Below are 144,179 nucleotides of genomic sequence, written 5' to 3' on the forward strand. Positions count from 1 at the left end.
GCTGCTTTCTAAAAGCTCGGTTTCAAGGCAGGAAGCAGATTTCAAGACGGTGCTTTTTGTCCTGGGGGCTGGAGGTGCTCTGAACACCGAGCACAATGCACTTACACCAATCCACGGACTGAGAGAGGTGTTTTTCAGCCCCTCTGGTTCAGGGAATAATTCTTCATGGGTCTGGTCATGGCCTTCTGCTGGAGATGGTCGGCCTCACTGCACGGCCTCGTCCCACTGGTGGGTCCCACAGGGATGCCCGCAGCAGCCCACCCACACCCGCTGCCCCTCGCCCAGGCCCCACAGCGTGTCCCTGTCCCCACAGGGTGCTCGTGCCTGGATGGGTCCAGCCCCATCCTCCTCCTCCATCGGCTGCTCCCCACCTTCCTTCCCTTCCCACAGCACGGTGCAACCTCGCGGCAGCGCTACACAGCACCACCACAACAGCCTTCAGCGTGATCCAGCAGGCAGGTTGTAAAAAAACAGCACACAAAGGGAGAAAGAAGCCCCAGCCCAAAGGGAGAATGCGAAGGCGCCCGTGGGGCCAGCAGTGTGAGGGCCCCACGCGAGGGCTTGGCCACCACCGAGCTCAGGCTGCACAGCCCAGGAACACCTCGGGAGGCAGAGGGCAGGCATCGCGCACGGCCAACGTGGAGATGTAGTGTGAACACCTAACACTTTGATTATTTGCAACCGCAGAATACGCTTTTATCATTTTTTTATTTGCCTTTTACCACTAACTTCTCAGCTGCCAGCACCTCCCTTAGTAAGGAGCTTCCATCAACACTCTGGCAAGTATCAAAACATTAAGGAACACTGGAGTAACAAAAGACATTTTAAATCAACTTTTTTTTTTTTTTTTTTTTTTTTTTTTTTTTTTTTTTTCCCCTAAATACATCTAGTTTTGTTTTTCTTAGCTTAAAAGTCCTGGCCAGCTTATGCTCTTCAGTATGTGCACAAGTCCATTTGGTTGGATGCACAGACCTGCTTCTGAGTTGATTTCATTAGAAAACTGTGGTAGAGTTTCCCCTCCAGAAAATGGAAGTTATGAATTCAATGGCAAATTAGGCAAAATTTGGTAAATGTCAGTAATGAATTCTGATTAAAATGTTAATCTGAACTTAATTACCAGAAACTCTCTAACTACAGAACTTAACTACAGCAGCAATTAGCTTTAGTATAAATAATTTTTGCATGTGACGTGCATAATGAACACAACAGAGATGAACTGATTCAGTCATCAGAAGCAATCTTTGTCAGGTACACAGCAAAAACTCTACAAAAGCATTTTGGAGCCATTTAATGAAAAAAGCAGAATTTTATTATATGGTTTCTGTCCATTATTCGGCATTGCTGTAAATGGCTCACATTTACTGCAACTTCTGTACAGATGTGTGGCTTTGTATTACCAGAACAGCAAATTTAAATGAAAAAATAAATGTTCAACAATTCCACACAAGCTTTTACAGTCCAACATTTCACTGAGTAGGTGAAAACTACAGACTTGTTACTACAGAATTATTCAGCATGAATAAAAAACTACAACTTTTATTTTTAAACAGGAGTCACTGGTTTAATTTTTATGTTGTTTAAAATTACTGTGATAAAAATAATGATTTTTTAATAATGCCATACACCGGTATGATATAGGATTTGTCCCCATTATATATCTTTTGTTTAATATACAAAATAGAGTAATGACACACTGTTGACTCTATGCTGTTATGCACGTTAGTTTGGAGGTGGGGGATATTTTCATACACACAGCCTTTCATCAGAAAACAAATGCCTCGCTGTTTTAAAGAGGCTCTATTCCTTTCCTGAAAATTTGGTTCCTATGTAACATCGATGGCTCAGCAACACCTGGTTGCAGACTGGACTAAGGATAGAGCTTAACTAGCATATAATACATACAATCTTTTAAAAAAACTCACTCTGAAGGTATGACCCTGAAGTCCTCACCCATTGAAGTACGACTATGGGAAACAGGACTTAGCTGACATTCATCCAGGCACTTCCTCCTATTTTTGACCTTTCTTTGTGAAAATGGCAAGGTCATTCCTAAGCTTAAATTGGCACCGATTCCCAGCCTCCCTCCCTCCCTTCTTTCCAGTTGCAAAGCTCCTAATAAAATCTGAGATTTCTGGCATTTTTGCTTTGGGTGATAACCACGCTGCGCAAAATCTACAGTTTATCCCTCTCCAACCCCATTCCCTGGCTTGTCCTATGTAAGGCCATTCCTATCGTTTTTCATGTGCAATGTACACCACGCAGCACGTATGTGTCCTGACCTGCCCACGGGTGTCCCTCGGTCAGATGCATGCACTATGTGATAAGGCACTGAAGAGACAGAAGTCACAATTCTCCCTGCTTTATCCAGAGTGCAGATACTACCCAGTGCTACAAGGACTACTGATACACACAACATGTACTTCTCACTGCTTACTAAAGCACTATACATATTTTTAATTGTGAAGTTTAAAACTTAACAGCATGTACAGCATGAACGCTTTCTTCTAACATCACAGTTTCCTTTTTTTTCCTTAAACCCATAAACTAAAAATGAATATACAGGCACAGAGACCAAAAGGGGCAGAGAGCCTCTCTTCTCCTATGTTCTGCATTTCTCTCAAGATGATAATTTGTTCACGGTCACCGTAGTTACTTTTCTGCTGGCAAAGAAAAGACAAAAAGGTATCTTTGCGTATACAAATGCTAAAACCAGCGTTTGCACATGTGCACGTGCCCGCACACCCACGCCTGCACACGCACAAACTCACGCTTCCAAACAAGCTCCAATTGAGCTCCCTGGGGATTAAAGTTTCTAGACATTCTCCAAGTAAGAAGAGTTTTCCTTTTAACTAAAGAACCCATCTGAAACCAAACAGTATGAAACTCCTATCTGTATCTCAAACAGGTCACGTAAGTATTTCCATTGAGTTGGGCTGAAAGGTATAATTGAAGTACTGAAGTTTACCTTAACTGTTACAAAATGTACATACTCTTTACAGATCATTCAAAGAGAAGAGAATGATTACTTTTTTTTTTTTTTATTAAAGATGATATTTTACTCCAAAGTACTGAATATAGTATCTTTTTAATAGGTATAACATTCAAAAAGATTTAAGAAAGGATGAAAATTTAGTTTCCTATTTCACTTGGAAACAAACTTTTGTTGAACAATAGAAATGTACTAGTGTATTGTGAACAACCTATGCTCTATATTTACATATTGCTGGTACCTGTATGCATATTATTGCCCAATTTTTCAAGCTGTTTTTGCTGTGGTACGTGAGGCTGTATATGAAATTAACCCCATATGTTCAGAGGTGTATGTATGTAGGCGCACAGACGCATCTTTACGGCTTACATTTTTTGCAGCGGAGGTCTGATTTAGCAATGAAACATGAATGGTAACCAAACATACAGATAGGAGTCTTCCATCCAAGGTCCAACTTGAATTTTTACACAGTGATTTGATAAATGTAAATCCAACCCTAACAACATCCACTGAACACAGGTTTTCCTTCTGAACAGAGTATTTCTTTGGATACTAAATGTCAACGCCTTCAGTACTGCCTCCAGACAAACCACAACTTGTACGGGTTACCATTCAGCGTATTTGTGACCCCTACAAAAAATATAATTACATGTATCATGATAAAGCAATCTGTCATCTAAAAATCATCCTTATTATACACTATACAAGCTATTTTACAATCATTTAATAAATTGCTTTTAAAGCTGCAGTAGCCCTTCCCTTCTTTTCTCAGATCAGCGAATATACCGATTATACATATTTGAAACTATAACTAAATATAAAAATATATTAGGTTTTGTATTTTATCAGATGATTTTTCTCATTTCTATTACACAAATAATCTGGCCACTTTGAGTAAAAATCAAATTTTAGAGTGGCTTAGTAAATATTTAAATTTTGAGATACAGAAAATTGTTAAGGTGCACATAGAAAAGGCTACTACAGCTTCTAAACGTTTTAAAATATAGCTATCAATGGCAACAAGGAGAAATTCACAAGACCTATGGTAAATTTATGGCACGCTAGTAATTTGATATGAATGGATGCAGCCTTACAAAGACAAAGTTCGACGTACAACTCTAAGACCACGAAATCAGTAGCGGAGTTTTCCTGCTCTCCAGGAAAGAGGATGGACCAGTTCAGTGACAGGTGAAGATGTGAAAATGGGTCTCTAACCACACGAGTTTGGAGTCTGTATATCCGGAGTTACAGTCAGTCAGCGCAGCTGCTCTGCTTTATGCTGCATGAAGGTAAACATCTCACTGAAGAAAGCAGTTCTAGAATCGATACAATAAAAACAGAACAAAACCAAACCACTGGGCATAATTACATGTCTGCCTCTTAAGTCACTGATAGTTTTCCATATATACCTGTATGATGATAGGTTTAAGTGTATAGAAAATGTGAGTTTCTCCGCACAGAAGTAAACTTTTCTTAAGCTATGCATATTTTCCTGAAAATTTCCTGATGGGCAGTCAGGACTGATCTTCTTGGCATCAATGCAGCCCATGACTCTTATAGTTATGGCTGTTGCATTATATGCAAAAAATCAGGCTTTTTTTTTTTAATATATAAAATAACCTGCTCATTTACATCCAGTTAGGACTGGGTTGATTTTCTATGAATCTGCATATCCAACACTTTTGCACATATACCAAAAGTATTTGTTTCATTCGCATCTATTGAAATTAGATTTTAGAGTGTTCTCCCACCCACCCTGGCCCTTAAAAAATGCCAAATTTTTATGGTCACTTTGACAGTTGAAAGCTATTAGGTTAGAAAAGCCCAACCCATTTTCACATGAATATACTCAAGGATTAATGTCTAGAGGTCATTTAGGAAAGCTACGAGCTGCCCCACCTTAAAAAACCAGCTGTACAATAGGCATCTTGAAGTATTACAAAAAAATTATGTAAGAAAAAATGAACAAGCCTAGTTCACGGTATATAAAGTTAAAGGAAATTGCTAAAACCAGACAGTAATAGCTATAAAAGGCACAACTTCCCTTTTCTGATATACACTTGTAAACTTTCTTCGGGTTACATGCATAAACCAAAATGCTACCTTAACTTTAAAAAAAAAAAAAAAAAAAAAAAAAAGAAAATCCAAAACGCTTTACTAAAAAAAAAAAAAAAAAAAAAAAAAAGCCTAGAAAATTGTCTCCAGCCAACTGCAGAAATTAATTAGCAGAATGTTCATAACACAGCCTCAGATCTTGTCACCGGTGGTTTTGATGCATCCATTGATGTTGCACAGGGGGAGAAATATAATTTCTGACAAATAAGATTTATTTTTCTTTCCTTTCTCCCCAGTTACGTATCAAATGTGAGAAATCCGCTGCTTCTATAGCCTAAATCTTGGCCCTCTGTAAACCACATGTAGTGCATAATTACAAAAAGAAACACCGCTGCAAGGACAAAATTAACAAGTCTGATAGGTTTTTTCTTTACAAAAAAAGCAAAAAAAAGCTATCATTTGACGTTTTCTTAAGGCAACCCTTTTGTATTAAGGCAGTCACTTTTGATGAAATAAAAGCTTCTTGATATTTCCATTTGAGTATTTTGGTATCTGATTGCTGATGATTTCTGCCAACATTTCTGGGAACTCAATACTCATGGATTTATCCAAAAATGTCTGGAAGCAAAAGCTCAGAAGATTTTCAACCACCTACGAGTGATAAAGCAAAGAATTACTTTCACACGAATGCATACAGAAGCACTATTAACCTACATCCTTCCTTCTTGCTATCTGCTGCCAGCGTGGTATCTGTTCCGCCACATGCCCCAAGTACTCCTCACGCTTGCAGATAACACTTGCAGTGCAGGGCAGGCAAGTTCACTTATCCTCAGCTTAATTACTAAGTCTTGTAAATGCCATTCTAATACACAACAAGTGAATAGATCGTGCAAGGTCTTTACAAACACTGAAGACGTTTTGTATCAATTCCCATTTTAGCATATAAATGACATATATTTGGATATCTAAACATCATCTTTCGAGGTGTTAGGTAAACTAATAGGAAAAAAAATTGATGTTTTCAAGTTTCCTTTACCTTATCCAGCTTAAACATTACTTGGATTACTTTGTACTATGCACAGTTCAGAGTACATGCTGCAAAAGGGAACAGCCTGAATTCTGAAATTCCTTGCAAAAGCAGACCATTACTAAAATAGCACTAATGCATTATTTTAATGTAATTTCAAACACTTCCCTAGATTCCTGAATAGCCTGCTTTGAGCTAATCCTGCTTTTAAACATGAACATAAATATCTCCCCTACTATTCCAAAATAACTTAAAATTCCAGAGTTTCTCCATTTTAAAGCAACAACATCTTTAAAAACTACATTTTAAATTACAGTTATATAAATTATAGAATTAATTGCCACGGAGTCCACTGCAAAAGTGCTCTGAAAGCACAAAGTTCACCTTTTTCCATTAGGCTAGTTAGACAGCGGGAGAGCAGGACCACCTCCATCCTCCCAGTCCCCATATTTATTGTTTAAATGAAACACGTACAGGAGATTCCTGCCATACACCCAGACTATTTATCTGGAACTTTTACAGCATTCATTTGAGAACTTACATCATGCATAGAGTCCAACAGTTTAGTCAGTTGATAAAATCGCTGCCAGTTCTGGCTCGAGTTCCCTTCTCTTTTCACTATGGCCTTTCCCAGCTCTTTTATGTATGTCATACGAATTTCTTCGAACAAAGATTGGCTCTTCAGGCCTTCCTTAGGAACTGTAACATTGACATGAACCTTTAAGATATATAATACCTATGAACTGCATCATTATTTAAGCTACATTACATTAGATACACAAAAATGACCAAACGAAAAAGGACTAAGTTTTCATTTAAGAAATGAAATGGCAGCTGAGAGACGAGGAAAAAAAATAGAGGCAACTGAGACAGATGACTTGTTGAACAAACAGCACACGACTGCTGGCAAAAGAAAAATAGTAATAAAAAATAACACAGGTAACCTAAAAACAAGTAAAGAGAAGAGAACCAGAGTAGAGAAGTAACACCACCAGGGCCTGGAATAGCCCTGACAAAGAAGCACTGGGGCTGGGGATTCCTGTTCTCACCGTGTGGGAAGCTGTGGGAACCAAGGAGTGGGGACCAAGGAGTGGATTCAGTCAATTCAAGTCAAGGTTAAGCCCCCGTTCCTACGTGCTCCTACTCCTACGTGCTCCTACTGTGCAGGTCTTTCTATAGGCAAGGACAAGCAAACTCCAAATGCATCAGGATGCATCAGGCGCAGGGACTCGAGTGGCCCTCAAAGTGCTGGCTTTGAAGCCTTTGATCACCTTGGTGAAGTGAATGAAAAGAGCTACAGGGAGAGGAGGAAACAGAGACAAAGCAGACTGAAAGGAAAAGGGGAGAAAAGAGTGGAAAGAGGCCACTAAAGCAGAATCCCTTCCTCAGAAACTATGACCCTCGCTGCACTGTCAGCATCTGTTCAACGTTACTCTGAAGTATTTTATCTGCCCGGGCCTACACAGAAGATGACAACGTGTCACTGCCAACAGTTCCTTCACTAATTTATATGGAAAAGGTCTGCGAGGTACACTGGTGTATGAGCTGTGTGTCTACACCTGCACGGAATTCCTGTTTTACTCCTCTTCCTCTTCTCTTGAGAAACACGTACAGTAAACAAAAATCAAAATTGTGAAGTCATGGATTTAAAAAGCTACAAATTTCAGCTGTTCAACTTTCAGAAGTGCCGCAGTGTACCCCTTACACAACATGTGTACTTGGGAAGAAATGTGAGAACGCATTGTCCTTCAACGTAAATACAACAAAGAAGCCTTCTGCTGGTCAATGCCAGCTCTCGTCATACATTACTTGTGAATGGGCTCAATTCTGCTAACGTAGCTCCCTTCCCACTTCTGACATGGAAATTCCTTTAAGGAAATTTCCAATTCCTGTAGGAAAGTTGGCCTGCCTTACATCCAAAACACTTGAGGAATTTTTGGGAGAGATTTTAAAAACTGCTTTAAATCTTCCGTTTGAGCGAAGTTTCAAGCTCTTACAAAACCCACAGCAGCACTGTGAAAAGTTTCTTTTCAAAAGAACCTTTGTCCCAGCTCGGGGCTTGGCACGCGGAGCTTGGCCGGGTCGCTGCCAGGCCGCCGAGGTGAAGGGCCCGGGAGCGCTGCTGCCGGCTCCAGCAGCACAGGAGGTGCTAACGCGGCACCTCGCTTCCACACACACCACGCTGCTGCCCAGTTAGCACCCAGGGGCTCCCAGCACATAGCGGGTTGGTTACTGGATCCTCCTGCTTTCAGGAGGTAAAAGCCCAAAGCTACCAATACTTTGTGTACAAGAATTAATGCCTATTACTCCTTGTGAACATCCTTTATATGTTTCTGTAAATACAAACATTCCTTATAAAGACAAGGAACATTTGAGCCCTTGGTGCTATTCAAGCTTCTACAAATATTTACTTTTAATCATGTAAAAGTATTGTGCTGAAAAATCTTTTCTTGCATTGTTGCTTTTACTGGATGCTTTCAAGGCACACTCCCATACCTGTCATTATATTCAAAAAATAAATGATTTTTTTTTTTTTTTTTTAATTCTGTCTAACAGAAGAAGTGAAGGCTCCAGGAAAACTACAATCATCACCTCAGATGAAGCCTTCTCAGCCCTCTGGCTGAGCAGTCCCCATGCAGTGCAGACAGGCACACGGCTTCAGCTGTTCAGACAGCCCGAAGCGTGCAAGACACGGTCGTCAGCTCATGCCTACCCCTATGCACACACATAAGAGTCTCAGCACTGAGGTCTTTGGATTGCAGCTGAGCCAGGGTTAAAGCTGAGGCTCATCAGGGAGTCACAACAATACAGTGCATGAAGAGGAGAAAGAATCACCAGGTACTAATGAATATGAACACAAAGTAGAAATAACACTATAAAAATATTTACATAGTGCTTCTATTAGAAGCTTTTCTGTATGGTCTAGGAAGGGACTATTTTGGTGCTTGACTTTGACCTCTCATGCAATACAGTCAAAACAATTTTTACTTGTTTTCACTATAGCTCATCTGACTGAAAGGCATATAAAAGCACCATGCAGTACATTATATAAATGGCTTAGATATCTATCATAAATCCACCATTTACTTTTTAGATACAGGTACAAAGTTGCATTTCACAATTATTGTAATATAAAACGTACTTGTATTTAACAATTTTTAAATACCTTCTGGGACAGTTCAGTAACTTTTTTTGGGAGGAATCTGCTTCACTGGATCAGAACTTGCTCATAGATTTATTTAGTTATTTTTAAATGAGCATGAAGTCATAGCTTTGCCCACTTCTTTGCATCCCGGGCTGCTCAGCTAGTCTCTGGTTTAGGCCTCTCTGTTGGAGTTGCAAAGCTTTGAATACGATCTATAATATCTTAGCATGAATGTCTTGTATTTGCTAGAAGCAGAACTTTCTTCAGTAGCCCTATAAGGTGAGGTGCCAAGCAGAACATTTTGATTTTAATTTGCTATCAGATACCTGACATGGTATAAAACTAAACACACACATTTCATGGCACTGGCAAGTGAAACTTACACCGTCCACATAGGTATTTAACTATTCACCTACTTGTAGAGAGGAGAAGCAACGTTTTCATACAGAGATACTCTTCGTAGGAGACTTGAAGCCGCGATAGCTCTCGGGCAACCATAAGCATATGTTTGCATTGTTCGTACATACAGGGTAGATTCATTCTCTGCCTGAGAAATAAGCAGAAAAAAAATAGATTTAGAATTTTGAGATGCCTACACACTGAACTAAGTTTCTCCATGCTTCATTCAACAGTAGTGGTTGCAGCTGCAGATGCCAAGCTAAGTACTTTTATCTGTCTTATAGCAAAAGAATCTTCAGTTTTCTCCAGGGAACTCTCGTGAGTGAGAGGTGCTCCAGCCCCTCGAGCATCTCTGTGGCCCTTCTTCTGGACACGATCTAACAGATCAACGTCCTTCAACATCTCCTGTTCAATACTACAATCTAAACAAAGAAACAAACAAAACGGAATCCAAGTATATTGAATCCAAGTATAAGAAAAAAAATGCTTTTGAAATTATTTCCTCCAAAGTTGCTATCATTTTTCAGTTCTCCTTTCCTTATCCCTGCAAGAGCTAGTACATATAATAAAATGTGTAACAGAACCTTACAAGCATGCTGGAAAGCATCTTAAGAAACCCTAAGTCAAAACAAGAAACATGTACCTTTTGCAAGGGGCAAAAACCTAAGAATAATAAGAATTCAGAATGGTTTTCAAAAAGAGAGAAATACAAGCCATTTACACCATATTAAAACCAAGCATAAGTCTAGAATACCCGTCATTTCCAGAGGAAGGCAAGCTGCTGAACTGTGCCTGCGGAAAGGTGGCAGGACTACTTGCAGCAGTACCTCACGGAGCAGTACCCATAGCTCCACACACGTACGTACATCCCTGGCCTCAAACACCCGCATTGTGTGGGGCTTCAACAACCAAGGAGGCACAGCAAGGGCACAAAGCGCTCACAAGACAACGCATGAGGCAGGAGTGGTCAGCTGTAGGGTACTTGACACAAGGCCACGAGCTTACAGCAGTTGGCTGTTTGGAAACGATCTGCTAACCCCTTTGGGTTGTATCAGAGGGCATCTCACATATTTCCAGTTGGGTAATTCAAACACATTCCATGTCAGGGCTCAGCAGTTTTCCTCATGTAAAAGTATTACCATTTCTAGGCAAAAGGTTAAAATAAATATTTTGAAATGGGTCAGCCTGTCATTTATTTCCATCTGCTGTAAACATAATCATCGCCGCATGTCTGAGAATCTATATGACGACATTTTGGGCAGATTTTTGGTAATAACAAACCTATGCAAGTGGCATTCCTCAAAAAATGAGAGCAAAACACAGCACGCCTGCCCGCGGGCAGGTCTGAGCCCGAGCACCTGGGGGGCTGCCTGCGGGGACAGAGGGAAGAGGCCTCAGAGACCCCCCTCAGACCCCAACACCCCCCGTACATCCCCTGCCCAGGCCGCATCTGGCACAGAACCGCCCCGACTTCGTGCTCTTCAGGCAAAGCTCTGACCACTGCCAGCCCTGGTCATCCAGAGAGACAGGTCTGAAAGCCATACCCCAAAAACAAGCCCAGAAACCCCTGATGGAGGGAGCAGAGAATGTGCTGAGGCCTGGGGGGACACAAGACAACTCGGCCAGGGAGAGAGCGCTGCGCCAGACAGCACAACGGGTCAACATATGTGGACGGCAGCCCTTGAAAAAAAGTAGAGACTCAAGCAGCTGGCTAATGGCAGATTATCATTTCGGTAGTGATCCTGCCCCAGTGACTGCAAACCTAGGCTGATTTGAAACGCTAATCTTTGAAAGTATCTAATCTTCCCCTGCCTTTGTAAATAGAAAAGAACACGCAAGTCGGGCATTAGGTTTAGGATGATTAGGATGAATGAGACCCATGTAATTTACACTTGGCGGCCATATGCATGTGTGTGGGATGTGTGTTGATAAAAGCATGTAGTTTTCAACACTGCTGAATCATTCAGTACAGCCCAGTCTATAGAGGGAAAAATGAGCAAATGAGCTGCTGGTATTCTGAAAAATCGGACAATGCAGATTTCACAGAATTCGTTACAAAAGAAATGTTCAAAAAATTCTGGGAATAAGAGAACTGATTAAACTTTGCTTATAAAACCGTAATTAATGGTTATTTTCTTTCTGTTCAAATAAGGCAAATACAGGTATTTGGTATGGCATGTAATTTTATAAGGACAAATGTGATCAAGCAGTTGACCTCAAATCTAAGAACAGCAAAGAGCTAAGATGACGTGTGATGTAAACATAATCAAATTCCTAAAACATGTAACTTTCAAAAACTTCTTTCTAAAGCTAGGCCACAATGAAAAGACATTTGCTACTTGATGAACGCAACTGTGCATTCCTCACTGTAAGTGCACGTACATGTGACACGAGTGGAGGCTTTGAGCTGACAGAGTCCTAGTGCCAACTGCACTCAAAGTGTGTTCTGAGTCACAGGGCATGGAAAACATTTACACACAGCTACAAAATCGCAGGTTTTTACAGTCTCCAAATACTCAGCGATGGCCTGAAGCCTAGGATTTATTGAGCTGCCAAGCTTTTCAACAACTTGTATCAAGGTTTTATATATATAAAATATAATACATAATACATAGAAACTGCCATCTTGTATAAACACAGCTAAAAGAAACACTTTTCCTGTTTTGAAACATAAAATGTGAGTTCACTGGCTATTCACACACAAATGCATTGAAGCATATTGTTTCTACCCAGAAATGAAGTACAGAAATGTGAATTTAAACTATTTTCCAAAGTCTAAAACTAACTTAAAATACATTTTTGCCCCCTGCCTTAAGAGCCCAGTAACATTTTTCCCACCTCATCTATTGGGAGATGAAAGCCTGTCAATGGCTGCTTTGTAGTGCTTTCCCTGTGCAGAGCTGGGGAAGGAAATGCCAATTTTACACCCCGGAGGCCCAAGGTGCACCTATGGGATTCAGCAGCAGCTTTTCTACTGACTGAAGTCGGAGGCGGAGGCAGCAGTCACTGCCACCCAACAGATGGGTTGTCCAGAAAGGAACACCAAATGCTTCCCCTTCTCCTGCCCTGCTTTACCAGCACCAGCTCAGGTGTCCTTTATCCGTCACTGCTAACACTGGAACTGGCCGGGTCAGCCACTGCCACCCTCCCTGCCTCCTCTGATGGGCATCTGCGAGCTGGAGTTGAGGAAAGAGGGCGGCTTTCATCTCAAGGCTCTGATTAACTGGAATAGTGACGACTTCAGAAAGATCAGAGGAAGGAAGGATGACAAACTGACTTATAGTCTTGCAGAAATGACAGCTGCATCATCAGAAGCTCATCTTTTCTGTTTTCTTTTTCGGTTTTGCAAACGTGCATGTTAAAAGCTTCATTGTACAGGTTCAAGCATAAGTGCATGAAATGGAAACATTGCTACAGACACATGTGGTAAACCCTTCTGCACACAGCAAATGCTATAGGAATTATTTTTGGGGTGAAATGCAGGCTAGGTATATTAAAACGGTAATTACAGATTTAAATATGCACAATTCCATATACTCAGTGAGATATTTATTAGTTATAGCATAATGTGATACTTTTTTGGTAGTGTGAACTCAAGTTATTCAACAATTAAAAACTCATTCATGTTGTTGCTATTCTGCAAGGCTGAAATGATGCAGGTCTGCACGAGGCCTCAGGTCAGGCCTGAAGTTGTTGCCAACTTCTCAGCTTCTTTATACTTCCAGTTAAGAAAAAGAAGTACATCATCAATTTTAAGGATGAAGCTACAGACCACCTCTTGGGAATTACTCTATTCAAATAAAACACAAATACAGACATCATTTTGTTCTAACCCTCAACTGAAACAATGCTTTGAAACTGGAATTAATAGATATGAAGCCAGAACAAATCCCAAAAATGCAGAAGTGTCATTTGCAGATCTTGAAAATTACAAGTTTGAACAACTTATACTTTATCTGCATGCACAGATCTGAAGCTACTGAGCACAAAGCAAAGGTGTGATACAGACACCTTCAGTTAACTGTGAAAATGACCTTGATACTAAATTTCAAGAAAAAAAAAGATTCTGATGCATCTGTTACACACAACACCTATGCCTAACTGTATTTATTACAACCAAGCTTTAAAAGGAGAACTTGCTTCCCAGTTATTCCAGGCAATTCACCACAATACTGTTAAATATTACGATTGCTTTTAGCTTTATCAAACAATAGAGCTGTTTTGACTTTTAGAGGATGCTACTTTGCCTACTTCAGTTAAGATGCTCAATGGGTTTTAACAAACATCTAATTCTTACATCACATGGAGCTATCTTATTCCTCTACCTTGGACCTGCTTCTAGAATATCTGAAATAGCTAAAGAAGAGCTTAGAGGCTTGGAGGGCAGCAAGGGGGTGGGCTGTGTGAAAGATGACTGTGATGCATCTCAGAAAACAGCACTGAGTAAATTCCTGCGTGGTTTTTAGGAAATGTTATGTACCAAAGTACTATTTTTTCAATGATGTATTAAGCAGAAAGAGTGGACATACCTGCTCTGTGCATTTTTTTTTTCTTGCTGTACCTGATGTCCCTCTTGCCCTACCCACTGGTTTAGATTTTAGCATCAGTCATGCTTCCCCCATGGCACTATCCTTCTGGATTTCCCACAGGTACTGTGCTTCTCCAACTTCTTGTAACTCATGTAGTGTTTTTATGTATTATTCATTAATTGTCATGTTTAACTCAGAGGTGGCTGTATTTTATTGAGGAGTAGTACATAAAAAGTTATGACCAGAGAGAGTTTTATGGGCAACCTGTAGCACACTGGAGGAAGACTTAGAAGAAACTGCAGTTCTCTTAGTCAACATATTTTATTGAAAACAAATGTCATTTTAATAAACAGTTCATGTAACAGAACTGTAACTCAAATAAAATTGAGAATTAACACTGACTGTAATAGGATTATCCTTGCCTTTTTTTTTTTTTTTTTTTTTAAAGAGTATTGGCACATACTTAAGTGTAAAGCTCTGTGGTTTTGACCAATTGATAAAACCACAGGAGATCTGACTTGTAGCAAATTAGATGCTATCATGCTTAATAGTGAGAATATTAATTATTTTAATTGATTCCACCACTTGGAAGCTATTTTATTTCAGAGATATGTTGATCAAAGTTAGTAGAATATAAGCACACAGATGGGCATACATTGCCCTCCTGACTTTTTTTTTTTAAATATATAATTACTATAAGGAAATTATTTAAGCTTGTAAATATTTATCCAGGCTTGTATATGAAAAATACATTAAAGTGAATAAATGAAAACAAAGAAGTAGTCTGAAATATAAATGGCTAATCACAAAGAAAACGCAAAGATTACTTTTCTCTTTTTCTTTTAAATGGAAAAAAGATTCAGGAGCTCATGTATTGAAGTACAATAGGAACAAAAATATTATGACTACTGCCTCAAAACATGCCAAAGGGGCTAGCATTACCTGCAAAGACAGGAAAATTGAGACATGAGTAACACCTTGTCACCTGCATCTCTCTTCAAATTACTGTCAGTGAAATTGTCATGGTGATGAAGTTTTGTGATTGTATGAGCCAAAGGTTCTGCGTAGTTGAACTTAATAGTTTGTCCCCACCAATGGACAATATCATTTCACGAAAAAAGAATGGCAAATCCATAGTAACAGCATCATATTAATTGGAACTGGCAGATGGGCAAACTAGAATTTGAATGGCTCTGACCAGCAATCTCTAAGATTTAGATCTACAAAACAGTTTCAGCAATCAATTCAGAGTACAGACTAAATGTCTCAACAAACTTTATAGATACTGCTAGCATCACTGGAATTGCAAGACCTAAAGACCACTTGGAAAGTTTATTACAAACTGCTCAGACAGAGTTCTGCCTGTTGAAGAAACTGCTGTTTAAAAAAAAAAAAAAAAGAGTCAAAGGACACAATTGCTGAAATGGCTTCAAAGTAAAAACACAGCAAGAAAGTCCATCAGGACCAATGCCAGAGCACGTCCTAATGGGAGAGGGTTTGAGACAGAGCATTTGGTCTCCAGACTGAAAGACATAACCTAACCTGATCTGCTGTGCTTCTACACCTTTGGAAAGTAATATAACTGTGCATATTTCTGCACTAAGTGTTTATACCCACTGCAACTCAAATTAAGCCTCCTATCCATCACCTCCACAGTCCTGAATTCCCTTTCAGTCCTCTACAACACAATTACCACACAACACCACTTTGAAAAACACAAGAAAGACAATGTTCAGTGTGAAAAAAAAAGATATCCAATTATTCTAGCAAATTCATTTTTTCTTGAAGACTGCTACCAAAGTTCAAAACCAAAATAAAACACACAAGTTTTTCCATTTGCAACCACGTCTTTTCAGTCAAATTTTAAGCAGGCTCAGATATAAATGTTTAGCTGTTCAATAATTCAGTGGAACTAAAAGGACCATACTATTACTTTTATGCAACAAGCATACAGCACATTATGCAATTTGCAGAACTTCTCTCTCCAACCCAGATAAATGTTCGGCTTCAACTTTGTTGGCTTGACTGAAATGAATGACTGTAAGGAATGGTGCAGAGACAGGCACAATATGGAACATTTCAGTACAAACATCTCCCACAAATATTCTGTATACAAATAAACTTAATATCTAAAAGACTGCTCTTTCATTTGACCTATTTAAAAACTAAGCAATCTGCTGTAAGAAAAACAATGCTGCAAATGGCAAATTGATTTGTGATCTCTGCAACAGCTTGCTACCCAGTGATTCACCTCTCACGTACAAAACACAGAACGACTGCGTGGATTCTAGTATTCCCCGATAAACGTAGAAAAATGACTCATGTCTTACTTACTCATTAATAATCAGATCTGGTGCAAAGCACAAGAGATTTCCATTTGATTGTTTGTATGATCTCCATCCTAAAGCAAAAGCCATTAGGAACATCCATGAGTACTGCAGAAGGGTCATTTGGTCATCCAGATGTAGATTTTTGAAACCTGAAAAAAAAAAGTTGAGGTGTGATAGTATTGGTAGCAAGAAAGAAAAAATAAAAAACAAAAAACCCAAACATAAGTAACTCTGAAAAGGATGATGCTTATCATCAATATGACTTCTGTACTACCAATGCAGATTCCTACTTATAAAAGTGCATTTCATAATGATTTTTGTAAATGTGATGATGTAACCTGAAATGTAACCTGAAACAACAAGAAAATTGCTTGACATATTCCAATTACCTGATTCAGCCAAGTATTTCTGTATTTTAGATTACATTTTTGGTGGAAGAAAAAAAAAATAGAATAAAAGAGGTTCCTTATGTGAAAGTCTTGTTGAAGGAAAAAAATGCACTTTAAAAGGGGGTGCAAACACCATTTTCCAACTTCCAAGGTTACATTCAAATATTTGCACATGTAGAAATTAAGCATTGCAACTGCAGGACTCAGATTACAGCTTCTGGGCAATATGACTACATATGCACCTCCAGAGGTTGAACAGAACACTTCAGCACAAGTCAGGCTTGAGCTTGTTTACATATACCTGTTGACCATGCATAACAAACATATCGTAGAACAACAGACAAAAGACTAACAGGAAGAGTTAACTCTTGAACCTTACATTGTATATTATACTGGCATCTACATCTATATTTCTTCAAAATAAATTCTCAGCACCCATCTACCAAATGCACGCACACTGCAAGTACTGGATTCTTGCAGCCACATTGTCAGCTACTTTCTGGATGGAGAGAGTACTGGATGGACAATTTTTGATTGGTACTACAGGTGCGAGAAGGGGATGGAATATTACAAAAAGAAAAATCAGAATATGTGCAAGTGCTTATCTGAGACAGATGGTCAAAGATAAATTACAGAAGACAAAAATATCTAATATTCTCTACAATTCATTGGGCGATCTTGTAGAGTTAATGGCACAATTTTTTTTTAATTTCTGAGAGTAGTGCAAGAAACAACAAATGGTTTAACTTTAAATTTTGTTCTTATTCAACAACAGTTGTACACTGAGCTTACAAAATATATATCACATTAGAAGCAGTTAATGATGGTAGCTAATCTTGTAAAAATACATAGAATGAATAGAGCCAATTAAGATAATGAGGAAGTGTGTAAAATGTGAGAATTAGTCCCTTAAAAGGGCTTAAAAACGTAGGCAGCTTTCCTTTTGCAGTGTTAGTTCCTATCAGATTGCGCCTACATTTAACAAGAAAATATTGTGCCACAGTGAATCATTACTAAAGTCTGAACTCAAGATGGTTTTATTTAATTTCATTAGGCATCTGACATCTAAAGAGCTCATTACAGTGCTGTTTCGTGGATATGTTTAAATAGATAGCATTCAATAGATTATTATATAACAAAACTTGTATGCCTAAACAGCTTCAAATAAAAGCTTCTGGTTTTGGAGAGCACAGGAACTACTATTTACACTACATCTAAAATACAAGGAAAGTATTTCTAAGTTATTTCAAACTTACTGGGTCAAATATTGAAACCTTTGCTCAAAACCTCCTTGGGAAAAGATTGTTTTGAAAAAATCAATTAAAGGATTTAGCCATCAGTGCTAGATTACTTTTAGTCTTTTTGATGGGATATCAGTAGAAGTACATACAAATTAAACACTCTCATTACAAAACACCTTAGTAATAAAAAAGAAGAGAATAAGAATGTGGTAAAAATAGTTCCTATCAACATAATTATTAAACAGAAGCTTGGCATGTTCATAAAGAACATATGTTCTAACCTGAAGGGTTGGTCTTATTAGTGGAACCGTTCAGAAGAGTTTATGAACACAGACAAATATTTTATAAAAATTGTATTTGAATTCGTATTTCAGAATACCAAAGGGTCTCCTACAGCCTTGTCCCAGCAGAAAGTGCGAATGTGAACTTGTCCTAATGAAGACCTCAGCAAAAGGTGCAAGTCCCCATCACAGAAAGCCTTAACAGAGAAACAATCATCTCCTGTCACACCTCTGCTGGTCATACATGTTTGAGTTTGGTCTTCCTTTCCTACTCTTAATTTATTTCCCCTCCATTGAAAGAGAGACCAGTACATAAAACACACTGAAATTTCATTATAAGACCTTTTTTCTTCTGGCAGACCTCTTGTATGTTATTGCATTCTTAGGCAATGTAAGCATTGAAGAAGTCTTGTTTGCCTTTTTTTTTTTTTTTTTTTTTTTTAACAGGTGGTTAATAGTATTGACAAGAAGTAAGAAAAATATTTTCTTCTGTCAGAAAGAAACAGATCTTCAGCTTTCCTTGTGGCCCTGACTTGTCCCCAAAACATACTATGGGATGCTACACGTTATGTCCAAGGCTGAGACATTTCTTTCTTCTGTAAAGCAACTGCTAACTGTGTCTTCAGGTGGGAGCCAAAATAACAAGAACACTTCCAAGTTTCCTAGTGTAATTATGTAGCTATAATGCTTGAGAGAAAATGAATGTTTTGGCTTCCTCTCATAAAAGTTTATTTATGAGGGCTCTGAAGTATACCAAACATGAAGCCAGATACTCAAATACAATAAAAAGGCTGCACTTTGCAATTAACGCCCATGTCTCTTACCTGGTATTGCCTTTGCCCACTTCACTGCAGCTACAACTTGCCGCCCTCCCAACATGTTTAGAGTTGACAGGATGCGCCAGCTTGAGTCAGGCAGAGTGCTGTCGTAGCCTGAATACAGAACTTCGGGTTCGATCACTTCCAGCAGGGAAACGAGGGTTGGGGTCAGCTGTGGCAGTGAGGCAGGAACTATGCTCTTGTTTCCAGGAGTCTCAGAAGCATCTCTCGTTCCCGATACATTAGCCTGCTGGATTCCTTTTATCTTCTTCTTTGTTTTTCGAGCTAGGAAAGTTTTGGATGTCACAGGTTAGATAATGGAAAGTAGCCACACACCGACAAAACGTAACAAAGGAAATGACACTTTTTCCTGCATTTGTAGATCACGCACTTGAAACTTTTCAAGCATTTTTTTCATAAAATTGTAAATAATTTCACTTCAATGCTGATCAAACTAATAAAAAATATTTTATTTTACATTTCATAAAAGTCACATTTATGTTAATGTTTCAACATGCTAAATGATGTCTGCAGGGAGCACAAACACCTGCACCTAGAATTTGTATTACATGTGACAGTTCGATAAGACTTGATGAGACAGAACAACACCTGCTTAGAAAATTCTTGCAGGAGTGGGCTCTTTGTAATTTCCTTACATTAAAGTATAGAAACCATGCAGAAGGAAGGAAAAATACATTTAATGGGTAAAGTTACTCAATCTCTTGAGCCAGGGAAAATATCTTTTTTTTTTTGGACAACTTTTTTTTTTGGAAGTGCTGGGCAGGAGTAGATTTTTCTTTTGTCAGCTTCCCTGAATATAAATCATTGCTGCATAATTAAACCATAAAATTCATATACCAAATAAATAAAACATTACACAGAGATGTTCACTGTAAACTGGAAGCTGAAGCACCAATTTTATTAGCATATTGTCAATAATGGAGTCTCCTACTAGGCTTTCAGCCCTCCTGGACGTAGCCTGCTAGAACTGAACATGCTATTTAACCGAGACCAGAATGAAACCCAATTCTGCTCCTCCATCTCCACTGGTTGATTGATTTCTGTGCTGCAGCTTCAGAGATAAACCAGTAGCATGTAAACGCATCATGTAAAGTGGTTTCACTTTCAGAGTTTGTACTGATATAGCCAGAATTTTTGATCATCAGAAATTTACCAACTCTGTAGCTTAGCAAAATACAGTATCCCCCTCCCGACCCTGTTTCTCCCACTGGCTACGACAGATTCTTCAGAATCTTAACTGGCAAAGGTAACAAATTCTCTATGGACTTTGCATAAACCAATTTTTTTTCAGAGGCTTAGATACTGGCCACACCTGCTAAAGTGTTCATGGCGGAATAGCATACCCACTTTTGTGGAGCAAAGAGCTTCTTTTTCTTTTAGTAGTGTACACTCCCCCCTCCATTATCCTTGTTCTCAAAACCAAATGAACTGCTTTGACTTAAATTTACATGCAGATCCCCACAGCTTAACGCTGACACCTGGTATGGAATATTTCCAGCCCAGTAAGTCTGGTAAAACTATCATCAAAAGAAATATCTGACAAGATGAAGTGTTACACAAGAATTTGATTAAGTTAAATCTATCCCTTAAGAGTACAAATCTTACACCTTAAGAGTCCCTTAACAAATGCTGAGGAGGAGCAAACAGTTGTGACCCATGAAAGCACCAGTGATACTGTGGGAACAGAAGAAAAGTCCTGGAGGGAAAGCTTCACGCTTAAAAAGAACGTGAAAGAACAGGAGACCTTCAGGGAAATATTATCTGAAATGCTGGCACTACCATGCGTCGTCTTCAAAACGAAGAAGACAGAAAGGAACACGAATTGCCAAGACTTTAACTATAAAATGCAGTATGAAAGGCCAAAAAAGATTTTGAGATGACTTAATATGGGCATAAAAACTAACAATAAATCTTTTCTCTCCAAACACATCAGAAAGAGAAAAGGTGCCAAAGAATGTCTAGGATCAATTAATGAGGAAAGTAGGAAATGAAAATTCAAAGAGATAAAGATTGTAAGACAAAATACCATTATTCTACCTTATAAATCTCTGGTACCTGCAGCTTGATAATTGCACATTTTTCCAATCCCCCCAACTCAAAAAAAAAAGTAACAAAAAAAATCCCCACAAAGGAGATAAGTAATGTCAAAACTATGACTGATAAAGCAAATTAGATTAGAAAATGATTAAATAACATGTTTTTGGTGCATAAGGATCCATTTTAATTATTGCTTCCTCTTGTACTGAGACAAAAAAGTTACCATGCAGTATTTTATTATTAAATAAGGTACTTTTCCACCCAATACTTAACAGTGAAATTCACTGCTACAGTTTGCTACAGGTACTAGAAATCTCTGCATATTCAAACCACGATAGGTTAGACAAATTCATGGAACAAACATGACACAGTAATTCCTGAACTACAATTCTGAAACAGTGAAAATAAAGGATTTTTTTTTTCAGTCTGTTCTGTTCTCCATACTGCCTTTCAGCTTTCTCTTCTACCAGTTCTTTTGTACTACCAATTCACCACCTGTTCAGATATACCTGATATATTATTCTTTCCACGGTTCTTTCTTTCTCGCTGCTTCACACTACCTTGGGTTCTAACATTTTTGCTTTGCTGAGTTTCTAGATTTCTTTTCTCTCCACCACGAAAGCAACTTTTTTGTCCTTTTCCAACAACCCATATAACAATATCCATCCTCCAGAAAGTCATTGCTCTCTAGGATTCTGTGCCAGAACTCAGGCAAGCAAACTATAGTTGGAAGGGATCCAAACGACACGCAGAGAAGTGGTAAGCATCTGAGATGTCATTCAATTTTGCCTTTTCTCACCAAAGAAAATCAACTCAAATAACATCTACTTGAGCCTTTCTTGGACAGCTGCACTGAAGTCTTCTTTAACAAGAGTTCACAAATTCATGTAGGAATGGAAAGGCTTGCCGTTAGAGTAATATGCACGATAAGGTGTTTTATTCACATAGATAAATGTATGAATATAACACATGTATTTTGAAAACAACTACAAAGACAAAAATGAGAGAAAAAGGTGTTCTTTTCTACCTCAAAAAAATTGTGCTTTTCTGGGCTATTCTGAGCTCCCTTTCTGAGCTCCCTCACTTGCTACCTGCCGTGCCAACCCAGCAGCAAGGCACCTTCCTTCCTTCCCACCCCAGCACCAGCAGTAGGTAAGCCAATTACCCTGCTGTTAGCTCCGAAGTGCATGGTTCAGCCCGCTGGCAGTGTCTGCAGGGGCAAATCCCTCTCCAGCACAACACTCATTGACTACCTCGTTTCTTTCAAGGTAATTTCAGGACCCACTGTTGCAGATTTCGGCTGTTAAGCCGCATACACCCTTCCTGCACACAGATCACAACAGTATGGAAACACACAGAACTACAGTCTCCTTCCCCCGAAGGATGGGATTTACTTGTGAGCAATAGGAGGGGAAGCTTTTCAAACTGTGTTGGGTTCTTTGCTTTGAGGGCAGGGGCACATAGAGCCACCTGCAGGGCAGAAAAATTGGTGATTCTCTCATCGCCTGAGAGAAGTAGAAGAGGCAGTAAAGATGAGCTAACAGACTAATCCGAGCAGTATCCATCTCTAATACAATTCAGCATTTACATTTTATTGAAGGATATTTTCACTGAAACCAGGACTCTTGTTCATACTTGTATCTGACAAATACATATTTGACATTTTTATTTTATCTGACAATTCTGATGACACAAGTATCACCCTGATAACTACGCTAGTAAATACTGAATTAATCTCTACAGCTCAAGGAAAAAATATCAAACATAAAATGTAGCTGACACCAATAAAAATGTTTTATGCCTTTTTACAGCTGCTACTAAATCTCTGGTTGATGTGGTCTTCAGTTTCTCATCAGCTATCCAGGACTTAGCAGAGGACAAATATGTACTAGTACATTTGTATTTATTTATTATACTATCTTCTCTGGAGAGCTTCTGACAGACATTTAAGAACAAGAATCCACAGCATAAATAAATATAATTTCCTTTTCTCCAGTTTGAGGATGCAAGTCCCGCTCCAATTTTAGATCTATGTCTGGGCATTCCCTCCCATTTGCGGTTTTCAGCATCAAGTCACTTTCCTAAGTAAGAATAAGCAGGCATGACACTTCCCTACAAGACCTCCGTTAGAGTTCTGCTGTCTCAGATTCACTGAAAAAGCAACAAGATCTATGTGCTGACAGGAATAAAAAATAACCCGGTTTTGTGTGCATGACTCACTTCTGCTGAACATACTGAGAGATAGAGCAACTGACTAAGGATAGGAAAGCACAGGAGAAATTTTAGCGATAAAAAACCCCTTACTTTTCATTAAAAAGCTCATACACACCATAAAATGCAGTACTTTATACATATTAAAGTGCTTCTCAAATGCTTTAGCTTCATAAACAGCATGACCTTTATTGCCCAGGACTCTAAAATAAGAAATGGATTTGAACACTGAAGTTACCTTCAAGGTTCATGCCAGCTTGAAGACATTTCCGGTAGCGGCACGCTGGACAGTTTTTCCTCCGAATTTTGTCAATAATACAATCATTTCTTCCAGCACACAGATAGTTGTGCTGCCCTGCAGTCACAAAAACAAAGAAAATCACCACAAGGCCCACAAATAGAATAGTAGATAAGATATATAATAATAGATAAGATATATAATAATAGAAAAGTCATTCGTTCTTTCTGTAACATTAAGGATATAGGGACTATACAACATCTTTACTTGCTGTACTTCATTTATTGCAAAAATCAGATCAGTATCCATATGACTTCCAATACCTACACATCTAGCAGACTTCTAATAGACAGCAATGCCAGTACATTTAGGAAGAAATCCTATTTTCCATTTGCTAACACTAGGAAATTCTATTTGTAAAGCTATTTTTTCCTCTTACATGTCTCCAAGCTATGAGAAAGCTCTAAGCTTCTATCGCATGTTTACAGTTTCCCTAAATGACTTCACACAAGACATAAATAACATTCATAAACTCATTTGGAAAGTATACAGTTCATCATATCTACAGATACCTAGAAATAGCTTTCATCATTTTAGGAGTCAAGAAGCTTCCCTTCCTTCTTGTTTAGAGTCTGAAGTGGACAAACTAAGTTTACCGACATCTTTATGGACTCAGATTCAGAAAAAAATTGATCCTAGAAATATGGCAACCTGAAATACATAAATTAAAATAAACGTATTTCTTTGCTGTTATTGTTGCTTTGATTTCCCAAGGAAGCCCTGAATATTTTTCTGCATGAACACCCCTTTTTTTTTTTTTTTTTTTTTTTCATTTAAGCAAGAAGATGAAGCCTTACTAAGCCTTGTATAATCTTTGTGTTCTACAATAAGTTAGTAAATAGACACAATTCATGGTTCTGCTTACCATTACTGGCATACTGATATATATAAAATACATATAAACATATACATGCACACACACAAACTGCAGACCAAAGAATATTTGTACTCTTGTAGAGTATAACTTCATGTCTCAAAGGTGTTCAACTGAGATCACGATTTCACATGGTAAATAATGTTCCTTCACGTGTAGATTTTCCAAAGCCATCCCATTTTTTTCCTAACAAAGAGCTTCATCTCCATGAAAGTATATATATATATATATATATTTTTTTTTTTTTTTTACTACTTAGCCATTATTGCCTTTTTTCAGATGAAAGCTACATTATTTCTTTGCATTACATTATATTAAAGCTTTCTTTCCACATGAACATTTTGTGAAAAACGAGGAGAAGCTGATTTCACCTTCTGCTTCAATTAGTCTGAATGCTGCCCAAAAGACATGCCAGTTATACAAAAGGATGCATTAAAAACAGGCAAAGATACTTAACAAACAATATGCTGGTAAAAAAGAATCTGGTGGTGAGCAAACAGAGATCCTTCCAAGGGAATTTGCTGCAGATATGAGCATTTTACAGAGCCCTGACAACACCACTGTTCAGTGTTGTACTGCCCCCAGCACAAGTATGCCCTTGGGCTGCGAAAGGCTGTGAAAACAGGAAGACTGAAAGATTCTTGGGAACAGGCTGGGAATTAAAAAGGCTGAAGAAGCAGCACAATCTGGAGCAGAACAGGAGGCAGAGGTGTCGGAGGGAATCTGAGCAGGGGGAAGGTGTGAGGATCTGAAGCAGGATGAAGGAACGGAGGTGGGGAGGAGAGATGAAGATCTGGGTTGGCAGCAGGGTGTGGGTAGCACGTTGGGAGGCGAGGAGGGTTGGTGCTGGGACTGGAGAAACTGAAGCATGAGGGCTCTGAAGCACCACAAAAATAAGCACCAGAACAAGATAGCTTTTGCTATCTTGGCTTCCTGAAGAAAGGATCCTTGTTTGTGTGAAGACCTGGTATAAATACATAGTAGTTGTCCCATCTTCATCCTTCCTTTTTTCCTCTAGTTCTACTAGAAATACACTTTATATTGATTTTCTAGATGCTGATACTTTCTGTTTCTGTAACTATTTCCATCACAGCATACAGGCGTGCTGACAAAGGTAAGAAGAAAGGTTTTGAGGCTAAAGGCTTGATACCAGTGCACAGAGTTTGCTTATCTGTACACTAACAGATGCCTGGCAGACATTAATGAAAAGGATATTGCTGAAACAAATTATTTCTACATAAATTCTTTATAAGAAAAATACCTTTTAAAAATATATATGTGCATTTGCTCCTTAAAGCGAATATTAAAACTCATACATATATATACTAAAAGAGTTCCTGAAAACGTCCATATCTAATCTTGTGTATTAAGGTTGGGAAAATCTTTGGAAAAAATAAAAAACGAAAGCGAAGGTAAACCTTGAGGAATTGCAGTTTTACAACTGCAACCCTGCTTTAGCTATTTACTAGTAATACAGCTGAGACAAGATGTGACAAGGTCACGTCACTGATCAAATAAATTACCGAACTGATTTCTTCATGTATCAGTACTGCCATAACCTGTTTAAGCTTCAGGACGGCAAGACTGTCACTCTGACACATATTCAGCTGCCACATAATACTTCTTCTGGGGGATATCCAGTGACCTTATTTTAATCCAAGTTACAGATTTGGAGCCTGGCTGCAGATGGGAGCACAGCTCCAGACAGAACTAGCTGAGAGTCAAGGACAGCCAAAGCAGCTCTGAATTTCAAAGACAGCTCCGTGCTTTGTACTCGCTGGTATGGTCTCATTACACTTGGGAAACAGCTCCAGCTTGCCACAGAACCGACATCCTTTCCCATGATGAGTAGCAAAACTGCCACACAAACTTGACTTCTCTGACCCTTCAGAGAGGCTCTGCATTTCCCTGCAGTTTCCTATTGCATCATTAAGTTCCCTATTGCTTTGGATGAGTTGGGAACTCAGAGAAATACTTCTTCTGCAGGACCGAGTGCCAATACATCTTTGTCAAACACAACCCGCACTCTGCTCAAGTGAAATCAAACATGCAAAAATGTTAGCAAAAAATGGTAGTCTGAGTCACTGCAAAATAACCAGCTAATGACTGCATGAAAAAGGCACGAGACAGGAAACCCTGTAAGAGGCTGCAACTGAGAGTTACATAACTTCACCATACAGGAATTGCCATCTTTTCTGCGAGACTGAGAATACAGTCTGCAATTTTGCCTTCTCTCTCTGACACTGAAGTGAAGAGTCCGGCACTGAGGTACAACCTAGTTCGTTACCTAATGTCTGCGTACACAGTCCAACCATCAGAGATGATTTATTCTGCTATACCCCTACAGATTCAACATGTAGTTTTTCATCACCTCTATTTTCTTCCTGTGGTTACAGAGAAATCCGAACCCACACAAATGTCTGTTAGTTACCTCTGTATATATCACACATGACATGTAAGTAACAATCGGTATCGGTGATAGTTCTACGGTTTTTCCTACCATAACCTTGCATAGGAGAGATCAAATCTCACATACAGCATTATACACAAAACAGCTAATATGAAACTCAAAATCAAAAACTTTATGAATTTAATGCACAGACATGTATCTGTGCATAAATAGGACAAATAAACAAAAACAACAGTGAAAGAAAGGAAACAAACTAAAAGCTAAGATAACAATACATCCTTTTACACTGGGAGTGAATGGGAGCATTTTACAGATGTAAATAGTATCTATGCTTCAGATAATCACACTATTATCAATGTTACTACGAAAAGGACAGTGATATAATGGATGGGGTTTTCCAGCAGGAGTCTAACAACAACAAGGATTCCAGAAAGATTATCTAGCCTGGTTTTGGCCACTCTAATACGTGATTGGATTTTATATTTTTAAACAGGAAATTAATAACATCACTTATCATAGATCATATAATCAAAACACGTCTTACCTTCCACAGCTCTTTTGAAGAACACTTTGCAGCTGCCACAAGTAAGCACACCGTAATGACACCCAGAGGCCTCATCGGAGCACACAAGACAAAGCTTGGGAGGTGGTCCCGTAGTTGCTGAGGTTGTGGATGGAGAAGAGCTTACATCTGATCTTATTCCAGGGCTAGAAAAAAAGGTGTCAAAATGCTTATACTGAAGATCTGTGCAATACTGGCAAATAAAATATTCATAACAGCAAGAAATGGATTGCCCTTATCTTCAAACACAGCTCTCCACACAAACTTCACTAGCCTTGGAAACAGTTAACCACTGATTTTTGTAATGCGTAAGTAAAGCTGTAAGGATTTTTTTTACTGCCTGTTTGACTACGTCAAGATTACTTCCCTTGCCCATCTCCGAAGCCAAGTTTCCTGCGCAGTGATCCCAGTCTATAAAATTGACTCAAAGTACACTCCTATTCCATACTGTTTTCATTATGGTTACACTCCCCATAGTCTGCTTTAAGTCCTACAAGAGCTTCCTTTCCACTAGTTTTCTACCAGGACACTCTATACAAGAAACTGTGCAAATTAAGTCGTATTTATATATATTTATAGTAATAAATGATCCTTTCACCCCAGCATATTAGGAAAATAATATATATTCTTAATTTCAGGATCTGGTTTTCCTATATAAGCACACAGGCCATCTCCAAATGAAGGGGTAGTTCTTCTAACAGAAGATCATCGTTACAACAATAAACAGCCCATCATAATCACCTTCACACTGCTTCTGATCATGGGGGCTGAACCGACCATGGTCCTGCCAAGGTTCAGAGGCTAATCTTATCCAGCACGAGCCAGCAATACAGACAAGGCCCGACATCTTTCTTGTTTCGGGCTGCCACAACATCGTACAACCCGTAAGGTGTTAAGGCCCATTTTGTTGAGTTTGTTTTCACAAAACTGTAACACATTTAACTGAAATTTCTATATTGCATGCTTAAAGTGATTTTAGAATTTTCTCCAATAGGGTTCTGGCCACATTTGTTTTATGCTGTTGGTGCCTTTACTCAGAAGCACGTTCCCTAGTGTGGACTTAAAATTTCAGTGTGAGCTGGCTTGTAAATAGGAAATGCCTTTTCCTCTCCCCAAGGAAACCTGAATAGATTTGGTCACACATTTAAAGAAAAGATACAGCTCTCAAACATTCACAAAAAATGTAAATTCCAGCCCAAATTAAAGCACTCCAACACTTCGATGTCCCCAGCAGCCTCGCAGTGCCTCACTGCCTGCAGCACACGCACCGGGCAGGAGCAAGCAGCAGGAATGCAACCACCCAAAAGCAAAGGGGTGAAATGCCAAACCAGAACAAGCACATCTACAGAGTTCGTGCTCTGGTGGAAACAGAACCAGATGGCAGAGAAAAGGGAAAATTGCTTAAGGAAAGAAAGCGAACCCACCAAAATCCAACCAAACCAAAGGGTCCGAGGCATACAGGGGGCAGGTGGCCCGAGTCTAAGCCAGAGCAGAGGGGGAGAGCAAAAGCAGAAGCTGGTTGGGAACACAGCAGCAGCCAGGACATGCTGGAGTAACCAGTACAGAGGCTGATGGACAGAAATTGGGCTAACCAAGAGGATTAAGGCTGCAACGAGGGTGGAGTGAAGGCTTCAGTAAGGAAGGTTGGCAGTGGGAATGAAGTAGAACTAGCCAACCTTGAGGAAAAGGGAAGAAAAACGCCCTCCCAGGAAGTAACAGCTCTTCCCAGAACTGGGAGAAGAACTCAGATCTGTCACGAGTCCTTTGCTTTCAGAAATTTGTGAATTGCAGCAACACTTCCTCTGCTACATTACTCTACAAGGATGCTGGCAACTGTCATCACCATCATTAAGTAGTCTGTCAACTCAAGTGACACTCATCAATAGATTATAATCCTCTTTATGACCCATATGATGGCTTTTCTATGTTATCTAATTAATTTGGCTTTTCTTAAAGAATAGAAAACTATAATAAAATATTTAGGTTGCACAATTAAGCTTCAACATTCAAGTACTGGCAGAATGTAATTCATCCCAGTTACGTTTGTTTGATGTCCTTACAAACACACACATTTAATTACACACCCATCCTAATTTTTACTCAGCACGCCTGCTTCCCTCAGCACAGAGGCACTCTAGGAACGAGTAACGTAACGATGGAAGCAGCCGTTCGCAAGGCCCCGCTCCTAAGAGGAGGAAACTGGACAGAAGCTACTGGTCACAGGTCTGCAGGAAAAGAAAACTCACGGGTAGGAAGCTGAGGACTCAAATCTATTTCTCCATCTTCTTACTAAGCTGCGTGTGTGCTGGTATTGGATTAATACAAAGCAAAGTTTCTCGTAACAGGCAGTTGACGTGTTCCCTGCCTTCCTAATGGACAGCCCGAGCATCTTTCCATGTGTAGTTTTTAAAGACAACTAATTTAGACACAAAAAAATAAATTCTTCATACCTTGTGAACTTATGACAAAAGCATTTTCAAGAGAACATTAATCAGCTGTTACAGAAACTACATTAGTGTCAAACATTCTGATTTTTTTCAACCCCCTTTAATGTTTAATAGGGCTCATTTTTTGTACAAGTATCACAGAAAATGTAATGTGATAAAGGAAACAGATGATACAACAAAACTAAAAATAAATTATTACACATTGATTAATAAAGCAGTAGCCAGCAATCTAATCTGGGCTCCTGGCATATCTTTTCAAGTTGGCACTATCAGATAAGGGCAGTATTTACTAATGGTGTGGAAGTCTGCCAGACACGACTGTCCCTTGGTTGTGCAAAACAGAACTTTGCTTGCCTGAAGCACAGCGAACAGGGTGGATGGCGGCCCTAAGGACTAGTGCGAGAGCTTTACAGATCAGATCGCCAGCCGAAGTGAACATTTACTAACCAAAATAGCCCTGTACCTAAAACAAACTGGTTTGAGGTTTAATATCAATCTTTTACATACAGAGTTATAGGATGAAGTAGTAAAAGACAAATAACTACTTCTGAAGTGGTTGTGTCTCTCTGCCCAAGACACGGGAGAAATTCCATCCCAATACAAGGTAACAGTAAGTTGTCTTTTTGTTATTTGCAGATATGTTTTAAAACTCAGCAAAAGCCTAATGAACTACCATTCTTAAATAAACATATAAAAAAAACAGCCCAAATGAGAGAGGAAAAACTTTCCAGATTTTAATGGTTCCAAAATTCATAAAAACTTTAATTAAATGTTATTTTGGGAGGCAAGTTGTTAGTTGGTTAAGGTACTGAGCTCCACTCTCGTGTACTTTCAGAAGTTACTTGTACCTAAGCTAGTTTTATTTGTTTGTATTTATAGGTACATTTGTTGATCGTCTCCCATCAAGGGGACACACGGAGGGAAAACGAGAAGACGCGAGGAGCAGAAGTCACAGCTACATAAACTGGCCCTGCAGCAATCACCTTGTTTAACTAAGGCCATTTCTCTGTTAATCATTCACCACAGACTTTCAAACCCGGCTCAAGGTTCAAACTTTATTGAAGACGGGTGTGGTGAAGTTAACGGCAGCGTGAGGTTTTAGTTCCAGCAGCTCCCCTTCCACCGCTGGGCACTGGTCTCACCGTGCCGGGGCTCCCTGCGGCCAGGTGGGCGCAGCGCTGGCAGGAGCAGCACGGAGCAGGGCAGGAATGCAAACAACAACAACCTCCTGGCACGGTTATCAGAGCCGGGACACCAGATAGGGGCGGTCATGGAACTGACAGCCCGTAATGAACGGGAAAAGTTTGAGCAGAAAGACGCGACGGAAAGCTACCGGTCTTCTGAAGAAACCTTCCTTCAGTGCACTTGGTCATTAGTGGTGAAAACATTTGCTTTTTTCCCCATTTCTGCTTTCTTCTGTCTTTGCTGTGAATATACATGTAAAATCTCCCAGGTACCACATAGAATATACACTCCTATACATATTAAACATGCTAAAACTCTGTAATCCCATTTTAAAAACATGCCACCTTCCTGTTACTGTACATGGTTAAACAAAAGAAATCTCCAGTGAGACGGTGAAGAAAGGAATACTTCCAACAACTAAAATGGTGAATCACGTAAAATCAACAGTTTACGACCCTCTACCAGTGAAAGAAAGCTTCAGACCATCCCCTTTGCCACGTTCTGTCCCAAACCTGTGGCTGTGTGTTGGCGGCAGAGGTGCAGGGCACGGCAGCAGCACCAGCGCCACAAACACGGGCACTGCAGCAGGAGGCAGAGCCTCGTCACGAGATGCCTCCTGGCAGCCTTTTCAGCCCCTCCGGACACGGCCGAGTCTGGGCACGTACCCTCACCTCCGGGACAGGGCAGCACGGACGGCGGTGGGCAGCTGTAAAGGGCACGTTCTTTTTTAAAGATGCCACGAAGTTATCGCAAATGGCATGTTACGTGCAATGAGAGAAGCGCTCTGTTAACAGCTTAAAGACCCAATATATTTGAGGGAAGCAGCCGTAAGGTACACAACAGGAGAAGGAACATCTCAGGAAAGCTGCGGGGCTGCTAGGCAAAGCAGCAGCTGTCAGCTCAGCAGTTTTCACCTTCAAAAAAAAAAAAAAAAAAAAAAAAACACCACCAAAAAAAACAAACAACGCCCCCCCAACAACCCTACCCTGAAGAGAAGTTGTGAGGAAACAGATAACAGGAGTGTTTTTGAGGCACACAGACAGCCAAGCTCCTGCCTGGTGCTATTAGAAATTACACAACCAGAACACCTGCAACTACAGCCTCTAAAACCTCTGTGAACATTTTATTCATGTCCAATTGTCAGCCATTAGGAAAAAAATGGAAGAAATATGTCAAGAATGGAAGAAAGCAGCTGAATGACTGAGGTATTTAAGTTTAAAGCAGTGTAAGTAAGACTGTTTTGTTCTTTCTCCTCATCTAATACTCCACACACGAGTTGCATTCGCTACACAATAAATCCAGACCACAAAGCAATGGGTGCTCTGAGCCTTGGTTCTCCAGAAAAAGTCAACTTCTTATTTAAATAGCATATGCTTAATAGCAAGTTGCTTATCCATGTAAGTAGCACCACCAAATAACAGTAAGGAAACAATTTTCAATGTCACTGCCATCTGGGCCTCTTTCTTATCTTCCAGCAATGAGAACAATGTAAACATTCGGCTGCATACACCAACTGATTACATTTTTTGAATTGCTTACTTATTTCTTTATTAACTAGAGAATTGCTAATTATTTTTGATACCCTCTTAAGCAGGAAAATAGTTTTCAGAGCAGGCAGAAAAGAACTGTTAAACAACTCTATTGACACTACCAGTCCACATTATTAAAAGTGCATTTGCCAACTGAAAATAATTTCAAAAACATATATATATATATATATATATTTTTTTTTTTTACCCTTTTAAAAAATAATAAATACTTTACTTACAAAAATATCACGTTGCTGCTGATTTTCATTTCCTAACTCCCAGGGCGTAGTACTAGATTGTACAGAGCTTGCACGATCAAAGGAAGAAGGCAGGGGTCCCGTCCACACCGCCCATGCTATTGCCATCCCTCGCACCATCGGCTGGAGAGCCTCCACAAAACGGTCGGGCTCAGGAGACTGCCCTGCCCAGCCCAGGTCTCTGTGGCGAAGCAGGGACAGCCTCCCCACCACAGCCCTCCAGAGCACCACAGGTCACAATGGTCTCTTCTGTCTCACCTAACTTACTCGTTTAAGTTTAGAGACTGAAAATTGGTATGAAATCATAAAAACCAGTGATTTCCTTCCAGGCTGTCTGCAGTCTCTACCTAGATATACGTCCTTTGCTTCATCTGGCAACCGCTGAGTGTGCACAAAGCTCAAATGCTGTCCGTGGATATTAAATTCATTTTACCTCCAAGTCAAAGGCATCACGGTGTGCTGATCCACACATTCCCATGACCGCCTTGCTGTGTACACACACAGACCACTCTCCCATAACATTCATGCGGAACCTACATATTCGTAAGCTTTCCTTCCCATCGTGTATTTAAAAAAAAAAAAAGCAACTGATCTGCTCTGGTAGAAGTAGTGCATGTTGCCAACGATGCCATAATAAATTAAAACCCACTACAGATTACAGTATTTACCCAAAGTCTGTGAATAAAAGCATCCAGTATTACTGTTTTATAGCCCCTTTGAAAGCCAAGATGATTAACACAATTTCCTTTATCACTCACTCAGATAAAAACCGTATCACGAGTTGATAAACCAGGAAAACAGATTTTGAACTTACGGTCTGCTTTTGCGTACCTGCCTGCAACACAACCCACTGCCAAGACTGCACCAAGGCGAAGGCTGGTCGAGAGAAGGCCGTGTACAAGCTGCCTCAGGACCGAATGCTGCAGCTCGCTGCATTATTTTCTAACCACGTCAGTGATATCACCATGCCTCCTCCATGCTACATCTACATATGTTTTATAGCCAACTCGTAATGGGGTACTGGGACTATAATTCACAAAGAAATTACGATGTGAGATGTACCTAAAGCAGCAAAGTCTTACAGTTACCCTCTATGTTCACAGAACCACATACATTTTGCTGTTCCCTGTACCACAGCTGATACAGACTGCGTGATTCACTGCTCTGTATAAAGTTGTCTCAAACACTGTAAACAGTTTTGCTCATGTTTCCAACAATTCTCATACATCTTAACAAGGACATTAACCAAGTATCAAGACTGAGTTCCAACCAACAAAGTGGACTCGGGTCCCACTGAGGAAAGACTTTACATTTTCCACTATGAAAGATTTTTTTCAAAGTAGCAGGTGTGGCTTTACTCATAACTCAGCCCGGATCCCCTCCTGCAGGGCTACATGAACCACCCGGCGTTTCGATCTCTGCACAGTCCAGAGGTCTTGCAGAGAGCCTGACTTGCAAACCTGAACTCTGTTTGCAGTAAATACATGAAGAAATAGCATTTGTTTGATTAGAAAAACCAGCACACACACAGTCTGCCGACACAGTAACGCTACCTTCTCCCGTGCTGTCTCAAGCACGTCTCACGGCCCAGGAGCTCTCCTGGCAGCTCTCGGGCACAGGCAATGCCCACGGCTGGCACCACAGCAGGGGACAGCTGCTGGAGAAGTGACACAGACAGCCCACCACCACGCTCTAGGTGACAAAATCAGGCACTAGATATATTAATTTATATGTATATAGCAGAGCTTCAATGACAGAAGTGCACTATTAGGAGGAGGCTTCTTGGGGAGCCTGTTTCCCAGCATTTCCGAGGCAGCAGTGACCATCACTGAGCATCCCTGCTCCGTTTCCTATAAAGTGCACTTAAATAAAGAGCAACCCTAATAGCAGAGGCAAATGCCAACTGCATATGAACAGAAGATCTTCTGTGCAGATTCCCGATACAGCACAAGGGAAATAAAACAAGCACAGTCAGATAGCACAGGCTCCCGATGGGCATCGGGCTGTTTAATCTCCGTAACGACCCCACGATATTTCCCCTGGTCTGGGGACACCGATCCCCACGCAGGTGGCTGGGTGCTGCCCCTCAGCAGCCGGGTGCTCACGGGGTGCCGCCACTTGCCCCAAAGCCATCGCCTCCCCTCGCTCCGAAATGGCGTCTGCTACCATTTTAGAGCTCACACAGGAGTGAGAAAGAAACACTAACGCAAGTGAGTGACGTGATTTTTTTTTTTTTTGGATACTCTCCAGAACGTAAAGGTTTCAAGGGCACAGGCAAAGCTTTCTTGGAATGGATAAATGGTAATTGATGTTGCAGCTGCAACCTTAGCTAGAGCTCACGGGATTTCAAATGTACTGTAGCCTTAAAGTATTTATGGCCAGAATATGATAATTAAATTACACGTTCAAAACTTTCACATTTATTACTGTGCACTACTAAAGCAGCCAAGACGTCCTGCCTTCAAGGGTAGGACTTAATTTCTATATGAATGAATTTATACATATTTTCCAAAAATGTTGATGTATTTTGTTTTTATTGCTTTCATTGTTCTTTCATTATTTCCTTAAATAAAGAGGCAGTAAAAAACAGTAAAACAGAAGCCAGTACCTTTAGATTTAAATAAAACCTTTACATAAGAATATGGAATCAAATCCTAACACACCATCCTAAGTCTTTATGCTTAGCTGGATAACAAAATACGCGTTACATCTTTGTATAGTTTTATAGATGGTTGTAGATCCTCTGAAAACTTTGTTTTCAGGGATTCTGTCTTGCAGAAACATCCAACTTTATACACACACACGCACACTATGTTTAGAAACTAAGGTGCAAGCAGGTGGCTCTGCAGAAGGGGACTGTGCTTGGAAAGACCGCAGGACTAATATGCAGCAAGTAGAAGAAAGCTCGAAAATCTACTTGGAATTTGCTTTATAAAAATGCATTCTGATTTTAAACACAATATGGAATTGTTTCTAGTCCACTTGATCTCTGAATGCAGCAAGCTCTGGTTCTGAGCTCCACAGCCACAGAGAGATGTTTTACCTCTGTGACACTTCCTTGGAAGCAGTTCAGTTTTCAATATTAAAACACCAAACCTTGCAAACAAACCAAAAGTCAGTGTACCTGCCAAAGAAGTATTATCTGAACAGACGTCCTTTAACATACTAATTTCATTGCCGGTACACAGAATTCAACAAGACAGGATTCTTGCACAGAGATATTTTGGTTTTAGACCAGACCAACGAGCTTGACTCTGTCACGTTTTAGCTTATCCTACATAGTCACAATATATCTGAAAACGTATTTCACTCAACGTATCTCTAAAAAGTAATTTACTCCGGAGGAATCGAACTGAAAATATTGAGCAGGGCTTGTTCCACTAATGACCTCATATGAGCTATGCATATATTGCTCAAGTTTTCTTAATGTGAGCACTTCTGTCAGTCACAGGGCTGTAGTCACAAGCTGCCAAAATGATGTTGCTAGGAAAAAAGGCAAGACATCTGGAAAGCTGACTGTAACGTACATGGAAAAATATTAATGGCACTGTATGAAACGCAGCAAAAGGCTGAACTGAGCTTCAAGAGTCACGGACCAGATATTTTAAAAGCTGCAAGATAATACTTCCATAGTATCAATTGATTCATAAAGTTATAAATAAATTTGGACTGGTCATTAGAAGGTTCATTTGTGCTATTTTAGGAAAAAAACAAGACTTTTGGTGCCAGTACAGCCCTTTAATAGTAATCCTGACACCAACTTTGAGTGTGTATACACACTGTTATTCACCACAGTTTGTGCGTTTAACAGCACTGCATAATTATTTTCTGCTTTGCTGAAAGAACAAACAACAAACACAAATGAATTAGAAACAAAACCTGAACTTTTCTAAGAAAGGAAAAACGGAAATAAGGCAAGTGAAGCAGAAAGGAATTTTTCTTCATTAATTCTTTCTACAGAAATTAAAGAAAGCAATTTAAAAGTAGAGCTGATACCAAAAGAACATCAGGACAGTACATTTTTCAGGGCATAGACTACATTTCCTTGCCAGTCTGTATGAACCATTGCACAATGTGTCTTTACGCTTGGCATAGACTTTCAGACTCTTTTGTCAACAAAAATAATACATTTGCATGCAGACCAGCTTATTATGGAGCATTAACCAATGTGTTACATTCTGGGCTCTGCTTCAGTGAAAATATATGAAGAAGAGGGACAGGGCTGCGTGCCAATTTTAGGTTTTGGCCTCAGTCCATTTGATGTGGATCCAGGATGACTTGGTTGACTGTTGAGTCATAGGTTGTTCAACTGACATTATTTTACATTTGACTAGTTATTGTTCTTTAAACTTTGAACAGGAGTCCAGAAGCTCAAAAAAACCCCAGTGAAACAAACAAACAAAAAAAAGGAAAAAAGCCGAGCTTAAACAAGATTCTTGAGAAAGAAAAATGCTCTCCTTAAATGCTCTATGTTTAGAAAAGACAGCCTAAAAATAAACACACCAAACATTCATCTCACAATTAAAAAAAAACAAAATTCGTTATATTACAAAATACCTGTAATGCCCAATGTGAACCTTAGAATTACCAAAACTGTTCGATTACCAAAACTGCCCCTACTAACATAAAAACGGGAAAGAGAAGCAAACTTTTTTTCTCTCCAATAAAATAAAGATCAGTGAGTAAAATAAGTACTGTATTTTTAACAGACGTAACAATAATATTGGTTTCCATTTAAAAAACATAAATGGGTTTCATATGGATGTAATCAGAAATGAATGCCTTATATAAGAAGCATTGCATGAAACAATAGAAATTTTTAGTGAATGCTGATTCCTCCCTTATTTTCAGTATTCTTCTACTCCATTTTACCCCAATCTCAGATAGCAGGTATGTTTTCAGTAGGTTTTGATCCCCTGTGAAGAAAATAATTTTATATACAAATTCAACGCTTTAATAGTTTTCAAAAAATTGGTCTGCAGCTAAAGAAACAGGAAGAACCTCAGTCTCTTGTTATTAAGAAATGCAATGCAGCATGAACAGACTGCCTCTGCTACAATAATCAGGGTATGAGGCTATCAGCTCTTGTAACTTCCAAGAGCATGAAAAAACAAGCATTAAAAACTTGGGTGCTCTGCTGACAAAAATACTTCTGACGACTTTCAGATCTTACAGCTGAGGATGACTGAGATGTCCTTCACACTGCTGAAGGCCAGAACTGAAGCTCAGTGCCAGCAGAGCAGTAAGAATTGTGTCTGGTGCTGGCCCAGGTGTGTGGACCCCGTTACACACAGTCACAAGCAGTAACTTCACTTGAAAGGGTAAAGATCCTTTTGTACCACATTAGAGAGAGAACAGAAATTCAGGTAGGAAAGGTAAGGAACAAACTGAAAAATTGTTGTGACTTAAAAATCAGAAAGTTGCTGAAGGGCAAAACGCGGCGCTGTCATGCTGCTGAGCTCCCCGAGGGAAAGGCCGAGCCCTCCCACTCCACAAACACTGCCAAAAAGTTTTCTTTCATATTTAAGGCTTTGGTTTTGATGCATTTTACTCTTCATCTCCAGACCTGTAAGTCCACGTGACAGCTTAAAAGCAATCAAACGTGTCCAAAAGGTATTTTCCAAAGCCTTATACGCTTTTTAATGCCTTCAATAGGATAATTTTATTTCATTTCAGCTGGCCTGGGACACCTTTGATGCAGAGAACACATACAAAAGCACTCTTCCCCTCACAGGAACAGGAAGGAAGGTATGTGCTAAATTTGCTTGCTGAAGCAGAATCGGCCATCTCAACTTTTGTTAACGTTTTCAGGAGGACAAGCAACAAGTACCACCATAGACTGGTAAGATGTGCATAGCTGTTGTATGCCACTTTCATGGCACTTTCAGGTCAACTTTTTATTGGAGTGTCGGAATAGTGCTATAATTACTTTTGTCAACACTGTTAAGCAATTACAGATATAATTTCTGCTATAGGATGCATACTCCGTAGGTTATTACCTGCTGTTAATCCCACTTGGCATCTGTCTCACACTTGGACTACCAAGATACCTCACCGTGTCTCTCCTGTTGCACACTCCTGGACTTCAAAAGCATTTCTCATCCTGGATTTTGTATTTTTATGTTTTTGCCAGTACTTTTAGGTCTTGCCTTCTGTCTCTCTCCTGGATTTCTCATTTTATTTTATCCACATTCATATTATTTTATCCACATTCCTAAGTCCTCTTCCTCTACCCCTCCCCTTCAGATGAAGGAAACTATTCCTTCCCTGTTTAACCTCACATGGTTTCCTGGCCACATTGTTCATCTATGCCTCTTTGTGTATTTTCTCTTCCTGAGCAGCACTGGCAACTCCTCCCAATTTAAGCTCCATCTGTGAATTTCATTAGCAGGCTGTTTACCTCGCTCACATAGCCATCCCTAAGGTGACTAGTAAGGTAATCCTAGGGGCTGTACGGATCTACCGCCTCAGTCTCTCTTCTCTGTCTTAAGCACAGCTCTTTCGATAATTTATTATTCCAAGTTTGAAATGGTGGGAATGCCAACATTCTTTTGGAAAATTATTTAAAACCTTCCTGGTGGGAAGCCTTTTTTTCCCCCCCTTTCCTGAATTTCAGAGGTCGTTACAATTTCATGCACTCTTATAAAGGTTCTAATGACAACTACAAACCAAGTGTTTACAGCACATCTATCCATCGTCATCGCTAACTTCCACTAACAATTTAGTCACCCTGATTTGGCAGAATTGGTCACGGTATCTCAAAGAGAAGAATTTAACTGACTGTAACGAAGCGTGGTCATTGTTCAAGATTTACTTCATGTACTACGTATTTCCCAGACCAAAATCCGGCAGAGCCAAAGACACAGGCTGGGGAGCACAAAAGGCAGGTTTGCCTGCCAGTTCCTTCAAGCATTTTTTTTTAAACCTGTCAGATGAACAGTCAATCAATCCTCTTTTAAAAATATTTATGTAAAGTGAAGGGGGAAGTAATAATACAAAAAAAAAAAACACAACAGCCACGTCAATCAGACACGATTGAGAAGACCCTATTTTGGTACAAGGACCGTTTATTTAAGTCCTAGCTTCAGAATCAGTTTTTATAGCAGCGAGTACTACAGAAGCAAAATAAACTTACACCAAGAGTCCCATGGTACAGAATCCATAAAGTGCAGACAGCTGTGCACGCAGGAAGGAGCTTTCTCCTCCAGAGAATTTACTGGTTTAGTTTTAGACAGCTGAGCACACCTCCTAAGAAAAAGCCCATGGACACATAGACATTTCCTGCTCTGATGGACAGTCTGGCAGCAGGCAGCGCCCTTCAAACACTGTATACTGATGCCCTTTCCTGAGGTAAAGTTAAAAAATAAAAATAAAAAATAATGCATCAAGCTCCTTGTGCTATGACCAAGAGCACTCCCTACAAAGACCAAATTCCTTTCCTTATTAATAGCTGAAGTTTAGCAGGTAAAAGAAACCGAAAGGAAACACCTAAAACTCAAGAAACTGCGTCTGTAGCTGAAAATTACAGTAAGTACTTTTTTCCACGAAGGCAGCATTCAAAACTTAAATTGTTTCAGCTGCAGCACCTCCTACCACCGCTCAACATCAGCGGTCTGAGCATGGCTGTAGTGTAAGCCAAGTCTGTAACAAACCCAACCAGACAGACTGCAGGGTTAATAAAGAAGAGATTCTGACATTCAAAAAGTTTTTTTTTTTGTTTTTTTTTTTTTTTCCAAATAAGTACATAACAGTGCTTTTATCTGGAACACTACATTCTAACCTTAAATAAGCATCCGCCACATGGCAGTAACAATAGGTTGTACTGCAACGGCCTCTCCCAGGACCATTGATCCAATGGTTCAGCAAACCTCAAGCTGCGAATGATTCTCTCTCACACAAAAGCTTTTTAACCCTTGCTACGATTTTCTCAAATGCATAGACAGCAATTAATTACCTAAACAGCTTTATGATCCAGGAAGCCTCTGCTTATTTTTAGATGGACACCAAAGCTGCAGAAGCACACCGGCTTCAGACCCGCACACACAAGCGGGGTTCCAACCCCGCAGGGCAAAGCAGGCCCAGCCCGATTCCTCCCCCCTCTGAAATCCTCCAGAGCATTTCTCTTTGTTAGTTCTGATTCTCCATGGCCTCTGATGCCATGTGATTACTGCGGAGCTGGTCTTGAGCAGTAAATATCTGGACCATCAAAGGCTTACATTATTGCTCAATTGTGCTAAAATCTGTTGCAGTGCAGTCTCTGAAGCAGCAACCACGTCCAACACTCTGCACAGCCCCTACTTGCATGTTTCATGTGAGAAACATTAAACAAAGGTCAAATTGATAAACAAGAAAGTTTGCTAAGAGGATCAAACTGAACGTTGATTCCACACTTAACTCTTTGTTTCAGGAAGCTCTCCTTAGGGCCTGTGCTCAGGCATGTGTTTGAGGCACTGCTGATGGTCCCACCACTACCACACCGCCAGGCAGCGGGCAGGGACCCTGCTGCACTCGCCCTCCCTGCGATGAAAGGAGCCTTCCCTTTCGTAGGATCATCCCATAGCATGCAAGAGCTTTTGGTTTTTACCTTGCCTAAGGAAGTTTCCTCTATCTAATACGTTAGTGACAATGTAATAGCGGGATCCAGCTGAGAGAGATAAACCAGATGTTAGTTAGAGCAGTGTCTGAATCCTGCAGAACAGAGGAGGTGTTGGTGTTGCAGTGTTTCCAACTGCAGATTTGTAAGTGAGATGAAATCAACAAATTAACCACCGCTACTGAAAACAAACAAACAAAAAAAGTAAGAATGTATCCTAGGAATAAAATAAAAATAAAAAAACAGGGTCAAGTTTACATCCAAATTAATTTCACCAAACTTGAAGACTACACGAGGTACTAACTTTAGAAGCAAAGGTACAATGACCACCTACCTAGTCGATACCATGAGACACTTAACACAGGAATAATTCGATTCTTAACACCAAAGAATAATTCGATCCCATTTCTCTCCTCAGTGTCTGAAGTGGAAAACTGAACTTCTGATAATTTATGCTGCTAAATTTGACATGTTAGCACACCTAAATTTCAATGCGGTTAACTAAGGTCTGAATTTAAATTTTACACAAACTGATACGAAGGAAATATTTAAAGTGTATATATATATATATGTGTGTGTGTATATCTATATCTATATATAAAGTTTAAGTTTTATCATCTCATTTCTGATGTTCAGTGGATTATCATTATAGTTTTTCCTACCTGTAGCGTAGACCTTCCTCTTAAACCCTATTCTAATGTTTGAGAAATAAGAATTGATTCTCCATGATTTTCACCTTTTCTTGTTCTAGAGCTGGGGACTCTCTAGTCCCAGAACAAAAATAAAGACAGCACCATAATATAGTAATTGTCTTTAACTGGTACCACTAAAACAATGACAACAAAAACACACTGGCTTCCGTTATTTAAACCACTTCTGTATTTTGGATGCTCCCATGTTTCAAGAAGCCTGGAATAATCACAGCTTTAACCATTCTACTGCAACAATCCACCCAGAAATACCGAATGCAGTCTGTACAAACCTAAATGTCTGGAGTTTTAATCTTGCTTGTAGATGGCCTGAGTGAGGCCAAGAACTGGAGATAAGCAGGCCAGCCTTTTCAAGGAGAAAATGATAAGTGTTTCCCTGTATTGCTTATTCTTGCAATTTTAATCAAGTCTTGCACCATCTGGCATTTTTCCTTTAGTGCTGCTTGTGAGCTTGCAATTGTAGGAACCTCTCTTTTCAGAGAAAAATCTGCTCCGAGATGAAGAAGATACGCGCTGAAGAGTTAAAAAAGCAAAGCAAGTCCACTCGAGTGTTTTTCAGCATCTCACGATTATGCTGAGCCACAAACCAGGGCATCAGTAGTATTTATAAGCTTTAAAAGTAAAACTTGAAGTACTTGAAGTTGTTTGATGAAGGAGAAAACAAATCCCACAGCACTTCCCACTGTGAGGGAAGAGTGCACCCAGAGACAGATGGGGTGTGCTGTTAGCAGCCCCCGACCAGACAGCGTGTGTGCAAAGTCATGGACATGTGCACAAACCCTGCACGGCCCATGCAGCCATTTTCCAAACTCGATGCATTATGAGACTGTAAAGCGTTCATGGGAGTGAAAGCACCACTGAGATTACAGATTGCAAAGCCTGGCAGAGGACTAACTATAGCCTTACCAACATACACTAATGTCCATGCTCTGATTTAGCTCAGTACCTGAAATTCCTTTCCCAAGTTCTCATACTTCAGCACCAGCAGACTCCTTACCATATCTGACAGTCACTGAGAGCATTGTGAACTCAAATAATGCAATTCATTCCTTTCAGACAGACTTTTTCAGATATTTTTTTTTTTAATTAAGCCAACAACTAAATAACATAATTACAGAAATATTGTAGGGAATGTCATTTACACAAACCAAGGCCTTTAAAGGGCCACAGAAACCGCTAAGGCATCTTAAGTTGATCATGTAGATGGAGAATGGACTGGATATGCATTGAAGTGTTGAGGTGTTAGTATGGAACATTTATATGGGAAAGCATTTAAAATAATCAGAAATAATTTCCGTAAAATCTTCTCTTTCAAAAGCAGCCTTTACATTTCAGTCCTGAATTATGACATCAAAATGAAGTTTTCACACACGAGTTTAAAGGAGAGCTTCTTCCACACCTTTTCTGTGTAGAAAATAAGCATTTTTCTTCACATTTATTTGAGGTAACTAGAAACTAAGAAGGCTCCCATTACCAACCCTTAGTCCTCTAAAAATGTATGCTGTTTTGATTTTCCAAAGTAAGGAAGAGACCCAATATTCTGTAGACTTTTTAGAGCCTTGTAAGAAACTCAGGAAACGCATCCACTTGTTAACACTGAGAATTTCCTCCCCTCGCCACTGTTCCTGAAACAAGCGCTGTCTGTTCGCGCTCAGCCCCATCACGCCCGAGAAGGCAAAACAAGCCCAGCAGCTGCCAGAAGCCTGGCTGCAATTACACAGCAGCATTACCTGCATGAAGACAGGCTTTCTTAAAGAGATATACATTATGCAGATCACAAAAGAGATAAAATTAAGTTGGAAACAGGGTTCTATAGAATAAATAAGTAAATTAACCACACTAATATCCACGTTGCTGTTTCAACTGTATTGCCAAGACGCTCTCTGATCTGCTTTTGACCTCAAATTAAAGGCCAAGACTAGAGATTATATCTAAGACTGCTGTTTAAGAAACAATTACTGTAAATTCCTCGTAAAAGAAGATTTTCTTTAACATCCAAATAGTCAAAACTCCTTGGAATATATACAACATTCGGTGAAAGGATACCATTGAAAATCACCTGCACATCCATCTATCCCGACTGAAGCTGGGCTGAATAACACACACGTCGTGTTAGGGCCTTTGAAAGCATTCTGGGATTCTTCCCTGTTGTAAGAGCCACAACCATAAACCTCAATCCACAAGAGGAATTTCCTAGCAAAAGTATTTTTTTTTTAATTATTATTTTTTTAAGGAATATGTGATCATACTTTGAGCAGGGAAGGAAAGAGATGCAGCAGCAAAGCAGCAAATTTCCTGGCAAATCTCTAGTATTACTACACAGGCAAGAAGATCAATTGCAGACATTCATTCAGTCTGATTATTCTCCCACTTACAGCATAGACATATTTAACTGAACATTACATAAATTAGATCACTTAAATATTGGAAGAAATAAGAAGCGACGCAAGTGCAAAACGCCAGGTTGTTCTGGCCAGATGCGTCCTGGCACCCAGACCACATTAACTTGTTGAGTACTTTTCCCCTACCTTGTAGTTCAAAACATGTTGGAAATCCTGCTGTGAAAGGTAATTCTCAAAGAGTTACGCTCTCAACTTCAGGAAGACTAAAAGATAGGAGCCACAGCATCAGCCTGGATGCCGTGAGGATGCTGAGGAGCCGGACACCAGCAACCAAGTGCACCCTGCGCACGATGAGCCCCCAGCTATGTGCCTCTCCTACGTACAGAGCTCTTGCAGAGTCTGTGTGCACTGCGAGCACCTCCACAAACGGGTCAAACACAGGTTGCACAAACAAGGAATGGCTCAAGGACTGAAAGGAAATGCACATAAAGCTGCTGCACAGGTCTGAAGATGAACCTCAAGACATGCCACCTCTTGGCCCCCAACTGCAATGCTGTTTCTTAAAGGCTTCTAAGCAAACGTCAAAAGCTTTCCTCCAAAATGTGTTAGTCCTAATATCCGATTACCTCTCCTATCTTTCCCGAATTGTAATATTTAGGCCAGGAAAGATATATAATTGGAGGAAAAAAAAAAAAAAAAAAAAAAGGGTGTTTTTTCTTTTTGTATTTGAAAGGAAAGGAAAGAACCAAACAACCAAGTAAAAAGGCCGTCTTCTGAGGCTGAATGCAAGTCACAAGTTCCAGGGCAGCTGGAGGCCAGCTGGCACGGAGCCTATTTACAGTAAGTTGTTTACTTGTTGTCCAACCAGTGACAGCTATAAAGAGCGAACCCACGAATCCAAACAAGAACCATGTTTTCTGTTGAGAGGAAAGGAAGAACAAAGTGGGCAATAATCAAAATATTCACCACTGATAGCAACAACTGACATGCTGCTTATTTAAATAACAGTGGGTATGAAATACTGCCCTCCTGTACGTACCTGCAAATCTAACCAGATGCACAGCTGCATCTGGGACACTGTGAAACACACTTGCATGTAGTCCCGGTAGTTGCCTGATGGTGACATTATGTAAAAAAGGCTCAAGAAGATGAGAACAAAGTAGAATAGTTCAGTTGGACAGGACCAAAGACCATCTGCTCCAACTGCACGGCCACGGCAGGGCTGACGGAGAGCTGAGGCATATTATGAAGGGTAAGGGCAGGTGAATTCCAAGGCGCCCGTTCTGCCAACTGCAGACCAAGCAGCCACTATCGAACAACACAGGCTTGTGGCAGAGCAGGGCAGTTATCAGCAGAGGGCACTCAGGCAGGTGCAGTCACAGCTTGTTCCAAGACATCGCTTACGATAAAGGGACGAATGGGGAAGGCTCTGCTGTGACCAGCGCTGCCTCTATGCCCCAATGCAGAAAAGCAGGTGTTTGGGCTAGAAGCAGAGGATGCAGCACAGCTTCAGCTGGGCTCAGCAACAAAGGAGGCGCTGGGAGGCACCCAGACACCTGGACACCATCCCCTCTGCGCTGGTGTGGAGCCCTGGGCACAACCCATGGGGACAGGGCTGCAGGGCCCGTGCCTCTCCAGATGCTCAGGATTTGTGTTCAGACATGAATAAGAGAGAAAGTTGACTGTGTGAAACCTGCGTTGTCCAAACGGCTCAATATAGCGCTAACTTTCTGAAGTAACGATTGTTCCAACGTTTGAAGGTTTGGGGATGGTCCTGCACTGAGAACTTACTTCAACTCACAGAGAACTCACAAGCTCCCGGGCCAAACAAAAAGGAAATCATGTGCAATTCCTGTTGGTTTTTAAATGCCAGCTTCTCTTTTTCTCCTCTCTTTCTTTCTTTCTCCTTTCCATGCCCCTTCTCTTCCAAATCTTTGTATTTTAACTTGATTTAAAAAAAAAAGGCTGCTAGATACCTGGCTCTGGCTCTTACCTCCTAGTGTTTTTTTTCCACTATCTTAAATTCTACCAGTACGTTAATTCAGGTTAAAAAACCAACCACACCAACCACAAACTGCTTAGTTTTCAAACCCCTTCACCTCCAAATTTATGAGAAACATTTTTATCTTCTTTATGTACTTGTGAAAACTAGATATAATTCATCTCAATTTCCATTCGTCTTTCTCAGCAATACCAAGAAGATGAAAAAACAAAACCTCAGTTATCTTTTAAATAAGACTAGACTCATTGACAGTAAAGTATAAGATACCACTGTGTACTGAAGAGCAATATGCTTTTGTGTGCACACAAATTTTTACATTTTTCTGCACATTTGTTTATTCATGTGAACTATTTTTATGTCAACAGCTTCCAGAAGCATTAAAACAAACAAACAAAACAGGCCAACTAAATAAAGTAACCCCCCATCTGAGGACATCACATATACACTGAGTGATTTTGTCTTCACTGCATTTCCAGCAAGAAAAAAATAGAAGTGGAGATTTGATTAAACCAGAGATTCAAACCAAAAGGTGTCAATTGCAATGAGTGTTGGAAAATTATAACCAAATATTTGATTCATATATTTGGGATGTAGGCTGGTAACATTTGTAACAACCCCCAAATGTCAACAGTTTCAGGATATACAGACTTTTTTTTTTTTTTTTTTTTGAAGCGCAGTGCTGCAGAAGTATTAATACAAACAGATGACAGACACCTGCAGGAGGAGGCAAGTGGTAACATTCCCCAGTTCACAATCATCCCACTCAGCAACATAAACTGAAAATAACGTTGACAAAGTAACACGAGCACCTGCCATCAGAAAGTCGAAAGAAATCCAAATGCACAGACCAAGGGAGAGGACTGCATGAAGAACCACCTCAGGTAGTTCGGGGACATAGGAAAGACAGAACAGCTCTTCCTTGAGCACCCTGAGTTGTACAAAATACCGACTGACCTCTAGAAATAAGAGCAAGAGATCAAAGCAGTGGATAGAGCCTCGTCTCACAGTCATGAGAAGTTCTTCAATACCCATGCTGGCAAAGCCAGTCATTCTCAGGTTAACAGCAACGGCTACCAGCGCGCTGCCTGGTCGCCAGCTTGTATTACTCAAGCTTCTCACGTGAGGTGTAAGGGTAAGGCAAAGCAATTCATACCTCGCACTATCTGCGGGATGACTCTTTAGGATTAGGGAGAATTAGAAAAAATCCTCTGAAAAGAAACACAAAGGATTCCAAACATCATTCCCTGCACATACATCAAAAACATTACTCGCTAAAATCACGATTCTGGCAAAATAATTAAAGATCTATTAATTTCCCACAATAAAGAAAGTGACCCAAGTTACTTATAGCAGAACACGTGAAGAGGTGTTTGGCCAACCCTCTCCAGTGGGCAATGGGCAGAGGCGACTGCTGGGTCCCACGGCACGGGGCTGCTGCTCACCTGCTGGACACACTGACTGCACCTCCCAGCCAAAAACAGAACTGCTGTCCAAACACACAACTGTTACAACTGAAAAGATTATAAGCTCTTTCCCAACATCCAACTCTCTCACTTTAACATAAAAACACCTCAGATTAAATGCATCTTTGAAACTAGAAATCTAGAAGCACCAGGAAGCATTGCCAACAAAGAAATAGCAAAATCACGTGCTATATAAAGGAGCGATTAAAAATATAAGATCACTGAATTCTATGCTTTGATATTAGAAAATAAATATAAATAATATTACCGGGATGGCTAAAATATTGTTAATTTATTTTTCTTGTATGACAATATTTGTATTTGTAGAACGTATTACTAAATATTAAATTTAGATTTATGAAATTTGTATTTATTCCATTATTCTATTAAATTCATATTTATTCTATTAGAATAAATGCACTGCTGTTATGCTGAAGAGAAAGCGGCGAGGTAAGCGAACAGAACTCCAGTTTTTGCAAAAATAGGGATGGTCCTGACTGCTTCGGCTGTGCGTCTGCGGTAGGCAGCACAGAAATAAAAACATCTTCAGCGCTGCTACAGCAACCTGAAGTACGTGTGAATGGGGACAGCCGGGAGAGCTGGGGAAAATTTTTGAAAATACATATGACAGAATAAACTATCTTTATAACAGAAGATTTTTATTTCTTAGACGTCCTTGAAACTATGACTATCGTATGAAGAAAGTGAAGGATAGCTTTCAAGCATGTAGAAACCTCCCTAGGCAGCATTTTGAATAGCCTGCTTTACTATAATTATCTTATTTGTAACAGTAAGGGTAAAATGAAGCATGAAAGTTAACATGCGAGGGTAGATGCATAAATGCACACACACACGAAGACACCATTATTAACAACGGGATGAAGAGCCCTGTGCAGGACGACTGCTTACCACCACCACACATTTCCCCAATCCTTAGCACTACCGTATGGTGCACCCTCTTTGCTTATAATTTTTTCCTCCATTTTGTCTGTTTGGCTTGTTGACTTTGGAGACTGCTTCTTTAGCACTGGAGGCAAACATCTGACACAAACACAGGTGTTCTGGTAATAAATTAAAAAAATTACCACCCACCCCCCTCAGGCAGAAGCTACTCACACAGCCCTCGGGCTGAGTGCACCAAGGCTTTGTGAAGCAGCACAAGGCAGAGGTCATTCTCTTTATCCTTCCTGATAACACAAAACCTTATTTACTTTTTCAGCTGCTGTTGCACACCGAGCTGATGATTTCACAAAAACTCCAGACCCCCTTCCCTGAGCTGCAGCTGCCAGCTCCAAGCTCTGATTTTTTTTTTTTTTTTTTTAATTAAGCAACGCATAGGCAATTTACCCTAGACTCATGGTCCCAGCTTTTCTCACACAGAGGCTCCCCCTTCCACTTTCCCGTGCGTTCACTATATTTTAAGAGAGCTTTCCAGTGTGGCACCGGGCTACCCAAAATAGCTCCGTATCAGCTTAGCCCAGAGCCCTCCCTCCCGTTCCCTTTTCAGGTCCCGTCTCAGCACTGACCCCAAGGGAATGAGGCAGTTGAGTTTTTCATCCTGTATAACAAACACTAAATCCTTTTGCTTCCTATTCTTTAACCAGTTTTCAATTCTCCACAAGGACCAGTCTTCCAATTCCATGCCAACTTGAGGTGCTGTTTGTTTTTTTTCCTTTTTAACTAGCCTTTGGCAAGAAAAACATGTCCAAGGCTCCAAAGGAAAAAAAAAAATAATTTAGATTTTATTTTAAAGGTCACCCAGGCCTGGTGACTTGTTAACATCTCACACATCCCTCTGGTCACACACCTTGTGTGTATTTACCTCCGACACAGCCAGCTCCTCCACTGCCCATGCGTGAGGGCAGGCCCGCACCCCACCACCAGCCTCCTCACGTGCCTCACTGCCCCACCAGCACCAGACACACCTGCAGAGCTCACCAGCTCTTACAGCACCTCTGCAAGGCACTCAAGTTCTTTATTTTTTATTTTTTAATCACCTCTCACCTTCCTTTTTACATTTTACCCTCCATGTTTTATGGGATTTCTGTTCAACGCACCTGGGCAAGCTGCTCCCTGTTTTAAAACCCTGACTTGTTTTTTGTTGTTTTAAACTAAGACTTGCTTGGCCTGCATCAGCCTCACCCAGCTTCATGACCAGGAACCTTTCCAGCTAATTCCCAGCACCACTGCAAACCAAGCCCCGAAGCGCACCGGCTCTCTGCATCCCACCCAACCCTTCAGCACGTCTGGCACAAGCTGCTTGAAACGGCAGCATGGAGTCACAAAGCTAGGGACAAAATATCAGGGCCTGGCTGTGAAACAGCCATATCGGCCAGAAACCTCCCTGGAAATACACGCTATTCGATGTGTCCGAGGGCCCTCCCACAGTCTATAGGCTGTTAGCTTTGCAATCCCATAAATATATTGAAATAGTTTATGGTTTAGTTGCATTGTGCTTCTGACAACGCGACGGCAAATCATCATAGCTGAACCACCAATGTGATTTTAAACACTGTCTAGAGGAAGCTACCTTACAACCGGCAGCCAGGCAGGCATCATTCAGCGTGTTTAGAACAGATATCCCAAAGTCACTAGCACTCATGTGGAACCCAGCCACCTTTTTCATCTGTAAAAGTTTAAGCTCTACAGATCTTCTGAATACACAACCAAACCCCAAAATCTTATCCTATCCTGCAGCAGAACATCATCCTGTGACAGCGGTTTCAATCAAAGAATGAGAACAAGCACCATGCAAGCAAGCACCATAACTCTTTCAGACAACCTTCAAAGTCATTATTTCATCTTCTAACGCACAGATAAGGAAGTATGTGATCTTCATAAAAGCAAAATCATTACAGACAGACTTGAGTAAGAAAGACACAAGTGAAGAAAAAAACTTTGTTAAACTTATTTCCTTCCTTTAATATAGAGCCTAGAAAGAGACTCCGATGCAAAAAAGAAGCTTAAGGAACAGACTAAAAGAATATGCATCTCCCTCAATACAGAAGCATTAAGGCTTTGGGAAATAAACTTTTCTGATTGTTGACACAGAAAGTTTTAGACCTTGTTGATGAAAAATAGCATTATAGCTTACCATTACTTCTATCAAGTTTTGGGGCTTCCCTCACTAGGTACGTGTTCTGATTCATTTTTTAATTAGAATGGAAGCTTTGAGATGTCCATATCTTGAAATGTGTTGCACACAGGAAGGCAGAGTTAGTAACACTTATAAATCCTTGGAAAGATTCAAAGAGCTGAATGTTGCATTTCCTTTATAGCTCTTCCTCAGTTTATAGTCTTGGGTCAACCAGGAATAGAAACTGAAGTCACTTCCTCCCTCCTTAATAGCATGTTGTGCAAGTTAGCCATGTAGTTTTTCTCTGACAGTTGGAACACAGTAAGTGACACAAACAAGTGCGCTATTAACAATGCTCCAACCTTGTGGTTGTTATTCATTAAAATCTCAGATGTCCCAACCTATAACATGTTAAAAGAATCTTTAAAGTGATAAAATAGGTCCACGCTCACCTGACGAACCAGTTGCTCTTGTTTGAAAGTAGTCAGATATCTGGTATGACTAAGAATGCAATCTTGTAAGCATCCCAATATTAACTGCTCACTTAAAAAAAAAATAAAAAAATAAAAAATTGCATGCTTTGTTACTCAAAATAAGGAACTCTGAACATTCAGGTTTTCGTGTTTGTTTTTTTTTTTTTTTTTTTTTTGTAGTATTTGCATTTTATACCAGAAGTTTTAGCACTGAATTTCACTTTTATTAAATCACACACTTAAGCTGCAAATAAGCTGCCATTTCATTTGAACAGACCTGTCTTCTCTAACTATGGAAAGCTAATTCATTACAAAACTTGCTGGATCAGTTTTATTAAAATTGAAGGTGTCAGAATAGCTTCCTTGTCAGTTCAGAAAACAGCAGATGTGTGGGGCTTAGTAGAAATACGTGTTCAGGAAGGACAGAATTCATTAAAGTACATGAAATCAACATCAAGAGACTTTACAACAGAGCAGGACTCAGATTTAAAAATGGTTCATTCCCACAGAATTCAATGGGGCCAAACGACCTCTAAGAAGCCTTGCCTGGACTGTAACAAAATAGAAGAGGTTAGAAAGAATGCTTTTCCTGAAAGATGCTAGCATTGAAGTAGCAGCTCTTTGGCTACAGAGAGCACAAGGCAGACTGTATTTGTGATACAGGATCTCTTCATGTTCATTTTTCTTTTAAGCCTTAAGCTTATCAGGATTGTTTGGCCAAAGCAAATAACACAAAATATATTACAAAGTCTTCCCTTCCCTCTAAAAAGGGATTACACAATTTACAAAATAAATTGGTAAAAAAGACATCCTACCATTCTTTACGAATTAGATTTTAATCTATGTTTGTTTGGAAATCTGAGTAAGGTAGCAAAAGCCAGCTTGCTTGATTTATTTTCCGAGTACAACTTACAGCCTTCTACTTTTTCTTTAGTGTTTTATTCCATTTTGAACCACTCTTCTCATAGCAAGTATCTCTTCAACACAGTAATTTACCATATTCACAAGACCTAATCCTGCAGAGCTAAATAAAAACACAGTAACAGCTCTTTTTGACATAAAAAGTAATTAAAAATGGTGCAACCCTTCAACATCATCGTAGTTCTTTTCGTAAGAGATCTACCAGACTCGATCACTGAAATAAACAACCGAAAATAGCATAATAAAAATAATTCACTAATGTATCTTTGGAACTTCCTTATCAAAAATGCTGTAAATATATTGAAGTTACAATTTGAAAAGAGTATGGTTTCTTGCATTCCCGAGAAAACTTTTATACAGAGGTGAAGGTTTCTAATGGTACCTATGGTTAAAAAAAAAAAAAAAAAAAAAAAAAAAAAAAAAAGCTAACAAGGTATTTTAGAAGCACGCAATGTATATTTCCTCTTCCTCTGGTTATTTGTTTGTGCACTTACAGTGTTCGCACTACCTGGCTTCCAGGAGATGCTGATCTTTGCCTTCCAAACCGGACCCTGCCCCAGCCTCCCAGTGCCTCACCCGCCTGCTCCTCAGCCCCAGTGAGCGTCTCCCCAGCTCCTCGTCCCGCAGCCCTGCGGGTCCTGCCCTTCCAGCAAAATGGGGTGGGACCCACATGGGGCATTTTCATCAAAGTACCCCCAGCTGCTGCGGTCTGATCACAGCTGGGTACGGCAGGAAAATGGTGGGGGAGGCAGCAAGCAGCTCTAACAGGTTCCCAGCAGTATGGAAATCCCTAGAAACCTTGCAAATACTTGAGCCAAAGGTTTCCTCAAGGAAACCCTAACTACCCAGAAACCCAAGATGTAGATTTTTTTTTTTTAAATACGTATAAAAAAAAAAAAAAAAAAAGGCAGGTTTCAGAAAGCCATCCCCAACAAACCTGCAAAAAACAGTATTTGAAGTCTGTTCAATTACAGGCTTAAAAGATTTGTTTTGGGAGGGAGAATGTTTACATTTCTGAATGAACAAACCCTCCAAAAAGAGTAGCTAGAATTTCACATTACTCCAGTATTTCCACCATATTTATTTCCTCAAATGAAAGAATTATTAGATTGCTGCATTTGGAATCTAGACTGAAAGCAAACTGATAGGAGGTAACAGCGAAGTTCAAAACAACAACAACATTCTTCCAGGGGCTTACAGAGAATTTTGCCACTCGGTATAATATAGATGCAGACAGACTAGATAACGATTTGAGATCTAAGGAGACTGCATTAGCTCAATCCAGCTTTCACTGGTAACCAATACTTCTTTAGGCTTCCGAGCCTCACTAGAAGCGGGACTTCAGCATGAACAGACATGAACAGAAAAAACAGAAACCTCATTATTTTGCTGCATTTAAAGACCGGAGGCAGCACAAAAGCAAGCACAACACAAGTGTCATTAGCATAGCCAAGGAAGGGTGAGAACAAATCCACTCTTTTGCAAAGAATATTGAAGAAGAGTACGCGGATTTAAAGTTAGCCCGGGTGACATTCTGTAGCTACAAGCTTAATTAGTTGGTTTTTATAACCACAGTAACTCCTTCTGCAGAGCACTGCCTGATCACTGAGTATTTTCATTTTCGTTTCTGCAGGAAGTTTGATAAACCATGAACATTACAATTCCAGCAAAAGGAACTGAGAGAGACAAGGCATTCATATCAACTATGGAGAGAAATTAATGCCATCGACATGTCTGATTGTCTATTTTTCCACTACTAGGTGTGCTCATTGCTCACCTGCTAATTTGATCTTCATTTTAAGTCAAGTTTTCCCCACTGATGCATGTGAATAAAAAGAGATATTTATAAGGAATTCTATCATTCAGAAAGAATCTGAATTGGTCATTTCATATGCAGCCTGCTATTATTTCTCCAAATATTTATTGTCTTACTGCAATTCCACATTCCCTCACTCATCTCCAGTATCTATAAGCTTTTCTGGATATCAAATTCGGAATCTGTAATTTAAAAAAGCATTTAAGGGTCTATTCTCAGTTAAAACATGAAGTAGATTAGAATATAAGACAATATAAAGCATTTTATGAAAAACAGTCTTAAGAGAAATTCATACCTAGCACAAGATTAACAGAAAATCAACAGGCAAAAAAAAAAAGAAGGAAAAAAAGAAAACAACATCCAAGAACAAAGTAAAAGTAATTAAAAAAAATACTACAGGAGAGAAAGCACAGCTAGGCAGCATGCAAACTGAAATCAGGACATGAAACTATACCATGTGCAATTATCTGTTTTTTTCTTTTAAATTTACATCTATGAACTGCATTCTTGCATAGCAAATCCACACACACGCATGCAGCACATGCATGTTTTCAGCTCTGATTTGTTAAAAACATTGAGTCAATGGCTTAAAAAAGTTCTGTTAGCTTTCTGGAGCAATAAAGCTATTTTTTTTTTTTTTAAAAGTGAGAAAAAAACTGCATGGGTACACAGAAGTACTTAACGTGCTCATGGCATAGACATGTTGATTTAAAGCACATTGTTAACAACCTGCATCTTCTGATGGCATAAAAACCTACCAAAAATGGGAGAACTCCGTATCTCTTTTGTGACGGCACACTTACAGATGTATCCATACACCCCTCATTTTTACGTGATGTGAGATATCCCCTGTATTTTACGTGTATACCACACAGCCCCTCACGGACACAGCATTACCTGACAGCCAGCCTTCTTCGAAGCCACACCAAGCATCCCTTTCTCCCCAAACCTTGGTGAATGCATTACAGATACTTAGGAACTGCTGAGGAGCGCGGTATGGAACCAGGCTCCAACACAGACTACCGAAGTACAGCAGCACACTGCCTTTAATTCGCCATGACAATCACCACAAGTGTGGCTCTGACTGGCGGAGAGGCTCCACCATGGAGTAATTGGCATCTGCGCTGCGTAACGTGTTCTACCAGCATCGTTCTGGCAGCAGCTCCTCTTCTGCAGAAATCTGTACTGCAACAGTAACAGACCATATTACCATGCCATTAGACATTATCGCACATACACACCAGGCTGTGTCAAGCAGGTTCTTCAAGTAATAACAAAAATAAACCGCATCAGCTGCTCTTTTCTGTCACAGCCACCAAACTCCCAGCTAATGAGCCAACGCTGCACTGAGGAGCAACCCTTCAAAGCTCGCAAGAAATTCAGGAGGGTCACAGAACTTCAGGTTTGTGCTCTCAAAAGCAGCTTATGATGGCATGTGAAGGTTCGGAAGACCCAAGGATGTGCCAATGCCACCGGCACGGCCAGGAGGCCAAGGGCACCAACGCTGCCCAAGCGCAACGAGGAGCGACCTGCTCCCCTCACACAGACCCCGCAGGTGCTGGGAGCGCCACACGAAGGCTGGAGGAGTCTGATGCAAGACCAAGAACTCCTTTGCTGAAGATTTTACAGAATTTCACATGGGCCATGCCATTTGCCTGCCCCAATCACCCTGCCAGAGATGCAGGTGTGCACAGGGAAGCCAGGCTCCTGGTGAACAGCAAGGTTATCGCCTTTCAGCCTCCTCCAGCAGCACTTCCAGGAAGCCGAGGCAGGCAAGCAAATACAAGCAAATACCGTGAGAAAGGTACGCACATGCAAAGAAACAACGCTTCCCCCCGTCCTCTGCCAGAAAAAAAAAAAAAAAGAAAAAGTTTCTAATATAACGCAGAAGTCTACCACAACAGAGACTTTAGGTAAGGAGAGCTCCAAAACTAGAGCCCTGAGCATTACTTAAAACTTGTTACCTAAAACAAAAGTAACCAGAAATGTGAAGCATCTGAGTAAAGCTGAGTAAATTGCACTCGGCTGCTAAGAAGTTCCATATTAAATCTTCTGTGACCATGATGCACGAACACAATCACCATTTCCAGCTGTTTCCTGACACACGGGGTAACCGTGCAAATTACTGCAAATTGTATGGAGAGCGTACTACTGGAGAAACCCGCTGTGGAACTTGGTTTCTTCACTAAATTACAGTAGCACTGAACTCAATTCAAGAATGGCATTATTATTATTTTGGAACTTGTTTCTCAAATGCAGCTTGACCTTTGACATTTCGGGAAAATTGAGATCTTTGAACAGAAAGTAGAACTTGCACATTACATCACGCCTCCAAAAACACAGCAGGAGCTCACTAGACATTCAGATTTACAGTGCACCGGGATTTAACTTTCCAGGAAGACTTAACATGGAGTGCGAATCCATAGGTACAGATGGAATCGTGAGCTTTAATTATAACAAATTGATACAGGCTATATTAAGAAAGCAGTTGGCTGGTACAGAAATGTACTCTGCAAGATGTCAAGATGGATTTGATAGAGGAGCACTGCTTCCTCCAGAAATTCCCCCAGTTGTAGTGACTATTGATTTAAGGAGCCATTAATATTACACTCCCCGTGATACCCTGGATAAGCAGCGTGGCGTACTGGGATCTAAACTTAATTCTCACTTCCAAGAGCAGCCAGAAAATCCTGACATCAGCTACGCTGCCAAACTCAGCCCCACGTGCAGGAGCTCACGAGGCCGCGGTTACCCCGAGCTCTGCTGCGCTCTGGGACCTCGGTGCCCGAGCGACGGAGCCGGCGGCACAGGCCAGCAAGGCAGAGGGATGTGCTTTTGTCACTGTGTGAACACGATCCTATTTCCCGCGATGCAGTACAGAGCTTTAACACACGAAGACATTGTTTCAGCCAGGGAAAGAAGTCCAGCAGAAAGTTTCTCAGTAGAGTTAGCACCAGCTGAATCAGCTACGGGCATAGGAAGCTGGTCCAAAACATGACACCTTCACAGCAAAGATGAGGCAAGAAGAAAAGCCTCTGGGAGAGAGTAATTGGGCTAAATTGAGCTCCCAGCCCAGCTGCTTCTGGACAAACACTCGCTCACCCCAGCTCGCCGTGCCACACAGCCTCCCGCTGCCACCATGGTTCCACTCAGCCTCCTGCCCGTGGGCACAGCAACTTGATTGCTCCGTTTCATTTCTGTCCCAAGGACAGCTGAACCTAGCTGATGCGAAGTCAGTGACAAGGCAACAAGCTGAAAGGAATTACTGTAATTTTGTGTGCGTGTCACCTACTGCAGCCATCCCGGTTCACTTCCATCCCATGGAGATGGGGCTACCAACCCGCAGTGTCTTTGCATAATTTCCCGAACCCAGCATACAGAATGGGATTAACTCCTGGCCTACGAGTATCTTGGTTATTTAGGCAAATACTGTATTATAAATGGGTTTCACACTACGTGAATCAGTCAGAAAACCTGTCATGAGAACTCCACATAATCTGTGTACCTAATGATGCAATGCTTCAACACTTCAGCAAATTATGAGATTAAATTCATGTATACCGACAGTGTCTGGGAGACAAAGTCTATAAAAATCAAACAGCTTAACACAACAAACTCTCTGGATCTGTTGTACAAAGTACTGTATGGTTACACATTCTTCCCAGCTGTTATCCAGCTCCACACCTAACTGTTCTTAGAAACACAGAAACAAATCTAAGTTGATTTTTTTATGAATGCATTTTAAAGTTAATTTCTCTATGCTGGAGACTACACACCATCAGATATTTTAATAACACAAAAACAAGGTAATTGTAAAGCTCTTGGGTTGAGAACAGGATTTCATTAATATTTTTTTTTTGTTGTTTAAATCTCAACAATGACGACTTTGGAACGCTTTGCAGAACTATTGAATTATGTTATCCCAGCACATCAGTGGCACAGTATCTGCTTAGTCAGCCTTAATGTACCCTTTAGGGAAAAAAAAAATAAAATACAATTAGATCTAGTAATATTCCAGAAACAAGGGGTTTGTGAGGGGAAGAGCTACTAACAAGAGACACACATTCATTTTCTCCCAGGCCAGTGTCTGAGTGCTGAGTCCTTGCCCCCTCCCGTAAGCTGGTGGGCAAGCCCCTGATCTAACACCCAGCGGCACAAGGACAGACACTGCTCCGGCCAGGAGGTCTAACAAAGCGCCCTAAGAGAACCGCTCACATCACACCTCAGACTAACGTGCCAGCACTGGATCTTGCATTTGCTCCAAAAAGCATTCTGAAAAAATCCAGAAGCCACTGATTACTAAAAAAAAAAAAAAAAAAGTAACAGCTTATTTCGATGCCTAGCATACCATAGGTAAAAGGCTAATGGAATTAAAAGATGATCTCTTACTCCACTGAGCTTTGTGCATCAATGAAGAACAGGTAAAGAAGCGTTGCAAAAATGTTTGCAACCAGCATACCCGGGGATTCAAACCGGTCAAATAACCCAGCCTCCATCCTCCCAAACCACATTGGACGAACGAGGCCACGAAGGAGCTGCGAAGGCAGCCCCCTTCAGCCCAGACACGCTGGGACCAGCACCGCCTTTCCCACCACCTTTTGGACCAACTGTGGAGCTCTCATTGCTGGAACAGCCCCACCAACTCAGCTGGCTTAAGCAAACACACCAGGGAACAACTCTGGTGGACCCAGGCACTGAATCTGGGAAGGGAATGGGAGCAGCAGCCTCTCTTGTGTTTGAGGTGTAGCAAACAGGAACAGTCAAACTGCGGCGTGCGCATCGCATCGCTCAGCCAGCGTTGCCAGCTGCTCCTCTGGGATATTCGCTGCTCAAAGTTAGGAAGCATTTCAAAAAAAAATTAGAGGAAGCCCCCCCAGCAGATGTGGTGGCGGTAAAAGGGAAGCCCAGGAAGAGAGAGGAGGACTTGGCAAGCCTTTACAACACACAGCTAGCTCCAGTTTGCAGTTACAGCTACGCACAGAACGGCTCACCTCTCTGACTAACTGCCCAGTTACTGTATTATTTTCAACAATACAGTAACTGGTCAGTAACAGCCAAAGTAAGAAGGGATGTTTGCATCCCCAGCTCAGTTCCCCCCTCTGTGTAAAGCCCTGATCTTTAACACAGTAAACAGATGACGCAGGACTCGGTGAGGCGTCTATTTCACATCGATTAGAAGATTCATCAGGAGCTGCCTTAAACTACAGCCTTGCTTTTACTGCCCGCCTTTGAGTACAGTGGGGTTCAACTACTGTTTAAGATACGTAACACACAAATATGCAACGGAAAACAAAAATCAACTTGTGTTTCGCAAGCTGGAACTGGGACTGAAACCAAGGTCATTATAGGGGGTGTAAATTAGTAGAAGTTACCAATTTGGGCTGGACTCACAGAAGCCTACTCAGCTACCAGCCAGCTGAATGGATCATTTTAAATGGGAAGAAGTGGATTATATCTGATGTGAGCTATGGTTTATCTAGCTACCTTCACTCTCACAGCACCTTTCACCATATGCTGCGGGACACCCCTAACTCAGGCCCTCCTGACAGAACAGGTAACCTCCTCGCTGCGCATTTCCAGAACGCAAAGCCTGACCCCAGAGTTACGCTAGGCTGACAAATCACAACACAGGCTACCAAACCCTGGAGCAAGCCCTCCAAATAACGAGTCCGGGTTTTGTGTCAAAATAAAATGATGAAGTACGGCACGCTTCAGAATGTGCCATACATTGCACACTGCTGAGTCAGACAACATTTAAAGCACCGCGCTCGGCCGCGCCAAGCCACCGGCCTTGGCCGAAAGCCAGCCCGAAACAATGAGGTAAGACAAACGGACAACTGACCTTTGCCATCTCTAGCAAGCGATCCCTGCTTTCCCCTTCCTTCGAGTAAAATGTCCGAGCCCAAAGCAGCTCCCAGCTAGGCAGCTGTGACCCACCAGCTCTCTTGGCTGCGGCCGACCAGCAGAGCTTCCCCCCAAAAAAGATTCTCCTCCTCTTCCATGGCTTCTTGCAGCTCTCGCCCTTCCTTAAACCTCCTTAATGATCCTTATCCCCCACAAGCTGGAGCACTAGGAATGATTTCAAATGTAATACTAGAAGCCGTAACGCTGCCAGTGGGGCCCAGTTTTTGTAAATTCTGGCTGTAGGCTAAGAAAGAAAAAAAATCCGCGCTGCTGCATGGCTTCTCCTCGTCTTCCACTCCCCCCCCCAACAAGCCACATCTCCAGGAAGTCAGAGGAATAAAAAAGCTGAGTGGTATATGCATTAAATCCATTACTGCAGAGTCCTGCGAGCATGTGGCGCTAAAATCATTCCCCGAAATTTAACAGATTTCACTGGCATTTATGCAGTAAGCCACCAGTAATCTCAGGTTAGAGCCAGACACCATCAAAACCTCAAATTCTTCAGCGAGGCATTTACCAAAACCTTGCGGCTTGCTTCGCTCCTCTTTCGGATACTGACCCATTTCTTCTATCAAAGCAAGCCTACAGCAAATTCTTGCCATCGGCCTCCTTTCCTGATCCTCCCGTCCACCAGTCCCTTGATCTGCTGCCTTCTCATCGATCCAGATCTTCCTCGGGCAGCAGGGACCTCGCCAAAGCCACCCCTGGGAGCCAGCCCCGAGCCTGTCCTGCTGCTCAGGCTCCTGCACACCCGCACGGGCACCGAAGCCTCGCCACGGCCCCGAGGTGCCGCCGGCAGCACCGGGACTTCTGCCGATTCATTCATTTGGAGCAAAGTTCTAAAGTTTGCGTTCTGTGGGCTATCTGCGTTAACTTCAGGATACTTTCCACTTCTCGTGGTGAAACCGATCAGTTTTCTCAGCCCTGACGATCACGTACCTCATTAGAGAGGGCTTGCTGTGCTCTCCTCAGGAAAAAAAAAAAAAACACTTAAAAATTGCATGGCAAATTTCAGACTGCACATCTATAAAGAGATGTTACACGCTTTCCTTTAAAGCAGGAAAGGTAAACACTACCTGAACACCAGGAGAGAACTGTAGCTTTTCACCCACACATTTAGTACCTAATTAACATTTCTGAACAGTAAATAAGACCACCAGCACTAGGAAATGCTTCCTACCGGAAACTGAAGTTTAGCAATCCCAGCCCTCATCTCACAGAATCAGTACCATAAAGAAAAAAAAAACAAAACAACCCCAAAAAACCAACCACAGGAACCCTGCAAGATAGCTCTTCCTTTGTTTCTGGAACAAGCGGTGAGCATGCCAATTTCGTTAAGTCTTCTGTAGGCGAAATAAACAAATCTACCCTGCATCAATTGCAGCTAAGTCAGCTTAGACCAAGTATTTCTGACACAGTTTAGGAAGAAAGAATTCCTGTTTCAAACCCTAGACTTCACTAGCATCTCAAAGTTATTTTAAAAAGAAGATGGGGTTGCCCCTATCATAAGGAAAAAAAAAAAGCGAAAGCAAACAATGTTGGTTTTAGAATTGGACTTTTAGTTTTAATCTATTCATAAAAAATCAGTGGGAAATTAGAACAGCTTCCATGAACTCTGGAAATAAAGCATTTTTAAGCAAAACTCAACCTGAGCCCCCCCATTCCTTTTACACGTTCCTCAAATTGAGGAAAAATAATCCATTATCTTAAATAAGACAAAAGCAAGCTTTAAATACGAAACAGCCTTGCAGGAAGCAGGAACCTGCAGAGGAACGCTGTCAGTACCACGCCACGGTCGGGGCAGACCTGAGCCTTCAGATGCTCCTTCCTTCTGCCACGGCAGGAGCTGCACCGCGGGTCGCTGCGGGCTCTCGATAGCGCCTGCTATCAGTGCCTAGGCAGCTCCAATAAAAACACACTGAGCACACTCCCCAAAATTGCTTCATAAAAGCACCGATAACATCTAGCACTGCTGTCCTTTTTACTCTAGGATCAGATACATTCTGTACACATTAGGAGCTTGAGTGGGTTTTTCATCACAAGACTATCAGAAACAAAGCATGTAAAGCTGCTGTTTATGAAATTCCCCAAAGCCCGACAAACATTTGTGTGTAAACCGTTCAAATATGACTGCGCTCGGTTCTAAATAGTTCTGTAAAATAAAAACAATGCATGAACTTTACAAAAATTCTCAGAAGTGCTGTTTCCATTCTGTACGTGGGATCTGCTCTGACATTCATCTCCCAACCCCAGAAATAGTTGTTCTTGCTTTGATACGGATTTTGTAATGATTGTCATTAAAGATAAATATATGGGAAAAACACACACACAAACATAAAACCAATGGAAAACAACATGGAAGGCAGACTGGTTATGCAAAAGGTAAGTACACAGGATTTCTACTGTCAAAATAAGTGATAAGGCACATTCAATATTCATACATCAAAATGGGATTTCTCCATAAACTCTGATTTTCCTTCCTGGTTTCCCTACATTACAGCTTGCTCTAAATACGTCACCAAAGCAAAACACGTCTCAGCTACAAAAATCAAAAACTACTCCAGAAATTTAGAATGAAAGCAAATTAAAAGTTGTCTTCCTGAAGTGCCCAAGGAATGCTCATACATCTCATTTCAGCCGTGGGAAACCAGAGCTAGCAACGTGCAAGGAGACGGGCAGTTAACACTCTGGGGATCGATTGTCAGTGGGACAATAAAAAAAGAAAGTTAAAACAGATACTTCATTAAAAGCCTACAATTACTGGTTTTATGCATTTGGGCTTCAAGAGCCATTTTCTAACACTTCACTGAATCACACCACAAAACTCTTCCTCAATCGAGACCGAACACCGTGCTTGTGCAAGGCTATGTTAAACACGGAATAGCCAAGAAAAACACACCACTAGGCGTTCGGGCTGAAATCAGAACCTGTCCTCCGACTGCGAGAGGAGACACAAACAGCTACCCATTGAGAAAGCTGCCACTGCTGTGTTTACTCCAGAACGGCAAAGTCTTGCACTTCAATATCCGTGCTATTGAATTAGCTGGAGAAAACCCTACTACAAACACACACTCGCCGGATCCCTCAGAACACCCTCCCCCTTGAAAGCCACCCATAAGCAAGCCCTCCTCCCGCTCTCCGTAAGAGTTAAATTTCAGGTATGTTTAAATCTTACTGCAAATACTCTTATCTCTTTAAATGCAGTTATTAAACGAACTGCTGAGTATTTCCTACTTGGAATCTTGTTGTCCATGTAAGGTAAATGCAATACCAAGCAAAGCTAAAACTCTACTTCAGCTTAAATGTAATTCTAGAAATTTACCCAGCAACCAAGTTATTTTTGTGCTTAACATTTAAGTAACACTAGGGGGGAAAAAGAACACCACAGTGATTTATCCTCTAACCCTTGAGAATGAAGTAGCTTTTGTATACACTTAAATACTTCCCTCTATACTGCCTTGTGCGTGGATCCTTCCACCACGTATTCAATTTTCCCCTTAGGACACATTTTAGATTTATTTTTATTTTTTAAAGCCTGTCAGCTCCCCTCCTCATTTCCTCCCTTTCACACCCGGAGTCGAGCACCCGGTGCAAATTGCTGCCGAGCAATGTAAGAACCACACATCGGTGATCCTCCATCAGGCGGCCGCACGCAACGCATGACAAAGCGACGATCGACGCGGAGGGGGAAAAAAAAATGGGAAAGCCAGCTTGCATGCAGTTGTGCTAAACATACTTGTAACATTTTAATAAAGAGAAACAAAAACTAATTACCTTGAATAGCCATTAGAGAAAGCAGGTCTGCCAGAAAGGTTGAGCGTTCCCAAAGGAGCTAAAGTCTCATCCCCTGATCCCTGGCACCTATTCCAATTTTCTGAACCGGCAGGAAGAGATGGAATGATATTAAAAATTGGTTTCTGATCCTGCTGCTGAGAGAGCGATGCAGTATTTAAATCATAGTGATACATTTGTCCCCCAGAGGTACTGACACCATGGATAGATATGGCAGAGACTTTAGTACCCAGTAGATTAGACCCAGAGAAATTTGCCTGACAATAAATTGGGCCCATGTTTTCCTGCTTTATGCCAGGAGTACAGAGTTCAATGAAGTCTTCCTTTTCCGTTTTCACTTGAGGCATTGGCATTTTGGAACTGGGTAAAAGGTCACCACGGTCATTAATTTTAGGTTTAGTGTCAGACAAAATAGGAGGCTTGCAGTCTTCCCCCAAATTTCCTTCCAGGAGAAACGCATCGTCTGCGGATATCGGGGACAGCAAGCCACCGTCATCGAGCAACGGGTCAAGCCTCCACGGGCTCCCATTTGGCTCTTTGCCAGGCGATACTGGTGGCAATTCTAAGTCCTGGAGAATATCCAGGGTGCTTTGGTCTTCAGAGAATAATTTCAAGTTGCCACCATTAGAGCCAACCTGGCTTTGGACTGACGCTCCCGGCTCTAAGGGGACGCTGCGGCCAGCCATGCCGGGGAAATCCGGCTCCAGCGGCACCTCAGAAGATGCTGCTCCCTTTGCGTCCTCTGCCAGGCTCGAGGACTTGTTCAAGCTTGCAATACTTTCTTCCAGGAGCCTGAAGTCCGTTTCTCCAGAAGAGATGCCAATTTGGCCCTGCTGCGAAAATCCAAGGTCATTTCCCATCACTTTTGCATCTGTTTCACCCATATACAGTCCCATGGAGAGTGACACTGCCTTGGAGAGGTCTGGCTGAGGCACATTGTTTACTAATCCTTTTGAAAAATCAGCCAGAGCAGGTTGCTGATTGGAATCTGACTGAGAAGACACAGGGAGAGGAGATGTAGATACAGGGGCTTGCACAGCAGCTCCACCCCTGAAGGGTGGATGAAAGTCCATCACAATCCCTCCTTTGGTACTGATGAGCACATTTTTCCTCGTTTCGTCTTGATCTGACGAGTTAAGCAATTCTTTGGAATCCATTACTTTCAACATTAGCTATAAAAAGATAACAAGCATTCAAAGTTAGCACACGAAGGATATTTTAATAACAGAATTTAAAAAAGTCCAAATCATTAGCCCAGTGACCCTCGTTTAACTACGTGGAGAACGCGAGCGCAGCAAGTCAAGTTACAAACGGATGTGTGCCACATCTTTCCCAAACCCTCTGGTTTTGGTTTTTGTTCATAGCTGAGTGGTAACATGATTTTTTTTTTTTTTTTATATAAAGCTTTGCTAAGCCCGGATGGAGCAGTAAGTCTGCCTGTACACAACTCAGAATCGGACTGCAACGTAGGACAGCTTTCTGAACACCCTCTCGAGCTCTGTTAGCCACCTTAGCAAGCAAGGAAGTGTACGAGTTGTTGAAGTACCCAATCCACAAATTTCAGAAGGTAACTTCCCCTCATATGTAATGCTTCTCAAGCAGGGAAGGAGCGAAGCTACCTACCACGTTTACGAGCTGGTTTCCCCTCTCCCTGCAGGTCCTGATGCATCGCTCAGGGCAGGCAGAAGCAGCCCCTAACCCAGCTCTACAGCTCGGTATCCACCAGCCAGCCAAAATCCAAACAATTTGCTATTTTCCAGTAGCTCCACAACCTCCACACCTCAAAACCCTGCCTAAGTCCGGCTCAAAACGCAGCTTGTGAGCCTCGAAACGAAGTCAATGCGATTCTGTAAACAAGTCCACGTTTATAAATAAAACCCAACCCAAACTAAAGCAGGATTTTTATCACCTCCACAAACTTTAGGAGCTCGTCACCCCTCCCCGAAAGACATCTAGCGCCGGAGACAAACCCCGTCGGTTTCATCTGCTTGTGTTTACTACATTTATTTCCAGCAGGGAGCACAAATATTTGGGGAAGGGCTGTAAATTCGTATGCAAACTTTCCGTGCCGCTCGCCCGCTGCCGGCAGCCGGCTGCGAGGGGCCGCCAGGAGGAAAGGGGGGGGGGGGACAGCCCCAGGACCCCCCCCCAAGGCCCCGGGGGGGCACCCCAGGAGCTCACCTCGTCCTGGCGGCCGCCCCGCCGCCCCGCTCCGCTCCGCCGAAAGCCGCAGCTTTCCGTGCGCCAAGGCGAAGGCTGCGAGCGGCACAAAGTCTCCGCGTGGAAAAAAAAAAAAAAAAAGAAAAAAAAAAAAATATTTTAAGGTGGCCCCGGCTGCAGCCGGCCCGGGGGGAACTTCCCCAGGCGCGACCCGCCCGGAGGCCCCGAGCAGGGGGGGGTCTCTCTGCCCCTATTCCCGTCCTAGGGCAGGGGCTGCGCCCCCCGACAGCCGCCCCCGAGCCCGGCCCGCACCGCGCGGCGCAAAACGGGCCCGAGGCCGCCGGCCCCAGCCCCGAGCCGAGCCGCGGCCATCGGGGGGGGGCTGGGAGGAGGTGGGGGCCGGCCCCTGGCAGCCGGGGGGCCTGGGGGGGGGCTGCGGTGCCCTCGGGCAGGGGCGGTGGGGCCGAGGCTCCCCCCCAAAAGGGACAGGGACAGCGACAGCGGCGGCCCCGCAGGGCTGGGAGCCCCGTCGGGGGGCACGGGTCCCCCTCGAGGTGTGTGTGTGTGTGGGGGGGGGGGGGGGGAGGACACCCGCAAAGGGAGCCGCCAGACGCCCCAAAGCACACGGCGGCGGGGGCTGCCCCGCGCAGCAGCCTGCTGGCAGCAATGTGTCGGGACCTGTTGAGCCGTGGCGCTGGCACACCCACTTCTGCAAACCCGGCACAGCCCACGGCTGCCTGCGCGCCCCGCAGCGGGCTCCAAATCCCCCCCCCATTCCCCCTGCACCCTCCCGTCGGGGCTGCTCGGCGGGCGGGGGTCGCGCAGCCCCAGCCCCAGCCCCCGACCCCAACCCCTCCGCTTCCCCCCCCAGCTCAGCCTCGGGGGGGCTCCCGCCGAGCCCCCTCTGCCGGCACCCCCCTGCCCGCCGCGCTGCCCTCGGGGGGCTGCACCCTCGACGCCCCCCCCCCCACCACCACAAGCCTCCCCCTCCCGCGGGACCCCCCCCCCCTCCGCCGCCGCCCCTCCTTACCTCGTCCAGGGGGGGGCGCTGGGGCTCCTTCAGCCGCCCACTGCCATCGCGGCCCCGCGGCCGGGGGCGGCCTGGGGGAGCCGTGGGGCGGCAGGAAGGGTGGAAGGGGCGCGGGCGGAGGAAGTAAACAGCCGCCCCTCCTGGAGCCGCGGCGGCGGGCGCCCGCTTCCCCCCCCCCCCTTCCTCCTCCCACCGGCCCGAGCCCCTGCCCGAGTCCCCGCCCCTCCCTCTCCCTCTCTCCCTCCCCCCCCCCCCCTTCCTCCTTCTCTCCCTCTCTCCCTCCGCCGCGGCGCCCCCTCCGCTAATTAGCGCTAATTGCCGCCGCAGACTTTGCTCCCTCGCTGCCCGCCCCTTCTGTCCCTTTTTCCTTCCCTTCCCTCCCTCCCCTGCCCGCCCGGCGCGGCTCTGCCCCAGCCCCAGCCACAAAATGGAGGACGGCGGCGGCCTCGTCCCCTCCCCCTCCCGCCGCCCGCCTCCCCCCCGACGTGCGGCGGCTCCGGAGGCGGCGGGCACATGGAGGCTGGGCGGCAGCGCCCGCTCCGTTCCGCTCCGCTCCCTGCCCCTCCGGGCTCAGCACGGCCCGGCCCGGCTCGGCTCCGCGCCCCTCACCGCGAGGCAGCGCCCGCCGGGCTCAAGCGAGGGGGAACGGTGCGACCTGTTGGCTGAGGACGGCAACTGCAGCCGCCGCTCGGGCTCCCAGGGGCCGCCCGCACGCCCCGTCCCGTCCTGTCCCGTCCCGTCCCCCCCGACGGCCGCCTCCAGCCCCGTGCTGCCGGCGGGGCCGCCCCGCTTCTCGCCCCCCTGCACTGCCCCAACTGCCCTGAGCCGGGGGGGGAGGCCGCGACCTGGAGGTGGCTCCCCCCGAGGGCTGAGGGGCTCAGGAGGGGTCCCCCCGGCGCGGCTCCCCCCGGCCCCTCCGCGCAGCCGGCCGCGGGTCTCGCCCCCGGGCCGCGCTCACCTGCGCTGAGCCGGGCGGGGAGAGAGGAGCGGGGGGGAACGGGCCGGGGGGGGCGCCGAAAGACGGCGAAAAGTCATGGGAAAGGCGCCTTCCAGGTCAAAAAAGCGCTCGAGATGCGGGCAGGGGCTGGGGTGGAAGGGGTGAGCCCGAGCCTGTGGCCGTCGGAAGGGATTGAAGGGCTTGAAGCCCCCGGAGTAGCCGAGGGCACAGGGCAGGAGGCACTGTCCCGCTGCGAGCACTGAAGGCACAGCTGTGACCCTCGGGCAGAGTGCCTCAACCTCACCAATCACGGTAGCATCTCCCTAAGAGGCTCCCAGATTGTGCCAGTTTGAGAGAAGCAGCTAGGCATTGCGCAGATCCGGAGCTGGATTTAGATGCAGAGGCATCAGGAGGATGAAGCGCTGGGGGTGCAACATCCGCAGCGGTTCAGTCTGCTCGCTGGTGGGACAACGCTGCCTCACCAGTCACTCATTCCTGACAGATTCCTGGACAAGAAAAGCCCAGAAATTGTCACTGAGGAAGTGGTCCAGGAGTTAAAAATACCGATGAAATAAAACAGCAAAGTAGAAAATTCTGCTGCCTTGGAGAAGTGGGGAAAGCTCCGAGGGAACAGGTTGCGCTTTCAGGGCAGAAGTGAGCCTTGCGTTTTTGGCTTTCCCTGGAACTGGAAAAAAATTAGGTGATGGAGGGGGAGGGTGGTGGTTGCCCTTTTATGTGTGTGTCAATTGTTCTGATTAAGAACAGTTAAATGAGCTTGGAGATGATGACCAGATAATGCTTGTACCAGAAGTGTGTTGACAGGCTGTTAGCATCTAGAAATAGTTAGTATTGTACCCAATAAATCACTTTGCATAATACAGGTTACGTTAATGAGATAAGTTTTTGTCTTTCCAGCTATTTAAATCCAAATTTGGGTATTCTTGTACCAGGAAGGGAAAGAAAAGGCCAAGTAAAAGCAATGTTTCAAAAGCACAATTATTCTGCCCTTCATTTTTAACTAATGAGTTGATTTTTTTTTTAGTGCAACACTGACTTTTGGAAGATACTGATATATGTTACGTGATCTGCAAAATAAATGCACACTGTTAATATTTTAATAATTTATGTTGTACATCTGAAAAATGATTCTAAAAATCTAGATATTCTTCTGCAATCCCCCTTAGTCTAATGGATTTTTGAAAGGCATATTTAAAATAGCACTCAGAACTGTCTTGTGCTTTTTGAATGATGCAATGAATTTACAGCTAACAGGAAACACTTCTTCCCATTCAAGGGAAATAGAGAAGTCAGACTACTCACAAAGGCTACAGAATCTTTGCTACCAGGTACAGGAATGTTGCGGGGGACTTCTGTATGAAACAAAGGCAAGAATGTGTCCTAAAGCATGAAATCCTAACATGCTTCTGTGACTATACCTTGCAAATTCACTTCAATTTATTGCTCTGTGAACATTCTACCATAGAAACTGCCTGGCATTTGGCACCCCTCCTACCCAGTGAAACTTTGCTAAACTCAAGTCTAGGGTACGTATGGCAGGACATCAGCCTGCGTAGGAGAGCTGTAACACCGCAGTATGCTAGCTTCACTCTCAACTTTCTGTAGACTCAGGGAACTTGTTTACCAAAGCTGTTTATTTCTAAGACATTTAGATGAAACATCTGTTTATAAACATGCTCAGATGCTTGATTAAAACTGTTTTTGCATGGTAATGAGTAGGACATTCCTTCTCTGATGAACAGCTCTGTATCTTAATATCATCTTTTATCCAAAAGGGCATGATTTTAGTTTGCTAAACAGAATTTATCTACCAGCATCACACGGTGACATTGTACAAGAGTGCAAAACAGTGAGCAAACAGAGCATCCTACAGGCTTTTCGTGAAGGGAATGCTAAAGCAGACCAGAGTGCGATATATGCAGAAATGGAATTTGGCCAGAGTAGAATAATTTACATTTTTACTCTCATGAAGGATGATTTTTATTTGTTGGTAAGCACAGCAGCACTCATTACAAGGTCATCGTTGGTAACGCTCACAGTAAGCCATATAGCTGCAGCCACGATTGAATACAGTCAGGTTTGTTCATTGTCTTCACTTGGCTACTATACACGAGAATTCTTACTTTTACATTTGTTCCCTTTAAATATCTTGTATTGAACTGAGCAGAAGAAAAATCTCAGGTATTTTCTGCTTCTAGTACATAAAGCTGGGAAGGGAACGTTGCTGATCCTCGCTACTTTCAGCTACAAGTGCTACTGCAGGTAACTAGCGCAAAGCCCGCGGGATCGAGGGGTAGCACTGCCCAGCCTGCCCGCCTGGCCCTGGCCAAGGCATTCTGGCCTCGTGCGAGTAATGCTGTCCGACTGAACAACCTGAACATACCTTCTCCTTTTCTTTTCCTTCAAACAGAAAAGTTCCCTCAGATATTTCTACATTCTGAAAATAAATATGATGTAAAACCACTGTCCAGGAGTAACATGGTACCTTGTACGTAACTCAAAAATGCATTCTGCGATGACACTCAGTTAGATAAACCCCATCCTTGTTAATACTGGTCCTCTTCTAAATATACATTTTTTGCAATATAACAGCCATTATAATATCACTGTGGCTATTTTACAAATGTTAAATAACTAAAAAAAATAAAATTGAAATTTAGTTAAATAACTAAAGAGTTCAAATACAGGAGGTTTTTATGTCTATCTCAGGACATGTAATAATTTTGTATGAATAAGTATTCTATGTAAAAAATATATTTGGAAAACTGAGAGAAGAATTATTTCTAAACAAGTTTTGATTTGAGGAAGATCTAATAAATATCTGGAAAAAAACAGGATCAAAAGAAGGATTGAAATGTATTTTCTGCAACTGAATTTTTCTGACAATAAAAATTTTGGCTGTAAATCAGTGTATAACTTTGAAAGAGACTGAGCAAGGAGGGCTCCAAGCCTGGTGAGCATCCAGCATACCCAGTAGTTCTGTGGAGCCACAGGCAGAGAAGAGTGATATTGAGTTGTCAAATCATAGTTTTTAAAAATATACAAATGAGTGTACATTCCTATGCCACAGTATAATAATACTGCAAAGGTAATAACTTTCAACCTTAACAAATACTAAACACAGACATTAAAATATCTAACTGTAGCCATTATTAAATCATTAAAACACAATTATGACTCTTACGGAGAAGATCAAGCAATTGATGGAAATCAAGAACCAACTTCAGATCTGCATACAGCATACCAGACCAAATGTCAGAAAGAAACGTCTGAAGCACTGAAGAGAGCTGCCTTGGTTTGCTGGATGCAGACATAAATCTGTCTGTCTGGGCGTTAGTGTGGACAGTGCAGGGAGCCCTAAAACAAGGAGGTGATGCCACATGTGACTTTGAAGTGAGCTTGCAAATGTAATCCACAGGAAGCACATAGGTGAAAAACTGGTTTGCAGTCACACAGGGAAAAAAAATAACCCACTCTAAACTCAAGGAAACAACTTTAAAATGATTGCACACAAGGAATTTTAAAATATGGGGAAATTTCTCCAGTTACAGACTGCTGACAAGCCCAATAGGAATGGAGCTGACACATGGGTCCCAGTTGGCAAACATATATCGGCCACTAAGGATCTGTACTAAATCACTTTTAGTGCCAGAAACAGACTAGAAAAAGAAAAAAAAAAAAAATGGAAGTTTTTCCAGATGAAGTGATGTGCTCACGAAATACAATAGCAACAACTTTCTCTGTAACCTTCAAGAAAATAGTGTCTGAAATGGTGCTTGCAATTAATGGAGATCAAGTTCAATTGGTTGGATCTACTTTACATTGGCAGCACAGAGAAGTTTGCAGGCTAAGTGATTGATTTGCCAGTATTTCAGTTAAAGCACTGAAATGGACACAAATGATGTCTTTGATCTCTGAAGCAATCAATAAAGATAAGCTAAAGTTAAAAAAAAAATGCCGAAGAACAAGAGCTACGATATCAAAGGCACTGCAGAAAGGAAAGAATTTGGTCAAACCATGAGCATGGTATCACCAGTGACCAAAAGTCACATTAATGGAATAAAATCTTACTAAATACATATTTGCAGAGATACCAGGAATTGGAAGATGATTATTCAGAATTATACAGAATAAAGAATTTGCACTTTTGTAATAAATACAATGTGAAGTCCACAAATAACAAAACATAAACTCCTTAACCTTGCTCCAAAGTACCAGAAACAAAGGTTGCATTGCCTTTTCCTATGAAATGCTAATTCTGCATCTGTGCATCTGACAGCTCATGCAATGCCACAGTTTTATAGGAAGACCTTTTCCTCCCTTTGCAATCTGTTGTCTCTACAAAAAGGCAGTGACGTGCCTAGTATCTCATGCTCTGCGCAAATGCAGATCCTTTGAGATCGTGGTTGTCTCATAAGGAGGTCAGTTTTGTTTCCTATCAGCTTGTAAGCAATGTTGTTTAGTTCTTGAACATACATCAAAGTCATTCAGCCAGTGACTGCAGTCTGTCAATAGTTTCCCAGCTAAGCCAGAAAGGAAAACCATGTTCCCCAGCTGCGGTTTCCACAGGCAGAGGATCACGTTTCCTTACGAATAGGCAGTGAGCAGCATCCTCATGACTGCGGATTTATTTGTCTGAACGGACTCCTGGGCCCAAACTCAATCTAAGTGTGCAGTTGCTATTAACTTTAGTAGGTCACAGACTGAGGCACCGAGGGTCTGTGCCATGCCCTCCTTCATCCTCTGCAGGTTAATAGCTCATTGTATTTTTTTAATTTCTATGTGTTTTTTCCTGACTTTATTCCCTGTGCTGGTCCTTATTCTGTTCTGCTGTACTGCTGTATTTTATGCCTTGATTTCCCGCTGGGCCCTTCACTTCTACATGAACCGCTGTTTTAGCTCCTCCACCATGCCATTTGGGGATCCTTCCTTTTTACACGTATGGGTTGGCTCCACCAGGATCTCTTTATCCTCCCCTTCTCTCCCGAGCACTCAGAGAACAGAATGCCTCCCCCTTCCTCCTCCCAGGGCTGGACCCAGATGTGTCCTGCCCCAGACCACCCTCAGCTTCCACCCCTGCTGGCTTTAATGGCGATGTCCTGTGGCACAGGGCTCTGCCAGATTCTGAAGGCAGGCATTAGCACACCTGGGCTGGTTCAGGCTGGCAAGCGTATTAACCTGTTACCTGGGAAGAGGGAACACTAAAAGGCTGCATGTGTGCTGACAATTGCAGGGGTATTAAGCATTCAGTTCTGATGTGCAGAACTTTAATCAGGAAGGTGAAGTCTTTTGGCCCTTCTTAGGCTCATGCCTAAACAGAGAAAAAAAAACAAAAAACAAAAAAAAAAAACAAACATAAAAGTTGTCAGTGGAAAGAGAAAAGAGCACAGAGTAAAACTTTGTGCATATGAAATTGAATGAAATTGAATTCATTGAAATGAAACACACCTCCAAGCTCATTATATCAATACGCACTGAGGAAAACTGAAGTCTGCACCCAACTGATAAAGCCATCCACAGGGTTAAATCTCTTTCTGGCACAATCTGATATCAACTAGCTCTAGTTCCATCAGCAGAGCTTGGGCCTCGGTGTTTACTGAAGCCATAAGAACAATCCAAGTGCTGAATCCCCCTGCCCCGGGTCGATACTGACAAAACATTGAGAGCTGCTTTCGTCTGCAGCTGTTTTGTGTAAAAATGAAATCTCAACTGCAAGTGGAAATTAATCTGAGAAGGTTATGGTCTTACTGAGCCTTTCTAAATGCTAGGATGTGGATCCATAACGGTTGCAATACTAAAATGCTGCGACCAACAGACAATAGAAATGCTGTTCAGAAATTGGGGGAGAATTAATTGGGTTAATTGAGGAGGAGGAGCACTTTGAGACAGGCATTAGGGGTGAAGTCATATGTAAGCGCACACAAATAACTTTGTTGTTTTTAAGTTTTGCCGAAACATCTGGCAACAACATGCAAGGAAGAGGAAACTTTTGTTTTATGCATCAAGACCTCTCTATGAAGAAAAGAAAACTTTAGCTAATTACAGGATGCCTGCAAGAAAAGAACCACCTTTGATTTCCACCAATATTTTTTCCTGCAGCACAATGCCTGGTAAGAATCAGCAGCAAGTGACAGAGATCCCAGTGCAGCCCGGGACATGTGGCGGTACCACTGACCCTCATCCAAGGCACACGAAGGTGGCCTGGGCTCGTCGTGCCATGGAGGCCCAGACACCGCTCGGAACAGCACAGAGCAGAGCCTGGGTGCAGAAATTTGCACGCTCATTGTGTGCTTGTAGTCCCACGGGGCAAAAATACTAACAAAAGGACAGCAGGGAGTGCAGGGATGGGAACATTGCCTTGCTGCTCCCTGAGCGCAGGAGGCACTCAGTGCCGTACTCTGCAGTGCTGGAGTGTGTGTAGTGCCTCGTAGCACAGAGACCAGGGTGCTGTGCAGTTCTCCTGGCTCAGCTGTGGCTTTGTCCAGGTAGGAACTACCTAGAGAGGCAGCTCTTGCTGCAGGATGGAGGCCTGCCCTTGCTCACTGGTCTGGTGAGAAGTCCGGGAATTGCCATGTTTGAAGAGTTAGTCAAGTGCAAATGATAACGAAAATAGGATTTGATTTTCCATTTATGTGCTCCTGTTGGGGACTGGAATGCTGTAGTAGTAATGGTGCCACAAAGGGGCAAATTAATGAACACTTCCAAAGCAGCCATGGCACTAACGTGCTGAGAGTCTGAGCAAATGTGGCAGTGCGTTTCCGTGTCATTCCGACACGGCAGACACATTGCGGGAGTACAGAACACAGCAGATGATACTTGTTTTCTTTTGTTTTAAAGCAAGTCATACCTTCCCATGTTAGTAATTACAAATCATGTTCTATAAATCTGGGGCTTGTTAGCAGTAAAACAGAATTATATACAACTGGGTTGACTACAAAAAGAAATTCGGGATTCTAGACTGCAAGTTTAAAGCTCAGACTCATAAGTAAAAAATGTAAGCAAAGGTATAAGCAAAAGAGAAGTGTTACCGCTAAAAATGTTTTATGAAATGTCAGATACCTCTTAAAACATCTGTCTTTACTGCAAGAGATATGACACCTCCTTCAATTGAAAACATAATTCCGATTTCTGCCACATTCAGTACCGCTGATGGGTACAAATTTAGAGTCTGATCCAAGCCCAGGAGTCAATGGGAAGGAACCTGTGAATCACAGTGCATGCTATGTATGAAGAAAAATTTTAAATCTTTTCTTAAATATCACACACCTGACATGGAGGAATTCATAGGGATGAAGTAAAGAGATGGGACATGAAAATTTGGTGCACAGTCTTGATCTTTTAATTACTTTTAGAAAAAGTGCTCATAGATGTCTGTCCTTATATTTCATGTTCCATCTTACTTATACCCTGTTGATTTTTTTTGTTTGTTTTTGTTACAGTATTTGCATGAGTATAACCTTTAAAGGACTTCAGTTTTAAACAGGCTTCTTCTGTGATGTTAGCTGGGAGAGTAATAAAAAGCTAAGGTTATTTGCTCGCTAAGATTATGCTTGGCATCAGTCTGACATCACAGCAAGTGGTGCCAAAATTGCAGTTCCAGAAATAAAGATAAATTAAAAGAATTTAATTTTATATTGAGAGGTACAATGACTTTAAGGACAACCTAAATGTTATGGTAGTGCAACATCCTTTAATACACGTGCTTATTTTGTCGCATGTTTCTACATCACCAGGAGCTTCCAGCCCCTGGCTCATATGTGGATCCCAAACCCTTCAGGAAAGCAGACAGCTCTATCACAGTTTCATATGAAATACTCTAAGGAATAGTGCCTCTCCTGCTTTTTATTCAGCAGCAGCCTGCAGCCAGCCACCTCCAGCCCCTCTGCCTCCCCAGGCAGGTGTTGGGGCACAAACCCCTCAGCTTGCAGCGAGTCACACACCTCTGCTTTGGGGCCCTGGGCAGCGCAGGGCACAGCCATGGGGCTGGGGTAGCCACACCGTTGGGTTTCTGCTCCTTCGAGGTCTCTTTCTAAAATTGGCAATACTTTGGTTTTGTGTTGCATCACAGCTTAATTACATGCTGGGTGAAACAAATGCTTTCTTTTGTTTCTTTTAGGCTGCAATTTAATGCCACTGACTCTGGTACCACTAGAAAGAGCAGATAATTGTTGCCTATCTGCCTGATAGATCTCAGCTCTCTTATCTTGTAGGCCTCCCACTGTCACCCCTCCTCTCATCTGAGGTTTCCCTTCTTTACAGACTCTCAGCAGCTGTTTTCATGCTTTACTTATAATTCGTGACCTTTTCTATTCCTTCCTCAGTTTTAACATACACTTCCCAAGATGGGCAGCCAGAACTGCGTACACCATGCAAGATCCAGTAATGCAGGGATGCTCTCTGGCTTGTTTTCTCCTCCTTCCCTAACAGTTCCCAACTCACTGGTAGCCTGTTCCTGAGCCAGCAGCGAGTTTGTGTTTCTGCAGAACTTTGTATCCCCAATAACCCTTTTTTCCTGGGTGCCAATACCTACTTTACAGCTTGTTGCACACATCCATATACATTTCTTACTGCATTTTGTGCTTCCTTATGTGTATTACTTATAATTTACTGGCAGTAAGTTCAGCTGGCTATTCTTATCATCTAGTCATTCTTTGTGGTGAGACACTCCTGCAGCTCTTTTCAGATAGATTTCGGTTTTGCAACTTTGAATAATTTATCATCACCAGCCAACTTTGTCACCTCCTGCCACCTCCTCCTCTTTTCGAAGCCATTTTTGAATACCTTGAATGGCACGGGTCCTGTACAGATCCCTGTGGGACTCCACTAATAATCTCCTTTTGCTTTGAAATTATCTATTTCTGCCTACCTTTTTCTTCTGTATTTTAAGCACTTTTTGACCCTTTAGAGAATCTTCTAATTTTCCCTTGATAGCTCAATTTATCTGACATGAATGCTGTACCAAAGTAGCAAGAAGCAGGGAGTACAGGAATGGATTTGACCTTTTATTAAAAAAATAAGCAGCAAATGAAACCCACAGGCCCAGTTCTGCTGGATGGAACACCTGGGAGAAGCTGGAGTAACTTTGGGAAATGACCAGAGCCGTGCTGAGAGGAGCAAGAGCCTGAGATCCCTGCACACAAATGACGGCAATTCTCAGCTGACTACACAGTTTGAACAGGAGGGTTTGGCCAGGCAGGCTCGCTTGCAGGATTAAAACTCCCAAATTTGCAAACTCCTATGCAGGAGTGTGTTAGTGAAAGAATTTGGGTTAGAAACACAGCTGTAGAATTTGACTCTCCTGATCAGTGCAAAACATTCTAGAAAATGTATCTCCTTTGAAAAAAAAAAAAAAAGTTTTTATCAGTTTTTCAGGTATTGTGTGAAACTACTCATTAGTGTGCAGGTAATAGCCAGACACACCCCTTCTGTCACAACAGAAGAGCTTGTGTGATGGTAAAAGTTCTGCAAATGTGGTGATTTATGAGGCTTACCACAGACGAGGAGAAGCTGGCGCTTATTACTAGCTATGAATTATTATAAACATTTCTGGCAGCGAGTTGGTGAGCGTGCCTATGCTTCCTACGCACTCCAGGCAGAGCTGGTGCAGCTCCCAGCCCACTTGCAGCCACAGCCCAGCACCGCCGGGTCTGCACGTCCTTCATTTCGGGGAGCTGCAGCCCACGGGGTGCTTTGAAGGGTCACACAGAGAGCCACCTACATCGCTGCTCTGCCAGAGGTGATCAGACGTGAACCAAACACTTGCATCCCATGTTGTCTTGTGGTGCTCTTGCATGGGCTCGTTAGCTGGCAGCCTTGCCATGTCACCTGCACACGGAGGGAGCGCTCAGAAAGCTCTCAGCATGCGTTTGGCTTGTCTGGGAAGGGAAACGCTAGCTGCCTTATGGTTCTGATCAGGGCCAGTTGGGATGTGACAAATTTCTGGAGTGCAAAGTAAAACAAACCAGAGAGTGAATAACAACAGAGAGGAGAATAAAAACAAAACAAAATCAAAATGGATACAACTGAACATGCTTTCAAATGAGAGCTTCCAGAAGATTGCAGGACAGTAGGATCAAAGTATGGCATAACTATCAAACTGTTTTCTTAAACCTAAACATACTTGGCCCTTGCAGCACACTATTATTAGATACAGATTGTGCATATGTGTGTGTAGGAGGAGCTTGGGCTTTTCCTGCAGCTGCGCTGAGCCTCGCAGGGCTGTGCAGCAGTTCTGTGCAGTTGGTGGCAGGCCCAGCTGGGCACCGGCACGGAGTGCTGCGGGGCTCCGCGCCTCCTCCCCGACACCAGCCCACCAGAGAGCTGCTGGAGCCACGCAAGACAAAGGGCTACAGGGAAGTGGGAAAGGGAAGAGAAGACGAGCAGAGCAGGGGAGTGCTACCGAGTGAACACACGTGGCTGAGAAATATGGAGCCCCTTCTGTCACAGCGCTGCTCCTGGAGACGTGGGGTGGGAACAGCAGCGGTGCCAGTGCCCGTGGCCCCCAGGGGACAGCACGGGTGGGTGCCCTCTGGCCACAACAGTTCAGGGAAGGAGAGAGGGAGAAATTTGCCCCCTGCCTTCTTCCTTCAGATGTATGACTCAAGAACTGCCCTGTTGGTCACACGACTTTCAATTTAAATGCTGGAGGAATATGCTGAGTGGTTAAGGCTGAAGGGAAGAGGCTTGGTGCCTCAGCTCTGCCTTCTGTAACATGGCATTGCCTCATAAGGCTAATGTAACTCCTAGTTTATAACTGTGAAGCTCTTTGTGATCGGCAGAAGGTAGAGACTAGAGAAAGAAATTAATAAAACAATGAATGCTAATCTTAGAATGACTTTCAGCCATCCTTAAAGAGGAAGGAAAGAGCAGATTATGCACCGTAACTTATATACAGACTCCTGTGAAATTACAGGAATTGTCAGAGGTTAACATATTGCCCCCAAAGGCTCTTCTGTGCTTATGCAGAAAGTTGTATTTATCCTCGTCCATTACTGGAGTAACAAGGCACAAGGCTTGAAACGATTGCAAACGAAAGAAAACGGCATTACGATACGGTCTCCTCGCCAAAACACTGCCTGGTACAGCTAAGCATGCGGCCCTCTGAGTGCTGAGATAAAGAGACGGGAAAACCAGAGGCCTGAAGGCAGCTGATGCCACCACCGCTCCATCTGCGGGTGGTGGAAGCTGGCCGTGTGCCCTCCTCCCCGTGCCGCCTGCCCGACCTCGCTCGGCTCCGCCGCAGGGCAGCGATCGACGGACGGGTGCCCTTCGGTGGCTCACTGACATTCGTGCAATGTGGAACTGGGTTTGAGAGTATGCATTCCTCTCCTCGCCCAGAATGAAAGTGAAACTCAGCGAGTTATTTCGGTCCTCGCCAAACCTGAAGCGTGGCAGAGGGACCGGCTGTGCCTCCAGGCTGGTGGCAGCACAGCGAGCGGGTCCCTTGCTAGGATGCTTGGCCACAGGAGGCATCTCCCCGAAGGGACTGGTGACTATTTTTATTGAGAGACCTTTCTAAATAACTGAAAAAGAAAACAGGAAACCGCAGCACTGTGGACTGGAGCCCGAAGTGTTCTCACACATCTGCTGTTACTGGGGCGGCCACCATTAGGCAATGGAAACTAATGGGGATGCTCGTGAGAAGACGGAGTAAGTGCATTTAATCACTGCGTCCTTTTACCTGTACCGCTACCGGTCAAGTGGGACGATCCCTCAAATTCATGACACTCACATAGGACAGTCCATGGGAGCTAACATTTCAGGTAACATTCCCAATTAGTCATTAAGAAATAGCCTTATTATAGTGAATGGCAGGTAAGAGCTAGAGCGTACCCAGGGCAAATTGCCTGGGCAAGGGACAGAAATTATGGGTTATATTAACCAGAAAAGCAATTTGCCGTCAGTGCCTTCACAGTGCATTGTATACCCTTGGCATTTTATAAACAGTTAATAATAACTGGTCAGGAGAAGAGTAACACAAATCAATGTACAAATTCAATTAGGAAGAGAAAATAAAAATATTATGTGAATTACTAAGCAAACCTGATACAGTTTAGCCTTGAGTTCAACATTTGTTAGGTTTGGATGAGAAGTTCTAATCAGATTTAAAGGAGGCTTCAAAAAATTAGTAGCAGATGTGAATGAAACAGATAATGATTTTCATTCTTGATTATGTGACCAAGGTTATAGATAGTGGGGAGGGCGTTCAGTGAAAATAATTTGGCTGGTGTGCTTGCAGCTTTTCTGGTAAAGATTAATACCTTACAGCTTTCTCTCATTTACCAAGGTGAAGAGTGATCAATTCTCAGTTGATCTAAACATAGATATAAAAATTGACAGCCTCAATTTCCTACTACTTTCCTCAAAATTTAATCAGTAAGGATGATGTGGTTTGCTTCTGTTGAAGGACAAAATATCTTCTGTGGAGGGAAGCGATACTAGGGTTATCCTTCAATATGAGAGGATGCTAAATCTTCAATCTGGTACACGAAGACCTGCATCTTGTTTAGGTGGCCAGTAAAGCAAACTCACGGCCATGTAAAGGGCATAAGAAAGGGAGAAAACACGGGCCAGAGTCACAGACAGGGCTGATCGCTGTGTTTTGCTGACATGGAGCCGCACACGCTGAGGGTTTGAAGTTTTAAGCTACCTTCAAACCCACAGTGCCGGGCTCAGGGAGCCACGCACGGCACCAGGACCTGCTCTGCAGCCCCAGCTTTCCTGCTGCAAGGATCTGTCATAACTGCAGAAAAGAAAAATTAAAGAAACCAAATGTAAACAACAAGAACATGTACAGCAGAGTGCACAGAGCCTTGGGGGAATCTGGGAACTGTCAGCTGGCGCCTGGTTTCAAAACGGGGGCCCAGAGTTAAATGAGTTTCTGAAACTATTTCAATCTGCATGTAAAAGAAGAGGAATTTGTTGATTGTTGCGTTTTCCTATAGGCACAACTGACAGTGACAATCGGGCACACTGGTGAGACACCATCGCATATTTTCTGGTGCTCCTCCCCAACCCAAAACAAGAAAAAAGTGATCGTGAAAAACCTTTGTGAGACCATGAAATGGTGGAGGAACCACAATGAAGGAGACTGGGGAATTTCAGAGAATTATAGTATCATTTCTGAGCATCTACATAGTCCTTAGTGAGCATCATTAGTTTATTGTGGTTTAAATAATTAATCTGGAACAGGACTGCTACTTCTTATCCTCTTTTGAAGAAGTCTCTCGTGATACACTTAGATACATGAACGTGTAAAAGCCTGTGAGCCCTGTATGGCGCTGAGGACTTCATGTCCGGAAATGGTCTCACATTGACAGGATGAGACTGACCCCTGCACTTTCAAACCGCTTTATATGATTTTACTAACTGCAGATTTTCAGATGCTCTGTGATTTTCTGAATGCTCCAAACTACAAGAGAACTTTTGAATATTGGTACATAATTCAGATCATCATTTATAACATGGCCAAGCTAATAAGTTGGAGCACAAGTGATATAACTTTCTTTTCCCCTGCAGTTTCAGATTTACTTAGTTGCATTTAGGACCTTTAAGCATTGGAGTGAAGAGAGAATACAGAGACAAATATGTTGTTTGTTTTCCCAGTGCCAGATAGATGGATTCAATTTTCAGATTCCTTAAACTGCCAACATTGAAAAGTTGTAAAAAAAAAAAAAAAAAAAAAAGAAAAGAAAAGAAAAAGAGGGGGGAAGCATTTGTTTTAAAGATCTGTCATGGTTTCTATAAACTGCACAGAATTTTTTTGTCATTTATAACAAAATTGATGTCACATGTACATTCTATCACTCGCATCTGATGATGTTACTTTAGTGAGAAGTTCAAATACGGTTAAAAGAAGTGCATATAGATTTTTTCTTTTTTTTTTTTTTTTTTTTCCCAACCACCTTCATTTTCACCACAGGGGCAGCTCTACCCCAGACCTGGGGATTTTGTTAAAAGGCCCCTTCGTATTCATGTTGCTCCTCAGTGCAGTGGGACTCTGGAGGCTCAGCAGACACCCACGGGGTATCAGTGCTGGGGGGTTTGAGGACTGCCTTGTGGCGGGGCTGGGCAGCTGCTGGGATGTTCCCAGGGCAGGGGCAGCCTGGCTCCAGCAGTGCTGAGCTCCCTGCAGTCTGCCCTCACCTCAACCAGTGCCGTCTGACAACGGGGATGGAGCCCTGCATGTTAACATGTTACGTCTAAAAAGAGGCAATTTTTTCCCTTCGGCACTGAATACTTTTCACAGCTGTGTGCTGTGGAGAGGCAAAGGAGAAATGCTTCGGAAGCACATAGAACAGAGAGGTCACTTCTGTTGAGCTTTTTATTTCCTGTCTTTAAGTCTGAATTAATTTAGATTGCAATTTTTAAACAACACTTGCAGCCAGTGAGAATTGGACAAAGTTCCTCTGCTTCCCCGACACTTTTCCACCTTAAACAGGGATAAACACATTCTTCTTTATTTTCAAAGCTCCTCAAGATGGTAGTTATGCAAGTTTCCCAGAACAGATTTCCTTCACCATGCACAGAGGGGTTAAGCTGCAAGCCTGAAAGTCACTGAGCAGGAGGGCTTCCAGGACAGCCAGCGAGTCAGCTCATTCCCAGCCAGGAAAGAGATGAAAGACCAAATCCTGAGCTGTCACCCCTGACAGGCTTGCTTAAATAGGACTGGGTCAGGCTAATGGCTGGCTGTCAACAGGAGTGAGTGTTTATAAAAAATGCTAAAAATAGTCTACAGTATGATATATGCACTCATGGGATAATTTGCAAAGCGTACAAAGAACAATTAGGGCCACAAAATCCATCGACTGCAAGGCCAATTGCGATCATCCAACATGGTCACCAAAAGACCACAGGCGATCCAATTTCTGTATTGCCTAGGGAACAATACCTAATTTTAAGTTCGTGTTTTCCAGTGGGAGAGACTTCTGCCCAGGCATTTTAGCTCTGCTGGGGTGAGCTTCCTTCAAAATGAAACGTATAGGCTCGTCTCAGGGGTAGTCTGGCTGACCTCTAGGCACTGGATCTCACTGCTTCTTGCTTTTGGGACAGAAGGCCATCCATTTAATAACCTGATGGGGAATCCAGGTCCCCCTCTGAAGGCTACACGTTTCATTGCAAAATGATGTGAAGTGATATAGCTAATCACTAACAGTTAACAGTGTGAGTTCTGGAACAAGCTCTGCATGTAAAGTGTTGGTTGATGTCCTAGAGCTGCTCCCTGCTCCAGAAGGCCTGGAAAGCATTTGTGACTTACACATTACCATATCTTCACATGGAAACTCTGCAAAATGTATTAGCTGTTGTCACCCAGTCCCAATACTGAGTCCGTTTGAGAAGGTATCAGCACCCAGAAAGGTAGCCTGTTAGTAGAACAGTGGTATGTACTGGTAATAAAAGTCTGCCTTGTTTCCTGCTATCTGTTAGGAAACAGAGATAACCAGCTTTGGGTTAGAGATCACGTACACATTGGGAAGTCACCGCTGGGAAAAATGAGCATCAATAAGAAGCAACGAGGTAAGACACAATACAGTTTTCAAACCAGTTCTGAAGAACTGGCCTACTTAACGCAGTCTTTCCAAACCAAAGGTGACTACGTTTCACACTCTTTCTCTTGCTGATACGTCATGAGATTAATTTTCCACTTTGCCTTTAATCTTAACTCACAAGGACTAAAACAAAAAGTTGTTTTATGCACTGGGTAATTTTTTGCAAACAGTATTTGAGAAAATCTAACTAGAGCAAACCCTATCTCAGCTTCCTCTGGCACGCATCTATCTTTTTTTCGGTTTCATTTCCTTAAAGGAAATAGACTCATTCTGCTCTGAGACCTTTTATTCCTCCTGGGCGTATATGCCACAGAAAAGTAATTAATATGTAATCACAGACTAATTAAATATGTTCTTTTATGTTTTGCATTTATAAATCATGACTAACAGCCTGAACTCTCAGGTCAACGGACATCTTCATCCCCTACTGTTTTCTGTATTCCTGTTATAGTCATATGCTTCATTTTATTCACTTTCAAAGTACTATGCTATGTGTTTCAGATAGTCAAGCAATAGTGCTCACTGATCCGTACAACTCTTCAAAGAGAAGCGGAAAAAGAAGGGCCAAAGACAGGACGCATCACCTGGAGATCCTACAGCCTAAGCGCTGTCCCAAACTCCTTCAGAAAGACTTGCTGAACCAGCACAACTCCTTATCAAATATTAAATCAAATGATGATGCACAATAGTTTACCTCAGCCTAATTCCCTTTTTTAAGCATATTTTTTTTCTTCCTAATCTCAGGCACTTGGGGTAACTTTCCATTGCTCTGCCTGGGTTCCAGGAGTGCCAGGCCTGCGCACAGAGCCCTCTGCCGGAACGCGCCTCGCAGCCAGCATGTGCTTTGCACATCAACAAGATTTCGGCGGAAAAAAATAGGAACTTCATTGCCTTTCTGTCTTTAATACAGAGATGACAAGCTTTTATAAATCAGTGTCCACTTTTTGGTGTTTGTTTGTTTGTTTTTTAGAGCTTGCTTGCCGCCGGTTGGAGTGGTGGAAGCTGCCCTCCCGGCTGCGGTTACGCCGTCCCCTGTGGCGCCTGGAGCTTGGCCTCCGCGAGGAGGCTCCGCTGGGCACGCCGCAAAGAAAAAGCAGCATAGCTGGCTGACTTCAAATGAAAACACTTTATTCACAAATATTCTTTGTAACCCGTCGTGCATTTTAAAAAGAAGTTCTCACTAACAGTCTACCGAAGTCTTGTGTGAATCACTAAACTATCACAACAATCTGGAATAATTGGCAGTTTTCCACTTGAAAAACCTATTTTACTTAGCTTGTGTCTGCTGGGTCTGAAAAGAACTGTTTTTGTACAACATCCAGAATTCCAGGAAAACCTGCAGTTCCCATTACGCAGTAATTTCTCAGTTTCCAGAAACAATCTCCCACTAACCAGATAAGAGTCTTTTTAATAATTCTGCTGGTGGTGTCGCTTTTACCTTCTAATGGTTAATCTATGTAGCAGCTGGTTCATCCTCCCCTTTCTAATGAAGCTCTGCAATGAGGTTAAACACCTCCTGTTAGCCTCTGGCAGCTCCCCCCAGGCCACACGCTCTCTTTGAGCCCCCTGTCTGCCCACGAGCCCCTCTCCGCACTGCCCCGCAGGGGGCTCATACCGCAGACCCCGCTCCACTGCCCCACGGATCCCATGATTGGGGGATCAGAGCTGTGGCTGCAGGCAATGGGAAGTCTCACAGAGGTGCTCAGAAAAGGCAAAAAGGCAGGAACAGATCGAGTCCAGTTTTGGAGCTCTGGACCCCCAGAACAGAGTAAAGACAGGGGCAAAGGCGTTGCTTCCTTCTGTGAAAAAACTCAAGGGCCATGCGCCCCGTTACACAGTGATAGCAGTCCTAACAGGCCTGGTTTAGAACGCACACAATATGTAGGAAGCAGCAAGCTAGTGGAAAATTATAACTTGGAATGGTTCGGGTTGGAAGGGACCTTAAAGATAACCGGTTCCAACCCCTGCCATGGGCAGGGACACTTCCCACCAGACCAGGTTGCTAGCCCACGGACTTGGACAGGCTTTGGTCATTGCCTCCTGCTGCCTGTCCATGCCTAACTCCCCATGCTGTGAACCAGGAGCCCTGGGGCCACCCCCAGTGCCCAGACCCTGTCTCAGGCTGTGGCGGGGGGTGGCCGCAGGGTGGTCACCCCCGGTGCTGCGAGCTCGCCCCCCCTGCCCCGTACCTGGCTCCTGCGCCGCAGCCCATCGCCGTCCCTGCCTGTGCCACGGCTGCTGCCTGCTTCCCCGTGTGCCCAGAGCAACTTTCCACTGAAAAGTGCAAAAAGTGTGGGCAGCAGCAGTGTGTGTGTGTGTGTGCGTGCGTCAGCCCTCGTGGGGGTCACTGCACGCCCCACCACAGCGCCTGCTGCCGCACGGCGCGCACCACTGTGGTCCTTCTGTCCTAAACACGGAGAGTGTTGAACGTGTAAATACGGAATGTGTTGAACATGTAAATACGGAATGTGTTGGGCATGTAAATACTTGATTTGTTACTGTTTTACTTGGGGCAGAGGTTTTTGTAAATAGTTCTGGTTCACTGGCCAGCACAGAAAACCACAACAATGGATTCGTCACCTACGACCTAGTTTGGTCTCTGTAAATTACATAATAGTAGCAAATTTCCACCATCCGGGCAAACTGCTGCCCTGTGGAAGTCAATCAGAGCATTAAGAGCACTTAATATTTTTCAATGTAAGCTTATAGATTATTTGAAAACTTTCCATACCAACTACGGTGCTAAATTAAGTACAATTGTATGGGACTTTTCTAGAGGACATCTCCATTCCTTACAAAAAAAAAAAAAAAAGGATGACAGCACTTTGCCTTTCTTACCCTCCTTCTTCCCTTTGCTATTTAACCCTAACATACTAGATGGAGCATCCTTAATTAAGATAAAGCTGAGGTTTAGGCCCAGGGCTCTGCTAATTGCCACGTGCTCCCTGAAGGCGTGGGTCCACCATGATCCAGCGGCACTGTGACACCGGGACCGTAAAGCAGCCGCAGGGGTAAAGGTGGGATAGGAGATGGATCTATCACATCCAAGGCTTTTTCTCTCTACAAACAAACTGAGCACTCCTGAGTGCATAGGTTTGCAGGACCACGTGCTTTACAGCATGGATTAGGTCAGGCAAGGGAAGCAGAACCGAAACTCTCCTCTTCCTGCAGCGCAATGATGGGGGCACAGCCTCTGCACTGAGGTCGGCAGGATGCGACACCCGAGGTTTTATCCTGCAGAGGAGCAGCCAAGGGCAGGAGACCCGTCCTCAGCCTCACAGCATGACCTTGGGCCAGGCTCTGTCCTCACAGAGTGGAGGCACAGGGCACCCTACGGCCACCACGAGCCCACAGAACAGAAGTGACCGCAGGTGACGTCTCCTGCAAGACGCCCGCGAGCAAGGTGAAAACGACGGCGCCTTCTTCAGGCTGCGCAGCCCTGCAGCCTGCAACACATCCTGAGCAGTGAAAAGAGTTAATCGAGAGCAAGTACACTAGGGTCACGGGGAAGGAACATTTGGACTACAGTCATTTCATTTATGAGAGTTTAAATAGTTGCTGAATGACATTGTGAACTACTAAGTTAATTGCCTAGCTGACCTTTGAGAAAATGTGTAAACTACTTAGCGCAAGAGCGACTGAAAGCCCAGACCGAGCATCACTCCCACTGCTGCATCAGCTCCGCCAAGGCTGGGCTGCAGGAGGGGCTCAGCCCCTGGCCAGGGGCAGCCTCACGGAGCTGAGCTGGGGCTGGCGGCCCCGGCAAGGAGCATCACAGCCTGCGGACAGCAAAGCGTTCGGAAAGAGATCCAGCGCTGTGATGCAATGAAAAACAAGCCAACGGCCGTCAGTACAGAGTTACAGAGCCTGAGGGTGCGTTGTTAAACGGCAGCTGTGAAAATCAAGAAACAGCACCTTTAGGTTCCCTGACCTTGAGCAAAGCCAGCAGCTGCCCAGGGGCTGCCACAACTCACCAATGTCTGCTGCGAAGGCTGGGGAAGTCAGGGCATGGCTTAGAGAGCGCTGTACACAGCCTGTGCTGGCTCTGTGGCCACCTTCCAGCAGGGCAGCACCCGGCCGGGACCGACCTAGCCCCTTGCCTGCAGCTCTCCCCAGGGACATCGGGGTCCCCTCCTCTCTGGAGGTTTCCTATTTTCCCCCCAGCTCTGACGATAAACATCCCAGCCAAGCCGTTTGTCAGGAATAAGCTGATCTCCAAATAAAATGTTAGTGGTTTGAAAAAGTTCAGAATTCCCACCAAAGATACATTTTCTTGTCCAGTTTTATTTATTAAATCTTCCTTTGCTTTTGCAATTGTAGTCCACAACTCCCAGCCTGAGGCCAGCTCATACTTCTTCTCCTTGGGGAATTGGGTCTCCAACAACTGCCACTAAGATAAGGCCTAAATACCTTCACTTCCAGTAACGCTTCAAACAGTGCTGCCACAGGGCTTTGTTAACTAAAAGCTGCACACCATCAAAGGTACAATGAAGAAAAGAAGCACAGTGAAAGAACTGGACATTTTCATTTACAGTTACCACCAAAATTTTATCATTTTCTATGACATGGATTGTTTTGAATGAAACAAAACTTCAACGTTTTAGCTAAAAGAGTGAGGATACTTTCAACTGGATGCAGCTGAGAGTGCAAAGAGTTAAGTCAGCTCTTAAAGTAGGTCTGCAAGGTCTCAGGAGAGTGTAAATCGCTGGCAAAACAATTCACTGCTGTTCAAGTAGAATTATATAAGCAGATTTATGTGTGTATAATCAGATAATAGTGCCAAATACAAGGTGCTCTTGGGCTATTGGTATATACAGCGTGGATCCCCCAACAGAAGCAGTGTGATACAAAGGACCCATTGGTGCTAATGTTCTGTGCACTCTGTGAAGTTACAGGGAAAGCTTTTTTTTTTTTTTTTTTTTTTTTTCGGTACGGTATTTAAATATTTCTAAAGCTGCAAGGTAAAGAAAGCCTAACTGAATTTAAATTACTATTTAAATTGATCAGTTAGTCTAATACATTTTCTTCCTTTTTTTTTTTTTTTTTTTTTTTTGATTTCACACTGAAAAAGCTTTGGTCACGTATCAGTAAACAGGGGTTACTATTGCCTTGAGCTGTAGTAATTTATGAATCATAGACATACATGGTTTATTCACTTATTTTCTCTGATTCCATCAAAAATACATATTTGCCATGGCAACCTCTTCATTACATGTCAGGATACCAATTCAAATATAAAAGGCTTCTCTTCAAAAGCTCTCTAAGGTCACTGCTGCTCTAAAATCTTTCAGGGACAGAATGTACACAATTCATGGAAAGAGGGGCTTTTCGATGTATTTTAACAGCCAACATGGTCTGTTTCTGCAAAAGTCATATACTAGAATTTTTCCTTTGGTAGGAGTTTGCCTGCTCTTCCTTCCTTTCCCCCCAACTTATAGTAGTAGGAGGATACTTGTAAAGGCTCTTGCCTAGCTAAGTTATAGGTGCATATATGCACATGTACCTATATTTAAACATGTAATACATATTTGTGTGCATTCTAAGGGTTTAGAGTGATACTAATTAGACCTGGAAAAAAAAAAAAAAAAGAAGAAAAGAACAGATGATTTGAATTAGTACCTTAACAAACTTTATTTGTGGTGGGAATACTTGATAGAATCTAGATATTTGACCTAGATCTCAGATTTGTTTTTCCTTTGAGGAGCTGCAATAATTGAAATCCATATTTGCCAAATCAAGATGTTGTCAGCAAATCACGCGTGACTGGTGAGCTCGAACCTGGCTTGATGCACAACTCCTGCTTCTGCAAAGACCTTTTCCAAGACGTGAAGTTATGATGAATCATGGTAATAGCCTGTCAATGGGCAATAGCCCAACAAGATAAACAAGAGGAGACTTAACTCTGCAACTGAAACAGCTCCTTCTACAGTGCACACTTAATTGCTATACGCTTACATAGTTTTAGAATATAGACAGCCCAATTTGGTTTCTTTGAGAAAAAAAAAAAAACAAACAAAACATGGTATCTCAAACCCTGCTCTCACGTAAGTCACACCCCGAGCAAATTGGTGATTGCTGCAGCATCTCACAGCTGGGGACATCAGAGAGGAGGAACACAGAGCTCCCTTGGCACCACGGGCCCTGTAACAGACCCAAGTACTGCACCCAGACACAGCAGTGGCCTTCACATAAAAAGGCCCGGCTTCTTATGATTTCTAAACGAGTTTGCTTTTGCCTTTTTTTTTTTTTTTTTTTTTTTTTTTTGCATGCAGCCCAGAATGACAAGGCATTCACAGATGACACTGCTGCTTCACACAGAGGCGGTCGCGGGGCAGCAGCGTGCAGCATCCATCCCCGGGCGGTGCAGAGCTGCTCTGGGGCTCGCACAAAGGCCCCAGCTGCCCGCAGCCACAGCCGCACCCCGGCCCCGAAGTTCAGCTTGCATTCACAGTGCATGAGTCTCCATGACTCATGCCTGACCACTGATACAGAGAACATTGCTCCTCTCATGCAACCACCGCATATTTGGGCATTGCTGGGCTTTGCTGCCTATGAGGAGCTCTTTTTGTGTGTGTGAAATATCCTTTCTGTGGGGCACAGCTGCTGGGGCTGCGATTAACACCAGGAGTTTACCAGCTAACCAGCTCCGAAAGGAAGCAACTTGCAGCAGAAACAGAGGGATGAGCATTGCCCTGCACACTCTGGACCAGGGTTCAGATGGGCACGATGTTTGCAAGGGGAAGAGATCTGTGTTGGGAATGAAGTAAAGTTTGGGAATAGTTTGGTCTCTCAGAGCAGCATCGCACACAGAGCTGTTACATGATGGCACATCCCAGCCGAACGCCTGGTATCTGCTCAGGAGTTCAGCCAGTGCTGGTTTGGGCAGAGGTGGCTCTGGGCTGTCTCCTTGGGGTCACCTCTGCCTTCACCAGCACAGGCTCACACAGCAAGAGCTCTCCTCGTGTCACAGACATCTGCCACTCTGCCTCTTGGAAGGGCTTGGCCACCAGAAGAGCATCATTACATCCACTAAAGTGCAGTACCCATTAGGTTGTTAAATATTTTAAGGAAAGGGGCACAGAAACACTGCAACAGCAAGCACATTATTGACACAATTCTGCACTTAGCTTTACTGATCGCCTTGGTGATTGCTGCACATCCATTTGGGAAGCCAGCCTCTTCAGGAAGAAGGAATCTCAGCTTGCTACCCGAGCTTACCGCTCTGTGAGGTTCCCTGACGTGGCTCTCCCCCTGGGCAGTGCTCAGGAGAGGCAGCTGGGCAGGCTACCCAGCCCATCTGCTTTTTCCTTATGTGCCCGGTCTGTTTTGACAATCTGTTTTCCTGAGGTAAATGCTAGCTCACAGCTGAGTCCCAGCAGCAGCCATGTCCCCTCGCAGAAAGGCAGAGAGCAAACGGCAGCCGCTGCCGAATCCAGGCTGTGTCCAGCTCTATCCGGGGCACAAAGCAAATTCAGACAACCCATCCTCATAGAAAGGGACACTGAACCTGCAATCACTAACTCATGCAAATGTCCTGAGTGCTGTTACTGCCACAAAGGAGTGAGCGGATTTATCCGACAGAGCCTGCAGGAGCAGCCCCGTCAGCTGGGGAGCCTGAATTCCCCAGCCCCCAGATTTTCCTGCTCACAGTGACATGCAGGTTGGAGAACAGCCCCATCTCCTTCCCTGTCCAGTGCCTAGCACGGGATTTTTCCAGCCCTTACCCTGGTGTTTGGTTACTGCCAGCCCATTTACCTGGGAAAGAAGCACAGTGATGTCTGAGGCAACGTGCCTGGGTTTTGTCATTTGCTTTGTCTTGGTAGTAAATCACGTTCTAACTTCCCCAAGCCAGAAACCGAGAGAAAACAGCCTACAATAGTCATGAACATTTACAGAAGTTCAAACAGTTTGTAGAACACACATGAGCAAATCTGTGATGAAAGGCTAAGCCAGTTAAAAGGAAGATGTTTTTGTTCTACAAGACTACTCATTTAATAAGAAACTTCTAAAGAAACTGCTCTTTTCATCTTAGAAAAAAGAATATGCGTGTCAGTGCCATCATACTTTGCTACTGAAGGGAGGCAGACAGTTCTGAACGGGATGGGAGAGCAGGAGCTGCTCTGTGCCTGCCAGCACCACGCACAGGAGGAGGTGAGACAGGTGCCTGCTGTAGGATGCTTTAGATCTGAAAATAATATTACTGGGTAATGAAAAGAGTAAACATAATTACGACAGCTCTCAGTGCTTAAGAAGTTGTTTCAGGGATGGAAATGTCAACACCTAAGAGCATCATTAAAGCAACGCGTTCACTGAGAAATGTTCCACAGCATTCAGCTGCTTGAGCTGTGCTGCTTTCTCCAGACCAAACTCTTGTCCAACAAACTTTAGCAAGGATCTCACCAGGAAATTAAACTGGGCATGACATCTGTATTGGGGATTTTGGATGACATGTGACCTGAAACAAAGCAAAATTAACTTCTTGGCCAGGTGCAGGATGCGTGGACGGGAGTGATGTGCCTTGGGATAAGCGGGGTGTGCGTACAGCCCTGCGCGGTGGCACTGCCTGCAGGTGAGCTCCTGGCACAGTGCCGGGGGGCTGTAAGGCCCAGCTCAGGACCCTCTGCTATGGCAAGTACATGAACCACTGGGAAAACGCAGAAGCCCACCCGTAAGGGTGAAGCTGAGCAAACTCCTCCGGCCGCCAGGCTGTCGGTTTCCATCTGGCCCTGCTGCCAACAGAGCTCCGGCCGGGCACTCACTGCTTTGCCAAGGGGGGTGGCCAGGGGGCTGCAGGAAAGGCAGAGAGAAACGTGCACCGATCTCCTGCAGAACGTGAGCAAGAGGAGCCTTCTGCATGGCTGCAAATGGGGCTTGTTTCTCACAAGCTCTTTGAGACCTCGGTCTGTTTTTTAATCTTTACCATGTTTCATGTTTCCTTTCATCCCCCCGGTCTCCCTCAGCTGCTAAAGCTGGATCTATTCTGGATTTCTGCTTCTTTTGCACTTACGGATTAGCTTGCAATGATGGAGTTGCACTGACAAGAACCAGAAAGCTGGCCCAGAACATGTCATTAGTATTTTTACACACGCACATTGGGATAAAACATCTTTTAAATCTAGATTATCTATAAATTTGGTCTTTGGAAAACAAGCCCAAGTGTTTTTAAATAACATCTCTCACTGGCCTTAGACTAACATTAATTCTGGGATATTGAAAAAAATATTTTAAAATGAAACCTGACTCCATGTTGCCAACTTACTCCTTACTGGCAAAGAGCCCAGTCATAGGAGCAGTAAAGAGGCATGCATTACTTAGGCATTTCCCAGTGTTTTTCCCTGCATTTCTTGCAGTGACAAGAAGTGAATAGGGTGACAGAAGACCCCCTGGAAGCCCAGGCCCCATGATCCCTGTACAGGACACAGCACCACACCAACCTCGGGCTCCGCTCTGGGTACCACTTTGCAAAAGCTAGCGCAAGTAAACCAGGCCATTAGTCTTTGCTATTTTAAATAAGGTTAAATGATGCGTTTTCCCCATGGAATTACACCACTGCAGTACCAGAAGATGGAGTTGCCCACGTGTGTGGGCTAAGCTGTGAGGACAGGTCCAGCTTCTGCCATGGGGTGAGGGGGGCGGCGCAGGGCGCTGCTGACCACTGCAAGCGCGTTTTAACGTTTGTTTCTGGAATAATTAATCTTTGGCACATTAGGAAGTCACTGAACGGAACTGGGTTAGAGAGAAATAATTGCCTTCCCATCAAAATGAATACAGATGTATGATTAAGAAGACATGGTATTTATATAATATTCTCGTATCATATAAATAGAGTTGCTGTGTAGAGACAGAGCCTGTGAATCACTCATTTGGTTTATGAGACTGAATAAGCTTTGGCTCTATCAGTATCATCATCACTAAAGAAACGACTGACACTGGGAGAAACTATTCATCATGAATTCATTTAACAGCATTATTCTTTTCAATTTAGACATAAACCAAATTGTGTTTTTTCAAATTAAATCCAAAAATAACTAGTTCTAGGTTAAGCGTGAGATAACAACAGATGCCCTCCTAACACTGATGTTCTGAGCAATGTCTTACATTCCTTATAAGACTTCATCTGTGTCTGAAGTCAGCAGGACTCTGAATCAGGCACAATTAGTAGTTTGAACAACCATGTTATTTCTAAAACGTTCCGCTTTTCACATAAGCCCATCTCCAGGGCGATACTACACAAAAGGCCACCTTTCAGGATCCAAACGCTTTACCAGCTACCGTGCAGGCAGATCTCATGCTGTAAGAAGCAGGAAAAAAAAAGGCAAAAGCTGTACACACTCGCCTAGAGGTGTATTTACTTCTTGGCTTTATAAATAACCACACTGGGATTTGAGTCCAAATAACTCTCCCCCAGAATTATCTTCCATAAATTCTCAGATGTAAAAGCCCACAGGAGGGTAAGATCTGAAATACATTTCATTTACTCATTCAGCATAAAGGCAGGAGCTGCAAATGTGGGAGAAGTTCTGCTCGGCTCTCGGCTTGCCTGCCCCGAGCCCCTCACCCAGGGCTGGTCCCCAGGGACCACCTTGGCTCTCTGCACCTGCAGACCACAAAGGGGAATAGAACACAACCAAAGGCCGTTCCATAGATGTACCACAGCTAGTGTCACCCAAACCAGCCCCACCAGAGTGAAAACAGCCTTTTCTGAATGAAACAGGATCCCTCCCCCTCACGTTAACCCCTGCTGATGCTATGGGAGCTGGGGGCCAAGGGCCAGCTGTGGCCATGGAGCACAGCCCACCTTCCATCGAGCTTTGGAAGCTGCTGAGCGTGCTGGGGATGGCTGTGAGGAGGCTTCCCTGGATTCGTGCTGTGGCTCTGTCTCCTAACCCAGGTGCTCCCACGGCTCCCCCACCCAGGCAGTGGGGTCCTGCTGCGGGTGCTGCCGCTCCCCAGACGGCATCCTCGTATCGAGTGGGAAGTGAACGCGGTCCTAAATATCAACCAATTTGCCTACAGCCAGCGATTATTGTACGAACTGCTCGCCGTGTTGAGCTCTGTATTGCTAATGGTCTGCAGCATTAGCTCCTATTGCAGCATCCTCTGCTTTCAGCCTAAAACATTTGAGTTTTGGCTGCTGTCCTGCAGCTTGCTGCACAGCGAGGATGCAACACGCCTTACTAAATGGTCACAGGTTTGTTGCAATAGTTTACTGGTAGTTTGAGAAAAGATCAAGTATGCTAAAATATTTGAATGGGAAACTTTCATCATAACAGGAAACACAACTGCAAACTGACCTCTGAATTTCTCTAATTTAGACTTCCTTGAGTGATCTGTTGTTTCCATTTTGACCACTGTCCTATTTTGGCTACAAAGTTTGAAAAGCCTGCACAGAGATGTTGTCATTGCAGCGGCTGCTGCGTGGAGCACTGCTTCATGGCTGGAACCGCACCGGGCGAGGGACACAACGCTTCCCAGTCACGTCCAGTTACTGTGCAGGGCCACCCGGCAGCCAAAGGGCTTCGTATTCCCTCTCCGCTTTCGTGCTGGCAGGAAAATCCATTTTACTCAATTAGCATCGACCAGAGCTGTTTCACCACTGCCCTCGCTCCTGTTCTCCCTGCGAGGAGCCAGGGGAGGGTCAGGCGCCAGGGGCTGCAGGAAGGTGCCCGCCTGATTCGGCTCCGGGCAGGGAAAGCCCTGGGCATACAGCTAAATCTCAGGGTGTTCTAGAATGATTTTCTTAATTAGGCCTTGGAATTTTGTTGAACTGATTTCTGGCTGCCTGGGATTGTTATTCATTACAAAAAATATATCTCTAAATCTCCAGTGACTTACAGTACAGTTTTATTGACTTAATATTTTTGTATACATTGCCTGACTCCAATAAGGCTGCAGAGGGAATTACAAGTCAGGCCAGAACATATTTCCAGTTAAGACAAGCATAAGGACTTTTAAAAATATATAAATTCAATATTAAATGCATCATTTAAAAAGGGACTGCAATAATTAGCTGAGAGGGGCGAAGCTTCAGAACAATAGCGGGTGAAGAATTCCATATCCCACTATTGTTGGAAGGGCCTAAAGAAATGAATGCTTGTGTTCCGCTAGAACCCGAGTTATTATTTTAAAGAACATCCAGAAATAATTAAACAAACATTCACATACAAGCAGACTTAAATACGATTACGCATACCTATGCGGTCGCTGGAGATTACCATCTGGTGCTGGCACGGCTCTGCACGAGCCCCCTCTCGACGTGAGGGGCTCGGCTGGGGGCACCGCTCAGCCCCAGGGCTGTGCCCCCCCCAGGGCTGTGCCCCCCCCAGGGGCTGTGCCGATTGAGAGCTCCCAGTCCCGCACAGCCCAGGGTGGTGGTGCCGAGGCTGGAGGGCTTCCCTTGCTGTGAGCACTTAGAAGTCATCCCAACATCACTTTCAACAACGGGAAAGATGAGCATGAAGATAACAACCAGTTTTAGACTACCAAAAATAAGCTTGAGCATACTGAAAATAAGGTTACAAAAAGGTGAAGCAAAGCAAAGCACGTTATCAACAGCTGCCTGAAACTTCTGCCCTGCCCTTGGCATCTGCTCAGCAGCCCAGGGGACATGGGCTGAGGGAAAATGCTGGCAGCACTTCCCTGCAAGAGCCTTGCTGCAGGGAAAACACTGAATCTGCGGGCCTGACTCACACAGCACTGTCAGATCTGCAGGATGGTGCCCGAGGGCACAGACCACAAACACCCTCCTCGGCTGGGGGCTTTGTGCTCCCGGAGGGCCGGGCACAGCGCGTGGGGCAGCATGCCCCTAGCCCCCTGCCCCAGCTGCTCACAGACACGGCCTCCAAGCTCTTCACAAGTTACTCGAGGTGCACGAGCAGCACAGGGGAAGCAGAGGTGCTCTTTTCATCACGTTACCTTCAGTACTTGCAATACTCCTGAAGGAGCTATGGGCATGCCACATGAATCATGCAACGATATATTCACCAAATACAGACGTGAAAGGCCCCTGTTGTGCACAACGGCCATTTCATATGAGGACATTCACTTATTTTTAAGTAATTGAGGGATTTCTCCAAATTAACACTGACAATTGATAGCGGATAGCTAGCAGAAACAGGAGGTACCTATCCCAACAAGCCTTTTCCAAGCCAGAAGCCTGTACTGGCAGCAGAGGGGCAGCCAGCCCGTGCTGCCCAGCCCACTGCAGGGCTGCTTTTAGCTGCCACAGACCCTGCAGGCCCTGGTGCCTCCCAGCAGGTCCATTCGCTGAGTACCAGTAACAGGCAGACACAGCTCTGGCACTCCTGTCCCCGGGAGCACCCGCAGATCTCACCGCTTTCCGGCCAATGCTCCAAGGCATTTCTTTTAACATGGATTTTACTTGTACCTAAATTAATCTTTGTGCTGCCTTACACTGAGAAAATGTCAGTCAACTGAAGGAACTGTTTGCTCAAATTGGGGAAGACAGCTTTGTAATGCAGAACTTAAGAGAACAAGAACGCTACCCTGAGCCCTGAGGACGTTGCAGTATCTAGGTGCAGAATCTCGGTTCAGAGCCTTTAGTAACGGAGAGGGGAAAAGTCCTCCTGAGTTCAGAAAGAATCCACCTAATTAGTGAACACATTTTTTCCAGACAAAACCAGAAATTCATTTCTCGATGACTAGATTGGAAGACCCCACGCACAAAAAGTACTTTTTCAATAAGAAAAACAACCACAGTATTTTTTTTCCTCACTTTAAAAGAAGTTGATAGAAATTTATTGACTGGCCTCATTTCTAAAGCTCGCAACCAGCCAACACGGAATAAACGCGCTATCATCCAAAGTTTCTCACACATGGCACGTCACGTCCTATTTTTCCTCAACGGAGGCTTGAACAGAGCAGCACCAGCGAGCACTTCCCCAGCGCAGGCACCCGAAGAGCGAGTGAAGGAGTTAAGCCGTGGGGCAGGCAGCTTGCGCAATGGTTTCTGACAGCGCAGGGAAGCCGAGCGCGTTGAGCAATGCCCGCTCTGCCCACTGGCCGACTGTGGGGGCTATCTCCACCCAGGCAGCCAAGGAAACGAATGTCAGCTTGCTCCCAGAGGAGCGAGCATCGCCAGGACTGGGCAGAAGCAACGGGGCAGGGGTTTAGGGTGCCGAGTGCCACCCCGCCTCCGCGAGCACGGGGAGCTCGCAGCACCCAGGGTCCTTCGTGGCACAGTGCCGAGGGGGACTTGTGGCTTCGAGTCGGCACCAAGCATCGGCTCGCTCACAGCTTCACCAGGGCAAGCTCATCTCTTCAGGCAGCTTTTTGGAACAAATATAAGTCAGCACAGCTGGTTAGTGCTTGGTACTTGTTTCGGGGTCTCTGCCAAGCAGCTGTAGCATTCATCACTTGCTGCTCTAGGAGCAGCTTTACCAGACCGCAAAAATTACAGCTTGACTCGAGCAGTTTGCAAAGCCCTGCCTAACTAGCTGTTCTCAGCGCTCGCTCGCATCGCTGCTTATTCACGAGACCTGGGAATTTTCTGGATGAATCTCTGCCCCCCTTGGCACCAGGTCTGTGGAGAGCACCCGCAGCGTGCTATTACCAAATCTGCCACTTGCATTTTTTCCTGTTTTATTTGGTCATTGGAAAAGGAAAGAGAGACATCAGCATGGTTATCTGAGCAGTAGGAACAAACTCCATGCAGCTGAAGAGACTTATCCCCTTTACATCTATTTTTGTTTCTGCCTCCCAGCAGTGAAATGAGTCAGCTTCTCTCTCTTTTAGCATATAAGTTTTAATATATATATGCACCTATACGTAAAGGAAATCTCACTAAACACATGTACCTGTGACTGACCCTACCAGAATTAAAAAGAGAGGGGTGAGGGAACCCATGCGACGCGCAGAGGAAGGACACAAGCCGTGGTTTCTGGGATGAGCCCTGGGAGCACGAGGCCCTTGTTGAGGTCTCCTTGATGGGGCTGCTCTGTGGGTGCGTGCAGACGGGCTCGTTGGAGCCCCAGGCTGGCGGCCCCGCCGCGCTCCTTCACGGATGGGTGCAAGCTGCTGGGCAGCCTCAGGTCTCCCTCGGGCTGGGTTCCAGCATTAGACACACAGATCAGTGTTAAAAACACAGCATCTTCACTTCACCCCCCTCCGGGAGCACAGAAGGCAGCTTTTGTTGGCAGGACGGGGCCGTACGGAACAATATAACCTCTGTCTCCACAAGGATTGTCTTCACCTCCTTGGCTGAGCCCCGGGTTCTTTTTTTGAGGGGAGCTGCGCTCGGGCCAGAGCTCAGACACGCACATTGCACAGCTGCCTCCCTCCCTGCTCGGCAGCTCTGCCGCACACCTCCAGGCTGAGCAGTCCCAAATTCTGCCTCTGTGCTTGGATGTGGCCACTGGCAACCAGGGGGGCACCAGCAGGCGCTGCCCCACTGCTCGCAGAGCCCCCTCCTGCACGCTCCTCCTGGCCGTCAGGTAGCCACCCTCACTTACATAGCACAAACTCTTCTGGCAAATAACTCTGAGTGCAGTGCAGCACTTGGGGTGCCCAAATGTTCCCACAGACAGAGCTACAGCAGCTTACAAGGGGATGGCCTCCTTCCAGCGCTGCCTCTTGGCCCCTCAGCACCACAAGCTCAAGGGCAAGCCCGCAACCCTGCCTGGAGGTTCTGCAGCGATTTCCTGCAGCATGAACTGGTCTTTCAAAGAGAAATCAAGCCTCCCAGAACCCACACCGAGCTCCCCAGCACACACCCTGAGGCACATCAGTGCACCTCAGGCTCCATGAAGAAGCACGGTGGGTGCAGGAGGGCATTTCTGAGGCGGCCTCCTTGCTCCCCCGAGCTTGGGCTCAGGACCCCGTCCAGCACCAGCTCCGAGCCCAGCTTCAGCAGGGGAAAGGGGACAGGAACTGCCTCTACCCAGCGGGCAGCATTTTGTCCTCCCCAGGTCCAGCAAAGAAACAGACTGCCGTGCTGTCAGCGCTCTCCTGACACTCTGGTATTTGGGATGTGCATGCACATTCATAAGTTACAGTTTTCATCCTCCCCCCTCACCCCTCCAGCACTCAGTTGTGTCCAACGCACATTAAGACTTTGAAATTTATTTTAAAAGTTTTCCAGAAAATGACATTCTTGTGTTCCAGCCAGGCCTACTCAAATCTAGCAAATACAGTATTTTGATAACATGGTGAGGGCTTAGCGTGGTTGGATGAGTAATAAATTGGCCAAGAAATGAAACTGATTCTAAAACTACCCTTTCAGGAGAAGAGCCTTTTGAAGAAACTCTTCATGTTCTAAAACTTGAAAGAACGACTTGAATTCCTTACCACTTTTATAGCTTTATACAAGCAGAGAGAAAACTAGTCTTTTAGGGAGGCGAGGATGATCTCTTCCACGGAAGCATGTGCAGAAGAGCACATTCACTGACCTTCCCAAAGAGGGGAGCAGAGGCTTTGCAGCCTGTCAGATGGGGGTGTCTGAGTGCTATCTTGGAAAAAAAATTCTGAAGATAATCAGGGAAAAAAAATAAGTTGACAGAAGTAGTTTGCATTTTGCTCAGCAGAGCCTCCACAGTTTCAGCCTGCTGATCCCAGTACCAGATATTTCCCATCAGAGCCCACACCGTTCACGTCCCGGTGCTGCACAGTAAGCCAGCAAACCAGGAGGGTGCAGCAGGAGGTAAGGAGGCCACAGAGAAGATTAGGCTAAAAGCCTTCAGAGCTACAAAAACCCATTTAAGCAGCAGAAGAGGGTTACTGAGTAACATTTATTTATTCTTCACTGTGTGAGGAGAGGTATTCTGCAAGAGGTTATCTACCTCAAACTTGGAGGGGGAAATACCTTCCATTTCTCTGCCCCCTTCAGCATACACTAAGATCAAAGGCGCAGATGAATGAGGGGCTCTGAGGCAGGTACTTGCCCTGAAGGAGGGCTCTGAAGAACTGACAGAGAACTCCCTACAGAGCAGGATCAGCAGGAATGGCTCCACACAGCGCCCTAAGAACCTGCACCAGGCACTGGCTTCAAACCCTCTTCCTGCCTCTGCTATCTGAGGATAGCTGTTACTGGTTAGAATTTAAATCCCATCGCCTTACAGCCCACACAAGCCAGGGATGCTCAGCTCCAATGCCTCCATCTGACTGCGGTGCTGAGCACAGAGGGGAGCGGGACCGAGGCCGGGTGAGAAGGGCTGGGCTGAGCTCTGCTGACCTGGTGCCCACCACACTGCCCGACCACGGGGTCTGCGAGCCTGCAAAGCCCCAAAGTGCTCCGGGCTCCACAGCACACGGCGCTGAGCACAGAGCAGATGAATTTTTCTGGAAGATGTACAGTATACATGCTTGCGTTTGCCAAAGGATGAGGTCATTTTGGAAGGAATTTTATTTATTCAGGAAATATTTCTGGGAATATTTACATGTCAAGATTACATGTTTAAGTTCTTTGACAAAGCAAACTCTGGGCCACATGCTTATTTTCTAAAGAGATTTGCAAGTATTTCTTCAGGTTTTCCAGCACAAAAAAGGCTTTTACTGTATCATGGTTCTGGTGGCAGACGCCGTCTCCTCATTTCAGAGGCAGGATCTCAGCCCTGCATTAAAGACTCCAGCCCTCAGCTGACCTGGAGGCAGCAATTTCTTTCCAGTGCAAAGAAGAGGAAGTTGCTTCAGGCACTCAGGCTCAGAAAGACGTATGCAACCAGACCCTCTGCATCAGCATGGAGATGTAAATTCAGCAGTGCTCCTCCATGGGAGGGGACTCCCAGACCCGCCAGGGTCAGCACCTCAGGTCAGAGCCCTGGGAAGCTTTTGTTTTGTGCACAAAACACAGCGAGACTGGAAGACAGCCACAGGATACAACACAAGCTCACCTTTGCTCAAGGATCATGGACAAGTTTCTGGAAGAAAAAGAAAAAAAAGTTCATCTAGAGTTATGAAGCATAGGAATGCCACCCTGGCTTAGAGGAAGCCTGAGCTATTGCTCAGCAGGCGGCACACGAGGGAAGCATCACCTTGCATCCATCCTGCCCTTCCCAGGCACCCACTGCTAGCAGCATCCTACAGGGGCATCCCCTTATTTGTGCTAAATAATAAGCAAAGAGTTATTTTAAGCTAAAAATGAAGATAGTGTGAACTGATGATAGTATGAGTCAACTGTCATTTCCCAACATGCTGTGATACCTATTCTACTCTTTCTCAATTATTAAGAAATTTGAGAGGCTGATGTCTAATTCCCAGAAGTGCAGAGGAACTGTGGCACAGCACAGTCTTTTAACAGATTCAGTAGTGTTATTCCTGGAGTTCTGTATAATACTTCTGAAGTTATATCCAGATCTAAGTCTCCACACTCTGCCCAAAGGGAAAAAAATTAGGCTAATTAAATACCAGAACAGAATATGACTGCGCAGTATGAGCGAGAGTATTCAGAGAGCTTAGGGCAACAGCATCTTATCTGGTTAATCATAAATCACACTCATTGGCATGAGAAAAACACACAAACAATTCTTCAGGCTCGGAAGCTTTGGATTCAACCTCCGTTCATGGCTCAGCTTCACCAAGTGCAACTCTACCTTATATATATCAATCTGCTCAAGATATTCATGGAAATCTCTCTCTGTTCTTCTTTGAATAACTAAATAAAAACAAACAAAAAGACAACGCACCAGAAGACTGCCATGTTTTATAAAAACACAAATTTTTGCTTTGCCAGAATATTCTTACTGAAGTAAGAAATCATTTCCCTTTGAAGAGCTGCAATTCAGGGAGAACCTTCCACACAAGTTACACACTTGGAGACTGCAATGAGCCTCCTTTCCTTTCCACGAGGCCCTGAGAAGTGAATTTCTCTCTGAACCCTTTTATTCCTCTGCTTCAACCCTGGGCCTCCCGCAGGGTGTAAGGATACCTGTAAGAAGCCCTGCCGAAGGCACAAGGACCACCAGCCCATGAGAACACAAACAGCATCTCCACTGCTTTATTTGACCTAAGCAATGGCCTGAGCAGAAACCTCGGTGCTCTCAGGATGTTTCTGTGCAAGCATCTCACACACAAATACTTTTGGTAGTGCCTCCTACCTGTTAGCTGGGGTGCTGCTCCAGGCCCGTGTGCTTCAATTTGAAGAGGTGCAGCTGTCCACTAAGAAACTCAGCTGGCACAGATGACAGCTGTATTTCCTTCATGTCTTGCAAGCCTGAGAGAGAGAGAGAGACATTTGGAAAACATACTGGAAAGGCATTTACTCCTAGTATATAGATTTTGTGCATTTTACAGTGAAAACACCAGTTTGTTCTCAACACTCTTGAAATTTTGTTCAGATTAAGCAGCCTGAGGCAGGTTTGCCAAAAGAAAAGACACCTAAACAGGACCCACTGGGTGCTGCCCCCTGTTCCAGCAGTCAGCCAGGGAGCATCAGGCAGCAGGGGAAGAAGCAGAGGGACCCCCACACACCCCCAGCTCTTTCCCTTTATTTAATCAAGTACTGGTCAGGCTCACAGAGCTCTGAGACTTGAAGATGATTTTCACAAACTGGTCAACACCAAACCAAGCTTTGTAACCTCTTTGCTAACCCAGTGTACAGCACCTGGTTAGATCCTGCAAAATCAGGGATACCTGTCTTAAAATTGTCTTACAAAAACATTTCAGTGAGTTTACTTGGGTGGCTGGTTCTACTACCCAAGCTGGTAAGTACACAGACATTTTACCTCGTTTTCCCAACCAGCTGTTTCCTCCAGCTCTTCAAGTCCCTGCCTGCAAGTCCTCCTGCACTTGAACTCTTCCCAGCACCCTTTCCCCCAGTCTCCTCCCTTGCCCCCTGCAGCAGAGCACTACCACACACTGAGCCACCCTGCATCCACAATCCTTTTCCACCTGAGCTTAATGCCTTATTTTTATCAGCTGACCTTCCAGACCTTGATTGCCCTCACCTTGATAACCTTCACCTCTACCTTTGCAGCTGCATTTCACTTCACTTGGGCTGGCCCAAGTGTCTGCCCTGGAGGTGGAGCTTCTGCATGCACTGTCATAGGGAAAAACACTTTCTTACAAGCAAAGCGTGTATTTATAATCAGAATTTACTGTCAATGTTCATTAAAACAGCAAAAATGAAATAAAGGAAGTCTATGTGAGTATTTCTCTTGAAATAGCCCAGTTGATATGGCTGCGGGATGTCGACACGTGTTGTGGTTCTTCACGCCTCCCTCACAACTTATTGACCAAGAAATAAAACGAGACTGTGGAAATAGAATAAGCCAGAATGTTTAAAACCAGTTTGAGATTCTAACTATTGCCTGCGTGCTCATCAGCATTATTTATGGGATACATATGAAGATAAATACAACAATATATTCTTGGAAGAATATAATTCTGATGCGATTGGGGATGCTAAAATATAGGAGCCCTGGGATTAACAGCCTGAACTAATATCACAATTGTCATCGCATTAAGAGGATCTCAGGAGACTGGAATATTGATATAACTATGGTGTGAAATCAAAATATTGTCATTTATAAAGGGAAAAAAAATGTTCTTGGCATGCAAACAGCTAGTTATGCATGAGTGTAGCACATACAAACCACAATGTTAGAAAAGCCCCAAGAGATGTGATAATTCTGCAAATATAACTATTCAGTATATTCAAATGAAGAAAAATCCATCTTTATCACACTCCTCAATCAGTTATTTAAATAATTGTAGAGGCCTTTTATCCCATCTATTTTTCCTTTGATGTTCCTTATTTCCTATCACACGTTTGTGGTAATTGAGCCACATGGAAGACCTTAATGTTAGCTAAAATACATCATCTACTTGACTGTGAGGGACAGTAAATGGTGGTCATTTGCTACCACAAACAACTTCATTATAATTGTCCTTCAGCATAGAGTTGAATTGTGAATGTTTAATGTTTAGTTTCTCTTAAAAAAGGAAGATTAAGATTTGCCCACACAATCAAATCCTAAGAAGTCCACAAAACAACATTAACCAAACTACTTCACCCAAAAGCCCATTTTCACATCATTTCACCACTTCATAATTTGTAGAGAAAAGAACCAACTATGGAAACGAGCTGCTTGTTTTTCTCGGTTTATTCGAAAGCAGACATCTGTCTGTGCTCTTATCAAGCTCTTATCAAACAAGGGCCAAAGCTACTCTACTGCAGCTCACGCCTGTTACTTGGATGGCTCATGCCCCAGGAATCAGGAGGGTAGTGGCAGATTGTCACGCCTTATGCGCACATTTTAAATACAATTAGCAAAGCATCTGCATCCCAACCAAGATGCTCAGCACAGAGGGCAGTGACCTCTGGTCTCCGGCATATTTAGTGGCCAAAGTCACGTATGTGCACAGGTAGCGCACAGAGGTACACGTTCAGATGTGATGCTCTCTTTTGTTTATTTTGGAAGATGTGAATCTATAATGAATAGAGCTGACAAATAAGTGAAGAAAGAAAAGTAAGTGCTCATTTCTTCATGACTTGAAGGTAAAAGGAGCGAAGAGGTATTTTATCTGCTAATACTTAACGCAAACTAAAAGCCTAATTATTACAGTCATCAACATCCTGGATGAAATCAGGATTATATCAACTATTTTATCTGTATCGCCTCATCTTGGAAAGGAAAACTGATTTTCAAACTCTGATTTTTCCATAAAGAAAGGCCCAGTGGAGCCGGGAAATGCCGAGGTCTATGGATTGCATAAAGTACTCCAGCTATTCCAGTGCTCGCTCTCAGAAACACATCGTTGTAAGTGGAAATGCAAATACCGTATGCTCTTATTGAGGTTGCAATTAATGTATTTGGGAAGGGAACCAATGTAAATTATTTTTTATAACAGTGAGCCTTTATATAAAGTTGGACTATTTAAAAGCATGCATGCCATATAAAGGCAGAGAGGGAAGTGTCAAGCCATATTTATGAACAGTCAGGCTTGAGTAGATTTTCATAAAAACCCTCAGTAATGGTTTCTAATTCTGAGGCTCAGCTTAAGGGCCTGGAGCTCGTGTCTTCTGAATGGCCAATGAAGCATCTTTGAAACTTGTTGCACTCCTGCTGCGTTCTGCAGCCTGAGCTGGCACCGTGTGCTGATGGTGCAGAGGGCTGTGGGATGGCTCAGGGGCTGTGGGATGGCTCCTGGGCTCAGGAAGGCTCAGGGGCTGCAGGAAGGCTCAGGGGCTGCGGGAGGCTCAGCGCCTGGGCAGGCAGCACCGTGCAGGTGCCTGCAGGGCACGCGAGCTGCCGGCAGGGCCAGTGGGCAGCAGCCCAGGCAGGGTGTACCTGCTCCAGGGTGGCTCACATTGCCTGTGCCCAGGCCTGGAGGCACTGGGCAGGTCAGGGAAGGTTTTACCTGGCTTTAGCTAGACCTGCTGTACTGCATCTGTGTCGGATAGAGTTAAGAAGCCACACAGCTTAGGTCCAGGAATCTGTGTCTGCACCTGCAGAGGCTACCAGGTAAAAGCATCAAAGCTTCTTGTGGTACAGGGAGCTCCTCTCCTCCTGAGGCTGCTGCAGACTTTGCTGCCGTCTCCAGGCTTTTGTTCCAGAAGCAGGGTGCAGCTCGTGGCGGTGGTGCCGAGGCACTCACCTGCAACCCATTTCCCAGGATTTCCCAGTGGCCTGGCCATTCCCACACAGTGCTGAGGCTGGGAGCCCTGCTGCCTCGTTCCCAGCACACAGCTGTGGTCCGTCAGCACGGGGACCTGCTGGCCTTGTCCCCTGGGGCAGGTCACCCTCCAGCTTGGCAGAGAGCATCTGCTCTCCTCCTGCAGCGCACCCTCTGGTTTGGCTTTGTTTTAAAGGAATCCAGCACGTGTGCCAGGACGGGACAGCTCCACGATGGGCACCAGAGCACAAGAAATGAGCGAGGGGGGAGATTCATGGCCGGAGGCACCCAGTGTCCTCAGCACCGCTGCCTGTGCCCGTCCCCTGTGCAGCTGCCCCTGCGCTCCCACGTCCTCGCTGCCGGCGTCCGAGCCCCCAGCGGGACACGGGGACCAGCGGCCGTGGGGTGGGAGAGGCCACCCAGAAATGCAAATCAAAGCAGCAGATGATGCGTGGTGGTACTCTTCATGTTGAAATGTGTTATTAATATTAATAGAGTTACATTTTGATGAAATGTGTTTTGTGTAAGAAGGATTAACTGTACTCAGATTCTATTGGCTCATTGCAACACAGCGAGGTTTTAAATTATTGACTTTGCAGGCAAAGGACAATTCCCATGCCTCTGCCCCTGCAGGAAGGGACGGCACGGGCTGGGGCAGCCTGAGCTGGTGGACGTTCCTCACCGTGCATCGTGTATATGGGGACAGGCAGCCGTGGCTCTCCAAAACACTGGCATCGACTTGCCAGGATATGAGGAATAGGTATTAAAAATTTCATGCATCAGAAGGAGATGATTAATTTTCTTCCAACTAATTAATGAAATGAAATACTTTTCCACCCACCGAGCTGGAGTCCAGCAAGATCAGCAAAAAGGCTCTTATTGACTTCAGTGGACTTTGCACCAGTGTCGTTTCGTGGTTCGCTTCAGCAGAATGATACATTTATATTGGGAAGGAGAGGTTGTAGGATTTCCTAGGAACAAGATCATTTTTCAGAAAGAAGGATGTTTACCTACATTTTCTCTGCTGCTAAGGCAACTGAAAGAGAGCATTGTTGTTTTGTTTTTAATTAAAGTTTTTAGCATTCACCTCAGCCACCGTATTGACTTTTTAATATATGAATAAATATTGGAACGCACGTATGTTTTATACTGCCTGCTCTGCATTTATTCAGTACACCTTACAGGGCTCTCTCCAGTGATCTGAGTTACACATTTCCAGCAGCATCCTGCCACATAATAAAACATAAGAAAGTAGGGCAGAACCCCCACCGCATTAACCCACTGCCTCCTGACATGAGTGTGCACAGTTCAGAGCACACCTCATCATTAATACTCACCGTGCTTATTTAGAATGAGGAGCCTGCAGCATTTCTGAAACATGCCATGAACGTTAATCCCCTGAGTACCCCCTAGCACAGCCAAGTATCACTCGCTTTCTCTCTCTCTCTCTTTCTTTCTTTCTTTCAGAACGGGGAGACCCATGCCCAGACACGGTATGGCTCGGGCACTGCAGAGATGGGCTCTGCATCAGAACTGTTGGGAGCAGCGCTTGGGACTCCCACATTTCATGGGCCAGGGGTCTTCGGAGAAAAGGAGTTTTTGGGTCAGAAATGCCAGTTGTTCGAACCCCAAACAGTCTGGAGACACTTTCTGGCTGTGAGCAGGGCTGGCAGTGCTCCAGCATTGCCCCCCTCCTGCCCGCTGACCTTTCTCAGGAGGGCCCCAAACCTGCCGCAGCCCCCGGGGTGCTGAGTGGCACCCGGGCACCTGCAGCCCTTGTCTTCAGCCCGAGCTGGCTGAATATTGGCAGCAATGACCCCAACGCCTACAAATAACAAGACATGCATGAACAAAGGGTGCGAGAGTTTCAGTTTCCCAAGAAATGGGTTTTCCCTGCATGGGGCAGACCTGGTGCTGGCAGGGCTGGGGCCGTGCTGCTTGGTGCTGGGGTGTGCAGAGGATGGGCAGGCTGTACCGGGCTGCTGCTAACGAGGGGATGAGCTGCCACAGAGAGCCAGACGGTGCTTGTGTTTAAAGGTTAATTAAAACAGCAAGGCTGGCAATGCACGGCACACAACAGCATTCACGTGGCTCTTTTCCCTTTAAATACTTTGCATACTAAATTTAAACTAAGTTCCCTCCTTGCACACACACAAATAAATAAATAAACTTCATGAATTAAGTCAACCATAATTCCAATTAGTCCCAGCTGTTATTTCACCATCCTTTACGGCCCTGTCTGCAGCACTCAGAAATAGGTTACACATGGCCTCATGCAAGGAGACATGAAATAATTGCTTCAATGTGAATGAAGAGTAACTAATTTTGTTCATGTATTATTCAGAATGACAGGGACATTACTGTAATAATTCCTGACTTATTCAATATTCTGGAGAATGGTGGAGAAAAAAATGCATTTGCAGCCACAGGAAATGGAATGAACTACGCTGGGCTGAACCTCTTCCTCTCCTTCCTATTTATTTTTAACAACATTTCCAAATCACACTTTGAATATACTACTGTCATAGCTAAGATTCATTTTGACTGCAGGTATAAGGAGAACACTTCTTGAGGCAATGTGACCTACTACTGATGCAGCGAAAATAGATGATGTCACTGAAAGATAAATGACTTTTTCATATTTCTTCTTGCACTGTTTATCTCGTAAAGAAAAAAAGGATTCCTTTGATACTTCAGTTAGCAATAAATTTGGTAAATGACTCTAAAGAAATCTGTTTGGAGAAGACACCTTCATATGTTATTGAACAGATTTAGTTGTTAGCTATCTATGCCCGTGGACATTGTTATTTCACACAGCCTAACTTTAAAAAATCTTCATTATGATGAGTTAAAAAGAAAGCATTCTGTGACTAGTCATTATTTAATAAAGAGAAGAGAAAATTAAAAAAAAAAATGAAATGACAAAACAGGGAGAAAAATAAAATGAAATTCAAAAAGAGGACAAGATGTGAAAGATTATAGTGTGTGGGCTTAGACCAACATCCGTATGTCACCTTTTAATAAGAAAAATGATAGAAATCTTAAATAAGTTTCTTTGTATAACCCTCAAAAGACTGATCAAATGATGACTTTTTCTTTTTCTTTCACCCCCCTTCCCCCCATGTATGAACTAAAAAGAAAGAGGAGCAAAGAATGAATGGAGACTCAAGGTACAGTTTTGGTTATGAAAGGTAACATCAAAAGAAGTATCTGGAAATAGTGTATTTGTGATGAAAAATTCTAATTTCCATGCATGCGTCAATGTATTTACACACGAAATCCCACATCAAACCCCACAGCTGCAGCGGCCATAGCACTGTTTCTTTTTCCTGCCTTGATTTCAGTAGTCAAGTGGTTGGGCTGGGAGCAGATCAGGAAGTGCAGAAGGACACGAAGATAAAACATACAGAGTCTATTTACAAGTACTTCCCTTTCCTCGCATCCTTATCTACTTTCAACAACCGTTATCGGCGCAGAACTCCCGCTGCCAACAGAGGCGGCGGGCGAGGACCGGCGGGGCTGGGAGCAGGGCGCTGCCGAGCAGGGAGGCTGAGGATGCTTGGGCAGAGGGATCGGGAAGAAAAAGGAGAGCAGCAGGTGCCAGAATGTGAGCAACTGTACTGGAAACGCAGAGAATTCCAGCAAATGAGTAATTAGCTAATGAATCAAAGGATGCACAATTCAGTTATGTCATACGTGTAGGCTGGGAAAAGGTAGATCTGAGGCAACACCTCATTGCTCCGTCGTGAATGTTCGCATGAGAACCCGAGCCCGCCTCAGGCTCGGCTCCTGGCTGCTGGCTCCCAGCTGACCTTGATCAAGGCGTTCAGCAACAGCAGCGTGTGCAGGAGGAGCACGCTGGAGCTGATGGCAAAAGAGCCCGACAGGAAGAGTCTCCAGCTGTGCAGCTTGAGTGTTTAGCAGGAGTTGGTGCACAAGGGCCCTTAAAATCCTCAGTGTGTGGCAGGTTGTCTGGCCAAAACTAGCCAACAAAAAACAGCCAAAAAGCTGAGAAAAACCAGAAAACAAAGTCCCTTCCCTAAATCTCAGTGTTGGAGAACAGTTTAAAAGGCATCAGAAATCAGCCTGAAAAGCACCACTTTTGTTTTAAGAGTAGATCCATGTAGCTGACAGGTGCATGCCAGCACCTGCACCCATGTAACGTCAGGTGCCAGACTCCAGCAGTTCCCGGTGACTAATTACAGCCTTTGCAATTACCGCAGTACTGGTATGATTCTTGAACACAATAACATTCTGTTCACTGAATGCTGAAAAATTACTTTGCTTATCGCACTGCTTTCCACAGCCAAACAATAAGGAGATTGAGGGTGACCCATATTTTTTCCCCAAACACTCAGATGGCCCTACAATTGGGAAAGGTCAAGAAACTCTGCTGTAAGAGAATCCATGGCTTGTAAGATCTCATTCTCATCAACAGGGTTTGCTCACACAAATTCAGTATTAGCTCAGTGCTAAGAGTTCACCAGAAGTTCTCTATGTAAAACGAGCAAGCTGCAGGCAGGCTGACCCTGCAGGACTGAATGGTGTCCTACGGACAGACCACCCAGCTGTGAAAACTTTCTGAAATTTCTTTTCTGATGCATTTCCCAGTCACAAGCTTTTTACTACAATTTAGGGATTGAAGTAATGTGTTAAAACAACATTTTGTCTTAAAACCGAAATAAATTTATATATTGTATGAGTCTTGGAAACAGAGCTAAGGAAAGCGCTACCATGATAAAAATCTCACACATCGGCCATCCTGAGGGCAAACGTAGGTAAATATCAAGTTACAAAACAGGGATACAAGTTGTTGACAGACTATTTTCTGCTAGATGCATTGTCAGTATTCTCATTCACATTTCTAATGCTGCATTGTACCTCAGCGTAAACCTGGTTTCAGCAAATACTGAGATTTCTCTTTCTTTTGTTGAATGACTTACTGGATACTATAGAAAATGAAACCATTTTTAAAAGTCAAGTTCTACTTACACAATTTCTATCCCCTCTCTTTTCAGAAATAACCAGTGATTTTAAAGGTTTCTGTTTTGGAGTATTCTGTGCTATGCCCCTCACTGAGACACGGGAGCATCAGCCCTAACTTATCCTGGGCTCAAGTGTCTCTTCGTTGGGGCTCCCCAGCCTGAGCTCACTCCCAGCCTACTCCTGCCCAGTCCCTCTGCTCCTCCACACACTGGGCTCAGCAGTAGCAGGGAAGGAGAGCCTGCCCATCCCCATCCTATCCCATCAGCATCCCATCCCACCTGTGTCCCATCCCACCCCAACTCACCCAGCCTTGGATGTTTGCCGGCTCCCAGACCCCCAGCCTGTCCCACCATTGCCTGGCACCCAAAAAAACCCCACGCACACCCCATCAGTCCCTGGGCTACACATGTGTCAGTTACCGACCCCAAATATCGCTCCAGTCTTGTGCCACCTCCTGAGGTTCTGCAGGTGCTAACTGAGGGCTTCCACAGGCCTCCAAAGCAACCACCAGCACCAGCCCTCGGCTGGTTACTCCTAAAACCTGACCATAGCACGGACAGAGCTCAGCTCAAACTACATTTTTCTACAGCTTGTACCTCCTGGAGCCAATCCATACTGCCTGTAATGTGGGACGATGGCTCGGTCCCAAATCTAACCCTTATGTAAGCTAGCATATACCAGTTGGCTCCAACCTCAAACACGAGCGTGTATTGGGTAAGGAGTTAGCTATGCAGGACAGCCTGTAAAACGCTCCGAGTACAATAGGCAGTTTTGCTGTAGCACTCACTGAAAACAAGCCAGAAATTCTTCAGAAATGTATATGCAGTTGTTCTCAGTTCCCTGGCCTTGTCTGAACCTCTGGTGTCCGTGGAGGGATGAGCCCCCAGTGCCTGGGACAGCCCCGGCTGTGCCGTGGCCCCACCGGCTGTGCCGTACCCATGCGGATGAAGGGGAGTGGAGGGCTGGGGCAGGGATTGAGGCTTCTTTCTTCTGAAGTACAACAGAAACTTCTTCATGAGCAGCATCAACAGGGCTGCATTTGGGCTGGCTCCATTGTGGCACTGCTCAAACGCATGTCATGGTAAAGCTCCAAGCTATCACCCTGTCTGTGACTGCACCCTCCGGCCCTCCGCACATGGGCTTTGAGAACTTTGTCACTGTCCTGATCCGGGCAATATCAGTGCTCATCTAACCTTGTTTCCCCACTTGGCTGCTGAGAACATTTTATGGATTTGTCAGGTAAGGCTTTATTCCTTTAAAAAACAGATTAGAAAAGCCATCTGGAATATTTTTTCAAAATCAACTCAAACTCCTCCAGCTGTTGTGTGACCTCATCCTTTATTAATTTCTGCAGACTCGTATTTACCATTGAGATCAACCCTACAAGTGTATAATTTCCTGATTTCTTTCCAGCTACTTTATTAAAGATTGGGGTTAGATATTTGCTCCCCTCGAGTCCCCTGATAACCCTCCTTCTCCTGCAGGAGTTGTTAAGGAGTAGATGATGTATCACACATTCCTTTATAGCAACAATAATTGTTCTGCTTCGGCAGCGACTGTGGCTTACATACTGCAGTTTTTCTGAAATTGTTTTCTTCTTTCTCTTATTGCTAAGGAAGATATTGGCACCAAAATGTGATTTGAGAGCTCATGTTCTCTTATTTTTCTCCCCTTACCTGGAGCCAGTGCAGATGCTACGTTTGTGATGGCAGTGCTGACATCTGTGTAGCTGAATCCAATGTCATAAACAGGAAGCAGAAGTGACAGCGGCAATTTCAATAGGGGTTTTTCTTCTGCTGAAGCCATTATTTCCCACAGGCTATATAAATCACGCCATGTCTAGAGCGTTCAGCTCCAAGTCTATGGCAATCCTCAGCCACACGGATGTGCCCCAACCTCTGCTCTCCCTGGCAGTCTGGCTGTTTTCCCTGAGGCGTGTTTGGAGCTAGCAATTCTTTGTTTCTGAGGAGGAAAACGGGGTGGTCACAGTCATTAAAAAAACCCATAAGATGAGTTTTGCGCCTGTCATGGGACATCTGTTTCTACAGAAGAAGCTATTCATAAACACTTCAAGCACGGGTACGGTTTCGGTACCCAAATGCCAGGCCTGGTTTCCTGCCCCAGATGTCTCATTGCACGCTCCGGGGGTGTGGGAGCCCCCTGCAAGCCTCCCAGCCCCTGGGCATCCTTCCAGGAGGCACCTTCACGCCTGCTCCCTCTGCCAAACCACGGCTGCCCACCTCCTGTCGCTGACCTCAGCCATCATCTTTTCAGCTCGAGATCTCAGGCTTTAGCACTGAAAAGCCTTGAGCAAAACCTCTCCTCCACCCACTCTGCTACATCCGACATCACCCTTTGAAGCAAGGGTAAAATTTGAGCACAACTGTAGTTCCCCTCCTTTTCTGCTGCAGCAGCACTGCGCTGGCACAAGCAGAGCTGAAATCATGCTGTGGCTGGGCGATGCACAGGCTCAGTGGCATGGGCCACCGCAGCAGGAAGCCCGTAGCTAAAAAATGCAGAAATGGACCCAAATAAAGAAAAACCTTGCATGAAATACACAAAATCTAAATCTGGATGAGAAGTCCTAGTGGTCATGATATTTAGAATTTACAGACCATTTATGTTCAAATGTCTTATCTCAATTTACAATTCCTCATCTTTTCTACAATAGCAACAGTTTGGCAGGATACCATACGCTAGCCCAGGGCAGATCTTAAAATGGCAGCATAATGGCATGACTAGTGGTGTAACCTGTATTTATGACATCTACCTTTATATAATTGCAGCTGGCATCCACAGAGGTCCTCAAGCAACTGCAGAGATGGTCACCAACCAGAACTGTTCCTGCTCTGCTACATCTGGCTGGCACAAGAAGGAAGAGCAAAGCCAGGCCTCGTCCAGGCCAGCACCTGGGGGCAGCAGGGCTGTGTAAGGCTGGGGGGAAGGCAGGTGCTGATGCAGCTGGAGGCTGGTAAATGATTTTGTTGTCATTGCATTTCAACACCTGGAACTCCTGAAGTTTTTTTTTGTTTGTTTGTTTGCTTTTTTTTTTTTTTTTTTCATTCTTTTTTTTCCCCCTGTAGTTCAAATTCCACAGTGCATCACTGAAAGCTGCAGGAAGAGGACGTCCTCCTCCTCCTGCAGGGCAGGGAACCCCAGCTCACACCTCCAGCAGGGAGCAATGGAGTTGGTGTGAGGGACAGGGGCTGCAGGAAAGCATCACTTGTGCCAGATGAGCTGATGAGTGAGGTCTGTGAGGCGTGCCAAGCCAGAGCTCCACGACGTCCGGAGGCAAACATCCTCTGTCTCTGGCTCTGCAGAGCCCTGCCCTGCACGGCCGCATCCCCAGCAGCCGTGGCCAACACGGGGAGACAATGGGCACCCTTGGTTCAGGCTGCACTGGAAACATGGAGGTGGGGTTTAACGCATCAACCGGCATAAAATAAATGGGTGGTTTACAAATATTTGCATCCTGTAATTGTCTTTAGGAAAGATCAGCTGGGTTAAATCTCACTGGGGCCATTTTTCTGTGAGGAACAGCAGAATTGTTAACAAGTTTCATTTCCACCACTCAAGCAGCTAATGTGCAATCTCTTAGTCTGATCACACTTCTGCTTCCAAATGGCACTTCACAAGGGAGCACCTCTAATCTGACATGTTCTTTCAATATTTTCTATGGGAAATGACTTTCCAGACTATCTGAAGGTTGCTGGGATGAGTCTCGCCGTTATGAGATGGTCCTCCTGAGCGACAAGAAGGAAAGCATACAGCTCGTAGTGGCGAGATGGGGAAGAGAAAGCAAAGAGCTGGAAATTAATGTGGATTTGGCTCCTAATCTGAGAACTTCCTGAGAACAGGGAAGGTGGCTGAACAGGCTTGGGTCGGAACGTCTAAGGTCTTAATGTTTTTCAGTAAGTTTCTATTACATGATAAAGCTACCTCTTGACTTTCATTTGAGGGTTAATTCTGATTTTAATGAATCAATTGCAAACAGTTCCTGAGGCTGGTCTCAGGTGGGGAGCAGTAAAAGTAACGCAGCATTACCCAACACTTCTGGCTGTAGAACACGAGCCTGTGAGACTTTCTTGAAAGATACTGACTTAGGGACATGATCAAATATTTAAATCGTCTTCTCTATCTGTTCTCTGTCTGCTAGGAGGTACTTTTTCAACATTTCAACCACATTATAAAGGGCTGCAAATGAAGAAGAGAAGCAAAAGACTGGGAAAAGGGTGAGGACAATATTTCCCAATAGGTGACATTGACTTGTCAACATTTTTGCATTTAGATTCCAAAGTCAGAGGAACATCAACCTAAACTTCTGACTTCGGGAGAACTTGGTTGCAGATACTGCAGCTTGAGGTCAACATAATTTCAAAACTCCTATTTTACATTGAATTAACAACCTTCAGATTTTTTTCAGTTCTGATTTTTTTTTTCTTTCCAGTAAGCAATAGGAAAAAAAGATAATTATCCTAATACGTACTAAACACTCTCACTTCCCCTGCAGGCTGATGATCACCATTTTTAACACCTTCGTATATTATGGATATATTTAATTGATACAGAGCTTCACAGCTGTGTGATAAAGCCTGGTCCCAGTGATCTCCAACACAGACAGGGCTTTCAGCTAAATGCTCTGTTCTAACTCTGTACATCTTTGGCTCGGGCAGGGACGTGTGTTGTTGATGTGGCTGTGGAAACACAATGTGAGGTAGGGGATGAAATACCAAGGGAAGATTGGAGGATTTTAATAATGCCTATTTTTATATCTGCTAGATGCCAACCATCTCAGTTAACAGAATATAATTGGAAGAATAGATTTAGCAGTTTTCTTTATTATTAGGTCTTGATGTACTTCTGTCAACTCCAAAATACTCATTACATGTAATTAGGGAGAAGATTAGAGTGCTGTTAAGATGCAGAAAAATGATGCAGCTCAACAAGGGCCAGTGGACAAAACAACCCACTTAGGAAAATGTCTCAAAAGTGCTGAGCAGAAGAGAGCGTTTAAAAAAAAAATGATGAAGATGAGAGCTGGTGCCTAATAATGAAGATGAGACTTTGAAGTGGGAAAGAGTTGATATGCGGAATCAAAGCATTTGATGACTATCCCACTGTCTAAAATGAATCCCTTGTGTTTATTTAGATGGTTGAAGTAACATTAGTGAGCTAATTCCCAAAGAACCACCCTCTGTCTTTTTCATAAACTCCCACCCCAAATGGCATAATTAATTTCACAGTTGTATAGAATAATAATAATAAAAAAATCCATCCTTTGGGAAGTAGGTGGTAATTTCTATCTGATAGAAATTGTGATTAGACACAGCATATAAAACTTTCGGATAATTTATTCACCAGAAATTGCCATATTATAAGTATCAGGGGGCTGGTGATATGAAACTTAACAAGCTGATATTTCACTCTGATTTCCTTGAGCATGGTCCAATTTATTAAATCAAAATTGTAGATTAGCTTTAATATGAAATAAGATTTTTGTATTTTGGAGTAATGTATGTCAGAACTCATGGAACAGATAATGGCATAGCTAATAGAAATTAAGTTGTATCTAGAGCTGAAAGGCAGATAAAGAAGCAAGAGGAGAAAATTTCTGAAAATTTCTGTGAAACTAGAGGATAAAAGACTGGAAAAGAGACCAAGCCTGTGCCTGCACCACCGTATAAAGCAGCACACTCTAGGGCATCACCAGTGTGGCGATCTATTTCTGGTTCTATCAACTCCCCCTATAACATTAGATGAAATATTTCAGAACAGAATTCCTTTTCCAACTGATAAAAATTAAATAGCAGAGGAGCTGCTAAAAGGCGGCCACAGTTGTGCTGCCACAGGCGGGGCCACGCTGTTATACAGGCACCGTGATGCTGTGCGCGATGTCTGCTTTGGGCGGGCTGCTGCCCCCAGATCCTAGCAGAACCTGCGTAAGTTTGCATTCAATTTTTCAACGTGCTTCTTTTTGTTTTGTTGCTCAGATTGGGCTATTTTGGGAGACCCCTGGGTTTGCTTGTTCTCTCGCCAGAGCGCGGCTGGGTGCCGGCATCGACAGCAGGGAGCTGGGGCTGGCACTGCCTCTGCCTGCGCTGCTCCTGGCCCAGCTGAGCACCAGAATGGGCAGAGCTGGGGGCAAAGAGAACGCTGCCTCCTAGCACATCACGGCACAGCTGCCTGGGGACCCTGAGTGTCCTTTGCTATCCTTCCTCAAATCTGCAGCACAGCAGGCACCATCTGGCTCGCCTGCCTGCAGCTGGAGAGGGAAAAGCACATGGGCTCTGCAGCGGCAGCACAGGGGGAAGCAGAGTGTGATGGTATCAATGCCAATCACCACACCAGGGAAGCAGGGCTGGGAATGAACCAAAATGCAGGCAATTAACCCCAGGACAGGTCCAGTGGGGCAGCGGTTGCCTCGAGGCAGTGCCAATGCCCCCAAGCCTGGCGCTGACCTCTGGCCCCACAGCCCTGCGGGTGGATCCTGCTGCAGCCCAATCAATCCCCGCTTGTTTATAAGTATCTGTGACTCACAGGCGTTTTTCCTACTCCTTAATTGCCAGTTTCCTGAGAAACCATTTCAGTCAGCCAATAAGATGCAGAATTATGACTTAGTGACTAGATACAATGGGGAAAAATAAATACGGCATTATCGGTAAATTGAACAGTGCTTTTCTAAGTACATCACGTATTTATAAACAACACATAGGTTTGCAGAAACCAAGGAACCCCTGCTCTTGCGGAAGGAGGTCTCGAAGACCTTGTCCCGGGTTGCAGCACCTCTCACCTCTGCCGGCTGTGCCCATGGGTGCAGGCGGTGGCGGTGCCTGGGGACAGCGCTGCCTGCCCACCGGGGCAGGGTGCTGAGCCTGGCACTGCACCCCTTGCGGCCCCCATGGGAGCCAGCCCAGCACCAAGGTGGCATCGAGCTGCCCAGGGCCTCTCCCCTGCATTTCTTAATCCTGGTTTGAGTCCTGTGCATGCTGGCTTCCTGAGAGCCCTTACGGATTGGTCCTGTGATTTCAATAAACAAATTTAAATCCTTGAAGAAACCCAGTATGGTGGTGTTATTTTTATTTGGTATTGTTGTAAAAGTGAGGCACAAGATCTAAATGACAGAGATAAGACAATTTCATCTTCAGTATTAGTCATTGCTCAATTACAGCTTCATTCAAAGCCATTAATTGGGAGAAAGAAATAAGCCTGTGAAGTCACAAAGAAACAGCATGCTATTTCCTTTATTCTCTTAATAAATGATTGTGTTTGGGAAGCTTGAAAGTCGTTTTTAGCAATCATTTGGTAAAGCCACTCTAATAGCTGTTAAAAGGCTAGGAAACACAATGCCAGTTAATTTTGGGTGATATCACAGGGAACTAGGGGAAGGAAGATAAAAAACATAATGGCACACAAGAAAATGGGAAGCTGGAGGAGTGCAGCACCAGTGCGTTAGGTGACTCAGAGAGGCAAGCAGCTGGAGGGCTGCGTCCTAGCAAGATTTCCCCCAAGAGCTCTGGCAGCTGATGGGCCATGTCCAGCTCCCCGCGGCTGGGCGCCGCCTGCCCGCACGCCCCAGGGTACGAGCACCTTCGGAGCCTGAGTGTCTGAACACAACAGCGGGCAGCGAGAAGCCTCAGCTCCCTGTTCCTGCGCTGGAACCAGGCAAAGATTCCTCTCCTCCTCCCCCAAACCAAATGCATCATTTTTCTGCAGCATGACACTCAGCCTTTGTTTTTGCCCTCAGACCTGGAGCCCAGGCTGTGGTTCTGATGAAGACCAAAATAATCTCAGCTGGCCAACATTCACTGTTTGACATTCCACCTGTTTGAAGCAAAATTGAAAATGGTATTTATGATGAAGATTAGCTCATGGCCATTAAGTGGTCTGGGCTGAAGATGGATGTTTGCTGTCAATGTAGCTGTGGTGATTTATCTCAGCTGAATGTTTCCCCAGCTATATGAAGTTACTGCCACAGAGCTCTGCTGGCAGATGAAATCTATGGATGTTCCTGAGCTGCATATTTGCTGCTTAAGAACTGACCCCAAAATGCTTCTGCAGAGACAAGAGGGGAGAACTTGCACTTTCACTTGTTATTTGGTACTGGAGCAGTATCAAGCAGCTGGGAAAAAGGAAAGGAAAAAAGCAAAGCAAAAAAAGGAAATTGTTTCCAAAATCTCCATCTGTTCAAAGAGTAAGGGGTTTAAAACAAATCTGTCAGAAGCAGGCACTGTGACAGGCCCGAAGCATGGAAACGACCCTGAGATGAGGGCTGGAGAGGGACATGTCCTGCTTCAGACCTGCCGATGGTCCTGGGGAGTCAGAGATGAGAACGACCACCGAGGTGAAGGGTCCTGTCTGCCCCTCTCTTGGTTGCTGTTTCTCCCGATATTCCCCTCGCCTGTCAGGTGAAGTCACTGCATTGGAATGGAAGGATCTCTTCCCGCTTCTCTTAAAACCCCTTTCTGTTTAAGTGTCTGGTTTCTGGTGCCTGACCATTGGCAGTGCTACTGTGAATTACCATGGGAGAAGGAAATCAAGGGAAGAGGTTTTGGTCATATTGTTTGGATCATTTTGTATGAGAATTCTGAAAAAGAGATGTTTCCCTTCTTATCCACTGCAGATTTTTGGATTTTTTTGAAAATCTCCTACCACATTTTTCTTTCAGAGTAAACCAGATCAATCTGTCTCAAGAGGGTTTTGCATCTTTACATTTACTCCAGCATAAAAATCTCTTATCCCCTGCAGAAGAAAAAATATTGGAGTGAAATGCTCAGTGCTGAGCAGACAGGCACAAACCTAAAGATGGATATACAAGTTCAAACCTTTCAAACCCAGAAAGTAAATCAAGATGACAACAGTCCCAAAACATCAGAAAACCTCAAACTTATGGAAAACAGAAAATCATAAGTTAAGACATTTCTAGCTCAAATCTCTGGAAACTACGAAATGTGTTTCACATTGCAGGCAGGCGAGCGGCAGCAGCTCTTTTCCTTCCTTTGGCCCAACTCTCAAAGACAGAGGTGGGACATGAAGAGCAGGGAGAAGCCACGGGGCAGTGCTCAGGGAATGTGCTGTGGCCTTGTCTCATCCTGCAGGAAGGCTGGGAAGTTCATGCTGAAAGCTGGGCAGCTTCAGGGGCTGGCATGGACATCTTAATGAGTGGAGAGGACAGCGTGGTACTCCCAGGACAACTCCTGGAGCCTCCATCCTTTCATTAACTTGCAAACACATACAATACATGCATGCTGAGTCCGCATCATGCCTGTTGGATTTTCCCATACCAGCCAGGAGGTTTCTGCAGCAGTTACGTGCCGAGCCAGAGCTGGCCCCAAGTCACTGCCATGCTGCCAGGGTGCATTATCTGCACAATACCCCTCATCAGCCTGCAGCACCCCCGGGCAGCCCCAGCACTGGCACTGCCAGGTCTGTCTGGCCCCACAGCAGGGCACCTTCCCGCACCCCTGCCCGTTCAGGCAGAACAGCGCTAGGGCTTGGATGCTAAGTTATGGAGAGCTGCACGCCGTATCTAAATAAACACCTCTGTTCCTGGAAAATGTTGTCGAAGGGGATATTAAAACTGTCTCTTCCAATTCTGCTCAGGGAATCTTTAACCAGTATGTCAATAAGGCCACATAATAATAATCAGATGTTTCAGCCTGGCCCAGATAAATTAGCTACGGGAGAGCAGCCAGTCTGCTTTCATTCATGGAAGTTAGATGCCAGCCAGTAATGAAGAATGATGATAAAAACCAAATCTCTTCAGTTTTATCTAAACCTTAAAATTAGGAACCAAACCAAAATGCATGTTCTTGGGCAAAGTCTTATTTAGTTAGTTTAGGTTTGGTTACAGAGGTTGGAATAAAATGCACGCACGTATTTACTTAACATAAAATCGTGTTCAGCAATGTTGAGGAAGAAACCCCTGCTGTCACAGCTTCCCAACACCTTTCCCAAGTGCTCAGCTCTGCGCCACAAACCTCAGCAAGACCAAGCACGAGGGCCACCTGCTTCCCTACAGCTTGACTTGCATGCACGATGGGTTTGGCCTTCCCAGTCCTAATGCCCCCATGTTACAGATGTTCTACAGTGAGACGGAGACAAAGCTCAGTCCAGAGCAGATCGGTGTATTCACTGAAATCGCAGGTTGTGAAGCTCCAGTTTCAGACCTGAGTATGTCTGAAATAAATCTTTCTCATTTCACTCTCACTACTACAGGTCATGCATAGACTGGAAGAATGCACACCTGCAGGGAGGGTCGTCCTTCCTGGGGCATCATTTCTCATGCAGCATATCTCCTATCACTAATGGAACTTTTATTAGCACCTAGACACGAGTAGTTAAAGGCTCACTAGGCAACAAAGCCTCACTGTAGAACTGAGAGGAAATTGAGAAGAATGGGCTCTGGAAACAATACCCTATAAGATCTTGAAAAGAAAATCCATTAAAGCAATCATAGTATTTTACATGGATATCTAAGCCTGTAGCCAAATAATAATTATAATGACATATACTGGCAATCATTTATTCAGTACAAATACACCAGAATTTGTATTAATCTCATTATTTGATTACATTCTCTCTTTAGACCTAGATTAAATACAAACAAGCAAACAGAAAGGGATCTGAAAGGGATTGTGAAATTCTAAGCTTGGTATAAACTCACGATCAATCACTGAGGTAATTCGAGCAATTCAGGTGCACCAGCCACTTAGAATTATTTTACATTTTCTGCAGATGGAAAGAGTGAAGGGTTATATTTGGAATAAATGTTTAATGAACATGGCAATTTCCATAACCATGCCTCTGTTACATTATTACCCTAACTGCTCCCCGTTGCTCAATAGCATTTCCTTAGGCCTTTAAGAGGTTACTGTATTTAAATTAACTTTAAAAATCTAATTCTTTTCACACTTCTCACATCATTTTGTCTCACCTTGCCTTGTGCAGATGGAGTATAAAGCCATTTAACACTGACATCAGAGGACGGACAGTAGCTGTCACTCCTGACACCTCAGGAGAGTATTATGGGCTTTGCTTATGGAAAGGGTTGTGAGCGGTGTGTGCAGCAGTACTCTGCTCGAGTCTGCTCAGACCTGAGGCTCGCCACTTGACACGGCTCGGGTAGCTGCACTGACCAGCTCTGCAGGGACAGGCCTGGTACTAGCCAACTGCTCGTCCCTCTCTCCTGAAGCATCCTTTGGATGAGCTGATATGTACTCGGAGCCCTATGAAGCTCTTGTCAGCTGACTTCTACCCATCCTCGAGCCCAGTGCTGGACACATGGACAGCTTTTGCAGAAAGCTATATTAATAGAGAAGATTTAAAATCGCCATAAAGATTCTGGTAGTGCCTCAGTTTGATTACTTTAGCAAACATAATTATTTAGTAGATGTACATTAATATTATTTGTTACTGTTTAACTGAACCCTGAAGGACCTGATCCTGTTCTTCTGTTACTTCTGCATGGGGTGGCCTCCAAGATTTCATCCCATGTACAAACACTGACATGAAGTGAATGCAGAATCTGGCTCTACGTTTAAATTATAGCTTGCAACAAAAACTGTCTTTTTGGCATTTTGAGGACTGGAGAGAGCAGCAGTTTTAAATAATCATCCATCACACAGGAAAACATTCAACTGTAAATCTGAAGTAGAAACCTTAAGGCATGAAGCTGCACAAACATTTTGGCTGAAATCCACCATTAGGATTGTCAGAGTAAATATTAAAAAGAGTTCTGTATGAAGCTAAAATATCTGTTTACAGATTTCTTTTGCTGAAGCCGCATATTGTACAATGAAATGAGATCTCCAAAAACATTTTTGTTCTAATAACTTTATAAACTCTGCTATATATTTTATGGAATTTAAATGTATGACTAGTTGGCCCAGAACTACTTCTGCAGGAGATTATTGGGAGAAAACATTACCATATGTCAGTAGAATGGCAACATCCCATAGATACTCAGGAGGATCTCAGGTTTAACCCAGCTCCTATGTTTATAATGTGGCAATATTTCCATACTTCGTATATGGGTACCTCTGCTTATATAAACAATATTATGGCAACGATTGTCAAAGACACTTATAGGATTCCAATGAAAATAAAAGTAATTTTCTTCGTACATATTTTCAAAAAAGCATGCTTCTGCTAGCACAGCTCTGCTGGTGAGAGATCACAGGCCACCATCCCTATGCCCAACACGGCTCTACTGGAAAAAGTCGGTAATGTAGACCTGGCCTAAATGATTTCGGCGTGTTTGCCTGGGTGGTCTCTCCATGCGGCGCCATTTAATCCCGCAGAGCTAGCCTTCCTGCAGCTTGCGTGTTTTCCGTGGAGAACTTCAGTGACCAGGATTTCAAACCATTTGGCCATCACAAAGCATGCTCAAGGGGTTTACAAAATCTGTTGGACATTTGGTGTTCATTGATAGAGTTCTCAGAATAAAATTATTTTCCTCCTGTGAACATCTGTGCTTTCCTCTTCACTGCTAAGTTCAACGCTGCCCCTGATCTAGCACAAAGAGCCACAGATCTGTGTGGCTATTGGGATCACTGGTTCTCACATCGCCCAGAAGCTACCAGCCCCCAGGCTTGGGCAGCATTACAGACCTACGCCTCAGGAGTGACCTTCCAGTCTTACTGTTTAGGATTTTACCTAATGTTTTCATATTTAGAAATAAAATTGTGCCTGTTAATGAGGCAAAAGCAGTATTCTGTTACAATTATGGTCCTGAGTCCAGCAGTACCCTAGAGAAAGGAGATGCTCTTCCTGTGAGTGAAATCCATAGGGTCACTGCATTATTGTGAGGATGCACGGAGGAGGAAGGCTCACAGTCTCCATGTGAAGTTATGGTCCTCATGTACTTCCTTGCACAACTGTGTCCAGCACAAGCAGACTGGGGGAGCAAAGAAAGTGATCAAATGGGAACAGGGTTGAGCTGCTGCTCCTCATGAGACCAGCTGTGCAGCTTATAACTGAAGGCCCTTAAAGAGTCTTTGACTGCAAATTCATAAAGCAATATGTAAAAAGAAGAATGAATTTTACTAACATGTGATTTTAGGATAATCCTGGGACATGGGATTTGCTTTTTCAAATGTGCTATTTAAATATGAGAAAACAGCTTGAAAATGAGACCTCAGAAGACCAAAAAGCTCAGAGGCGGTTTGAAAACTATTGCGTTTCCAAATCAATTTCATGACTAAGAATGCAGAGAGGAAAGACCTGTTTTTTGAGTATGGCTGTCAGTGCAGGAAGACTACTGACCTTAAACTTGCAGAGCAATATTGGGGTTGAACCTGAGAAGCACTCTCACTTGGGGCAGAGTTTGCCCTAGCCACAACCACATAGCCTCGGGAAAACCCTTCTGCTCCTGAGTGCCTGGAGGCAGCAGTGCAGGCACTGGTGCAGCTGTGGGCAAGCAGGGCCACGGGGCACGGCGCAGAGCAGCTTTGCACAACATGCAGACCAGCTGCATGGAGCCCTGGTTTGGATGTACCACTGCTGTAGGCACCTGGTGCTAGGAGCACAAGACAAAACAAGCCACATGCCCTCTGCATTTTTTTCTACTATTTTTTGAAGTTTCCACACACACCCATATCATTCCGAATGTTCTTACTATTATAGATGTTCACATTGTATAAGTGTGATAAAAATGATGACAAACTGCTTAACTGAACCTTTGTCTCCTGAAGGAATAAATTAATTATTTTTTTTCCTGCTGCTCCAAAGCACACCTCAGCACAAGAGTGGCCATTTATGTTCAAACACACAACGTACGGACAGCCGTCTTGTGGCTTGCTTTCACTATCAGAAAAGAGGCTTGTAATGACTAAAGAATAATAATCATACAAACATCACCTCAGGAAAGCACTTTAGGAAAGGCTTTGTCATGGAAGCACTGTAATTGCACAGCTTGCATGCTATGCTACACAGGCACAGAGCTAAGCATGTATTTGAGAATACTGAACAGCCTGGACAATTGGAATGACTTTGCCTATAAAATAATAATTGCACAATGTCAAAATGACAAAGTAGTAATTCGTTAATACAGTTTCCAGCAAAGATATGAAAAATGTATTTGCTAATAAAATAGGCATGGGAAAGGATTACAGGTGGACAAGGGCCTGGCGAGACACAGGGAAATTGGAGATCCATCATTCTCTACTTGGACACTGGGGGTATTTCCAAAGCAAGCTGCACGTTGCACAACATCCCTTACCAGCCTGAGCACTCCGGGACACTCAGCGGTGGGCCCACCATCTGTAATCTCACTGGCAAAGAAAGCTGGGCTACTGCGGAAAATACCTGCAAGAACTCACCACATTCAGAGGGCTGCCCAGAAGGGCCACTTCAAACTCTTGAGAAAGCAACACCCAAAGGCAGCCAGCAACGCCTCTGGGGATTTACAAACGGTTCCTACTCCCACTAAATGCAGATGGCAAATCTGAGGAGCCACTTCATTTTGAAAGGAAAAGAATTAATTAATTAATATCACTAATTTGTATTTGTTCCTTTTTAATCAAGTAAGGTTAGCGACTGGAAGATGTTTATGCTATTTATTTGACCTTTCTGTGCAAATTCCAGCAGTTCCCTGAAGACAGATTGTTGATGACTGAGGTTGCAGACTGCTTCATTTTGTTTCCCTGGATAAATAGCTCTTGCAAATGGCCAATGAACAGGAAAGAAGAACTGCGTTACTGTCATCTTCGAGTCCTATATGGAGGCTGGACTTGAACAGTCCAGGCAATTCTTGCTAAAAGCCTGTCTTTTAGCATTTCCATACAAAGTGATTCCACTTCTTAATTGCGGTGAGACCTAGTACAGTAAATTAATCTGTGTTTCTAGAAATAATTGTTGCTAAGAGCTGAAAGAGGAGACAAACAAAAGTCACGTTTCTTGTTTTCTGTGTAGATTACCCATGTTTAAAATACAGCTTGTTTTCCTACTCAGATTAATTAAAATTCTTCACTTAAAGATTAGGATGGCCATGTAAACTGTCCATGGCTTCTCAACAAAGCAGAAGTTAGAAGCACATATTGTCACATGTAGCTTTCAGGCAGGGATCTGTTCCAACCTCAATACCACCACTCTGGTGCAACTATAAATAAGCATTGGCAAAGTCACGTAACCAAAACCAACCCTAATTTACTCTCCCTTCCAGCTGTGGGGTGGGGGGGCAGCTCCCCAGTCCCAGCCATGGGATGGGCTGGCCCTTTATGAACATTTTTACAGCACTGCATGGTGCTTGTTGAGTTTTGGCACAAGTTGACCATGCAAGTTGTAGATTTTAAAGGAAATGACAAAACTGAAACCATTACATTTCTACTTCCTCTGAAATGTCAGGACCGCTCCTTGGGAAAAAATAATTCTTCTGTCTGGCATCACTCTTCTGTGACATAAAGCCCAGAGCAGGCTCTAACCACTGTAAGCAAGGGTCGAAACGTGAACATAAACCTTATGCACGGTCTTAGAGCCCAGCAATGCCCCGACCTAGCATCAAGGTAAGACATTTACAACACTAGAGGTGAGCAGCTTTGGGAACACAGTTTATGACACCGAATTTTAGATCAAAGTATTTGTTGTCCAGCCTCACAACACACTGGAAGAAGCTAATTAAGAGGGTTCACGCAGCGCTGGGATTTACAGTGAGCAGCAGGGGCGGGTGGCTGGGAGGGGAGCCCAGGCAGACCCAGAGCACCTCAGGCAGCTCCTGTCACCACAGCGGGACGAAGCGGCCTGCTGTGCTCATTAAGCGCAGGGGCACGGACCTGAGCTACTATCAGGCAATCCCATCATTTTCCTGCAACACCGGGCTGGTGCAAACCACCTGAAGTGGTGGTCCTATGCCTCGGGGCTCTGGCAGAGGGGCAGCCCCTGCGGGTGTTCGGCACCCACTGCCAGGGCCCTGCATGAGGGCTGGGCCGAGACCAGTGGTGCAGGCAGCGGGCTGCTGTCAGCCTTCAAAACCTGCCCGGTGTTCCCTGTGACTGTGGGGTAATGAATTGTTCCTCTGGCCCGAAGTGTTTCGTGCTACAGCTCTGGTTGTGGGTAACCATAGGGAACATGCAGCGCGCGTTTCCCACTGGGAGCTGTTTCTAATAACAGATGTACTCGCCTTGTTGCACAAGCCTTGGGTGCATGTTACAGAGAAGGGCTGGGAAAGACCAGAGTGAGTAATGTCAGTTTTCTTTCATTTTGGTGTTTCTATGTGACCAGATTGATTTAGAGTAAATTAGAAAACTGGAGAACCGTGCTTCTGCGTGCATGTATCTATGTGTGAGAGAGAGAGAGAAATAAAAGGACTCAGAGGAAAAAGCAAACCCAGGCCCTGCTATCTGCCCGAGAATCATTTCATCCACCTTTCTCTTGGTCCACCCAGGGGGGTTGGTGCCCAGGCTGCAAACCTTGCTCACTGGGTTGCTCCACACCCCCAGACTTCCCATTTGTCCAACACATCGAATTTTGGAAGGAGCAGAGTGGTGCTGACCCTTCCAGCATCCTTTTAGTTTGGAAAGAAAGACCTCATGAAGAGAATTGTTCTTTATCAATGCTCTCCACTCCCAACTGCAGCTGGGTACAGAAATCCACACATTATTCAACACCTCCTCGTTTCCCTCCCCAGACAGCAGCGGTGCTCTCTCCTATGCCTCCTCATCCCAGTATGGTTTTGAATAAAGTGTCACTTCCTAAGGGAAGATAAAACACCTCTCAGTGTGCTTTTCCATGCTGTTGCTAATGATTCCACCAAGAAGCAGCGCAAGGCGCTAAAGCTCTCAAACAATTACTGCAGCAGCATGGTGCCCCTTCCGTGCAGCCATACCCGAGGACACGTCTCGCCCTGCTGCCAAGGCCTGCAGAGGAGGGAGCAGAGCAAAGCAAAGGAGCCCGCAGAAGCCCCATGGGCTGAGCACAACACGAGGCTCATGCCTTGGCAGGTGGGCAGCAGAAATGGCTCTGAAGAGATCCTTCAGGCGGCCATCAGGTAGTGGAGGTGGAGGACAAGGCTGCTCTTTTTGGTGCTTGGTAGAGGGCCTGGAGCAGATGAGGAGGGGGAGTTTTGCTGAGGGCATCGGGGCAGCAGCAGGTAGCAGGGCAGGTACAGGGGCTGCCCCGTGCTCCCTCCCCACCCTCATGGGGCTGCTGGCTCGGAGGGACCAAGGGCATCGCTTGGGGCACCAGAGGTACCGAGCCACAGGTGAGGCCGCACTCCTCAGAGCACAGGGCAAGAGCTCCTGCAAACTTCTTGTGGCTTCTCAACCGGCTGAAAGAACTGGCTTTAACCAAGAAAAAAAAAAAAAAGGAAACCCAACAAAAAACTGTTGACTAAACACTGCAGCCTTTCTTCCACATGTATGAGCGTGTACTATAGAAGAGCAAATGGCTTAATTTGTACCAGACCAAACAGCATTCGCCTGTGCCTCGGCTGTCAGTCTCCTCATTAGAGCTACTTCATCAGTACCAACATGCAAGCACCCGGTGTTTTAACGCCACCCCAGTGGCGTGACCCTGTGTTCTTTACCTTGTTTCAGCTCATTGTTTACCTTGGCCCCAAATCCAGATCTCAACTGCTGCTGCTTCCACCTCGGCAGCACTTCTGCCCTCTGGAGCCCCCCAAATGTCCCCCGAGGATCCCCTCAGAGCCAGTCCCTGCGGCCAGCAGCTGCAGTGTGCACGCTGCACCAACCCGTGCAGCCTGGCAAGGGCAGCCGCTGGTGCACTTCTGTATTTTTATTTTAATTTTTACACAAATCTGCAAACAGGTCAGGACTTTGGGGCAGTTGCTGTTGAGCAGCACACTGGTGAGCTGGCAATGCTGCAGCGGGGTTTGTATTTTCTGATGTAAGAGGCCCCTCCTAGCAATGGGAGCATCTCCGTGCCTCACGAGCAGCCCAGCTCTCCCCAGTACACGTGTGGGGAGCGAGTCTGCAGGCAGGCTGGAGAAGGCCCTGGCCATGAGCTTCAGCCCCTCTGAAGTCACCGCTTACTTTCTGTCACTCTTCCATCACAAGGAGCTCGCAATATATGCCTCTGCTTTGTGTGTTTTCAATTAAGCACAGTCAGATCTTCCATCAGTTATTTCCGTTGGCAGCCCCTGCGACTGTCCCAGATTTCTCCCTGCACACTCCAATACTGGCACAGATGACAACTCATTTTTCACTTGAGCAAAGATCCTAAATACACTTTACATGGTGCAAAGTCCACAGTTTATCCTCAGCTAAACATAAAATAAAAGAATGACCAGAGAAAATGATGAGAAGACGGTAGCATGCTCATTCGGCTTCCAAGCAGACACAAGAACCATTCAAAACCTGGTTTCTTTTTAGCATTCCCTTTCACCTAGGATGAAAGAAAAGCACCTTTACCAAGAAAGTGCACACTACTTTCCACACAGTAGTACAGAAGTGGATTTTTGGTTAGATGTCTTTCAATTGCCCAAATGAAGACATTAAACAAGTTAAGGATTTCTGTTCCTTGGAGCTGTCACCAAGAGAAATGTAATGGCTCTGAAAATAAGGAACAAGTGAATCGCTCCCTTTCTTGCAGTAGATTAAATATACGCTATCCAAAAATAGCTAATGTACATACTTTTCTCTGGAAAATGGAGGCAACTTCCAAAATCAAAGGTGTCAGCCAGGGATAGAATTGATGCTGCAGAGGCAGCAGAGCCAGTCAATGGAGCTGTGAGCAATTTTCATAGCAAAGCCCTGGCAAATGATCTCCAGTTTTGGATATGATCACAAACCCAAACCTTGCTCAGGCTCACGAAGCCTTCAGCCAAGCTAAGCCATATAAAAGCAAGCTTCAGTGGGATGCTGCCTAGCTGTGGAGCTCAGTCCCTAGCAGGTGAGGATGAATTAAGCGGCTCAGCACTTTTCCAAGGCTTTCATTTGGTCCCCTGCAAGCACCTGGCCAGGGGAGCAGGTCGCTGCATCCCTGCACACAGGGAAAGGCAAACACATGTTTTGCTAACCTTTACCACAGGGCTTATGGAAAGAAAGTCACATATTTGTTAAGCATGGCAGAAATTGACATATCTCCAGTATATGAGAAAATTTAGTCATTCATGAAATATCTTTACAGCTGGAGGGGATGGTAACTATTTCCAGACAGGTTGGTGATTAAAAACTTCCATTTTGCAGAGGCATCTTCAGCCTGCAAAGAAAGACCGTGGCTGTCTCAAAGAGCTGGCACCAGCTCCCAGACACTGCAGGTTTTGGGCTTTGGGCAAGTCTCTGAGCAAGGAGACCAAGCAGGGCAGGAGGATGGACTGGAGACTTCTGAGGTCCTGTCCAACCTAAGTTATCTCAGAGTCTGTAGGGATTCATCCCTTTCCTCAGCACTAATAAGATGTATATCAGAACAAAAAGCTGTGCCTTAATACTTTCTTTGTTCTTGTTGCCCATTTCTCACCCAAGGCTACAGCTTTTAATGGCCACATGATCATTTCCACAGCTGCTCACTGAGATGTCACATAAAGAGCATAATGAATTCCAGGGGGAAAAATATACAGCAATGAAATACCATGACCGAGAAACACATTAAAAGTCTGAATCAGATGAAGTGGTTTCAATCAACCTTACATCTGGTTTCATCATTTCTTTCACCATATCTGACTGCCTTTTTCTGTTCCGTGATGCCAAAGTCCTAGCACATCCATGTCACGAGACGCAACATCCCGACACGTCATCAGCTCCAGGTCACTTCTTGCCCTTTCCTCGTAAGCCTTTTACCTTGAGGCATGGGGAAAAGGAGACATTCTGGAGAGGAGTCTCAGGAAAAATAAGGGGCAATAAAGTTGTGTGTTATTTTTTTTTTTTTTTTTTTTTTTTTTTTTCAGCTGGAAAGATTGAAATTAGCTGAAGCTAAATTCTGAGAAACATTTAATGCACGGCTACAAAGCTTTACAGAGCAGCACCTCCCGTCCTTTCCCACAAGAGCTGAACGCTACCTTAGTGACCCGGCAGCAGACATCTTCTACTTGTGTTTCCAGTTCAAAGGCCAACAGGCATTTAGAAGAAACACGGCCGCTTCTTTCCGGTGTCTTTAAAAGCCATTTATAGCAAGCAAGCAAGCCATAGAGAAGAGTGGCTGGGCAACGTGCCCAGTGCCTTCTGCATGAAACCTCAGCTCTCTGAGCACCACTGCTGCCTGTGCAAGGATGCAGATGTTCACAGAGCAGGTGGTGGTGCGAATCACCTGCACATAAATAATGAGTAGAGAATATTGGGAGATGCTGATTCTTTAGCTTTCTTAGGAGTTGGATCACCAGGAACATGGCTGTTTCTTCTGAATGTCTGTTTGCCTTCACCAAGAGGTCTGCAGCCAGGTGGTGAAGCACTGGTGCCTTGCTCCAGTGGATTTGGCCAGAAATACTGCATTAAACATTTGAATTAGAAATGGGGAGCTGTTTTCTTATCCCGAACTTAGGTTCTTCTCTGCATAGACCCCCTATGTGTAACCTGCGTTGTTAACCGAATGGAGAAAACTGGGGTCCAAACATAGCTGGGTAACCACAGAACTCAGCGGACCCCAGGCTTTTTGAAAGTCTGACTTTGTAGGTAGCAGGCATATTTTGCACTGGTCCTCCTGCTTCCTATGGCAATACAGGGATGGCAATAACTTACTGGACATAGCCAGTCACTAAAAAAAGTGAGAAGAGTTTTGCACAGGAAGCATTGCTAACTGCACACTGCTCTGCAGACCTCCGGGACTGCGAGGTTGCTCGTTGGTGGGAAGCGAGCTCTGCTGTGCTCACGGGATCTTGGCTCAAAGTCCACGAGGGTCACAGAAAGAGCTATGCTGGATTCGGTGAACTTACAGAGGACTTGATTTAGATGTTTTTAAAGTTACATGGCTATAACCTTTATGTGCTCCTCCCTCATTTCTTGGCCTGGCCGTGGTCAATGGATTTCATTTTCTGAAAAGTATCCTCGCCTGGAAAAGCTGCTGTGAAATAAAACCCAGGGTGGTTTTATTTGGCAAAAGCTCATCAGGCAAGCTTTCTACATCCTAAAGCCAAAATCAGTTGTGTGGTTTGCATAAATATTCTATTTTAATTCCAACCTGCAAAGTCACGGGGATTTGGAAAGTAACTCAAGCTCTGGCCCATCCCTATCAGGAAATATTAACCGGTGCAGCATTGCAGGTTTCACTGGGTATTGTCTTAGGCTTGCAAAGCCATCACTAAGCAGGTCTACCTTGTGCCACCCAACGGCCACCTTCTGCCAGCCAAATATCCACCGCAGACAGAACCCTCTTCCACGATATCACAATCTCCTTTAAATAAATCACGTCCAAGTTTTCCCACTTCCACGCATGCACCGAGCCCACCTCAGCTCGCGTCAAACGTTGGCCTCCCACCAGGGATGGGTTCAGCTCTCGGAGCTGGCAGCCATCCGTGACCACCAGCTCCCCCGCCACCAACGAGGCGCTGCTAATGAGCAGCTCTGTGCCAGCCCGGCAGTGTTCCCAGGGAGCTGCCCGGGCTGCTGGACAGCTCAGCCTCCTGCGTCTGCCACGGACAGCGAGAGGGTGACGGCAGGACACCGACAAAAGTGCGGCAGAGGCTTTGTGAGCATTTGTCCCTGCTCTCAGGGGAAACCGATTTGGATTCTGAACAGCAATACCCGAGAAGAGCCCACATAAAACATCTAAAATGAACAATAAATACGTTTAAAATAAGGCTTACAAGGCTTGTTCTAATTGGGAGGTTATTTGATTATTCTGAATATTCAAAATGCCTGTGCATATGCATTTTAGGTGTGAAAAGCAGTTTTTTAAGATTGTCTCTCTGTTGTCCATCACTGCAGCAAGAGAAACAGGGAGCAATCTGAATGTTTTACAGTCCCTTTTGGATGCAGCATAACACACCTTAATGCACAATCCTAAAATGCTGATTCCGATAATTAAAATCTGTATATAGATCTGGTCACTGAGTATGGAGAAGCATATGTAAAAAATGACTAATACTATTTCTTTTTTTTTTTTAATTAGAAAATGAGCAAATTGCAAATTTCATAAAGGTTTTAAAGGTCAAAGACACCATCAGCATTCTGCATCAGTTTTGCTGTTAGTCAGTTCACTCATGTATTTAATAAAACAGCCCTCAAGACAACATTTCAAGGCAGTGCATGCTCTTCGCCCGCACAATGAGTCATTTTCTGAATGCTCAGCTCTTCCTTTAAGTTCGGTTGAATAATATTTGCTTAAAACTCTTTCTAATTCTTATTTGTGGAAATAAAAGGCTTGGCTCAGCCTTGATGTGCAAGGTGGCTGCAGCTCTGCTCCTTTCAGTATAATTGCTAGATTTTGGCATCAGCGGAGAAATGGCAACCCAGAGTAGCTGCGAGCTATACAACAAAATTAAGCAACAGGAAAGAGAAGGAAAAATATTTAAATATTTAGGGAGGTGGAGCCACATCCTCAAGAGGCTTAGACCTTGACGTGTGATATAAATTACAAAGTGTGCTCAACTATTTGCACATTCAGTTGAAATTTAGTGAAAAATTCCCTTAGAAAGGGGGGAGGGAACATTTGGTAACACTGAACCATTTAAGTTCAACTGAAAAAAAAATTTGGAAAACATACAAAACAAGAAAAGAAGAAATCGTCCAGTCCCTTCTCTTGCTCCAAGTCAGGATCAATTATAGCTAAATCATTCCTGATAATATGTGCCAAACTTATTCTTAAAGACTTCCCATGATGGAGTTTCCTTAAGCTCTCCTGGCAGCCCATAGCAGTGCCTCACTATTTTAATCATTAGCTAGGTTTTCCTGATGTCTAGCCTAAATTGCCCTCACTGAAATGGGATGTTTCATCAGATTTGCTTTCTTGAATAGAGAGCTTGATTATATTAAAAGAGGCCTGCATAAAATATATATACATAATTTGTAAGAAACTGTTCCATTAGAAAAAAAAGGTACAGATGCTCACTGCAAACAAAGGAGTGACATGACTGTTGCCAGGGCTCATGCAAGATACGAGAGAGTCCAATGAGGCAAATTGCTGTTTAGAGCACAATTAGCACATGAAAGAAATAGATTGCACATTCTGGAATATCCTGTAGCTTATTAGGTTACTGTTTGGGCAGATGAGTTTATAACCTGGCAGAGCAAAGGAATTTTGAGACAGTTCTCCAACTCAGTGAGAGCAGAGTCAGCAAGGTCAGCCCCGTATCTGGAGGAAGAGGTTTTGCCCCCGAGCTCCCCCCCTTTCTCCAGAACTCCTCATGCTCTTACCCCTGCCCCTCACTGCCTCCTGGAGCTGCAGCGTCCCAAGCCACTGGGCACATTTCCCCTGCCTGGCTGAGGGCCTGTCAAATGGCTTTTGGGGGTACAATTTTAGGAATTTGCCCTTTCCATCCCTTGTGTGGGGTATAAAGCATCCAAACTGAAAAGGGAATAGTGCCTTGGGCTGGCCTACACTAACACACAGGGTCACAAGAGCAGCCGGACATTAACTGTGTGACTTCAGGACACAGAATGACGACACAGCAACCGCATCCAGCGGCGAGTGCAGGCAGCCCTCCTTGGCATTTCCACCAGCACTTTGGTGGAACCCCTCTTGCAGCTCCCCAAAACAGCCTTGTCATGGTTATTTGCCAGCCAAGAGCTCCAGTAGGGAGGAGATGCTGCCAACCACAAACCTCTCTGTGCCACAGATAATTTTAGAGGAAGACAAGGGGATGTGCATGCCACCAAGAACAATAATAGATACAGCAGGGGTATAATGAGGATAGCCGTTGGATTAAAAATAAAATAAAATAAAACCAACCCAACGACAAAAAAAACACTACTCAAAACTGAACATGGGAATCAAACGATGCTTGATATCTGATTGGGAGAATGGGCATGGCTCCAGGCTGGGGGCTGCGAGGCTGAAGTGGCACCTCCGGACCCCGCAGTCATTCCTCCAGATCTCCGTCTGACCCGGCAGGGCTGTGTGGAGAGGGCTTTGCTGCTCTCATTTCTCTCTGATCTGCTCGTCTCAGTCCTAAAATGAGTCCACATTAGCATGACAGGGTGCAAGCAAGTGCACACAGATGGTGCAGCGTGCAATAGGCTGTACAAAGTACTGTAAAATAGAAATCAATTTCCTTACAGTTGGTGGAAGCGAGCCAGGGTATAACTACAGCAAATGAGATCAGAATTGGGACCACATTATTTATTTACTAACTACAACAATTAGGCAGTGCAGAGAGAGTTGCAGTATTGTTTTTTTTAATATATATATATATGTATATACAGTGATCTAGTCCAAATCTTCAAACAGCTGAAGTAAAACAGACAAATAGTATTTAAATCAAGGATTTAAACAAATGATAAAATGTAATGATTTAAGTATTATTTAATGCTTCTCAGACTCTCCCTATTGTTTAGTGCCTTGCAGGAGACAGTTGCTCTCACGCACTCAGACACTGAATACAATCCGCTTTGGTACTTTCAAAGCAGTCTAGGAGAAGAAAATTGCAGGAACATTTTCAGGTTAATGAGCAGAAATCACAAAATTCAAGACGAACATGACACTAATCGCTAAATCAATGCGACTCGGAGCACAATTCCACCCCGCAAGTCTCTTCCTCTCGTTGTGACAGCGCACGACCAGCAGCGAGAGGCACGTTCGTCACATTAATTCAATTTTCTAAAAAAGAACGCGGACTTCATCAAACCGTGCAATAATTATTCTTGCCAGCCCCAACGACAAACACTCGGGGCAAACTGCGAGGGCCTCAGGGACAGCTGGGGAAGCATCCTGCCTCGTTTCCACCGCGCGCCGCATGCCTCGGCGCTTTTGTTTATGGCAGATTATTTGCTGCGGAGCCAGACAGCTTCCCGCAGCAAGAGGCCGAAAGGATGAAGAGCATCCGTGGCAGAGGCTCCCTGCTCCCCGCTTAGCAGGGTTTCTCGGCCCCGGGGCAGTCGGAGCGGCGCAGGGCCCCCCCAAGCTGCTGAGGCTCCGCTCCGGGGCCTGGGGGTGCCCCCGCCACGGCCCGGCCCGGCCCCCCCGAGCGGCCTCCGAGCGCTCCGCGGCGCCGCCTGCCGGGCCCGAGCCCCCCCTGCTGGGCCCAGGCCCCCCCCTGCCGGCCTTCCAAATTGGGAGCGGACATGGGGGGGTCTAAAGGCGAGGCAGAGCTCTGCCCAGTGCAGGCCGACCCCCAGGAGAGGGGGATTAAGTGCTCATTGCCCTCAGGATGCAATAGGCTGTACTCAATAGGCTGTACTCAGCCATCTTTCATCCGGGCAGGTTTCACTGCGATGCCCGCACAGCTCCCCTGCCTTCTGTCGAGCCCCCAAACACTGCCAAGGGCTGCCTGGCTTCTGCCCCTTCCCCAGGCAGGGGAACCAGGAGCAGCCCAGCCCTCGCCCGGCAGCACCCCCAGTGCCCGCTGCTCTCCTCAGGGTGCAGGAGGTGGTGTCCCATGGGACTCGTGGTGCACCACAGCTACACCTTCGTTTGCCCCAAAGCAGTCACAGTTCGAACAATTAAAACACTCCTACAGAGGGTTTTGCTCCCCCAGGCATGGCTTTGTGGCAGGTCCCCTAGGGGCTCCATCTGGGTGCCCTCTCCCACCCTTCAGTCCTGCAGCACTGAGCCTGAAGGCACATCCCTCTGTGCATGAGGGCATGCGCCTGCCAGCATTCACCCAGTCAGAAACTCTCCCCCAAAGAAAGTAGGATCAAGTCCGTATATCTGGTGAAACAGATATCTTCGTGAGGGAAGACCTGAAAGCAAAAGCGAGTCCTGTCCTGTGTCGTCCTCAAATGGAAGGTCAGAGCTTCCAAGTCCAGAAAAGGGAGTAAGAGGCAGTCTTTGCACTGAAGGCCACTTTCTGCCACATTCAAACACAAGGCACCTGGCAAAAACACCAAAGCTCATCTCACCATTACAGGGGTTAGAGATAAAAAGCCAAACCCAGCCAGCACGGAGTGGCCCACAGCAGCCCAGCCGTTACAGCGTTGGGTTAACTGCTCCTTAAAGCCTGAACACAGCAGTTAGAGCAAATAGGAAATTGTTCTAGGGGACGGGACCATAGCATAATATTTTCTAGCTGCTAAGCAGACAGCTGACACTTCCAAGTACTCTATATATTTTGAAAACATTACTGAATAAGAGGTATTTTCCATGAATATTTTTTGCATCCTTCCCTCTAACCAGCAAACATATTTCTCGGGTCCTTTTACTACTAGAGAGGGTCTAGTACTGGAGAAAAGTCAGTACTTGCAAATGCAAATATTAACACAAGCAGTTTGGCTTATATTTCTTCTTTTGGCAACACAACATGAGTTTTTTCACCTACAAGCATAGCTGTTACAGTCTGAACAGCAAGTATTAAATATCAGCGGAAAAATGCTCAGAATGAATCCAGTGAAATAAAAAGGGGAAAAATGAATATCCCAGTATTACAGGAGAAGGAAATTAAAGTAAATTGGTAAAATTAGAACAGCAGAGCTTGAGTTTCATAGGTTAGAGAACAGAAGACACTTTCCAAATTGTTAAATTTCTGTGGGTCCAGCACTGTAGGTTGGAGCAGCTGAAATCTTTCTCCCATTGAGTACATTCTGGTCTTCTTCAATACAAGGTGCATGTTTTTTAGTCTGTTTAGTCTCTTCTTAGTCTTATTCAAATGTGTTTTTGAAGCCAAACGTGTCTACTTATGTACAAAGAGCCTTTTGCTACTATTATTTTCAGTTTCTAATTACACAGAACCCATAAAAAAATCTTCCAAGGATAAGCTGAAAGATTATTTTCTTTTGGAGATGCATTCTGATTATCTGCTTTTCTCAGAAATCAATCAGTTTCCAGCTGGTGCATTAGGAAGCTTAGTCCCTTAAGTGGTAAGAAATTGTCAGGCAGACAGGAGGGCTCATAAGGGCGAGCACACAGGCGCTCCTCTGCCAACCTCTGCCACCTCCAAGAGCTGCGGCTGGCCCCAGAGGCACCTTCCCCATCCCGCAGACACGCTGTGCATCAGCCTGGGCTGAGAGCAGGAACCTGGCACACACAATTTGCCCAAGAACCAGCATTATAAACACAGCTTCCTTTGTTCCTAACTGCACGGGGCTTAACGTCCAACACGGCGCAGCGTGGAGCAAGGAGATCTCACAGCTCAGCACAGCCTGGTTGGCTCCTGGCTACCTTTCCTAGAAGGAAATTGGCCCAGTGGCAAGTCACACGTTTTCTAAAGCAACACATAAAATCCGTTTTTACCTCATTTGCTTTTGCCAGCTCCAGCTTCCAGCTATTGGTGGGTCTTAAGCTTTCATTCCTAAAAAGCCTGTTAAAGTGTGTGCCAGACCTTGCATTATTTTTCTTGTTCATTCCTGTTGTTGCCTCTAGATTTCTAAACATTGTTTTAAATTTGAGGACCTTGGAAGCCTGAGAGGCCCCGGTGCAACCCAAAGGCCTCCCCACACTGTGCTCAGCCACTGGGATCTGCCTCGGCACCACCCCAGGGAGCCTGGAGCACAGGCATATCGCTATGCTCGTCACCTCCCTGGCTTACGGTTCAAACTTTCTGCAAAAAAACTTAGCACACAAAATCCCACAACAAAGTGCTGGTTTGAGTGACCTGACCCAAATGTACCAATGGGGAAATCCCAAGGGGCTCAGGTCCCAAGTAAGGAACCAGGAGTCTGTGCCAAGGGATTTAGAGGGGAGCCCCTGTGCTGTAGAGCAGCCTCTGGGTGGGTAGCAGCCAGCCACATACAGGACAGACAGACAGACACTGCTTTTATTTTGTGCCATTTGGCCCCATGTTATCTTGGGCTCTGCAGATACAAAGAAGCCCAAGTCAGAAGCAAAGCAAAGCTGCGTCCCCAGCCCTGGCCTCCTATGCCCCTTTCTGATAGAGATGAAGTGACATTGAGAGTAGCATTTGTTTTTCTTAAATTCTATTTGATTTTGACATTTGTAGTTATATTACTTTTCACTGCAGGTTTGGTGCATGCATTATGAAGCAGCTCGCACACAAGAAGGTGGCACCCCCAGCTCCGCATGGATGCGGGCAGACACCAGGAGCAGCACCCTGTCTGCTTGGCCTCTCCAGGGAACAGGCAACAAGTCATTGCTGGCTTTTTTTGTTGTTTTGTCCTTATTCTGCTCAGTTGCCAACTAAGAGTCACTATTTCTTCAGCTCTATTTAAAGACTTTGTTTGAAGTTTCACAATTCCCACCCTCCTCACCTGCCTCAGTCTCCCAGGTGTGCTGAAGAGCTGCACCCAGAGCATTGCCTGCTGGCATCTGCCCTGCACATAGCCCCGTTACCTTCTCTCTCCATTTTAACCTCACTTTCACCTCCCTTTTCAGGGCCCAGCCAGGACAGGACAGAGCAGAAATACTTCTCTCACCTTTCAAACAGGAGCACAACCTCATGCAATAGCTGCAAGGTCTCGTGGGCCACCACAGGGAGAACACTGATGTCAGCTCACTGAGTGGTCACCTGTCCAAAACAGGCTTTTAACAAAGCCTAAAATCTTGCCCCTCATTTGAAATAAATATTGCACTTTGTTTTTAATATAATTTAACTTAATTTGGAAGAGAGAAAACCTGGGAAGGAATACATTCATAAAGCCCTAAGCCAACAACTAAACTTTTTTTTTTTTTTTTTTTTTTTTTTTTTTTTTTTTCCTCCCTTCTTCCTGCATATCTATTTATGATCAAATAAAGAGCCTGGAGTTTTAAGATGTAATTTGAAGAGTTAGGTTCATGGTCATATAGAAGAAACATGCTTTTCTATTGATTTGCCACTGTTACTCATCTTTTTACTGTTATCAACAAGACAGGAATAGAATGAACAGACAGCTAAACAATAAGGAAAAGTTCTGCAGCTGCTTAAAGCCAATAACATAACTGTATTATTGACGAGGTTATCAAAATGTCAGATGTGCCAGCTCAGCTGGCATTCTTCTCTGCCTTTTTATTAAAATCTCATTACAAAGTAAAACAGGCAAGCTGGGCAAGCAGAGAGTTTAGCATTCTGTTCATTTTCTAAAATAATTGTTTAGAATGTGGTTTTAAAAATTGGTTTTCAATCTGCATCTTTACATAAATAAAATACATACAAATTAATGGCTTCATTGGTCTCCTCCTGTCCTTCCTCCCTTTGCAAGGGAGGCTTCTCTTCTGCCTTAGAGGCAGAGATACGTGTGCTGTCTCTCTCCCCTGTGGTCTTAACAGAATCAGCAGGCTTGTGAAAGAATATTTGATTTCTGGGCTAAGTTTAAAATGTGTATTTCTGCTCTATACAGACTCTCAAGACAAACACAGGCAAGATGTAAGATTGATGCACACATTGCTCCTGTCCACTCCAGAGGTTTCTGGCACAGATACGAAGCCCTGCGTCATTCTGCATCTCTGGCAGATTTTTTTTTTTTTTTTTTAAGCAATGCCTCATCTTACAACATGAAAGACCAGCTCTTCTGACAGCTGCTTTTGCTTCTCAGCCAAAAAAGATGAGTGAAGCCAAGTTCACCAGCTTTATCTAAAGAAAACCAACTTTGACTGCTCTTCTGCTGTTCTACTAACCCTATTTAAATGAGTTAAAAAAAAAAAAAAAAAAGAGAGAGAGAATCAGCTGAGTATAAAATGAAGACAGCAGTGACAACAAAAACACATTACACCTCTGCTGCCTACTGTGAAAGTCCTAAAATTTGCGGTTCCCAGCACAGGTTTGTCTGCTGTGATCTGTGGCTCCAAATGTGGCATCGCCTTGGCAACATTTTTTATACTTTGATTAAGGAGCAACTGATGCAATATTTCAGGAGACAGGGAAAAAAAGGTTTGATACTGAGAAAAACATTCTGGCTGTTCTGTATTGTCCTTGAGGACTTCACTGTGTGCCGTCACTAACTGCTTAGCAACAGATTGATAGTGGCTTGCAAATCAATCTTTTCAGAGCAGCAAGCGCAGTATACAATGCTGCGTGTTCCAATTCAGGAGATGCTATTGGGAAGCTATATAAGCATCAATTATGGTTTTTTAGATGTAGTTAATTATAGAAGGGAGAACTCTGATCACAAATCAGCTTTCCTTACTCCCCCTTCTGCCTTTTAAAAATCACAAGAAAATTACTATAGATTAGCAAATTAGAAATCGCAAAAATGTAATTATCCAAAATTAAGATGAGTTGGCAAGCACTGTTCCTGAGTGGATATGTGCCAGAGAAATGAAGGAAAATAAAACTGGCATCCTTTAAAAAGTTTAAGTTTAATTTTAGTTATTTTGCTGGGCCCTTTTTTGTTGTTGCTTACATATAAACTTCTTGTTGTTGTTTTAAGAGAGTTCAATTTGCAAGCATTGGCCAGGAGCTCCCAAAAATGTACACAGACATCAAAACAAACAAGAAGTGGACAATTAAAGTAATAAGGAAAGGAGAGAAACGACAGAGAGCAAAGCTGTGAAAATAACACGTGTCCACTGGGAGTTTTCCAACAGGAAGGAGCAGCGCACACATCGTGACATTCGGTTTATGAAAGGATGAAGATTTGAAGCACACAAGCTCTATCTCAAGAAAACCACGTGCCCCTCCCTGATTGCGGGGGCCTCGGCCCATGGAGTGACGGATGGGAACATCCCATCAGCACAACAGGCTTTCACCCGACTGCTGCTAACGCCACCCAAGCTGGGATCCAGACGGATGCCGAGACTGCAGGCAGGCAGAGAGCTATTTGCACATTCCAGCACAGATGTCTCTGAACAATTCCTTGATCTACACCAAAACTTATCTCAAAGTGTTAATAAAGTCACACAAGAGGAGCTCGTAAGTGACATGAATCTGTATACCCAAGTCTACATGATGAGCTCCTTTGTACCGTTTCAGTAGTCAGGCAGATCAATATTTTGGGTGCTGCACACTGGCTCCTTTAAGGAAACATCTCTGTTTTTCAGCTGCGAACCCACTAAAAGCATAGAGAGAAAGCATCCTGCTTCCTTCCTCAAGGAAACCACAGCATGACCCAAACCAAACCAGCGATCAGCAGCTCAGACATACTTCTGCCTTTGGTTGCGTGCTTCTGAGAGTAATGAGCAAGTGTGATAAAAGTGTTAAAAAAATAATAATGATGCAAATGAAAGGAAGAGAAGCCAGGGCATGGCCAGTGCTCACGGGGTGGATGCGGTGATCTCTGTTGCCCACCAGTGCCTACAGATCTGCATACTGGGAAGCCAGAGAGGGAATTCAATGCTTTGAGCGCATTTCCAGAACTCTCTAAATGATCAGAATTGACCTTCTGAGAAGAGGATAACAGGGATAACCACCCAAAAGATCGCAATTAAAAAAAATAATAATAAAAAAAAAGCCAAATCACAACTGAATTCCACAGCCAGATAAGCCCCTGAAGCTTTTGAGAGTCTTAGAAAATCCGACAGAAGTCAGACCTGTGGTGCACGAAGTCTCTTTAAGGAGCTGCTGCGCAGGAGCAATGCAGCTCTTCACATGGCTTCCAGAACGAGCTTTTGCCACCAGTACACCCCAGAGTACTGACTTACACACGTCCTTTCAGGGAAAGCACTACACCTTCAGTACGTGATCTCTTCGTAAGTGATGCATTTGTCATTTAGCACATAATAGTCCTCTCCCTACATTGCTTCAGTGACTTTGTTAGAAGTCTAGCACACAATTCAAAATCTGAAAGAGGGCTAGTTCATCTGCTACTCTACCAATGCAAACAGCTTTATAAAATAAACATCACTCAGAAAAGAAGTCTATATTTATCTTGCAATGGTAGAACAAGTATCTAAATGCTATTATCATTGCTGCTATCAAGGCAGGCATGCTAGGAGCAGAGGGAGGTTCATGGTGGTACTGATGAAGGTTTTCTCAAGCAAGATCAGCCTGAGCCAAATCTCACTTTGCAAATCTATGCTCCACCTCCATAAACCTCTCAGCAGTTTAAAATAAAAGCGGCTGTATTTGTGTGTAGTAAAACGAACAGTCAGTCTCTGAACTGAGTGCTTGCCTAAATTTCTTGCAGTTGCAAAATTCATCTGAAAATCAGGCCAGCTAGCAAGATTTCTCACTGGTCTTGCTTGTGGTTGAGTAAAAATGACAGAAGTGGCATTGAGACACTTTGGATTCTTCAGGTACTGGCTAAGACTTCAATGTGTGAACACATAGATACACCCCATGACCTTTAATTCCTGAGGTTTTTATTGATTGATCCTAATTCTGGCTAATTAATAGTTTGTTTGAAATACATTAAGAAATCACAGTGCATTACCATAAAGGAATCTCATTTGTGTATGTGCATTCAAAGGGAATCTCATTTCTCTGTTGGAGTTTTTCCTGGTTCAACACCTTGAAATCGAGATTAAAAGCTTCCCTTTCCTGGCTGCATCTTATCAAGCACAATTTCATATCTCTGTAGCCTTCTACAATCCCTCAACCATATTCCTTTAAATTCTGTGCTAATTGAATTTAAAATTAGTCCCCAGTGGGGACTAAGTAGAAGCCAAGTAATTTAATGGTCAGACAATTAACAGCTCCGTATTAACTAGATCTTCTGAACAACAAATGTTTTTACTAGAGCAGGCAGACTGTCATACTGGGCATGTTTTTTCTTTTCTGAAGAAGCAGCGAGAATCACAGTTCAGTGCTATCAGCGAAAAATGCCAGTTTCATGGTTGAGGAATGATTAGATGTTGAGGTTTTTGTTATTATTATTTTTATTTTTATTTTTAAACCCCAGACAGAAGCAGCTTTGTGGGCTCCCTCAGCTGGATTTTCTCTTAGTAACTTCTTGCTCAATTTTAATGTCCAATAACTGCATCTGTGCCCTTTTTGAAGTATGTTCCTAGCAGCCTGGGTAA

At 44.0% G+C, this 144,179-nt stretch overlaps 1 protein-coding gene and 1 long non-coding RNA gene across 5 annotated transcripts; one reads left to right on the forward strand and one right to left on the reverse strand.

Annotated features, from left to right (window-relative positions):
- Positions 1 to 859: 859 nt before the first annotated feature.
- Positions 860 to 67,482, reverse strand: NR3C1 (nuclear receptor subfamily 3 group C member 1). Of its 4 annotated transcripts, none has more exons than XR_014318482.1 (10): positions 67,317 to 67,482; positions 64,109 to 65,298; positions 27,599 to 27,762; positions 23,711 to 23,827; positions 19,210 to 19,488; positions 16,479 to 16,623; positions 9,633 to 9,763; positions 6,613 to 6,770; positions 4,084 to 5,695; positions 860 to 3,619 (listed from the first exon to the last, which is right to left on the reverse strand). XR_014318482.1 is itself a non-coding variant. In XM_082771817.1 (10 exons), exons 3-10 carry the CDS (start codon positions 65,293 to 65,295, stop codon positions 5,543 to 5,545), a joined length of 2,334 nt encoding a protein of 777 aa, XP_082627943.1. In that variant the 5' UTR covers positions 65,296 to 65,298; positions 66,308 to 66,400; positions 67,317 to 67,482; the 3' UTR covers positions 861 to 5,542. The 4 variants fall into 4 exon arrangements, 2 of the variants coding, with proteins under 2 accessions (XP_082627943.1, XP_082627942.1); XM_082771817.1 differs by adding an exon at positions 66,308 to 66,400 and having other exon boundaries at positions 861 to 5,695; XM_082771816.1 differs by having other exon boundaries at positions 863 to 5,695.
- A 12,134-nt stretch (positions 67,483 to 79,616) lies between these two features.
- On the forward strand, positions 79,617 to 84,690 carry LOC309883316. Its single transcript, XR_014318436.1, has 3 exons — positions 79,617 to 79,920; positions 83,698 to 83,787; positions 84,321 to 84,690. It is a non-coding gene; the product is annotated as an uncharacterized lncRNA (long non-coding RNA).
- The last annotated feature ends 59,489 nt before the right edge of the window (positions 84,691 to 144,179 follow it).

Source organism: Aythya marila (assembly GCF_965140915.1).
Source record: "Aythya marila genome assembly, chromosome: 14".
In the NCBI taxonomy this organism is placed as follows: Eukaryota; Metazoa; Chordata; class Aves; order Anseriformes; family Anatidae; genus Aythya; species Aythya marila.

Coding starts and splice junctions, on each gene's coding strand:
- NR3C1 (XM_082771817.1), bottom strand. CDS start 65,295: ATGTTGAAAGTAATGGATTCCAAAGAATTGCTTAACTCGTCAGATCAA. Junction 16,624..19,209: donor GTGGGCAAAGGCAATACCAG/GTAAGAGACATG, acceptor TTTTTTTTTCAG/GTTTCAAAAATCTACATCTG. Junction 9,764..16,478: donor CCAGATCTGATTATTAATGA/GTAAGTAAGACA, acceptor CTTATTTCTCAG/GCAGAGAATGAATCTACCCT.